Source organism: Salvelinus namaycush, chromosome 3 (assembly GCF_016432855.1).
Source record: "Salvelinus namaycush isolate Seneca chromosome 3, SaNama_1.0, whole genome shotgun sequence".
Taxonomy (NCBI): domain Eukaryota; kingdom Metazoa; phylum Chordata; class Actinopteri; order Salmoniformes; family Salmonidae; genus Salvelinus; species Salvelinus namaycush.
Window position 1 is genome coordinate 23,290,531 of NC_052309.1, and position 127,340 is coordinate 23,417,870.

Here is a 127,340-nt window from a genome sequence, read left to right on the forward strand (position 1 = left end):
TTAAATTCAACTACACTTAACCAGCATGGCTACCACAGCATTCTGCAGTGATATGCCATCCCATCGGTTTGCGCTTAGTGGGACTATCATTTGTTTTTCAACAGAACAATGACGCAACACACCTCCAGGCTGTGTAAGGGCTATTTGACCAAGAAGGAGAGTGATGGAGTGCTGCATCAGATGACATGGCCTCCACAATCACCCGACCTCAACCCAATTGACATGGTTTGGGATGAGTCGGACCGCAGAGTGGAGGAAAAGCAGCCAACAAGTGCTCAGCATATGTGGGAATTGCTTCAAGACTATTGGAAAAGCATTCCAGGTGAAGCTGGTTGAGAGAATGCCAGAGTGTGCAAAGATTTCATCAAGGCAAAGGGTGGCTACTTTGAAGATTATATTTTTATTTGTTTAACACTTTTTGGTTACTACATGATTCCATATATGTTATTTCATAGTTTTGATGTCTTCACTACTATTCTACAATGTAGAAAATAGTAAAAAGAAAGAAAAACCCTTGAATGAGTAGGTGTTACAAACTTTTGACTGGTACTGTATATATTTAACAAATTTAATAAAAAATGAAACTCTGAAATTTCTTGAATCAATAAACATTCAACCCCTTTGTTATGGCAAACCTAAATACGTTCAGAAGTAAAAATGTGCTTTACAAGTGACATAAGTTGCATTGACTCACTCTGTGTGCAATAGTGTTTAACATGATTTTTGAATGACTACCTCATCTCTGTACACCACACATACAAATATCTGTAAGGTCCCTCAGTCGAGCAGTGCATTTCAAACACAGATTCAATCACAAAGACCAGGGAGGTTTTCAAATGTCTTGCAAAGAATATCACTTATTGGTAGATGGGTACAAATGAAAAAAACAGACATTGTATATCCCTTTGAGCATGGTGAAGTTATTAATTATACTTTGAATGGTGTATCAATACACCCAGTCACTACAAAGATATAGGCGTCCTTCCTAATTCAGTGGCCGGAGAGGAAGGAAACCGCTTTGGGATTTCACCATGAGGCCTATGGTGACTTAAAAAGATGTAGAGTTTAATGGCTGTGATAGGGGAAAACTGAGGATGGAGCAACAACATTGTAGTTACCCTACAATACTAACCTAACTGACAGAGTGAAAATAAGGAAGCCTGTACAGAATACAAATATTCCAAAAATTGCATCCTGTTTGCAACAAGGCACTAAAGTAATGTTGCAAAAAATGTGGAGAAGTAATTCACCTTATGTCCTGAATACAAATTGTCATGTTTGGGGAAAATACAAATACAACACATTACTGAGTACTACCCTCCATATTTTCAAACACAGTGGTGGCTGTCACACCCTGACCTTAGATATCTCTGTTTTTCTATATATTTTGGTTAGGTCAGGGTGTTACTAGGGTGGGTACTCTAGTTTTTGTATGTCTAGGGGTTTTTGTATGTCTATGTTGGCCTGATATGGTTCCCAATCAGAAACAGCTGTTTATCGTTGTCTCTGATTGGGGATCATATTTAGGTAGCCATTTCCTCATTTGTGTTGTGGGATCTTGTCTATGTTTAGTTGCCTGTCTGCACTAGTTGTATAGCTTCACGTTTCATTCGTTGTTCTTTATTGTTTTGTTTAGTGAGTTTCTCTTCATAAAAATTATGTGGAACTCTATGCACGCTGCGCCTTGGTCTCATCATTACGACGATCGTGACAGAAGATCCCACCACCAATGGACCAAGCAGCGTGTTCAAGAGGAGCAGGGATCCTGGGCCCGGGAGAAAAGAGAGTGGAGGACATCCTGGACCTGGGAGGAGGTAATGGCAGGGGACAAGACCCTGCCATGGAAGCAGGCAGAGGCAGCGAAAGAGGAACGGCGACGATACGAGGGGACACGGCTAGCACGGAAGCCCGAGAGGCAGCGCAACAAAAGAAACTTGGGGGGGGGGCACACGGGGTGTTTGGCGGAGGTAGGGTTTAGACCTGAGCCAACTCCCCGTGCTTACCGTGGGGAGCGTGTGACTGGTCAGGCAACGTGTTATGCAGTGATGCGCAGGGTGTCTCCAGTGCGCATTCATAGCCCGGTGAGCTACATTCCAGCTCCCCGCATTTGTCGCGCTAGAATGGGCATCCAGCCAGGACGGGTTGTGCCGGCTCAGTGCTCCTGGTCTCCAGTACACCTCTTTGGACCAGGATATCCTGCGCTGGCTCTACGTACTGTATCGCCAGTACGCCTTCACAGCCCAGTGCGTCATGTGCCAGCGCCCCGCACTTATTGAGCTAAAGTGAGCATCCAGCCAGGACGCATTGTGCCAGCTCTACGCTCCAGACCTCCAGTGCGCCTCCACAGTCCAGTAAGTCCTGTGCCTCCTCTCTGCACTCGCCCTGAGGTGTGTGTCATCAGCCCGGTGCCACCTGTACCGGTCCCACGCATCAGGTCTCCAGTGTGCCTCCACAGTCCAGTACGTCCTGTGCCTCCTCTCCGCACTCGCCCTGAGGTGCGTGTCATCAGCCCGGTGCCACCTGTACCGGTCCCACGCATCAGGTCTCCAGTGCGCCTCCACAGTCCGGTAAGTCCTGTGCCTCCTCTCCGCACTCGCCCTGAGGTGCGTATCATCAGCCCGGTGCCACCTGTACCGGTCCCACGCATCAGGTCTCCAGTGCGCCTCCACAGTCCAGTACGTCCTGTGCCTCCTCTCCGCACTCGCCATGAGGTGCGTGTCATCAGCCCGGTGCCACCTGTACCGGTCCCACGCATCAGGCCTCCAGTGCGCCTCCACAGACCAGAGCTTCCGGCGACAGTTCCCAGTCCAGAGCTTCCGGCGACAGTTCCCAGTCCAGAGCTTCCGGCGACAGTTCCCAGTCCATAGCTTCCGGCGACAGTTTCCAGCCCGGAACCTCCGACGACGGTCCACAGTACAGAACCTCCGACGACGGTCCACAGTCCGGAACCTCCAAAGACGGTCCACAGTCCGGAACCTCCAGCGACGGTCCACAGTCCGGAACCTCCAGCGACGGTTCCCAGTCCGTAGCCTCCAGCAGTGGTTCCCAGTTCTGAGCCTCCGGCAATGATCCATGGTCCGGGTTCCACAGAAGCGGAGGGATCAGTGTAGGGAGCGGGGACTACGCCACGAACCGGAGCCGCCACCGAGGGTAGATGCCCACCCGGACCCTCCCTTATAGGTTCAGGTTTGCGGCCGGGGATCCGCACCTTTGGGGGGGGGGGGGGGGGGGGTACTGTCACTTCCAGACCTTAGATATCTGTTTTTCTATATATTTTGGTTAGGTCAGGATGTTACTAGGGTGGGTACTCTAGTTTCTGTACGTCTAGGGGTTTTTGTATGTCTATGTTGGCCTGATATGGTTCCCAATCAGAGACAGCTGTTTATCGTTGTCTCTGATTGGGGATCATATTTAGGTAGCCATTTCCTCATTTGTGTTGTGGGATCTTGTCTATGTTTAGTTGCCTGTCTGCACTAGTTGTATAGCTTCGCATTTCGTTCGTTGTTCTTTATTGTTTTGTTTAGTGAGTCTCTCTTTATTAAAATTATGTGGAACTCTATGCATGCTGCGCCTTGGTCTCATCATTACGACGATCGTGACAGTGGCTGCATCATGTTACAGGTTTGCTTGTAATCGTTAATGACAGGAGTTTTTCAGGATAAAAAGAAACAGAATGGAGCTTAGCACAAGCAAAATCCTAGATGAAAACCTGGTTCAGTCTGCTTTCCAGCAGACACTTGGAGATGAATTCACCTTTCAGCAGGACAATAACTTAAAACATAAGGCCAAATCTACACTGGAGTTGCTTACCAAGAAAACAGTGAATGCTCCTGAGTGGCCGAGATACAGTTTTGACATAAATCTACACAAATCTATGGCAAACCCTGAAAATGGTTGTCTCGCAATGATCAACAACCAATTTGGCAGCGCTTGAAGAATTTTTCAAATAATAATTGTTATGCTGGTGAATGAGGACCCAAAAGCGACTTAACAGAAACAGAGTCTTTATTCCAGTCTTAAACAAAAACGATACTCCTGGATATTATCTTAGGTAAATACAAAACAGGAAAACTGAAATCCTCTCGTCAGTAGAGAGGAACGACTGGAGACGCGACCACAGACTGCAGGTCGCTTCGGGAAGGCACAGGCCGTAGCTGACATAGACACCTGCTCACACGCAGCATCTGAAGAAGGCAAAAACACGACAGGGCGGAACAAGGACACAGAACAGCAAACATCAAACAAGGATCCGACAAGGACAGAAGCGGAAAACAGAGGGAGAAATAGGGACTCTAATCAGAGGGCAAAATAGGGGACAGGTGTGAAAGAGTAAATGAGGTAGTTAGGAGAATGAGGAACAGCTGGGAGCAGGAACGGAACGATAGAGAGAGAGAGCGAGAGAGGGAGAGAGGGAGGGCGAGAGAGAGGGATAGAAAGAGGGAAAGAACCTAATAAGACCAGCAGAGGGAAACGAATAGAAGGGAAGCACAGGGACAAGACATGATAATCAATGACAAAACATGACAGTACCCCCCCACTCACCGAGCGCCTCCTGGCGCACTCGAGGAGGAACCCTGGCGGCAACGGAGGAAATCATCAATCAACGAACGGTCCAGCACGTCCCGAGATGGAACCCAACTCCTCTCCTCAGGACCGTAACCCTCCCAATCCACTAAGTACTGGTGACCACGTCCCCGAGAACGCATGTCCATGATCTTCCGTACCTTGTAAATAGGTGCGCCCTCGACAAGGACGGGGGGGGGGGAGGGAAGACGAACGGGGGCGCGAAGAAAAGGCTTGACACAGGAGACATGGAAGACAGGGTGGACGCGACGAAGATGTCGCGGAAGAAGCAGTCGCACAGCGACAGGATTGACGACCTGAGAGACACGGAACGGACCAATGAACCGCGGAGTCAACTTGCGAGAAGCTGTCGTAAGGGGAAGGTTACGAGTGGAAAGCCACACTCTCTGACCGCGACAATACCTAGGACTCTTAATCCTACGTTTATTGGCGGCTCTCACAGTCTGCGCCCTGTAACGGCAAAGTGCAGACCTGACCCTCCTCCAGGTGCGCTCACAACGTTGGACAAAAGCCTGAGCGGAGGGAACGCTGGACTCGGCGAGCTGGGACGAGAACAGAGGAGGCTGGTACCCAAGACTACTCTGAAACGGAGATAGCCCGGTAGCAGACGAAGGAAGCGAGTTGTGAGCGTATTCTGCCCAGGGGAGCTGTTCTGCCCAAGACGCAGGGTTACGAAAAGAAAGGCTGCGTAATATGCGACCAATCGTCTGATTGGCCCTTTCTGCTTGACCGTTAGACTGGGGATGAAACCCGGAAGAGAGACTGACGGAAGCACCAATCAAACGACAGAACTCCCTCCAAAACTGTGACGTGAATTGCGGGCCTCTGTCTGAAACGGCGTCTAACGGGAGGCCATGAATTCTGAACACATTCTCAATGATGATTTGTGCCGTCTCCTTAGCGGAAGGAAGCTTAGCGAGGGGAATGAAATGTGCCGCCTTAGAGAACCTATCGACAACCGTAAGAATCACAGTCTTCCCCGCAGACGAAGGCAGACCGGTAATAAAGTCTAAGGCGATGTGAGACCATGGTCGAGAAGGAATGGGAAGCGGTCTGAGACGACCGGCAGGAGGAGAGTTACCTGACTTAGTCTGCGCGCAGTCCGAACAAGCAGCCACGAAACGGCGCGTGTCACGCTCCTGAGTAGGCCACCAAAACCGCTGGCGAATAGAAGCAAGCGTACCCCGAACGCCGGGGTGGCCAGCTAACTTGGCAGAGTGAGCCCACTGAAGAACAGCCAGACGAGTAGAGACAGGAACGAACAGAAGGTTACTAGGACAAGCGCGCGGCGACGCAGTGTGAGTGAGTGCTTGCTTTACCTGTCTCTCAATTCCCCAGACAGTCAACCCGACAACACGCCCCTCAGGGAGAATCCCCTCGGGGTCGGTAGAAGCCACAGAAGAACCAAAGAGACGGGATAAGGCATCAGGCTTGGTGTTCTTATTTCCCGGGCGATAAGAAATCACGAACTCGAAACGAGCGAAAAACAACGCCCAACGAGCTTGACGTGCATTAAGTCGTTTGGCAGAACGGATGTACTCAAGGTTCTTATGGTCAGTCCAAACGACAAAAGGGACGGTCGCCCCCTCCAACCACTGTCGCCATTCGCCTAGGGCTAAGCGGATGGCGAGCAGTTCGCGGTTACCCACATCATAGTTGCGTTCCGATGGCGACAGGCGATGAGAAAAATAAGCGCAAGGATGGACCTTATCGTCAGAATGGAAGCGCTGGGACAGAATGGCTCCCACGCCCACCTCTGAAGCGTCAACCTCGACAATAAATTGTTTAGTGACGTCAGGAGTAACAAGGATAGGAGCGGATGTAAAACGCTTCTTGAGGAGATCAAAAGCTCCCTGGGCGGAACCGGACCACTTAAAGCACGTCTTGACAGAAGTCAGAGCTGTGAGAGGAGCAGCCACTTGACCGAAATTACGAATGAAACGCCGATAGAAATTAGCGAAACCGAGAAAGCGCTGCAACTCGACACGTGACTTAGGAACGGGCCAATCGCTGACAGCCTGGACCTTAGCGGGATCCATCTGAATGCCTTCAGCGGAAATAACAGAACCGAGAAATGTGACAGAGGAGACATGAAAGGCGCACTTCTCAGCCTTCACGTAGAGACAATTCTCTAAAAGGCGCTGGAGTACACGTCGAACGTGCTGAACATGAATCTCGAGTGACGGTGAAAAAATCAGGATATCGTCAAGGTAAACGAAAACAAAGATGTTCAGCATGTCTCTCAGTACATCATTAACTAATGCCTGAAAGACAGCTGGAGCATTAGCGAGACCGAACGGCAGAACCCGGTATTCAAAATGCCCTAACGGAGTGTTAAACGCCGTTTTCCACTCGTCCCCCTCTCTGATGCGCACGAGATGGTAAGCGTTACGAAGGTCCAACTTAGTAAAGAACCTGGCTCCCTGCAGAATCTCGAAGGCTGACGACATAAGGGGAAGCGGATAACGATTCTTAACCGTTATGTCATTCAGCCCTCGATAATCCACGCAGGGGCGCAGAGTACCGTCCTTCTTCTTAACAAAAAAAAACCCCGCTCCGGCGGGAGAGGAAGAAGGCACCACGGTACCGGCGTCGAGAGAAACAGACAGATAATCCTCGAGAGCCTTACGTTCGGGAGCCGACAGAGAGTATAGTCTACCCCGAGGGGGAGTGGTTCCCGGAAGGAGATCAATACAACAATCATACGACCGGTGAGGAGGAAGGGAGTTGGCTCTGGACCGACTGAAGACCGTGCGCAGATCATGATATTCCTCCGGCACTCCTGTCAAATCACCAGGTTCCTCCTGAGAAGAGGGGACAGAAGAAACAGGAGGGATAGCAGACATTAAACACTTCACATGACAAGAAACGTTCCAGGATAGGATAGAATTACTAGACCAATTAATAGAAGGATTATGACATACTAGCCAGGGATGACCCAAAACAACAGGTGTAAAAGGTGAACGAAAAATCAAAAAGGAAATGGTCTCACTGTGGTTACCAGATACTGTGAGGGTTAAAGGTAGTGTCTCACATCTGATACTGGGGAGAAGACTACCATCTAAGGCGAACATGGGCGTGGGCTTCCCTAACTGTCTGAGAGGAATGTCATGTTTCCGAGCCCATGCTTCGTCCATAAAACAACCCTCAGCCCCAGAGTCTATCAAGGCACTGCAGGAAGCAGCCGAACCAGACCAGCGTAGATGGACCAACAAGGTAGTACAGGATCTTGATGGAGAGACCTGAGTAGTAGCGCTCACCAGTAGCCCTCCGCTTACTGATGAGCTCTGGCTTTTACTGGACATGAAATAACAAAATGTCCAGCAGAACCGCAATAGAGGCAAAGGCGGTTGGTGATTCTCCGTTCCCTCTCCTTAGTCGAGATGCGAATACCTCCCAGCTGCATGGGCTCAGTCTCTGAGCCGGTGGGAGGAGATGGTTGAGATGCGGAGAGGGGGAACACCGTTAACGCGAGCTCTCCTCCACGAGCTCGGTGACGAAGATCTACCCGTCGTTCTATGCGGATGGCGAGTGCAATCAAAGAGTCCACGCTGGAAGGAACCTCCCGGGAGAGAATCTCATCTTTAACCTCAGCGTGGAGTCCCTCCAGAAAACGAGCGAGCAACGCCGGCTCGTTCCAGTCACTGGAGGCAGCAAGAGTGCGAAACTCTATAGAGTAATCCGTTATGGATCTATCACCTTGACATAGGGAAGCCAGGGCCCTGGAAGCCTCCTTCCCAAAAACTGAACGATCAAAAACCCGTATCATCTCCTCTTTAAAGTTCTGATAATCGTTAGTACACTCAGCCCTTGCCTCCCAGATAGCTGTGCCCCACTCCCGAGCCCGACCAGTAAGGAGTGATATGACGTAGGCGATCCGAGCTCTCTCTCTTGAGTATGTGTTGGGCTGGAGAGAGAACACAATATCACACTGGGTGAGAAAGGAGCGGCACTCAGTGGGTTGCCCAGAGTAACATGGTGGGTTATTAACCCTAGGTTCCGGAGACTCGGAAGACCAGGAAGTAGCAGGTGGCACGAGACGAAGACTCTGAAACTGTCCTGAGAGGTTGGAGACCTGAGCGGCCAGGGTCTCAACGGCATGACGAGCAGCAGACAATTCCTGCTCGTGTCTGCCGAGCATTGCTCCCTGGATCTCGATGGCAGTGTTGCGAGAATCCGTAGTCGCTGGGTCCATTACTGGTCGGATCCTTCTGTTATGCTGGTGAATGAGGACCCAAAAGCGACTTAACAGAAACAGAGTCTTTATTCCAGTCTTAAACAAAAACGATACTCCTGGATATTATCTTAGGTAAATACAAAACAGGAAAACTGAAATCCTCTCGTCAGTAGAGAGGAACGACTGGAGACGCGACCACAGACTGCAGGTCGCTTCGGGAAGGCACAGGCCGTAGCTGACATAGACACCTGCTCACACGCAGCATCTGAAGAAGGCAAAAACACGACAGGGCGGAACAAGGACACAGAACAGCAAACATCAAACAAGGATCCGACAAGGACAGAAGCGGAAAACAGAGGGAGAAATAGGGACTCTAATCAGAGGGCAAAATAGGGGACAGGTGTGAAAGAGTAAATGAGGTAGTTAGGAGAATGAGGAACAGCTGGGAGCAGGAACGGAACGATAGAGAGAGAGAGCGAGAGAGGGAGAGAGGGAGGGGGAGAGAGAGGGATAGAAAGAGGGAAAGAACCTAATAAGACCAGCAGAGGGAAACGAATAGAAGGGAAGCACAGGGACAAGACATGATAATCAATGACAAAACATGACAAATAATGGTAAATGTTGCACAATCCAGGTGTGGAAAGCTCTTTGACTTACCCAGAAAGACACAGCTGTCATCGCTGGCAAAGGTGCTTCCACAAAGTATTGACTCAGGGGTGTGAATACATACTTATATTTCATTTTCAAGACATTTTAAAAAATGTCTAAAAACGTGCTTTCACTTTGTCATTATGGGGTATTTTGTGTAAGATGGGTGAGATTGAAAAAAAAGATTTAATCAGTTTTGAAATCAGGCTGTAATACAACAAAATGTGTAATAAGTCAAGGGGTATGAATACTTTCGGAAGGCACTGTATGTCCTGCGATAGTGATACAAAACTCCCCTAAAATAAAGTTAGCTGACTCAAACTTTATGCTTTGTTACTCAAACAAAAGAACAACAAATCACATGAAAACATTATTTTCATCACCAGAATACAGTACATTCTACGGGAGTATAGCTCATAAAATCCAGAGAGCTTTAGTGGGAGGGATGGGACAGTTAAAAGAAAATAAACATGCTCCAAGCCCATTCTCTGTGGTCTTCACGCATGCCAATACTAACAGGGGAGCTCACAATCCTGAGACGACTGCCACGCCTTGACTTGCTCCACAGCCTGATAGGGTCAGCTGAATTTATGAGATCCAGAGAGCCATTTTTACACTGCGTATGCAAATTCATGGCAATATGGCATTCTGTTTTTACAGTTTTCCATGTAACCTCTCTGTGACCCTATAAGAGGTTAGAATAAATCCGCAGAGGGTGATACGAAGCCTTTGAGAAAACTATGCAGCGTGGTCCGAGACCATGAACTCTAAGATGCAGTGAAATCTGGAAGTCATTTCCATTGCATTTTGGGATTTAGGATGACATGCCCGCTTAATTTCCTTTGAGGAAATACAACCCGCGGGTATAATTATAGCATTATTGCATATACAATCCCATATTGTTTATTCAATACAAATTAAAACACAGCTCTCAAACTTATAATGCCAGGCAGATAAAGAAAGGCCAGGTGGAATTCATTAGGTTGTGGCGCGTCCTCTGCTTTCCCTGTAGATGGCAGAAATTAGGGAATATGATTAGACGAGACAACGGAAAAGAAGAAAAAAAAAGATTCCCTGTGCAGATATCCTTGAAAATTGTATTTATTTATTTAACCTTTATTTAACTAGGCAAGTCAGTTAAGAACAAATTCTTATTTACAATGACGGTCTACAATCAAAATGAACTGAACATAAGGAAAGGAAAAACAACCCTATTTAATGGAGCGATGTGAATTCCAATCACTCTAAAAAATTAGAATACAAAACAAAAAAAACACTTTAACTTGAACATGTTTATATTCCTTTGTGCATTTATTGGTCTACAAATTATTAAGAGATTTAAAAGTACATTTTAATATAAAAAAATGTTTTATGAGAGTGTGAATGCTCAAGTTAACCCGAGGGAGAAAAATTAAGTGAGATGAGAAGTTCTCCGTAAGATTGTTTTGCTTTTGGGGTGTGTGTGAAAATAATCACAATGTGTAACAAAAGTTTTTCCACCTGCCCAAAAAACCCTTGGTAAAACGTAATAACAACTGTCATGAATAAGCACTAACAAAGGATTTATAAATAATGTACATTGTACTAATTACATATTGTGTATTTCATTATGTATAAATATTTGTATTAAATAATGTTAAAAGCATTCAAATTCATTTATAAAATGTATAATTATTTATTAAATATTTACTAATTTATTCACATTTTATAAAAATGTATATTGGCTTATTCATGAAAATTATTATAAGGTGTAACAAATCCTTTACTGGTGTTTAGTGTCATGGTGCAGCCACAGCAGTGCCCCGGACCCCTGTTCTGTTGAGCGGCATGACACAGTGAGAGTGAGACATAAAAGGCCTTCAGGTCAAAGCAGTGAGAGGTGCACTTCTGAGCATGCCCTACCAAGTGTAAAGTGCACTGAGCAGATGTGGTTCCTGCGCTGAGGTCATGCAGGCTACACGTCTGCCTAGGGAAAAAATGCATTTGAAAAGAAAAAGGTACAAGGAGAAATTATGGCACCCATTAATCAGCAAGTTCAATCTAGCCCTGAGGGCGAGATTCCAAAAACATGGTACCTTTTTGAAGGTTGTTGAGAGGGAAGTGGTAAGGGAACACAAGGCATGAGGGTTATTAGGGTTATCGTCTAACATTTGAGGACTAAATAAAACAACAGCTAAGGCTGGGGAAATAATCCTCTCTCTGTAGTTTAAACTGACGAAGGCTTTTGAGATTGTTACTTGGTGCATCACAAACTAACTGGATTGGTCCCAACAATTTCCCTTCCCACTAATGTTTCAAATAGCGTGAGTAATTGTCAATCCAACCCTAACTACTACTTTTCATGCCCCAAAGTAGCTAAACATCTAGATAATCGCAGTAATTTTATTTTGACTATATATGTTTTGTTTAATCATAGCTGTAAATTGTTGTAAATGTATGTTTATACAGTATAATGTGTTAAATCAGGCTGTTTATTTTATGTACAGTTGAAGTGATACAGCCCTCCTACAGTAATTGAGTTACTACTTTTTTCCCTATCCCACATATACCATTGTAAAAATAGATTATCTGTCTAATATTGCTGTCTCATTTAATGTTCATGTCTGCTCGTAGAGACCCACTTCATGTCTCTGTAGTACCTATATAATGAGTCCTCTGTTGAGCAGTGAGGGTTTGATTACTTTTCCTCTTAAATTCATGTTCCTGTGGAAGATTAATTTCCTCCTATGTGCTCCCACAGTAGATATGGAGGCAGATCATGTTTTCACATCCATTAGGGGAGCCATCTCATCCAATCATTCCCTCATCCTGATCAGCAGCACTCAGCTAGGCTCCACTAACAGCTGCCTGGTTCCCTTCTCTATTAACCTGTCATTGTTAGATTAGGTCAGGGAACATACAGTAAAGTATGCCAGTAATGTGTTGACATACATTTGTATAGTTCTCTGTTTAGGTACAAACCAGACTTTATAAAAACGGCACAGAAGCTGTAAAAGCAACAATTGAAAAATACTGAAATCATCAAATTAGAATTTATCAGTAATTCAGTCCAATAATTTATCAAAAACGTTGATATTGCATTCTTTGGCATATGTATAATATTTAATTAACTTTTTAGTTTTTGTTTTGTTATTTTTGATTGCCATGAGTGCATGGTCGTTGTTAGCTTCATGGAAATTCCAGGACCAAACAGTTCATTTAAAACTAGACATGTATACAGTTACTAGTATGAGATTTTTTTTCTCCCTGTGCCAGGAGTCCAAGCTGATCATTATACATTAGCATTTCACAATTGCAACAGTTGAGCAGCATTCTTAAAATGGGGCCTTGTTTTCACTTTAGACTATAGACTTGGTGGGGTTGGCAACGCTTTCCTTTTGTTTTTAAGTTACTGTAGCTAACACAACTCCTCTAACAGAGTGTGCCACAGGGGCAGTCTGGAGCAGGGGACAGAATGCTATTTATTAGCTGAAACAGAAAAACAGGTGATGTCATGTGACAGAGTCGGCGAGGGACATTGCTGCAGGTCAATACAGCCAGGTTGATATATGTCAGTCCCTATCTGAGATTTCACTAACACGTTGTCAGAAAGAATATAATAATTGTGGCTTTCAGTATGGGAGTCCATGGACAGCGCTGTCCCTTCTAAAGGTTTTCCACAAGGGCAGTATTTATATTGTATTTATTACTCGTGTCACTGTTTATAGTTATATACTTTTTATTTGTTTTATTTATTGTTGCATTGTTGAAAAAGGACCTGTAAGAATTTCACTGTTAGTCTACACCTGTTGTTTATGAAGCATGTGACAATAACATTTGATTTGATTTGATACACGGTGCTTATTAGCTTCGTATACATGCACTGTATGGTCTCTTCATTTTCTAAATGTTAATCCGAGCATGATGTCAAGAAATGTTCCTAAACAAAATGTGCCTTTGTCTCTTTAAGATCCCAACTAGGTCGCTAGCAGAGCTTGCATTCCCAGTTTCCCACTGTCTCAGAGGAGCTGATATGATTGGTGCTGATGAGGTCCATTTCACATAACTTAGTTCATGTGGGCCCAATGTCAGGAAGTATCACTTCCACACGAATGCTCCTCAATTGAGAGCACAAAAGGCTTGCCGCTTGAACTTGTAATCCAAAACTTGCATGTCTATTTATTTCAAAATAAACAGTTTGCTTATGTAAGGGGTCCGAGCAGGGTCCTCTCCAATGTTTTTTGTTTCATTGGCAGTTTCACTAGACTACATAGAAGCAACTTTGCTCGGAAAGCTGACCAAATGTTGAAAGTTGATAGATTACAATTAAGTAACAAATGACCATATTTTAATCACTTGTTGTTTTATACAGCTATAGGCCTAGTAGCTGTTGTTTACTAGTGTTTTGCAGTAGGCCTGTGCTCATTTTTAAAGAGCTTTGTTTGTTTGATTGACTTATCTGTTCTGCAGGAGGCAAGGTTTTTTCATGGCATAGAGAATCCACTGCAGGCTGATTAATTACATGGACAGATAATTGATAGTGTTGTGGGAAGCCAGTCCACCCTCCAAACCTCCTATAAGCTGTAGCTAAGTTGAGGTTCTGGAGGGCTGGAAGGCAGGTTTCATAGGACTATGGGGATCTCAGCAGCAAGCCAAATATCATACGACATGGCAAGCAAGCCAGTAGATGGCATGCTATAGTCATGAGTACAGAGAATGTCCATGCAAGATAGGATTTTCAATGTAATTTTAGGGGAACTTCCCATCACTTTGGACTAGGGGATTAACTTTGGGCCAGAAACATATTTAATATCAGCAATGACATGATACACATCGTCTTGTAAAATAAAGCCCCTTTGATCTTAGGGTGTAAATCAATGAATAGTAAATGCTCCATTGGGACTTGAAGAGACATCTGCCATGTCTAACAGTCATATGTCATTGCATCCATTGAGTCTCTCTCTGGTTTCATCTCAAAGGCATTCTTCTCTTTTGATATGATACATTCATGGCAATTTAGAAATGGAAGTGCATAATGTTTTGATTTACATAATAGTTTAGTTTGTTGTTTGATATACATCCACCATATTTACATGTCATGAAATAATTCACTATATTTGACAAGATACATGATAATGAAAATATTTTCATCAACAATGCAATGAACCAGAGCTCAATATATACAGACAGATGAAATGTTACTGTCAAAAGACAGTAGGGTGTACTTACTGCATGCAATGACAAAAACTGTCTTTGATTGTAATTCTCACATTCATGTTGGAATAGGTATAGCAATACATATTGGTATTCAGACAAGAAACCTACTGTAGGCCTATACTTTACAAATTAATTTAACATTAATCAACTTGAATTAATCTGAATTTTACTGAATTTTACTGCAATAGCTGTACTGTAACTGTACTGTGGATGGCTTTACCCCTACCTACATGTACAAATTACCTCGACTAAGCTGTATCCGCGCACATTGACCCGATACCGGTACCCCCTGTATATAGCCTCGTTATTGTTATTTTATTTTGTTACCTTTTAATTCTATTTTTTACTTTAGTTTATTTTCTTAACTCTATTTCTTGAACTGCATTGTTGGTTAAGGGCTTGTAAGTAAGCATTTCATGGTAAGGTTGTATTCGGTGCATGTGACAAATAAAATTTGATTTGATACATTCATTTGTACCATCTGACTGACCGAGCGTACATGTCTGTTTACAAAGCCTCACTGTTCAGATAGATAGTGTGTGATAGTGATAACCAGGAACTCACCTTCCCTGTGAAACAAAAGGAGCATGTGATCCCTCCCCCAATTACTGCTCTCTAATCGGATCATAATGCGTGGCCCCTTGGTGAGGCAGGCCTGATCACACGAGTAATGAGAGGATTAATTGTGTATCAACAAGGTGCCCTTCTCGCTTGATTGAGATGTCACCGAGGCTGCAGACTGGTGGCCGTCTGTATTAACCACATCAGTGAGCCATTATCTCCACAGGGCAGCATGAGAGAGAACCCCACTGTTCCTGTCTTCTCAATCACCAGCTAGCACCAAGGACAGCACAGCATCATGCATCTCTATTGAGACTTGTTACGCTCACTTGTTGTGAAGTACTTTATGGGTGGTACTAGATAATTGTGTTATAGATATATTACTGTGTTTGCAAATATTGAACAAGGCTTCTTGCCATTCCATTGCTTAGGTATTTCTCCTCTAGTCCATATTCCAAGATGCATGAAATGTGCTATTGACTCTCCAAATGTATCTCAATGTAACTTTTTTTCTACACCTGAACACTAAGTGGAAAACTGCAGGACTGACATACACCTGGACTGGCCCAATTTGGAGGCAATCACACATCAATGTACATCAATGTACCACTATGGCATGATTTCTGTATTGTCTTCACAGTTTAAGAGCCATTAAAAACAACAAAGATTAAGACTGGGGAAAAGGTTCCTCATTTACTGGGTAAATGCCTGGTCTGTGGTCTCAGTCTGTTGTTACTTGACATGCTGGACTTGCACTTTCGTGGTTTTGAGTTACACACTCAATTCTCCAAACGTGAATAATTCATTTCATGCCATCATTTCCTATATTAATGGCCTAACCCACTTCATTAGTCCCTGTTGAATTGATCTGATATTCAACCTCTAGGTCATGTAGTGTACATGTAATCTCATCTATACGTTCTGGTGCTGATATGTAATGCATGCCAATATTGGCAAGATTGCTTGTAGTGTCAGATTTCTCGAAAGTATCACCCCCTACCATTAACACACTGCAGTATCGCTCCACATCGATGATGTGACTATTTCCTGTAATGCAGGATGGATAGAATAAGAACTGATCTCCCCCAGGGATACAGGGAATAATGGAGGGAGAAAAGGTCAATTAGAAACACATGAAAGTCAGCAGAGCAGAGAACTTCTGACTGAAATGTGGTGCTAGTAGTTGTGCTAGTAGGCTTTAGACAAAATTATCACAAACACAATAACACTGTACTGTAAATGAAACACGAACTGCATGCAACCTTTTGAATTTTCGTATCATCAGATTGTGTAGAATTATGAATCAACTCCAGGTATACACCATCGTATGAAACATTTTTGCAGTTCTTTAGAACCTATCCAAAATACATTTGCTTTTCAAAGTTAAATTGAGGGCGCTGATCCAAAAATGTTTCCCCTTGAAAATACAAAAAACTGGTATAGTTATTACTTCAAAAATTCTGGCGCTTTTACCCAAGCAATCAATACAAATTAGCGAACACTCAAGCTTAAATCTTGTTTATAACCTAATTGTGTTTTGAAATGTGCAGGCATGACAATTTTGGGTATGTAATTGTAATAGGACACCGTGCTGGGTACTGATTGCACCCAATCATGATTTTTTCCCCCCCTGTCATTTAGGATTGACAACACTGTTAGTTAGCCCTGATGTTTTTGAAATTGTGTTAAGTTTCCTATTCCAACATACTGATATTTTGTTTTACTTCATTGCAAAGACTCAATTAAAAAGGGCACTGGTAAACTGAGTAGGCTTACATATTTATTTCCAATGTACATTATTCAATGTACAAACATCTTTCAATGATTTTGCCTAGTTACTTGGCTTGATAACCCTTTGACCACTAAAATCAAAATAAAATGAGTAGTTCCGCTTCTCCTTGAACAGTCTCATCAATATCCAGAACACAACTTTGATTTAATGCTGCCACCAAGTGGAGCTATATGATAAAAGTCTATTGGTTGTCAGCTGCTGAGCAGTTGTAAAGTAGGATCATCATAGTATCATCAACTCCCTCCCTCTCTCTACCGCACCTGCTGTCTCGACCTCTGAATGCTCGGCTACGAAAAGCCAACTGACATTTACTCTTGAGGTGCTGACCTGTTGCACCCTCTACAACCACTGTGATTATTATTTGACCCTGCTGGTCATCTATGAACATCTTGAAGAACGATCTGACCTTAATGGCCATGTACTCTTATAATCATCACTGGGCACAGCCAGGAGAGGACTGGCCAACCCTCAAACCCTGGTTCCTCTCTAGGTTTCTTCCTAGGTTCCAGCTTTTCTAGGGAGTTTTTCCTAGCCACCAGGATTCTAGATTTGCATTGCTTGCTCTTTGGAGGTTTAGGCTGGGTTCTGTATAAGCACTTTGTGACATCTGCTGATGTAAAAAAGGCTTTAAAAAACAATGTTATTGATTGATAGGATAGTAAAACCCTACGAAGACAATAGATAAAATCTACAATTAGAGAACATAAAAGCGTAATGGTAAAACACTTCTACAAAATGTAGGCTGTAATTCAATCGTAATGGTCTAATTTAGATGTCCAGCTTGGTCACTACAGCTGCGGTGGCTATAAGGTGACAATAATGCATTCTCCTCCCCTCAGCAAGCCCATGTCCTATAAAAACAGATCAATTTAACATACCCCATTAAGTTAGGATGACAGCTTGTCAGTATTGAACACCACAGTTCTTATTTCAACATGTCCCTGTTCCTCCTTATACAGCTGACACTTCTTGCACTCATTATTGCTGGAATAATGATTTATTCTAGGAAAAACTGAGTTATTTCACATATTTGTACAACATGTATGCTACTGCTTTAGTTAAATACTGATCTACACATTGCTCTTATTACATGGATGGATGTGCTTCTGTACACCACCAGGTGGCAATCGAGCTCTGTAAACGGTTAATCTGTTCTAGTACATCAATCGTCAGGCAATAAACAAGTTTTACTCTGTGTAGAAACTCCTATTTCCTCTTGGAGAACATCCTACCGATGAAAACAGGCTGCTACCAGAACTCTCCTATCCCATACTGAACAAAAAAACATCAACATCCACACATTTGCACAAAAAAAGAGAGAAGTTTATTAATCTGTCAATATACATATATTGTTTGATTATTTTGTCAATTATAATCACGTTTTGTAACATTTTAGGTTTGTTATACTTTGGGGATATTTATAGTTGTAGACCTACTGTAAATTCATGCATGTACTGTAACTATGTCCTGTAAATTGGCATACAATACAGTCTATGACTTAGCCTGTGGTTGTTCTGTAAATAGTGGATAAGATCTGTCCTCAAAAACAATATTCTCTAAAACATAATATTTTGTACATTAATTGGGTGCAGTGACTTTTCCTTCATCCATACTCTGGTTAACCCTTGAGCAATTATTTTGAGTCCTATCATACTGCATTCGTTTGCACAGCCAGACAACTTTAAGTGGTTTCAAGGATTAATCAAAAAACCTAAGATTGATTAAATGTAGGGTATAAACCCCTTATTAATACACACCTGCTAGTGTAGTGTAGTAATTTAGACTTGATCCCTGAGTTTTATTTACAACCTGAGTATTGTTACATGCACACAATAACGCGATTATTGTTGATAGATTAATAAAATAGTTTGATTAAAACATGTACATGCTTTGCAAGAAGATAGATTTCCCTAATAATCCTGTTTACATGGACAAATCTGAAATCAAGCTAACTGATGGCACTCTGATGAATGCAGAAAATAGCCAATCAAAATAAACGTTCTACCACAGCAAATCAAATCAAATTTATTTATATAGCCCTTCGTACATCAGCTGATATCTCAAAGTGCTGTACAGAAACCCAGCCTAAAACCCCAAACAGCAAGCAATGCAGGTGTAGAAGCAAACATGTTCTTTTTGGGAAGCATATTTGATTCTGAATCGGACATATAAAGTTAAGTGAAAACGACTTCTACTACTCATACATTCAGCTGTTCTGAACACACTCCACTAGCACTAAAGAGGGAGGTTTGCTCAGCTCGTACTAGCACATGCGCAGAACAAAAACGCTGGATCGCCGATTAAGGTGTTTACATGTCCTAATAATTCGAAAGATTGCTCAGAAAACCAGGTGTTTTATTCGGTGTATGCTTACTTCAATTTTGACTTTACGCCGATTAAGACAAGCAGAGTAATGTGTTTACATGACTATTGCATAATCTGCCTGCTGCCATAATCCATTTATTATCGAATTATTAGTGTGCATGTAAATGTACTTATTGAAAATCTGCCTGCCTCAGCTCTCATTACCTGTACATGAGTGACTTTCCTAAACTTCACATCCTCATTGCCTTTTAAGCGAGTCCCAGTCCAAACCAGCTGGAGTAGGGATAACCTTTTCCCTTAACATGCTGCTCAACAAGGGCTGTTTCCTCTCATGCATAGAGGGTACTTAAAATTCATGCCTTCCTCCTGGTATAATCATAACTGCGGAATATGGTTGTATTTGCCTTACACTCATTAATAGACACGTTTGATCTCAGATGTCTCAATGTACAGCCTCAGTAAGATGCTTCGTGAAAACCTTTCATAGCATTTTGACGCTAAAACGATTGATCTGGGAGTGTGGTAAAGTTCAGTGAATTCCACCTGACATCATCTCCCAAGTCACCACTTTCTCTTGCAGTTTCAATTAATATCAAAACCTTTTTGATCAAATTAAACTATTAAAAAGCATATATTTTTCAGGAGATAGATATGAAGCTGCTACCACTGCATTTCTCTCTGGACATTGCTGTAAGCAGCAGGCATGATAACAGGTTTCTACTGCACAGCATACAGTGGCATGCAAAAGTTTTTTTGTGGGTTTGTATCATTTGATTTACACAACATGCCTACCACGTTGAAGACCCAAATATTTTTTCTTGTGAAACAACCAAGAAATAAGACACAAAAAAACAGAAAACTTTAGCGTGCATAACTATTCACCCCCCCAAAGTCAATACTTTGTAGAGCCACCTTTTGCAGCAATTACAGCTGCAAGTATCTTGGGGTATGTCTCTATAAGCTTGGCACATCTAGCCACTGGAATTTTTGTCCATTCTTCAAGGCAAAACTGCTCCAGCTCCTTCAAGTTGGATGGGTTCCGCTGGTGTACAGCAATCTTTAAGGTCATAACACAGATTCTCAATTGGATTGAGGTCTGGGCTTTGACTAGGCCATTCCAAGACATATGGTTTCCCCTAGCAGTATGCTTAAGGTCATGTCCTGCTGGAAGGTGATCCTCCGTCCCAGTCACAAATCTCTGGAAGACTGAAAGAGGTTTCCCTAAAGAATTTCCCTGTATTTAGCGCCATCCATCGTTCCTTCAATTCTGACCAGTTTCCCAGTACCTGCCAATGAAAAACATTGTCCTTGGGGTGATGAGAGGTGTTGGGTTTGTGCCAGACATAGCATTTTCCTTGATTGCCAAATAGCTACATTTTAGTCTCATCTGACCAGAGTACCTTCTCCATATGTTTGGGGAGTCTCCCACATGCCTTTTGGCGAACACTAAACTTGTTTGCTTATTCTTTTCTTTAAGCAATGGATTTTTTCCTGGCCACTCTTCCGTAAAGCCCAGCTCTGTGGAGAGTATGGCTTAAAGTGGTCCTATGGACAGATACTCCAATCTCTTTGTTGCCTCTGATTAATGCCCGCCTTGCCTGGTCCATGAGTTTTGGTGGGCAGCTCTCTCTTGGCAGGTTTGTTGCGGTGCCATATTCTTTCCATTTTTTAATAATGGATTTAATGGTGCTCCATGGGATGTTCAAAGTTTCAGATTTTTTTATAACCTAACCCTGATCTGTACTTCTCCACAACTTTGTACCTGACCTGTTGGAGTACTCCGTCTTCATGGCGCCCCTTGCTTAGTGGTGTTGCAGACTCTGGGGCCTTTCAGGACAGGTGTATATATACTGAGATCATGTGACACTTAAATTCATTTCACTTCAATTTGGACTATTTTGTGTATGTACATTACATGAAATCCAAATAAATATCAATTTAAACTACAGGTTGTACTAAAACAAAATAGGAAAAACACCAAGGGGGATGAATACTTTTGCAAGGCACTATGATATCATGCAACTCGATGGAGTCTTTGACTGACCCAAACCTCTATCCGTCTAAGGCAAGCTACTCTACCTGGCAAGGGGCCATCAAAAGTTTCAAACAAAGCAGCACCTTCACCTGCAATTTCTCTAAGGAGTTTAGTTTATTAGGATTAATATTAGCTACTGCACGTGCAGCAGCTACTCTTCCTGGGATCCACAAAACATGCACATTATAGAACAGTTGTGAGAAAATAATACAAATTGGAATTCATCTCATGTAAGTGTGCATTCCTGTTAAATCCATAAGAACCACTTTTCCTGCTGTGGTTTCCATATATAGTGCGATAGTACTTCAATCATCAATACTTAATTCAAGCACATTTTATTTCTCAGCTGAATAGACAAATCAAATTCAAAATAACATTACTGTATGTCACTGCTCCACATTTAATTCTAAATCAACATACATTTTCTTACAGTATATAAAACAGCAAAAATGCTTCATAATACATTTCAAAGGGGCCATAGAGTGCAAATCTCTATGTACATTTGTATGTATGTACAACTGTCCTGCTTCTCTCACATCCCACTATTTGAACTGGTTATCGATGAGGGTGCCTTTCATCTTGGTTGTCTTTGCCTCCAGTTCAGCCTGTTGATAGAAATACTTTTTTAAATTGTATATTAAAAAAAGCCCAGTGCAGTCAAAATTATATTTTCCCTGTGATTTGAATCATATTGTACAACAGCTGATGAAACTAACACTGTAAAGTCTAAACAAATTTAATGCGTGTTATTTCCTGATAATACAATATACACAGGACCTTCTAATCAGCAGGTTTTGCATGGGTGGAGTTTTGGCTTGGCTGGTGACATCACCAGGCGGTATACGCTTTATTATAAACTGGGCGGTTTGAGCCCTGAATGCTGATTGGCCGTGGTATATTACGGGTACAACAAAACATTTATTTGTACTGCTCTAATTACGTTTGTAATCCGTTAATAAAAGCAATAAGGCACCTCGGGGGTTTGTGATATGGCCAATATACCACGGCTAATGGCGGTATCCAGGCACTCCGCGTTGCGCCGTGCTTAAGAACAGCCCGTAGCTGTGGTATATTGGCCATATACCACACCCCCTCGGGTCTTAGTGCTTAAATAAACCATTAACAAAAAAGTTCAGAATCTCTGCCAAGCTATTTGTTTATTTTTTACGATTTTAATGGAAAACTATAACAGTAGGGTACAAAAATGTTACCCAGAAATGATTTGATGGTGACATAAGTTGCATTGGGCCTGTAGGGATTTTGAAAGGAACACGTAATATTTGAGCAATTATTTGTATATATATATATTTTTTAAGGACACTGCTTAGAAAAGGTTAGAATGGCTTTGAATTTTCTGGGTTCGCGCCCAGGCTCTGTCGCACCCGGCCGCGACCGGGAGGTCCGTGGGGCGACGCACAATTGGCCTAGCGTCGTCCGGGTTAGGGAGGGTTTGGCCGGTAGGGATATCCTTGTCTCATCGCGCTCCAGCGACTGTGGCGGGCCGGGCGCAGTGCGCGCTAACCGAGGGGGCCAGGCAGGTGCACAGTGTTTCCTCCGACACATTGGTGCAGCTGGCTTCCGGGTTGGAGGCGCGCTGTGTTAAGAAGCAGTGCCGCTTGGTTGGGTTGTGCTTCGGAGGACGCATGGCTTTCGACCTTCGTCTCTCCCGAGCCCGTACGGGAGTTGTAGCGATTGGATACCACGAAAATTGGGGAGAAAAATCGTAAAAAAAAAAAAAAGAGGCTTTGAATTGCTTCTTACCTTATCATAATCCAAAAAACATCCATTGACAGGACGTGAAGAAGATTTGTATGGCTAATGTTTCTGCTATTGTTGTCAACTTTGAATAAGAACCAAATTGTGATACAGGAAGTTTCGCGAGGGCACACACCAGGCTAGTTGGGTTAAAAAAAAAAGGTCTGATTTGGAGTGTTCTAAAAAGTATATTTTATTTGTGGATTTCTATTCATTTGCTACTGCTGGTATGTAGAGTGCATTCAGAAAGTATTCAGACCCCTTCACTTTTTCCACTTTGATTCGTTACAGCCCTAATCAAAAATGGACAAAAAAATTATAATTCCCCCTCAATCCACACACTACCCTATAATGACAAGGCAAAAACTGATTCAGAAATGTTTGCAAATGTATAATATATCAAACCGTAAATATCACATGTACATAAGTATTCAGATCCTTTACTCAGTACTTTGTTGAAGGACCTTAGGCAGTGATTACAGCCTTGAGTCTTGTTGGGTATGACGCGACAAGCTTGGCACATCTGTATTTGGGGAGTTTCTCCCATTCTTCTCTGCAGATCCTCTCAAGCTCTGTCAGGTTGGATGGGGAGTATCGCTGCACAGCTATTTTCAGGTCTCTCCAGAGATGTTCGATCGGGTTCAAGTCCGGGCTCTGGCTGGGCCACTCAAGGACATTCAGAGACTTGTCCCGAAGCTACTCCTGCGTTGTCTTGACTGTGTGCTTAGGGTTGTTGTCCTGTTGGAATGTGAATCTTCGCCCCAGTCTGAGGTCCTGAGCAGGATTTCATCAAGGATCTCTCTGTACTTTGCGCCAATCATATTTCCCTCAAACCTGACTAGTCTCACAGTCCCTGCCGCTGAAAATCACCCCCACAGCATGATGTTGCCACCACCATGTTCCACCGTAGGGATGGTGCCAGGTTTCCTCCAGACGTGACGCTTGGCATTCAGGTCAAAGAGCTCAATATTGGTTTCATCAGACCAATCTTGTTTCAGGTGCCTTTTGCCAAACGTCAAGCGGGCTGTCAGGTGCGTTTTACTTTGGAGTGGCTTCTGTCTGGCCACTCTACCATAAAGGCCTTATTGGTGGAGTGCTGCAGAGATGGTTGTCCTTCTGGAAGGTTCTCCCATCTCCACAGAGGAACTCTGGAGCTGTCAGCGTTATCATCGGGTTCTTGTTCACCCTCCTGAACAAGGCCCTTCTCCCCAGATTGCTCAGTTTGGCCGGGCGGCCAGCTCTAGGAAGAGTCATGGTGGTTCCAAACTTCTTCCATTTAAGAATGATGGAGGCCACTGTTCTTGGGGACCTTCAATGCTGCAGACATTTTTTGGTACCCTTCCCCAGATCTGTGCCTCGACGCAATCCTGTCTCGGAGCTCTACGGACAATTCCTTTGACCTCATTGCTTGGGTTTTACTCTGACATGCACTGTCCACTGTGGGACCTTATATAGACAGGTGTGTGCCTTTCCAAATCATGTCCAATCAATTGAATTTTCCACAGGTGGACTCCAATCAAGTTGTAGAAACATCTCAAGGATGATCAATGGAAACAGGATGCACCTGAGCTTTTTCGAGTCTCATAGTAAAGGGTCTGAATACTTATGTAAATACGTTGTTTTTTTTTAACAAACCTGTTTTCACTTTGTCATTATGGGGTATTGTGTAGATTGATGAGTAACACTTTTTATTTATAATCCATTTTAGAATAAGGCTGTAACGTAACAAAATGTAGAAAAAGTCAAGGGGTCTGAATAGTTTCCGAATGCACTGTATGTAATTGATATTTGGCACTAGTTGCAGGTTGAAATGTTACATGTATACCTTAAGTGGATGACCAATACATAACAGTTGTATGGTTGTGTACACTGGGTAACTGAGTCAGAAATCCTATTAAGATCACACACTGGGATCAGGATAAAGCTCAAACACTTGACAGGAATGGAATTGGAATCCTCACCAGCTCTTGTAGTCTCTTCTTGCTCATCCCCTTCCTTTCCAACTGCTTCTCAATCACTTTAGCATTCTGGGCATACGAGTCAGCAATTTCTCTCTGAAGATGAAACAAACAATAATATGTATTGTATAATCATCTCTACTGTTTCTGAGCACATGTTCATCCAGCAACATAATTTTAGGGTTGGGAAAATTACTTGCATATAATCTTCAGGCTGAAGATTTAATTAAACAATTCAAAATGTAATCTTCAACACAAACACAAGAAACACCATAACTGCAAACCTACCGCCTCAATTTCCTCTTCCTCCTCATCAACGGTAGACACGGTGACAGAGCTGAATTTCCCCATGTCTTTGGTCCTTTTTGTCATCATTACCTGGTATAAGGATGAATTTAAAAAAAACTCTAAACGCAAGGAAAGGAACATTTGTATCTGATTTTTCCTCATTTCCCTATAGCTGTTGGGCTATTAATGCAGCCTGGGAACATAAATGGGATTTCATGTCCTTTTTGTCTGCTCAGAAATACTGACTGACAGCACAATGGACAAATTTTACACACTAAGCCTTTACACTTTTCGGACCAATCATGTAATAAAAAAGCAATTACTGGGCCTCCCGAGTAGCGCAGCGATCTAAGGTACTGCATTGCAGTGCTAGAAGCGTTACTACAGACCCGGGTTCATTCCCAACCGGCCGTGGCCTGGGACTCCCATAGGATGGCCCACAATTGGCCCAGTGTCGTCCGGGTTAGGGTAGGGCTTGGCTGGGGATGCTTTACTTGGCTTGTCGCGCACTAGCGACTCTGTGGCGGGACGGGTGCCAGCAGGCTGACCCTGGTCGCTGGTTGGGCAGTTTTTTCTCCGACACATTGGTGCGGCTGGCTTCCGGGTTAAGCTGGTGGGTGTTAAGGAGCGCGGTTAGGCGGGTCATGTTTCGGAGGACGCATGACTCCACCTTCGCTTCTCCGGAATCTGTTGGGGAGTTGCAGCAATGAGACAAGATCGAAATTGGGAAGAAAATAAAAAAATATACTATTACTGTGTAATGAATGCAAATTATTAGTTTAACTACAAAACTGAAAATCTGAGGAAACGTGTCACATACCCTGACTTTTTTAGGAGCCTCTGGCTTTTGACTGTAGACACTGGTATTCCCAATCCCAAGGCCAAACTTGACAACAGCTCCATCAACGATGAATGTAACTGGAGTATTCTTCATTTGGTGTTGATAGAAAAGAAGTAGGCCACACCTGTTCAGAAAGACACAGAACAAAAGAAGACAGGTCAGCCAGTCCATTTTGAAATGTAACATTTGTATTCTTTTCTGTTCACTTGAGTTTACTCTTCCATTTTCTTAAAGTTTTTTGTGTTATATTTATAATTGTGGCTGAGAACTGAGGAGCGGTTCATAGAGGCTTTGGATGAGGACCAAAGAGCAGGAGAGAAGAAAAGGTTACATAAAATGTAACTGAACAATAGTTATAAATAATTTTACAGCATATAACAATTATATTAGTCTCAAAGTTGATTACGAGTAGGCTATTTGGCCTACAGTTCAACTGTGAGACCTAAAAATCAAACTTACTTTCCACATTTCTTGCGATACTGCCTTTCAATCCCCTCTGCCCTGTGATGAAAAAAACAATACCAATCTGCATACGTTTCATATTTTGGGCATTTTTTCAGTAACACATTTACCAACTGAAATTAAGTTGCCAAATACCACAAAGCAATTTTCACATTTGAGATCAAACTGATGAATAATGATAGATGGGTGGTGTGGAAGGCTCATCAGCATGATATTTAGATAGTAGACCAAGATGAGCAGTGAATTTCTTAGTACCTTTTTATGTAAACATTCTCATCGTCTTCTACATTACAGAACTTATGTGCATGTTTGGCAGCATCTATTACTCTTGCTTTGTCTCGTGGCCGCATCGGTAGTTTCTCCAGTTGACAGTCTGTAAAATCAAGGGGAAATAACATGATGGCATGTCAGTTTCGTGTCCTAATACAACATTTGACAAGTCTGCAAAAACAGGCTGTATTTTCTCTAAGGTAGCTCAATATTGTGAAACCATAAGTTTCCATAAGTTCTCTATGGTTAAACAAGACAATATAAAAAGCCTGAAACAACATTCTTATTCACCTCCACTTTATAGCTGGGCAATAGGCATCCTAAATAACCCGACACATTGTCTGCTTATTCAATACTAACGGGAAATAACATTACACCCTGTAAACAGCGCGTGATACTGATGGTTTGAGGTCAAAGAAAATAGATGCACTAAAGGCTGTGGTGTGATGAAATACTTGAAAGCTTTCTCCTGTCTAGGTAATTGACTGTGAAAATCCGCAATGTAACTTCCCTGACTCTTATCAGCCTGTGTAACACATTGGCCGAGGTAGCTACTGTTGGCTAGTGCTAAGTTAACATTTGTGGTGGTGGTGGTAGCAGCTAAGTTACCTAGCTACCTACCTACCTAGGGCCACGTTTACCCGGAAAGCTAGCTAGCGCTCTCTCTATGACATGTTATTCTTGATTAACTAGCTAGCTATAGATCAAATACAGAACTTCCTATACACATTTTGAATACTAGAGCTAGCCAACGTTTGCTAACTACTATGGCTAGCTAGATAACTGCTAACTAGTTAGCTACTCACCGAGAACCAACACCATTTGCCCGCACAGACAATAATAAACATGAAGAGGCTTTTCTCCGTCATCGTATTCTTCTCGATCTCGGGTGTCTGAACAAACAACACTTCGTGAGACGACTTTCGGCATTGTTCCTAAAGTTAGCTACTTGAAATTGAGCAAACGGGGTAAGCAAAAAGTCAATAGACAAAAAACGTTTTGCTTTATCTAAAAAAAAAAAAAAAAAACGTTTTGCTTTATATGCTGCTAGCTTGTCGATTAATGATTACGTAGACATTAGTACGTCATATAAAAGCATATATAAGGCGTATATAAAACGTTTATTGTCCAGCACTCCCGATAGGTGGCGGTGTTGAAGTAAAAATAACAACATTTTTATTTTTTATCGCTTTGGTAATATTTTCACAAGTACGTGGTACATTTTCACAACTTTTAGTATAAAACTCCAAACTGGTCACACTTGTAACGCAGCCAGTCTTTCATTCAAAATCTGTCATTCATTTGGATTGTAAACACCTCTCACCACACAACAATTGATTCAACATAAGTTTATTGTGAAATGTAATGAATGGTTTTGGTGATTAAACCAATACACAACATAATGTGTTTCCTTAGAAGTGCTGAAATATGCTAGTACTGTAAATTACACATTCTTCAAATTGTTTTAACCAGGCAAATCAGTTAAGAACAAATTCTTATTTACAATGATGGCCTACCCAGCCAAACCTGGACGACACTGGGCCAATTGTGCACTGTCCTATGGGACTCCCAATCATAGCCAGATGTGATACAGGCTGGATTCAAACCAGGTACTGTAGTGATGCCTCTTGCACTGAGATGCAGTGCCTTTGACCACTGCGCCACTCAGGAGCCCATTAGTCAATACACTTACATTGCCCAACAAAATTGACAGTAAATCTATAATTTCCATAATATCTATTCAATGTGTCATCAAAGGTGTGATCAATGAAAACAGTCTCTACAATCATTCATGAGAAAAAAACATACTTTTCCAGATGTAATTGCAACATAGGTGTACTGTCTGTAATCAAATGTAAGAAAATATATGAAACAAATGAAATTAATGAAAATAAAACATAACATTTAACACGCATTAATTTTCATCAAGCCTGTCTTGAGCATTTGGCCATAAATTCTCATCCACATCACAGGGAATGTCTTCCTTGTTCACACACCGCAGGAAAAACCTTTTGGCATGACAAATCCAAGCTTGACATTGGTCTGCAATGATGTCATCGCATGCCTCATCCATGGCCAGGAGGGTGGAACCACAACATCTTCCTACCAGACCATTTTCAGAGATAGCTGCACACATGGAGATGTTTCCCCCACGTTGTCCAGGCACTTTGACGGTTACACATTGGTCGATGAGGTTCCGCCCATGGCACCGAGTTTTGGCAGGGTTGAAGCCTGCTTCATCAACAAAGATATACTTGTGATGGTTCACAGCAGTATCAAGCACCATCACCCTCTAAAGATATATTTTGGTTAGTTATTTTTACAGTATAGTTCTAATAGGATATTGTGAGGTAGCATGAACATCAAATAGTAACAGTAATACAGTATATAGTGCTGTACCTGAACATAATCGGCCCGCAGTTGTTTCACCTGGTTGTTGTTTCTCTCAAAAGGCGAGGAGTCATCATGCCAGGTAGTCCTGAGGCATGGTCCTAGGGCTCAGGTCCTCTGAGAGAGAGAAAGAGAGAGAGAGATAAAGAAAAAGAGAATTAGAGAGAGCATACTTAAATTCACACAGGACACCGGATAAAACAGGAGAAATACTCCAGATATAACAGACTGACCCTAGCCCCCCGGCACATACAGTAAACTACTGCAGCATAAATACTGGAGGATGAGACAGGAGAGGTTAGTACAAAACTGTTTTGTGTGCCCTCAGGCCCATACTCCACTACCACATATCTACAACGAAAAATCCATGTGTACGTGTGTATAGTGCGTATGTTATCGTGTGTGCATGCATGTGTCTGTGCCTGTTTGTTACTTCACAGTCCCCGCTGTTCCATAAGGTGTGTTTTTATCAGACAGAGGGACCACAATGGAAATAAGTCTCAGACTTTATTGTGATATCTTCGATGATTTTACTAATGTGCATGTAAGGCTTTTTCACGTTTTATGTGTGCTTGGTTTTTTAGTTTTTTTAATGGTCGATTTAATAAACTCAACTAAAAAATGGAGCTCAGATACCAGCCAATTTAAAAAATATATATATACTGTATATATACTCTATATGGTGACCAATTGTAGTTACCACTGTGAAATCAATTAGCAACAATGAGTAGTCATTATGTATGGTTATCATACATGTAATTTAGATGTTTATACTTTACAAACACAAACACATTTTATTTCTGTAGTTTTCAAAATCCATATACAGTTTAAGCCGGAAGTTTACATACACTTAGGTTCAAATCAAATCAAATCATATTTTATTTGTCACATACACATGGTTAGCAGATGTTAATACGAGTGTAGCGAAATGCTTGTGCTTCTAGTTCCGACAATGCAGTAATAACCAACGAGTAATCTAACCTAACAATTCCACAACTACTACCTTATACACACAAGTGTAAAGGGATACAGAATATGTACATAAAGATATATGAATGAGTGATGGTACAGAACGGCATAGGCAAGATGCAGTAGATGGTATCGAGTACAGTATATACATATGAGATGAGTAATGTAGGGTATGTAAACATAAAAGTGCATAGTTTAAAGTGGCTAGTGATACATGTATTACATAAAGATGGCAAGATGCAGTAGATGATATAGAGTACAGTATATACATATACATTATATTAAGTGGCATTGTTTAAAGTGGCTAGTGATACATTTTTGATCAATTTCCATAAATTTCCATTATTAAAGTGAACTGGAGTTGAGTCAGTATGTTGGCAGCAGCCACTCGATGTTAGTGGTGGCTGTTAAACAGTCTGATGGCCTTGAGATAGAAGCTGTTTTTCAGTCTCTCGGTCCCTGCTTTGATGCACCTGTACTGACCTCGCCTTCTGGATGATAGCGGGGTGAACAGGCAGTGGCTAGGGTGGTTGTTGTCCTTGATGATCTTTATGGCCTTCCTGTGACATCGGGTGGTGTAGGTGTCCTGGAGGGCAGGTAGTTTGCCCCCAGTGATGCGTTGTGCAGACCTCACTACCCTCTGGAGAGCCTTACGGTTGTGGGCGGAGCAGTTGCCGTACCAGGCGGTGATACAGCCCGACAGGATGCTCTCGATTGTGCATCTGTAGAAGTTTGTGAGTGCTTTTGGTGATGAGCCAAATTTCTTCAGCCTCCTGAGGTTGAAGAGGCGCTGCTGCGCCTTCTTCACAACGCTGTCTGTGTGGGTGGACCAATTCAGTTTGTCTGTGATGTGTACGCCGAGGAACTTAAAACTTACTACCCTCTCCACTACTGTCCCGTGGATAGGGGGGTGCTCCCTCAGCTGTTTCCTGAAGTCCACAATCATCTCCTATGTTTTGTTGACGTTGAGTGTGAGGTTATCTTCCTGACACCACACTCCGAGGGCCTTCACCTCCTCCCTATAGCCCGTCTCGTCGTTGTTGGTAATCAAGCCTACCACTGTAGTGTCGTCTGCAAACTTGATGATTGAGTTGGAGGTGTGCATGGCCACGCAGTCGTGGGTGAACAGGGAGTACAGGAGAGGGCTCAGAACGCACCCTTGTGGGGCCCCAGTGTTGAGGATCAGCGGGGTGGAGATGTTGTTACCTACCCTCACCACCTGGGGGCGGCACGTCAGGAAGTCCAGGACCCAGTTGCACAGGGCGGGGTCGAGACCCAGGGTCTCGAGCTTGATGACGAGTTTGGAGGGTACTATGGTGTTAAATGCTGAGCTGTAGTCAATGAACAGTATTCTCACATAGGTATTCCTCTTGTCCAGATGGGTTAGGGCAGTGTGCAGTGTGGTTGCGATTGCGTCGTCTGTGGACCTATTGGGGCGGTAAGCAAATTGGAGTGGGTCTAGGGTGTCAGGTAGGGGGGAGGTGATATGGTCCTTGACTAGTCTCTCAAAGCACTTCATGATGACGGAAGTGAGTGCTACGGGGCGGTAGTCGTTTAGCTCAGTTACCTTAGCTTTCTTGGGAACAGGAACAATGGTGGCCCTCTTGAAGCATGTGGGAACAGCAGACTGGGATAAGGATTGATTGAATATGTCCGTAAACACACCAGCCAGCTGGTCTGCGCATGCTCTGAGGATGCGGCTGGGGATGCCGTCTGGGCCTGCAGCCTTGCGAGGGTTAACACGTTTAAATGTTTTACTCACTTCGGCTGCAGTGAAGGAGAGTCCGCAGGTTTTGGTAGCGGGCCGTATTGTCCTCAAAGCGAGCAAAGAAGTTATTTAGTCCCTCTGGGAGCAAGACATCCTGGTCCGCGACGGGGCTGGTTTTCTTTTTGTAATCCGTGATTGACTGTAGACCCTGCCACATACCTCTTGTGTCTGAGCCGTTGAATTGCAACTCTACTTTGTCTCTATACTGACGCTTAGCTTGTTTGATTGCCTTGCAGAGGGAATAGCTACACTGTTTGTATTCGGTCATGTTTCCGGTCACCTTGCCCTGGTTAAAAGCAGTGGTTCGTGCTTTCAGTTTCGGCAAATGCTGCCATCAATCCACGGTTTCTGGTTTGGGAATGTTTTAAATGTTGTTGTGGGTATGACATCGCCGATGCACTTTCTAATGAACTCACTCACCGAATCAGCGTATTCGTCAATGTTGTTGTTGGACGCAATGCGGAACATATCCCAATCCACGTGATCGAAGCAGTCTTGAAGCGTGGAATCAGATTGGTCGGACCAGCGTTGAACAGACATGAGTGCGGGAGCGTCTTGTTTTAGTTTCTGTCTGTAGGCTGGAAGCAACAAAATGGAGTCGTGGTCAGCTTATCCGAAAGGAGAGCGGGGGAGGGCCTTATATGCGTCGCGGAAGTCAGAATAACAATGATCCAGGGTTTTACCAGCCCTGGTTGCGCAATCGATATGCTGATAGAATTTAGGGAGTCTTGTTTTCAGATTAGCCTTGTTAAAATCCCCAGCTACAATGAATGCAGCCTCAGGATATGTGGTTTCCAGTTTACATAGAGTCAAATAAAGTTTGTTCAGGGCCATCGATGTGTCTGCTTGGGGGGAATATATACGGCTGTGATTATAATCGAAGAGAATTCCCTTGGTAGATAATGCGGTCGACATTTGATTGTGAGGAATTCTAAATCATGTGAGCAGAAGGATTTGAGTTCCTGTATGTTGTTATGATCACACCACATCTCGTTAATCATAAGGCATTGGATTCATTAAAACTCAATTAGCAACCACTCCACAAATTTCTTGCTAACAAACTATAGTTTTGGCAAGTCAGTTAGGACATCTACTTTGTGCATGACACAAGTAATTTTTTCAACAATTGTTTACAGACAGATTATTTCACTGTATCACAATTCCAGTGGGTCAGAAGTTTACATACGCTAAGTTGACTGTGCCTTTAAACAGCTTGGAACATTCCAGAAAAGTATGTCATTGTCACGCACTGACCTTAGAGATCCTTTTATTTCTCTATTTGGTTAGGTCAGGGTGTGATTAGGGTGGGCATTCTAGTTTTTCGTTTCTATGTTGGCCTGGTATGCTTCCCAATCAGAGTCTATCGTTGTCTCTCATTGGGGATCATATTTAGGCAGCCTTTTCCCACCTGTTTTTTGTGGGATCTTGTTTTTGTGTTGTGCCTGTGACCACTGCATTTACTTCACGTTTCGTTTGTTCTGTATTGTTTTTGATGAGTTTCATTTGTTAAAACATGTGGAACTCTACGCACGCTGCGCCTTGGTCCATTTATTCCAATGATCGTGACAGTCATGGCTTTAGAAGCTTCTGATAGGCTAATTGACATCATTTGAGTCAATTGGAGGTGTACGTGTGGATGTATTTCAAGGCCTACCTTCAAACTCAGTGCCTCTTTGCTTGACATCATGGGAAAATCAAAAGAAATCATCCCAAGACCGCAGAAAAAAATTGTGGACCTCCACAAGTCTGGTTCATTATTGGGAGCAATTTCCAAACGCCTGAAGGTACCACGTTCATCTGTACAAACAATAGTACACAAGTATAAACACCATGGGACCACGCAGCCGTCATACCGCTCAGGAAGGAGACGCGTTCTGTCTCCTAGAGATGAACGTACTTTGGTGCGAAAAGTGCATATCAATCCCAGAACAACAGCAAAGGACCTTCTGAAGATGCTAGAGGAAACAGGTAAAAAAAGTATCTATATCCACAGTAAAACGAGTCCTATATCGGCATAACCTGAAAGGCCGCTCAGCAAGGAAGAAGCCACTGCTCCAAAACAGCCATAAAAAAGCCAGACTACGGTTTGCAACTGCACATGGGGACAAAGATTGTACTTTTTGGAGAAATTTCCTCTGGTCTGATGAAACAAAAATAGAACTGCTTGACCATAATGACCACTGTTATGTTTGAAGGAAAAATAGGGAGGCTTGCATGCCGAAGAACACCATCCCAACCGTGAAGCACGGGGGTGGCAGCATCATGTTGTGGAGGTGCTTTGCTGCAGGAGGGACTGGTGCACTTCACAAAATAGATGGCATCATGAGGCGGGAAAATTATGTGGATATATTGAAGCAACATCTCAAGACATCAGTCAGGAAGTTAAAGCTTGGTCGCAAATGGATCTTCCAAATGGACAATGACCCCAAGCATACTTCCAAAGTTGTGGCAAAATGGCTTAAGGACAACAAAGTCAAGGTATTGGAGTGGCCATCACAAAGCCCTGACCTCAATCCTATAGAAAATGTGGGCAGAACTGAAAAGCATGTGCGAGCAAGGAGGCCTACAAACCTGACTCAGTTACACCAGCTCTGTCAGGAGGAATGGGCCAAAATTCACCCAACTTATTGTGGGAAGCTTGTGGAAGGCTACCCGAAACGTTTGACCTAAGTTAAACAATCTAAAGGCAATGCTACCAATTACTAATTGAGTGTATGTAAACTTCTGACCCATTGGGAATGTGATGAAAGAAATAAAAGCTGAAATGAATCATTCTCTCTACAATTATTCTGACATTTCACATTCTTAAAATAAAGTGGTGATCCTAACTGACCTAGGACAGGGACTTTTTACTAGGATTAAATGTCAGGAATTGTGAAGAACTGAGTTTATGTATGTATGTATGTATGTATGTATTTGGCTAAGGTGTGTGTAAACTTCCGACTTCAACTGTATATAGTGGACAAACCAGTTTAAAATCTATAGGTTTACCAAACGGTTAAGGGATTAACCATTAAGTGCAGTTGATTTCATTGATGGTGAAATGTATTTCAACAAATAAGAATAGAATCATATGAAAAGTATTGTGAGCATTGCATTGTGAAAGTCGATTACTTTATATGTGTAACGCTCGTCCTCCTCCTCGTCTGAGGATGAGCAAGGATCGGACCAATATGCAGCGTGGGTTGAATACATAATGATTTATTTGCGAAAGATGAACACGAAGAACACTTGACAAAATACAAAATAACAAAACGACGTGAACAGACCTGTACTTGAGAACATAAAACAAGAACGCACGAACAGGAACGTATACACGAACGAACGAAACAGTCCCGTGTGGCACAAACACTGACACAAGAACATTCACCCACAAACAAACAGTGAGAACAGCCTACCTTAATATGGTTCTCAATCAGAGGAAACGTAAAACACCTGCCCCTGATTGAGAACCATATCAGGCTAATTGAAAATGAACCCAACATAGAAACACATAACATAGAATGCCCACCCAGCTCACGTCCTGACCAACTAAACAAAGACAAAACAAAGGAAATAAGGTCAGGAACGTGACAATATGAAAGGTATTTCTAGATGAAACCCTGATTAGGTTTGGTGAAAAATCAAGGCTAAGGGTGGCTGCTTTGAACAATCTCAAATAAAAAATATATTTTGATTTATTTAACACTTTTTGGGTTATTACATGATTCCATTTGTGTTATTCTACAATGTATAAAATAGTAAACATAAAGAAAAACCCTTGAATGAGTAGGTGTGTTGAAACTTTTGACTGGTACTGTACATATGAAATGAGTAAATAAGTATGTAAACATTATTAAAAAGTGACTAGTGTCCCATTATTAATGTGACCAGTGATTCCATGTCTATGTATATCCTTTTGGCCTTCCTGTGACATTGGGTGCTCTAGGTGTCCTGGAGGGCAGGCAGTGAGCCCCCGGTGATGCGTTGGGCAGACTGGACCACCCTCTGGAGAGCCCTGCTGTTGCGGGCGGTGCAGTTCCCGTACCAGGCCGTGATACAGCCCAACAGGATGTTCTCAATTGTGCATCTGTAAAAGTTTGTGAGGGTCTTCGGGGCCAAGGCAAATTTCTTCAGCCTCCTGAGGATGAAGAGGCGCTGTTGCGTCACCTTCACCACACTGTTTGTGTGGGTGGACCATTTTAATTGAAAATGTGCTTAAAGTTGTGATGATTTGTTTTGAGTTTTGTGCTAAGAGTTGTGAAATTTGACAACATACTTCTGAAAATTGTACCTTGTACCAAAGTGATAAAAACAAATTTTGTAATAAAGCAGGTAAAAAGTAGAGAAATACAAAATCCCTGTAAATCCCTTTTGAAAAAACTGTTAAATCTGAAACTGGATGTCACTCTGTGGCAGAAATTCAGTCTTTTTTATGATTGATGAGACACCGCTCCTCATCCAGACAATAAATTATACTATTGACTCAATATGAGATGCTCCTGTTATCTCATGCAGTGTACAGTACCAGGTAGGTAGTCAAGAGATCACCAGCTATTGTTGTATTGTTTTCTGACACATTGGCAGAGTAATTATATGAGTGGATGTTCAGCCAATGCAATGTGTGTGTGTGTGTGTGTGTGTGTGTATCTGTGTGTTTGAGAGAGAAAGAGTGAGTGAGTAAGAGAGAGAGAGAGAGAGAGAGAGAGAGAGAGAGTGTATGTACTGTATGTGCTCTGCACTGCACGCATTTAACTGCAAGTGGTTATATGTTTGAGAGACCTGACAGTGGAGCCTCAGGCTTGCTTGCGATCACTTGGATCAGGACTACAGCAAGAGATGCCTCTCGTTATGGCTCCTATAATGCACCCTTTATGCATCCTCATTTATATTTCTCTGACAGACGTCATAGGTAAGTCAGTTCATTTGAGTATCAATAATAGGATAAAAACTGTACAGACGGAATAATAATTTGATTTTGCCTGAATCTATGAATAATGTGCACTTCATTCTCATTAGTGAAAAGTGAGGAAGTTGAATCAAACTGTTAATGTATGGCACTTAAAATCATTATAGCTTATTTGTGATTACATACACGGATGGTTTGAATTGCCTGTGAATGTCTGCTAAATAATATATGAATTTCCCTCCTGAGTATAATGGGGCCATTGACACGCAGCATTACATTATACTTGTTTTGCGTTAGTCCATTAAGTATGACATCTCCCTCAAAATAGCGTTTTAAACATTAAGGTAACAGTAATTATGATTCTGAATATGAGTATCATACAATTAATCATGTATTAACCCATTTGGATAATAATTATATCTGTTACCTATATGGTTTCTCATCACCATCATTATTGTATGAGTACTGAATGTTAGTTTATGCATCAAAACAACAAAAGGTACCATAGAGGGTACAATTTGAAACACTGCCAAAGAAAATGCTTTTCACCACAGGAATAACCCTTCTGCTCAAAAATGATTAGTATTCATCATATGTATTATTATTAGTACATCTCCCACAGTAGATGAGAATCATAACTAGCTTATTGTATGTATAAATCCAACTCAACTCAGAAGCACATTCATTATTAAAAATAAACAGGAAAAAAACTGTCTCCTGAGAATGAGTGTGGATGGAAGGTGATGAGGAAATTGTATCAGTGTGATGCCACACAGCATTCCTGAATACATTAGTGTCTCTATAGAGTAGACTCATTTAGATACAGATTTTGTTTGGATTCCCCTTGTCGTGTATTTTGCAGTGATTGTTTGCAGAATGTGAAATAGTGTTAAACATGGAAGGACTTGCTGTTGTTTTATGATAAGAAAAGCACTAATATAAGACCCACATTTAGTAACTGCGCTGAACAGAAGCAATGTATGATTAAAAGAACCACATGTTTATGGAAATTAAACTGTTGAATGAGTTCGTGTGGTATCCCACTGCGCACACCCTGTCATTTCAACGTGGATAATTGGGTAATATTTGGTTGAGACTGTCACGACTTCCGCCGAGGTCGGTCCCTCTCCTGGTACGGGTGGCGTTCGGCGGTCGACGTCACCGGTGTTCTAGCCATCGCTGATCCTTCTTTCATTTTCCATTGGTTTTGTCTTTATTTTCTACACACTTGGTTTTCATTATCCAATTACATGTTCATGTATTTAACCCTCTGTTTCCCCCATGTTTGTTGTGCTTGTTTATTTCTATGTTCAGTTTGGTATGATGGCTGTTTTTTTTGACGGGTGCTGTGTTCACCCGTGCGTAATGTTTACCATTAGTTTTTTGGTCATATTTTTTGGTCATATAAGTGTATTTGTTGTACCGTGTGCCTTTATTTTATTGAGTAAAGTACGTTGCTCACTCATTTGGCTCTCCTGCGCCTGACTTCATGCACCAGCTACACTCACCGTCTGACAGAGACGTTGATCAATGAGATTACAACCTACAATCAGTGGCCAGTTGTTAGGTACACTACATACAGTCATGAGGCCGTAGCTTGCTATATAAAGCAGGCAGAAAGGCATGGAGGTGGCCGGTAGCCTAGTGGTTAGAGCATTGGGCTGGTAATCGAAAGGTTGCTAGATCTAATCCCTGAGCTGACAAGGTAAAAATCTGTCTTCCTGTCCCTGAACAAGACAGTTAACCCACTGTTCCTAGGCTGTCATTGTAAATAAGAATTTGTTCTTAACGGACTTGCCTAATTAAATAAATAAAAATGTTTGATTGAACGTTAGACTGGGCAAAATTAGTGACCTAAGTAACTTTGAGCATGGTACAATCGTTGGTGCCAGTTCCAGTATCTCAGAAAAGGCTGGCCTCCTGGGCTTTTCACACACGACAGTGTCTAGGGTTTACAGAGAATGGTGCAATAAACAAAAAACATCCAGTCAGCAGCAATAATGTGAGTGAAAACAGCTTGTTGATGAGAGGTCTAAGGAGAATGGCAACAATCGTGCAAGCTAACAGGCGGGCCCCAAATAGCGGCGCAGAACGGCATCTAGGGAACGTACAACTCGTCAGTCCTTGTCACGGATGGGCTATTGCAGCAGACGACCACACCGGGTTCCACTCCTATCAGCTAAAAACAAGAAGAAGCGGCTCCAGTGTGCATGCGATCACCTTCACTAGACAATTGAAGAGTGGAAAAACATTGCCTGGTCTGACAAATCCCAGTTCTTGAATCGTCAGGATATGGCAAATAACAGCATGAGTCCACGGCCCCATCCTGGCTGGTGTCAATGGCACATGCTGGTGGTGGTGATGTAATGATGTGGGGAATGTTTTCCTGGCACACGTTAGGTCCCTTTATACCGATTGAGCAATGTTTCCATGCCCTGAAGAATTCAGGCTGTTCTGGAGGCAAAGGGAGGTCCGACCCGATACTGGATGGGTGTACCTAATAAACCAGCTACTGAGTGTATAATTCACCCACTCAAAAAGACAGCCAAAATTAGTTGAATTTTCAATGTGTTATCATTATGCTTTCAACCATCTGAAAGCACAACCAAATTCCAATGGATAAACAATGTCTGATATGTTGCTTATTTATACAACAGTGTTATCACTGTGCTTCATCTAATAGCAGAACCAAATGACCTGGATTGCAGTTGAGATTACATGACAAGTACATGGTGCAAGTGATCAATGCCGTTCAAGATTCTGCACAGATTATTACAGCAATTGTGAAGATCTCTCCAGTCTTGCGAAAACCTATGCATACTATCTTGAACACATACACTTCATATATGATTACATAAGAAGAAATGTATATTTACAGTAACCTCAATGTGGCCCTGGATGTGGTACTCATTTTACAGTTGAACGTTTCATTAGTTTAAAAGCCTTAACTTTAGGCTATATACTGTATTATAAAAGTAATATTGAATTGTGTTTGATTGACAATGCAGACAAATATCCATATTTGAAAGATTTTTAACTTCTGCTTGGATAGTTCCACTTGTGCCACTGACTTAGTCTGCCTTTAATTCCAGTATGTCTAGAAATTTATAATTTTGGATTCACGTCTCTATCTCAACTCAATAAGTTAAATGACAGGACAAAATCAAATCCAATTTGAAATGCACCTTTTACAGTTTGATTTGATTTTAGACATAAATCCAACATATCAATTATTAATTCAGTCACTGGCACAGATGGAACTATCCAAGCAGAAGATACATCTCCTTGTCGGTATTTGGTTGTGTTGACAACCAAACACAATTCAATATTTAAGTGATAATGCCCTCGAAGCCGGTGTTTGGAGGATATATTGGCACGGGTGTTGTTTCTTCGAGAGCCGGAAAACCATGCCAATATAGCCTCCAACACCAGCTTCGAGGGCATTGTCACTTTTATTCAATGGATTACCATATTAAAATAATGATTGACATATTTGAATTAAAAACGTGATTTTGATTAATTTATTAATACCATTTCATCCTTCCTCAAGATATAGTCTCGACACAAATCTAGGGTTGCTACCCATGCCGGCTGGTCATTCATTCTATCGGTTCGGTTGCCAGAGACACGACCCAGTCGTTTAGTCTTTTTGTTCTGGATCTATGGACGCGACCGAGTCGTTCGCTTTTTAAATGTTCTATTGTCATACTGGCTGGCAACGTTCTTATCCCTTGCTTGCTAGCCAGCCAACTACCGCTAACTTAGTCATGTCAAACAATGCAGCCAGAAAACTTCAAATTAGCTGCATTTGTTTAAGCTGTTTCTAGTGACATTTATTTGGATACATCCATAACAATGCTAATTCACCTGGCATAGAAAATGTGCTCTCTCATCAGGACACTTGTTCAGGGGAGCTAGCCAACAACACAGCTAACACAATCACTTCAAACTGAAGCTGGAAAGACTGCAAACTAGCTTCGTTTCATTTTAACTGTTTTCTATTGATATTTCTTTGTACATATCCATAAAAATTATGCTAATTCATGATTTTTGAGAAAGGCTGCCTGTTAGTCTAAAAGAAATGTGAGATAATGTCTAGATGCTTTTTATAGGGGAGATCAAGTTTATAAATTGCCTGACTGGGCTGATGAGACAGTGTATTGCACAGTCAGATGGAACAGAGTAAGTCATTTTAAGATCATAGTTTTAGCCGGTGGTTACTTGTGGAATGGACACCGGCTAGAATGCAGTTTTACCAATCAACATTAGACACATCTGTTGTATAATATTAAATATCATTACATTTGAAATCGGATTCTACCTACATGTGTATTTATCCAACTGTTTTTACCAAAACAAATGTTTTTAGTTGAATTCTGGATTTAATTGAAACAATTGTTGATGATCATTGATATGAGTGATAAAGTATGGTCACATTTCATTTGCTTTATTAAACCTTCCCTTTGGAATGACTTCGATAGCAACAGGGAATCTATCTTGTTTTTCAGTTGAGTTCTCTCAACAATCATTCTCACGATAGCACATTGGTAATAGTCGGTGACAAATAGCATAGCTAAGCAGGGCTTGGTTAAAACCTTGGCTGGGAGTCCAAAGGGTAGCTGTAGATTGATAAATTCTTCTGTAGGAGGAGCTGCCCAGACTGATAGTGGATATAACGTTGAAGATCTGATGTTTTAGATGTACAAATTCAACATGTTTTATACAAGGTTTGTCTATATTGAAATTTGGTTAGCATTATGAAATAATCCTGTGGTTGAAAAGTCACCCTAAAAACAACACTTCCAATCTACTTTTTTCAAATCCAATGTATTTTCCACGTAGCAATAGGTTGACAAATTATAATGAAATGACTGAGTCAAGCAGTTTGTGCAAAGTGGGATGTTGCTTGTGATTATGCAGAGCATCACATTTACGATGTGCATTGTGTGAAATTAAATGTACAGTAATAAACTGTTTGTCTTAATTCCTTTGGGTATCTCAGTTCTACAAATACAAACAATTTAACAGTAAAGTGAACTTGTATAAAGTTTTTTATTTTTTTATACACGTGTGGCAAACTGTTGTAATAATTTAGAAGAAAAACCTCCATCCCACCCCCGGAGCTGTTCCACTGCTACTATGGGGAATGTGGGGGAACGAAGGGGAACCTGCGTGACGTCTTGAGGCTGTGAGGTCACACGAGGGGTGGCAGATCAGTCAGTGTTCTAAGCACAGCTTCCATCAGTCATGTGACCTGACAGCATCTCGAACTCAGACATCTTGACAAGAAGGCAAAACTACCATCATTGTAACGGCAGCCTTCCTCCTCTTCGTCTGAAGAGGAGGTGTAGCAGGGATCGGACCAAGACGCAGCGTAGTTTGTGCTCAACATATTTAATAAAGACGATAAACGTGAACACTTACACAATACAAAAATAACAAACGTGGCAAACCGAAACAGTCCTCTCTGGTGAAACGAACACAAAGACAGGAAACAACCACCCACAACCCTCCCTCCTGCCTCCCGGGTGGCGCAGTGGTCTAGGGCACTGCATCGCAGTGCTAGCTGCGCCACCAGAGTCTCTGGGTTCGCGCCCAGGCTGGGCTGGGTTCGCGCCCAGGCTCTGTCGCAGCCGGCCGCAACCGGGAGGTCCGTGTGGCGACGAACAATTGGCATAGCGTCGTCCGGGTTAGGGAGGGTTTGGCCGGTAGGGATATCCTTGTCTCAGTATGTAAAAATGTAATAAAATGTATGCACTCTACTGTAAGTCGCTCTGGATAAGAGCGTCTGCTAAATGACTAAAATGTAATGTAAATGTAACCCCTAACACAAAACAAGCCACCTAAATATGATTCCCAATCAGAGACAACACAAAACACCTGCCTCTGATTGAGAACCATATTAGGCCAAACATAGAAACAGACAAACTAGACACACAACATAGAATGCCCACCCAGCTCACGTCCTGACCAAACACTAAAACAAGTAAAACACACAAGAACTATGGTCAGAACGTGACAATCATAGATGTCATGTATCATCAAGGTCTTTGATGTAGGACTGTCTACATGTTATATATCAAAAAGCCTGTTCATTTGTTTTTATTTAAATCACTGTATTTAACCATAGGCGCTCAATAAATGTCATGAATAATTTAGAATAAATCTATGGTGTCTATATGAAATTTGACACTAACAAATAGGTGCACTTAGCTGTTTCCTGATACCTCCAAGCAGGCCATATACAAAGCCATTATGCTCATACAATGTTTTCAGTTTTTCATACATTTTACATGTCATATTTCTCTGTATTTTCTATGTCAAATTAAATATTACAAGTTATTTTCCAATGATGCAAAGGTCAAGATAGATTAAACTTTTTAAAATTATTATATAAATAGTGACAAAAGGAATAAATACACAGTGAATAACAATGAGTAACAAGACTTTGTCCACATTTTATTGTGTAACAACATTTTTTTGTGTTACAGACATGAATTTAAAATGGGTTCAATTGAGAGTTTGTCACTGGCCTACACACACACACACACACACACACACACACACACAATACCCTAAAATGTCAAAGTGGAATTGTGTTTTTAGAAATGTGTAATAATGACTTACAAATGAAAAGCTGAAGTATCTGGAGGGAATAAGTATTCAGCCCATTTGTTATGGCAAGCCTAAATAAGTTCAGGTGTAAAAATTGTTTACCATGATTTGTAATAAATTTGCAAACATTTCTAAAAACCTGTTTTCACTTTGTCATTATGGGATATTGTGTGTGGATTACAGAGGATTTTATTTTAATTTATACATTTTATAATATGGTTGTAACGTAACAAAATGTTGAAAAAGTCAAGGGGTCTGAATAGTTTCCAAAGGCACTGTAGATGTGTGAGAAAAACACATACTTTAATAAATTTTTATTTCAGGCTGTACTAACAAAATTTGGAGGGGTAAAGTGACTAGGCAACAAGACAGACAGTAGCAACAGCGTATTTGGTGAGTGTGAAAGTGTGTGCTTGTGTGTGTGGCGTCAGTATGCATGTATGCACATGTGTGTGTGGGCCTATGTACTGTATATGTGTGTTGGGGTGTCAGTGTAAGTATGTGTGAGTAGAGTCCATTGTGTGTGAATAGAATCAGTGTAAGAGAATTAGAGAAAGGGTCAATGCATATAGTCCGGTTAGCCATTTACCAGTCTTGTTTAGCAGTCTCACGGCTTGGGGGTAGAAGCTGTTCAGGGTCCTGTTGGTTCTAGACTTGGTGTAATGGTACCACTTGTCATGCGGTATTAGAGAGAACTAGTGCTTCGGTGGCTGGAGACTGACAATTTTTGGGACTTCCTCTGACACCGCCTGATATCGCCTATATGACTTCATTATCTTGTTTTTGATTGCTTCTATCCATTGATACTCAAAATACGGCCATGCTCTCGGAAACCTGAATAAGAAAGTTGTTTAACGTCGTTTTGGATTGAATCAGATATGTTTGAGTGTCTCCTCCAGAATCATCCACAGACAGCAGCCTCTATTCTGGTGCTGATGTCTGCCCACTGGGCCAGTTCCCCTGTGGCAACCTGTCTGTGTGCCTGCCCCAGCTCTACCACTGCAATGGGGTCCAGGACTGTGCTAATGGAGCTGATGAGGAGAACTGTGGTGAGTCTTGAACCACAGCAGCTTCAGGAGGGTAAACAGATGTTTAGGGTGCAGTGTCTGGTTGTTGAAGTGGGAGGGAGGGCAGGGGTGGGGGAAATAAGATAGCATTTAGAAGACTAATTTCTGCTTCAATGCATCTGTACTGAGATATTCATCAAGCAATTTGTCAAGGTCACACAAAATATGAACAAACATGTTGATAACTTCACACAATTAAGTTCCGCACAAAGATGTACAAATGCACAAAAATGAAATATGTCTCTATCATCTTTCCCTGAACAGTGGACAACAGCGGGTGGCCACATCTTTTTGATGCCTTTATGAAGAAAAATGTTGAAGAGTCCAAGGAATGCAGTGAGTATACATTTTCAGAAGCAAATGCAATTATTTACATATCTAATGTTGCACTGCTTTAAATTAATACATTAACTAAAGCTAAAAATGTATCAACCCATTTGAAATCATACATTGAGGTCATCCATTCACATCATTCTGTTACCGTAAATAGTCTAAATAAATTTGAGCAATTCTAAGAAACAATAATTCCAGGAAATGGTATGTGGGGCATTTATCTGCATGTGTGTGCATGTTTCTTCTGTGCTTCTCTTCTGCAGTGCTGGACGTGTTCCCAGAGGTATGCTTCTGTGAGGCCAGGAGAGTTAACTGTAACAAAAAGGGACTACTCAGCGTCCCAGCTGTGTCTTCCAATATAACATCTCTGTGAGTAGACTGGATTCCTACCCTTGTGAAGTCTAACACCAGAGCACAGTTATAGGTATTGGGATTGCTAGAATAGATTCCTATTGTAGCATCTGGACAAAATGTGTACATCTATGATGCTGTATTAGCAGTCAAACTAGCAGCTCTCTCTACCCTCAGTGAGCTGAACAGCAACCAGATAACAGCTCTCCAACCAGACCAGTTCATCCGCTACAGACACCTTGAGAGACTGTGAGTGTGAAACCCTTTTTGACCTTTCCCTCTTTCTCTGCACTGACTCTGACAAGTGTTTATGTTCAATCTGTTTAAAGGTCCTGAACAGTCCAAAACATGTTTTTCTTCAATTTGGATGATATTTGGGTGAAACCAGATCAAATGGGATGGACCGAAGTATGAAAAATTACTGTTGCTGGTACATTGGTAAAGTTTGATTATTGGGCAGGTTAGCATTTCTCGTCATGAATCTTATTCTGGAGGCAGCTATGCAGTGGTCAATAGCTAGCACAGCCACAAAGTCATAAAATCAGATTTTAGACCTAACCTTAACCACACTGCTAACCCTAACCTTAAATTAAGACCAAAAAGCAAATTGAATTTTTACAGTAGAGCCAACTTTGACTTTGCCGCTGTAATATCTAAAGGGAAATCTCTCAGTTCTGCCTCCAGGTAGTACTGAGCGATTAGTGCTTTTTGAGGTCGGTTCGGTTTCGGTTCGATTATGAAAAAAATCACAGTTTTGATTAATGTAAAAAATAAAATAAATTAAAAATGCACTATGCATTATGTGGGCTGAATTCTGTTAACACAGAATAAAACAATTAATAAAAGTCCCATGATGGTAGTGAATGCCCAGTACTGATTATCACTTGTTAACCATAATTTATTCACATTACTTTACTTAAATAAAATATTTCAGTTGTTGTGTATGTTAAAAAAAATATTTGATGACTTTATTATTTCATTCCAAGTCATCATCTCATCTCTGTAGAGCTGCTGCCTATGCTTTCTGTCAAAGATACAGATAAAGGGGGAAACTATAAGTGTCTGGTGTTAGCTAGTTACTGTCTAGCTAGGTCTTCATCCATCCTGCATGGAAAAAGAGGGGTAAAAATGTAGGCTATGATTCTATTCGGAACTCCCACCCAGTTGTCATGTCAACACACATGTCAGTGCCTCTGCGAACTGCAACAGATGGGATATGTCAATCCTGAGATGTATAATTTATGAAGTGAACCCAGACCTTTCCCTGTCCAGTTTCAACTGAAATTGTCCAACATGAACTGAGCTACATAGCTAGCTTGATATAACAGTGCTGGCAGTTTCATTTTGGCTATACATTTTACCACCACAATTTTGTTTATATCAATGCTGTTACAACCAAATAATTTGTGAAACCATGATGTGATGTATGACAGGATTGGATGTTGCATGCAATATCAATCTTGTTTGCTTGAGATGATCTCACTGCAACATTGTGTCCAAGTTGCTTGACATAGGAGTTTCAAAGAACTGTCAGTCAAGGTGAGCTCCCCAACCACTCAGCCTAATAGCTTCCCACCCACTCAGCCTATTAGCTTCCCACCCACTCAGCCTATTAGCTCCCCCCCACTCAGCCTATTAGCTTCCCACCCACTCAGCCTATTAGCTTCCCACCCACTCAGCCTATTAGCTTCCCACCCACTCAGCCTATTAGCTTCCCACCCACTCAGCCTATTAGCTCCCCACCCACTCAGCCTATTAGCTTCCCACCCACTCAGCCTATTAGCTTCCCACCCACTCAGCCTATTAGCTTCCCACCCACTCAGCCTATTAGCTTCCCACCCACTCAGCCTATTAGCTTCCCACCCACTCAGCCTATTAGCTCCCCACCCACTCAGCCTATTAGCTTCCCACCCACTCAGCCTATTAGCTTCCCACCCACTCAGCCTATTAGCTTCCCACCAACTCAGCCTATTAGCTTCCCACCAACTCAGCCTATTAGCCTCCCACCAACTCAGCCTGGTCCTTCAGCCTTACTGATAGTTGGAAATGAGAGATGCTCCGAATTTGAGAAAATGTACATCATTTTTACTTGGGAAATAGGATGACTGTTCAGGACCTTTAAATGCATGCAATGTCTAATGTGAATTAGTCTTCATTCAAATCACAAAGAGGGTTTAAAACCCTGGACAATAAAATGCCACCAAATAATTTGTTTGTTAAAAAAATTATGAATTCAGTAAATGTTTCTATTCATCCATACTTATGAAAAGGCAAAATGTAGCGGTAAGTTATGTAAGTTATACCTTCAAGAGCCACTTCTGTTGAATGTTCAAATGTTTTGTGGAATGTCCTACATAAATAATTGCCCAGTCTCTCTTTGTTACACCATAAACAGAGTATACTGCATCCACCAACAATGTGTGGCCTTGAATGGTACAGTATCTCCATTCAACTGAATGATAAAGCCAATGTTGTAAGAAAGTTGTCCATTTAAGAAAGTGGTGTTTGTCACATACTAACATAATCCTCAATATATTTATCCTCGCTCTGACAATCATCATGTAGTTGTGTCTCATTATTGATGAGATCTTATTTCTTTCTTATTATACCAGGGCTTTGTCATTAAAACCTTTGAATGTGTTTCTCTTCCACAGACACCTGGAAGACAACAGGATCAAAAGAATCTCCAAGCAGGCATTCTCAGGACTCTACTCACTAAGAAGACTGTAAGTCCTAATTCATTATGGGCCATGGTCTGACCTGCGGTACCATGCGTACATCCCTACATCACCACTAATGGTTGCCCTACATCACACTTCATGAAAAGGTATTGTAAGTTATGTAGTATGTAATACTGTAGGATGTGTAAGTGGGCCAACAATGTATGTTGAGCTCCTTGAGAACAAAATATGTAGGGAAATCAAAGAGAACCAGTCAATGAATACACTGACTCATTTATTGGCGCATCCTTGAGAAGTGTAAATAGATTCAGATACTGTAGTCTTTCTCCTTCTATTCAAACCTAAGATGTGTGAAGTGCACAGGTCTAGTAGACATAAATCAGATGAAGTCCGGCTGGTATGTAATTAAAAGGAAGACATGAAAACCTTCAAGCAAAATCAACTACTCCTACTTTTCACTTGTCACAGCTATTTTCACATCCAGCTTAATGTTAGTGGGAAAGGGCTCGTAAGTAAGCATTTCACAGATAAGTCTACACCTGTTGTATTCGGCGCATGTGACAAATAAAACATGATTTGATTTAGTGTCTCTCCTCTGCATTCCTGAGGGTCCCAGGGGGTTATCGGTGTAAGGCTGTGGGAAACAAACAATGACAAGGAAAATGTGTTAGTGCTCTGTCCTAATAGTCTCAGATAGAGTTTGCATGAGGAACAGGTGGATGTGTTACCCTACCTTACCACATTCCATATTACTTGCAAGCAGTGGAATGTTCAAAGTGCAGAAGTAAGATCTGCAATTACAACTGTCCCTTTGTCAATATTGTTTTCTTTACTATATTATTATTATTATCATTATTATTATCTGGCTTTTCATCTTAAAATGTGCATCCTCATCCCCTTTGATGTATGTTTTTCCCTCCCTGTAAAACTGGCCTGCTGTGCTAAGATTTCTCAGTCAGAATCGGATTACATCGTTGAAGGCTGGCATTTTTGGAGACCTCTCGAACCTGGAGTGGCTGTAAGTGAACTGGTGTGGAGAATTTTTTTCAGTGACCTTAAAGACACCTTCATTAGGAAATGCTTCAGTGTGTCAGTGGGATTCATGAGATTTGTAGACAGTATTTATCTCATTGATACAAAAACACCTGTATATCTTGTTGGAAAATGTGCTGCACTGGGCAGTTGTTCTCATTGACCTTAAAGGGATAGTTTGAGATTTTTGCAATTAAGCCCTTTTTGCTATATACCCAGAAACAGATGAACTCATGGACACAATTGTTGTCTCTGTGTGCAGTTTGAAGGAAGTTGGAGGTAGTTTCTGGAGCGATTTCTAACTAGCGTTAGCGCAATGACTGGAAGTCTATGGGATCAGCTAGCTAGAGTGCGCTAACGCCAGTTGATCCCATAGACTTCCACTCTTTACGCTAGTTAGGTATTGCTCCGGAAACTACCGCCAACTTCCGTCAAACTGCACAGACATACAATTTGCCAAAATCTTGATCTGTTTAAAGCCAGCTTCATTCTCTGCCTCAGAGAATGCCTCAGTTTGTGCTGCACTATCTTCCCAAGAAAGTAATGAGGATAAGGTATGATACCGTGTGACATTTATGGTGTAGCTAACAATCCTCATGTGTGATACATGATGGTATGATATCAGGGTCCATGTACCAATGCCCCCTAAGACGGTTCTTTGACAACAGTGATTATAGCTCACGTATAGCTGCAGAGGCTCTCTATTCAATTTGTCTAATGTGACGGATGTGAAACTCGTGACGATTACATGATCAAAGTCAACAAACATAGATGTCAAGGTTGGAGTAGGACACAAATGGATATATTTCTCTGTTTCCTCTGGGTGTAGGATTCTTGACGAAAATAGAATCACATCTATGAGACAGAAATCGTTTGAGGGCCTGAAATCTTTATTTTTCCTGTAAGTATCATGCCACTGTGCTTCTCACTTTAAGAGCTCATGAGATTTGCATCATTTAACCAACACACTCTTTTAAATTTAATTTGGCTGCAGGTCTTTGCTGAATAATTCCCTAGAATCCATCCCCAAGAAATCTGTCTGCCTGGAAATGCCTAGATTAAACTGGCTGTAAGTAACAGAATAACATCTAACCCACTATGATGGATAATATATTTTACTGTATTTGACAATGCTTAAATCATGTTTCCTCATAACCATGTTTATTATTTATGAACGTTTGCCATAATCACTCTGCAACAGTATCTGTTTTCAGAAATGTACCATTTTCTCATTAAAACACTACTTTGAGTATTTACCAACTACCAGATACTGATGCTGATATCATGAATTAATGCCAGAATGGCCTGACATCTTTTTCACAGAGAACTGGAGGGGAACAGGATATCATCTTTGTGGGTTTCCAGCTTTCAAAACTGCACCACTCTGACAGTATTGTGAGTTTTGTTTAATTAAAAATAGATATCGTCCTCAACTCCTTTACAATATTTTGTCATCTTTGAACCAAATCCAACTGCATAGAATGCCTTTAGTCATTAATTTCTTTTACAACAATTACAACTACACTAGAGAGATGAACGCAATGAAAGAAGACACTTGCTTGGTTTTCATATGATTTATATTTCAAAATAAATGTTGCCCTACCCTAAGTACAAATGTCCTGCTGTAAAAGCCAGACTGGTAAGTGGCGCTGGTGCTAAAGCTATGTACTTCAGTCTGGAGCCTCTGCACTATTACAGCTGGTAATGAAATTCAGTCTGAGGGAGAGAGACCATTGGAGCCCACACACATTAAGTTGGCAGTTTCTATCATTGGTGATTACTCTCTCCATCACACATGGCCTTAGAGGCAATCAGTACAGTCAGGGAAGAAAAATTCTGAAATGTGTGGGGTGTATTAAAGCTCAGACACCGGTAGGATTGTCAAAAGTTTGACTGCCTAAAGTACTTAACACCTCTGAACAGAGTGTCGGCAGTCAACCTGTTTGTGTTCACACAACCATGACCTTGGAAGTCGTCAGCCACTCAGCCTTAAAATAGAATTGCTTGGCAATGCATATCTGTGCATATTGCTTATGGTCTAGATTCGAAGCTATCTGCAATCATTTTGCTATTTTATAGAAAGCCCTTGTTGATACTAGCCGGATGTCTACAGCTAGATTACTACCTAGCAAGATGACAAAGAAACAATTTAATTCTCTCATAATCCCATAATGCCAGCACATAGCCAAATATTTAGTTAGCTAGCTAACGTTAGTATATTTGCTATTCACACAATATTCACACAACAACATAGGTAGCTGATTAGCAAGGCACTAACTCAGCAGCTAACGCAGGCATCTGATTCACGGAAACTAGCTAATCCATTGTGATTTAATTATAATTAATCAAGCTACAGTGGTTAGCTAGTTTGAAGGAAAATTACCTATTTTTTAATTTTTTTTTTTTAATTGTTGGCTCCCCAACGTGAGGATTTGTGCTTTCCGATTGGTTCAAAGTCTAGTTTTGGGATACTGACGAGGATAGCTCACCAGCTTGTAGTCCTAAAACGAGTTACCTCTGGTTCGTCAAAGATTATGGATATACTGACAACGTACCTGTCTCTCTGCCCTAAGAATGGGAGTCATTGTCCACAAAGTGGCATGGTGAGCTGTCTAGCTCCCGCATCATTGTAATCCTTTTTTAAATATTCGATTAGGGTTGTTGACATCAATCACCTGTATTCGGTTGCGAGAGATGCTATGCTACTAGCCTCATTTCATGAAAATGTATAGCCATCTCGAGACAACTCCAATATAAATTGTTTTTTTCTCAAAGTTAATGGGATTTCAAGTGTCCTACATACAGTACAAGTCAAAAGTTTGGACAACTACTCATTCAAGGGTATTTCTTCCTTTATACTATTTTCTACATTGTATAATAATAGAAGACATCAAAACTGAAATAATACATATGGAATCATGTAGTAACCAAAAAAGTGTTAAATCTAAATATATTTTATATTTGAGATTCTTCAAAGTAGCCACCCTTTGCCTTGATGACAGCTTTGCACACTCTTCTCAACCAGCTTCGTGAGGAACGCTTTTCCAACAGTCTTGAAGGAGTTCCGACATATGCTGAGCACTTGTTGGCTGCTTTTCCTTCACTCTGCTGTCCAACTCATTCCAAACCATCTCAATTGGGTTGAGGTCGGGTGAATGTGGAGGCCAGGTCATCTGATGCAGCACTCCATCACTCTCCTTGGTCAAATAGCCTTTACACAGCCTGGAGGTGTGTTTTGGGTCATTGTCCGGTTGAAAAACAAAATGATAGTCCCACTAAGCGCAAACCAGATGGGATGGTGCATCATTGCAGAATGCTGTGGTATCCATGCTGGTTAAGTGTGCCTTGAATTCTAAATAAATCACTGAGAGTGTCACCAGCAAAGCACCCCTAAACCATTGCCTCCATGCCTCCCGGTGGGAACTACACATGCGAATATCATCCATTCACTTACTCTGCATCACAAAGACACAGCGTTTGGAAGCAAAAAAAATCTCAAATTTGGACTCATCAGACCAAAGGACAGATTTCCACTGGACTAATGTCCATTGCTCGTGTTTCTAAGGCCCAATCAAGTCTCTTCTTATTGGTGTCCTTCAGTAGTGGATTCTTTGCAGCAATTCGACCATGAAGGCCTGATTCAAACAGTCTCGGAAGAGTTGATGTTGAGATGTGTCTGTTACTTGAACTCTGTGAAGCATTTATTTGGGCTGAAATCTGCAGCAGAGGTAACTCTGGGTCTTCCTTTCCGGTGGCGGTCCTCATGAGAGCCAGTTTCATCATAGCCCTTGAGGGTTTTTGTGACTGCACTTGAAGAAACTTTCAAAGTTCTTGACATTTTCCGGATTGACTGACCTTCATGTCTTAAAGTAATGATGCTTATTTGAGCTGTTCTTGCCATAATATGGACTTGGTATTTTACCAAATAGGGCCATCTTCTGTATATCACCCCTACCATGTCACAGCACAACTGATTGGCTCAAACGCATTAAGGAAAGAAATTCCACAAATTAACTTTTAACAAGGCACACCTGTTAATTGAAATGCATTACAATTGACTACCTCATGAAGCTGTTTGAGAGAATGCCAAGAGTGTGCAAGGCTTTCATCAAGGCAAAGGGTGACTACTTTGAAGAATCTCAATTATATTTCATTTGTTGAACACTTTTTTGGTTACTACATGTTTCCATATGTGTTATTTCATAGTTTTGATGTCATCACTATTATTCTACAATGTAGAAAATAGTAAATAAAGACAAACCCTTGAATGTGTAGGTATCCAAACTTTTGACTGGTACTGTATATCAGTACACTTGTAACAACTAGCGTTATGAAACTTCTATTTGATCAAATAAATCTCAAGTAGCAAATAAGCCATAAATGTTTTTCTTGACCATACAAAAGGTCCTTGCTTGGTTGGCGATTCAAAGAAAAATTGGCACCTGCTTGAGAGAGAGATTACCGCCGAGTTGGGCCTCTCTTCCTCTTCGTCTCTGGGTTCGTCCAGCCATCATTATGGGGGGGGGGGGGGGGGGGGGGGGGATGAATGGCGAAAGAATAGGGTTTTGGGATGAACACTGAAAATAAGGTCTGAGGTTAACACAATCTGAGGTTAACACGTTTTGTTCCATGAGATGTTCTACTATTTTCTACATTGTAGAATAATAGAGATAATAGCAGTCAGTTAACATGACCTTTATAATTTATGAAGCTTTTATAAATGATAGAAATTCTTCCAAATTCACAAAAAGTGACGTAAGCTAATGAAGATTATCTCATAGAACAAAACATAAGATCTCTTGAACCTGTGTTTACCACATACCTTATTTTTGGCATTTATCTAAAAACCCTATAAAAACTCCATTCATGTTCTCCCTAGACTTTGTTTAACGAACCATTGCGGAGTTAGTGCCTACAAAAAGACGCCTCTAATATTTCTCTCTATTGCAATTTAACAAGTAGAATCGGGTTCGCCGCTACCAGGTCAGCAAGCAGCAGGTACCGCTTTTGTTCTAGCAAGAGAAGGAACAGCCTACCTATCGGCAGTGAGATTCTTAGTGTTTCATGCTTTAGCTCTCTCAATTGAAGGTGATGGTGGAGGTCATGTGGGGTCGAGAATCTGGAAATCCTCTGGTAGACTCTTTGGGTGTTTCTCAATATGCATACTACCATGCTTAATACTCTCATGCTCCGAGTGCATTCTCCGAGGACGTTCCATTGAGTACGTTCTTGTGAGGACCAGAGTGTGGAGAACTCATAAAACACTACATTTGAGAAGCACTAGCATTTCCGCTACTGTATTACCTGACACTGCACCTCTCCATTCACTGAACCTTCTTCCAACCAGGACAATGGCAATAGAGACAAAACAAGATACACAAAGCAAACGTTTTACTTCATAACTATCAGCTTGTAGTGGGATTGTTCAATTCTGTAGCGGGATTGTTAGAGAGAGGTAAAGATAAAGATTTTGTTCGGGTGCCAGGCAGGCATTAACCCTGCCGAAAGGAAAAGAGTAGGATAGAGAGAGTACCACTACCAGACCCACACACATCAGCAGAAGAGACTGCCTATAGTGTAGCCTGTTTGCCAGATAGCCAGTGGAGAGAAAAGATAAGACACACCATATAAAAACACACATCCCAGCACAGGGGTAACCCAACCAATAATAATGGCAGAGCAATTGAACGGCAACTTCATATAAACAATTTACAAGACAGAACCCAGTCATTAACATTAGAGGATTTGCAATAATCTGTATTAACTCCTAGTGGAGGAGTGCAGAGGGTATGAATGTGTGGGTGTTCATAGACAAAACAAAGGCCATAAAATGTAAAAAATCTTCTCGGCCATATGTAATTAGTACCACACCACCTCAATACAGTTCAAATAACAATACACAAACTTGCAAGTAACCTCCCTTTTAAGTAAAATGTCAACCCAAATACTTCTGGCAGGGCAATAATAGTCCAGCGACACTGAACATCAAAGGGAAGCACATTGAAAAAAAGAAAGTCTGCTGCAGTGAAAAGCACTGGAGCGATAAAGAGATGAGAGAGAGAGAGAGAGGATCTTAGCTATTGACTTCAGGCTTGCCGTTACACTGTCTGTCTGTCTGATGGTTTGTTTGTTTGTATGTCAAAGCTTCGCAAACAATGTTGCTACTAATCCATGCGATCAATAACTGGTGTGGTCCCAAAAGATAGCAACCACGGTCTAGAGCGGTAACACCGATGATCGAGTTAAACACTTTACAAACTCAGCACGCTGAAAATAAACAAGACTTCTGCAGCATTGAACACCCTGATCAAACTCCCGCGCTAGCCGAAAACTCCCTCCCAGAGAGCCAGAAGAGCTATCTTTATTTTATCCTTTCTGACTGCTGATGCCCTCTTAAATTGGCAGCGCACGGTGAAGGCTTCGTGCAGGATTTCGCCACAAGCTAGCTGTATATGAATCGTATTAAGGTAGCTAACCAGACAGATGAACAGGCAAAAATGATCTAAAACTAATGGGTAGACGTCAATTATTTGTGGGTAGCTAGCTAGCTGATAATTCTTTATTGGCTATCTGGCTAGCTAACAGTAGTACCTATCCAGTTTGCCCTATTGACATATTATGGGTTTGCGATGGCAGGTAAACATGCCAAAATGAACACAGCATGTACAGTCGTGGCCAAAAGCTTTGAGAATGACACAAATATTAATTTTCACAAAGTCTGCTGCCTCAGTTTGTATGATGGCAATTTACATATACTCCAGAATGTTATGAAGAGTGATCAGATGAATTGCAATTAATTGCAAAGTCCCTCTTTGCATGCAAATGAACTGAATCCCCCAAAAACATTTCCACTGCATTTCAGCCCTGCCACAAAAGGACCAGCTGACATCATGTCAGTGATTCTCTCGTTAACACAGGTGTGAGTGTTGATGAGGACAAGGCTGGAGATCACTCTGTCATGCTGATTGAGTTCGAATAACAGACTGGAAGCTTCAAAAGGAGGGTGGTGCTTGGAATCATTGTTCTTCCTCTGTCAATCATGGTTACCTGCAAGGAAACACGTGCCGTCATCATTGCTTTGCACAAAAAGGGATTCACAGGCAAGGATATTGCTGCCAGTAAGATTGCACCTAAATCAACCATTTATCGGATCATCAAGAACTTCAAGGAGAGTGGTTCAACTGTTGTGAAGAAGGCTTCAGGGCGCCCAAGAAAGTCCAGCAAGCGCCAGGACCGTCTCCTAAAGTTGATTCAGCTGCGGGATCGGGGCACCACCAGTACAGAGCTTGCTCAAGAATGGCAGCAGGCAGGTGTGAGTGCATCTGCACGCACAGTGAGGCGAAAACTTTAGGAGGATGGCCTGGTGTCAAGAAGGGCAGCAAAGAAGCCACTTCTCTACAGGAAAAACATCAGGGACAGACTGATATTCTGCAAAAGGTACAGGGATTGGACTGCTGGGGTAAAGTCATTTTCTCTGATGAATCCCCTTTCCGATTGTCTGGGGCATCCGGAAAAAAGCTTGTCCAGAGAAGACAAGGTGAGCGCTACCATCAGTCCTGTGTCATGCCAACAGTAAAGCATCCTGAGACCATTCATGTGTGGGGTTGCTTCTCAGCCAAGGGAATGGGCTCACTCACAATTTTGCCTAAGAAAACAGCCATGAATAAAGAATGGTACCAACACATCCTCCGAGAGCAACTTCTCCCAACCATCCAGGAACAGTTTGGTGACGAACAATGCCTTTTCCAGCATGATGGAGCACCTTGCCATAAGGCAAAAGTGACAACTAAGTGGCTCGGGGAACAAAACATCAATATTTTGGGTCCATGGCCAGGAAACTCCCCAGACCTTAATCCCATTGAGAACTTGTGGTCAATCCTCAAGAGGCGGGTGGACAAACAAAACCCCACAAATTCTGACAAACTCCAAGCATTGACTATGCAAGAATGGGCTACCATCAGTCAGGATGTGGCCCAGAAGTTAATTGACAGCATGCCAGGGCGGATTGCAGAGGTCTTGAAAAGAAGGGTCAACACTGCAAATATTGACTCTTTGCATCAACTTCATGTAATTGTCAATAAAAGCCTTTGACACTTATGAAATGCTTGCAATTATACTTCAGTATTCCATAGTAACACCTGACAAAAATATCTAAAGACACTGAAGCAGCAGACTTTGTGAAAACTTATATTTGTGCCATTCTCAAAACTTTTGGCCACGACTGTATAGTGCATACGGAAAGTATTCAGACCCCTTCACTTTTTCCACATTTTGTTACGTTACAGCCTTATTCTAAAATAGATTAAATAAGACATTTTCCTCATCAATCTACACACAATACCCATAATGACAAAGTGAAAACAGGTTTTTAGAAATGCTTGCAAATGTATATATATTATAAAAAACAGATACCTTATTTACATAAGTATTCAGAACCTTTGCTATGAGACTCGACATTGAGCTCAGGTGCATCCTGTTTCCATTGATCATCCTTGAGATGTTTCTAAAACTTGATTGGAGTCCACCTGTGGTAAATTCAATTGATTGGACATGATTTGGAAATGCACACATCAAATCAAATTCTATTGGTCACATACACATGGTTAGCAGATGTTAGTGCGAGTGTAGGGAAATGCTTGTGCTTCTAGTTCCGACCATGCAGTAATATCTAACAAGTAATCTAACAATTTCACAACAACTACCTTATTAACACAAGTGTAAAGGAATGGAAAAGAATAGGTACATATAAATATATGGATGAGCGATGGCCGAACGGCATAGGCAAGATGCAGTAGATGGTATAGAGTACAGTATATACATATGAGATGAGTAATGTAGGATATGTATACATTATATAAAGTGGCATTGTTTAAAGTGACTAGTGATACATTTATTACATACAATTTTTAATTATTAAGTGGCTAGAGATTTGAGTCAGTATGTTGGCAGCAGCCACTCAATGTTAGTGATGGCTGTTTAACAGTCTGATGGCCTTGAGATAGAAGCTGTTTTTCAGTCTCTCGGTCCCAGCTTTGATGCACCTGTACTGACCTCGCCTTCTGGATGATAGCGGGGTGAACAGTTAGTGGCTCAGGTGGTTGTTGTCCTTGATGATCTTTTTGGCCTTCCTGTGACATCGGGTGGTGTAGGTGTCCTGGAGGGCAGGTAGTTTGCCCCCGGTGATGCGTTGTGCAGACCTCACTACCCTCTGGAGAGCCTTAGTGTTGTGGGCGGAGTAGTTGCCGTACCAGGCGGTGATACAGCCCGACAGGATGCTCTCGATTGTACATCTGTAGAAGTTTGTGAGTGCTTTTGGTGACAAGTCGAATATCTTCAGCCTCCTGAGGTTGAAGAGGTGCTGTTGTGTCTTCTTCACAACGCTGTCTGTGTGGGTGGACCAATTCAGTTTGTCTGTGATGTGTACGCCGAAGAACTTAAAACTTTCCACCTTCTCCACTACTGTCCCGTCGATGTGGATAGGGGGGTGCTCCCTCTGCTGTTTCCTGAAGTCCACGATCATCTCCTTTGTTTGTTGACGTTGAGTGTGAGGTTATTTTCCTGACACCACACTCCGAGGACCCTCACCTCCTCCCTGTAGGCCGTCTCGTCGTTGTTGGTAATCAAGCCTACCACTGTAGTGTCGTCTGCAAACTTGATGATTGAGTTGGAGGCGTACATGGCCACACAGTCATGGGTGGTGGGGCCCCAGTGTTGAGGGTCAGCGGGGTGGAGATGTTGTTTCCTACTCTCACCACCTGGGGGCGTCCCGTCAGAAAGTCCAGGACCCAGTTGCACAGGGCGGGGTCGAGACAGCATTCTTACATAGGTATTCCTCTTGTCCAGATGGGTTAGGGCAGTGTGCAGTGTGATTGCGATTGCGTCTGTCTATATAAAGCCCCACAGTTTACAGCACATGTCAGAGAAAAACCAAGCCATGGGGTCGAAGGAATTGTCCGTAGAGTTCCGAGACAGGATTGTGTCGAGGCACAGATCTGGGAAAGGGTACCAAAACATTTCTGCAGCATTGAAGGTTACAAATAACACAGTGGCCTCCATCATTCTTAAATGGAAAATTTTGGAACCACAAAGACTCTTCCTTGACCTGGCCGCCCGGCCAAACTGAGCAATCAGGGGAGAAGGGCCTTGGTCAGGGAGATGAGCAAGAACCCTATGGTCAATCTGACAGGGCTCCAGAGTTCTTCTGTGGAGATGGGAGAACCTTCCAGAAGGACAACCATCTCTGCAGCACTCTACCAATCAGGCCTTTATGGTAGAGTGGCCAGACAGAAGCCACTCCTCACATGGAAGCCTGCTTGGAGTTTGCCAAAAGGCACCTAAAGGACTCTCAGACCATGAGAAACAAGATTCTCTGGTCTGATGAAAGCAATACTCTTTGGCCTGAATGCCAAGCATCACTTCTGGAGGAAACAAAGCACCGCTCATCATCTGGCCAATACCATCTCTACGGTGAAGCATGGTGATGGCAGCATCATGCTGTGGCAATGTTTTTCAGTGGCAGGGACTGGGAGACTAGTCAAGATCGAGGGAAAGATGAACGGAGCAAAGTACAGAGAGATCCTTGATGAAATCCCTCTGTAGAGCACTCAGGACCTCAGACTGATCGAAGGATCACCATCCAACAGGGCAACGACCCTAAGCACACAGCCAATACAACGCAAGGGTGGCTTCGGGACAAGTCTCTGAATGTCCTTGAGTGGCCTAGCCTTAGCCTGGACTTGAACCCGATCGAACTTCTCTGGAGAGACCTGAAAATAGCTGTGCAGCAACGATCCCCATCCAACCTGACAGCTTGAGTGGATCTGCAGAGAAGAATGGGAGAAACTCCCCAAAAACAGGTGTGCCAAGCTTGTAGCGAGAAGACTCAAGGCCGTAATCGCTACCAAAGGTGCTTCAACAAAGTACTGAGTAAAGGGTCTGAATACTTATGTAAATATGATGTATCCATTTGTTTTGTTTTTTTGCATTTGCATTTGCAAACATTTCCAAAAACTTGTTTTTGCTTTGTCATTATGTGGTATTTTGTGTAGATTGAGGAAGAAAAATTCATTTTTTATCAATTTTAGAATAAGGCTGTAACATAACAAAATGTGGAAAAAGTTAACAGGTCTGAATACATTCCTAATAAACTGTATTTATTAACACATCAAGATAAAATATTGTTGTCAGGCAACATATAAGACGTGAATAGGCAACATTTTTTTCCGAAGTCAGAGTGTATTTTCTCTCGCTTCCGCTCAAATAATATCTGCCATTGATTTTTACGTGGTTGCATCATATTTCTGTGCATACTTTCCATTAAGCTTGCATCGATGCCTGCTTCAAAATACGTACACACGGAGTATGCATTTGAGAAGTGCCCAGACACCAATAGCGTGTGCTGGTGGAGAGTACTTATCACCTCTAAATGTAATTTGCAGAGTGCGCACCAATTTTAATTGCAGAATCAGGTGAAAAATTTTGAGTGGTCCCTAAAACACAGTGGCCGAACCAGCAGACGAACACTTGAACACTTGATCCACATTCGATGTGCGATTATTGAGGCTGGACTGGATTTCCTCTGGTGAGGGATGAGTAGCAACACATCAAATTGAGTTTGATAGGTATTAGTGGGAGGAAAGAATTTGTTTTGCTTTTATGTAAATTAGTACCCAATTTCTTTAGGATATACCTACTATCCAGATTCAACTCCAAATAAAATCTAACAAGCAGTGTATGTAAATTATTGCAGGCCCTACTACTATTCAAGTCATGTAATTGGTCTAGTTAGTAGGTTCTTGAATAACAATTACCACTTACAGGGACATTTATTTTGCAGGGCTCTTCGAAAAAACAGAGTACAAACCATTGAGGAGGGAATATTTTTTGGAATGCCAAACCTGATAGACCTGTGAGTTAACTCTACTTAACACAACATTATATGGGTCAAATAATGTTGTAAAATGTCCAAATACAGTAATGTATTTCATTGTTGAAAATATTTTTTTATCATTCCAGGGACATATCTGTAAACAAATTTGAGGAGTTCTCCTCAACTATGTTTAGAAATCTTCTAAACCTAAAACAGTTGTGAGTATATCCAATTGCTATTTGAATCCTAGCCCTAATATACCCTGAGTATACCAAACATTAAAAACACCTTCCAAATATTGAGTTGCACCCCCTGCTTTTACCCTCAGAACAGCCTCAAATCATCGGGGCATGGACTCTACAAGGTGTCGAAAGCATTCCACAGGGATGCTGGCCCATGTTGACTCAAATGCTTCCCACAGTTGTGTCAAGTTGGCTGGATGTCCTTTGGGTGGTGGACCATTCTTGATACACACGGGAAACTATTAAGCATGAAAAACCCAGCAGCGTTGCAGTTCTTGACATAAACCGGTGCGCCTGACACCTACTACCATACCCATTTACATTTTAGTCTTTCAGCAGATGCTCTTATCCAGGGGAATTAGGGTTAAATGCCTTGCTCAAGGGCACATAGATTCAAACCAGGTCTCAGGGATTCAAACCAGCAACCTTTCAGTCACTTGCCCAACGTGCTTAACCATTAGGCTACCTGCCAACCCTTTCAAAGCCACTTTAATCTTTTGTCTTTCCCATTCACTCTCTGAATAGCACACACACAATCCATGTCTCAATTGTCTCAAAGCTTAAAAATCTTTCTTTAACCTGTCTCCTCCCCTTCATCTAAACTGATTGAAGTGGATTTAACAAGTGACATCAATAAGGGATCATAGCTTTCACCTGGATTCACCTGGTCAGTCTATGTCAGAAAGAGCAGGTGTTCTTAATGTTTTGTGTACTCAGTGTATATACTATTTTGAAAGATGTTATTGTTACTTAGAATGGATTTCCTGAAAGCGTTTGATCCACTTTGTACGATCAAGTAGGAGAAATGCTAACTTTATATTGTTGAGTTGCAGTTTATTAACTTTACTGTTCAATGAGTCTTCCATCAACCTGGCCTTGAGGCCATGTTGACCACAGAGACAGGGGTGATAAATCAAAGTGATATTATCTGCTCTGTATTGATGTCCCCCCTCTTCTCTCAGGAACATCTCAAATAACCCTCTAACTCATATCTATGATGATCAGTTTGACATGTTTGTCAATTTGCAATCCCTGTAAGTAATAGTTTTTATTTCATACAGTACTTATGTGTCATGGTCTACTAGCTTTAGGGAATTGGAGAAAGAGTAACGTTTTTGCTCCCCTCAGGAGTATAGAGGAGGTTGAAATACCAAACATCAGTATTCAGATGTTTCGCTCTCTTAGCAACTTGTCCCATATGTGAGTATATACTCTGTCTTCATTTATTATTCTTATGTCAACAACATTTTATTTCATACTGTATAAACAGTAAGCATGTAGAAGCTTCTAATTGGGATTTAATTCATTTAATAGTGTGTTATAAGCTTACTTTGCAGGGTAAAAACACGGAATAAATATAGCATGCGTAAATGTCTAAACATTCATTGCCAATTACCTACCAACAAGTAATGAATTCATGGCTTCTTGTGCATGCATAATACAGGACTTTTTAAAAGTGTTTGTTAAGCTACTTACAAATTAGTGGATCAGCGACTTGTTAGCAGTTTATACAGGCTTAATTAGGCCATTATACAGTAAATGGACTCCTAACAGTTGTATTGCTTGGTGTACAGTGAGGTATTGTTACTACAAATCATGTTTAATCAACAATAAAGTTTAGTCACCACAGGTCAGGTCCACACTGCATATAAAGCACCAAAGCCTAGTTAGAGGGCAGTTTAGGACTCTGTATAACTGTATCCATTTGTTAGTTAATCTCTCTTCATAAACTGTCAAACATATCAAGATAAAAGTAAAACTTCAGAAGTTTGTTCGAAGGTGATTAATTGTGATATTTTTTGTATCTTTTTCCTGACCCAGTTATTTTAAGAAATTTGAATACTGTGGCTACTCTCCTAATGTGCGAAGTTGCAAGCCAAACACTGACGGAATTTCAACATTTGAGAATCTTCTTGCGAACATCATCCTTCGTGTTTTTGTGTGGGTGGTGGCCTTCATCATCTGCTTCGGCAACATTTTTGTGATCTGCCTGAGGTCTTGCATTGCATCTGAAAACCAGCACCACACCATGGCCATCATATCACTGTGCTGTGAGTAGAATACCTCACCACAACGAGGGCAGCAATCACTTCTCATTACCTTGTACTTAGGTAACTCATTATTTATTGAGATTCATAAAACTCCTCTCATAACAAAGTATACTTACTAAGATCCCTGAAATCCATGCTATATCTGTTAGGTGCTGACTGCCTCATGGGAGTCTATCTGTTCTTCATCGGTGCGTTTGACATCAAGTACTGTGGAGAGTACAACAGACATGCCCAGCTGTGGATGGAGAGCCTGCAGTGCCAGTTGATTGGCTGTCTGGCCATGCTGTCCACTGAGGTGTCAGTCATGCTTCTGACCTACATGACTCTGGAGAAGTACCTGTGCATTGTGTTCCCCTTCCACAACTACAGAGCCGGACGTAAACAGACGCTCTGCTATCTCATCTTCATCTGGGTCCTGGGTTTCATTATTGCCGTCATTCCCTTATGGGACAAGCAGACGTTCGGGAATTACTACGGCAGGAATGGAGTGTGTTTTCCACTTCACTCAGATGAGATGGAGAAACCAGGGGCCCGATGCTACTCCACTGGAATATTTCTGGGTAAGAGGAACATTCGTCTAAGCACATAAAGAAATACGCTGAAAATACATATTTTTGGTTGAAAATGTGTCCTTTTGTTTGAAAATGTATTGTGCTCACTGGGATAGGAATCAGCTCTGATGGTGGTGAATCAACAAGATAATGGGGATAATATAAGATGAGGTTGGAATTGCACAGGCCTTGGATTGTGTTCCATGTATTTCCCTGGGGCGACATGAAACTGCCATGAAAAAAAGGGTTTATAATCTCATCATTATCATCTTAGATCTCAGCTAGACGTATTATATACCAATTAGTTATAGTCAGTTCCAATCAGTTCAAATTTCCATGAGAAACGATAGATACCAAATTTCAGCAAATTATGCAATACCTTTACGCAAATTGTGGTTTTACTGTCATAATTTTGTTTTATTCAATACATATGTTAAGACGGGTATATTGTAAAGTGTAATGAAAGCATGCTTTTCACATTTTGTCTTTCAGGATTGAATCTCTTTGCATTCATCATGATCGTCTTCTCCTACACCAGCATGTTTTACTCCGTACAGAAAACAGCCAAGACAGCAAGACAGTCTGTCTACAACAAGGAGGTCTCTATAGCCAAGAGGTTTTTCTTCATCGTTTTCACAGATGCCATGTGTTGGACACCTATATTCATCCTAAAGATCCTCTCCCTTTTACGAGTGGAAATAGCAGGTAAACCAGATACATGTGGTTACATGATTACTACAATTAAATTGCTATCATTATGTTTAATCTTTGTGAACTCTTCGTCCTCTTCCTCCGGCTCCTCCTCCACCCTCTCCTCCTCCTCTTCCTCCCTGTCCTCCAGGAACGATCGTTCTATGGGTGGTGATCTTCATCCTGCCCATCAATAGTGCCCTAAACCCCATTCTATACACCATCACTGCCAGCTCCTTCCAGGAGAAACTCAAACTCTGCTTGAAGGCCAAGTGCAAACAGGCTGGGCTCAGGGAAACATCCCAAAAAGTATCTGAAGTTTACCAGAACCCCAGCGCTCCCCCTTAACGAAAAGGACCCTCTCAGTCAGGGAGCTGGCCAACAGTCCTCTTGGAGAGCTACTGCCTGGGTATGCAGGCTTTTTTTCCAGCTCTTCTGGAACACACTAAATTTAAAACATCAAGATCTGGCTAAGCTTCTGATAAGTAGGATCAGTGTGTTTGAGCAGGGCTTGAGCAAAGCCTGCATACTGAGAGGCTCTCCAGGAGGAGGGTTGGCTACCCATGTCCTTATTTGATAGGGGGAGAGATGTATTCTTGTAATCATTCTTTACCAGCAAGAGAACATGTTTTCTGCGAACCAATTTATTAACAAATGTTTTGTGTGAATACAGTTATTGTAAACACAGATGTGCAGAATCACAAATTATTTTGCATATACAATTGATATTACACAAATTGTATTGTATAAGTGTATAATTAAAAAATATATATATATATATATGGAATTGAAAAGGTGTAAATGAGTGAGGTGTTTTGGGTTTTAGGGTGTGACATTTGCTTAGGTTGATACATTTGACATTCAGATGCAATGTTACTACTTGCCTCTGAAGCTCAACTGTGACAATTGGAAACAAATGATGAAGGTGAAAAAGGTCCAGGGGGGGGGGGGTTTGGGAGAGAAATGACATATTTCACAAAGCCAGATCTCAAAATAACATTCATTCGTTTTTCAATATTTGTTTATTGATTTTCTACTCTATTTTACAGTCAGAGCAGTATAATACAAATAGGTAGTAAAGGAAGAGTAAATAGTAATAGATGAGACAAATAAGATGAACACATTGTTGTGGGCTAAAATGCAAGTTATTTACAACTGCTTCATTGAGTACAATACAATGGCCAGTTATGTTACAAAAGGTATTCACTCAAAACTACCCTGTAGTTCACAGATATGTAATACTTGTGTTTATAGCTATTTCTTCCCCACAATTGTTTAAATTATGTTCATTGCATTAGTTATTCAGTGGGAGTAATCCCATTTAAGTGTACGGGCTATTAATGTATGTATGTAAAGCATATGCATAAGAAAACACTGAAAAAAGTTAATTGCATTCAGTCATTGCACTTCCACCCATTGCATAACTCAGATTAAGATTAGATCTAATTAAAAATCATTCATGTACATAATGCCCAACAGAAAAATACGTCAATGGTTCGATTCTGTACAGACAGAGGTAGTCACATTCCTGTGACTCATACAAAGACTCATTCATACAGACATAAATAAAACACGGATTACTGAGACACAATAAAATACAATAATACTGCAGACACACACAGTAATTAAGCAATCTACACAAACGCTGTCTAAAGCTCAGGTTGTCTGTCCACTTTTGAGCGTGTCATGATCCTTGTCCCTTCTCATTGTGATCGCAAATCCTGACACAAGCAATTACTCACGAATAAATCTTAAATTGACATCAAAGTGTGAATTATGCAAATGTTTGCGCTCCATGCTTATATCTTATAGTTTGGTGCTTGGTGGACAGATGTTTGCCTATTTTACAAGTGGCTCTGTTCCTATTTCTAAATTTCTGAAGATCTGAGGAAGAAGAATGATCCCTATAACTCAGCAGCTAAGCAATAGCTAAATTAGAGTGAGAGGAGGTTAACCAGTTAGTCTTTTAAAGAGAAGAGAAAAAATAAGAGACATAACAGTAAGTCCAGAGTAAAGTCCCCTCTTATGATAAACACTTGAGTAAAATAAACAGTTACTGAGAATGTAGGGCTGAAGCAAGGCCTGAAAATGCACAGTGTTTTAAGACACACTACCACCCACTAAGGAGCCTCAGTAACAAACCCTTTTCTCTCTAACATCTAAGTATGTTTGCATTATCAACACTGAGGCTAGCTATTGAAATAGCAAGGTAAGGTGCCATTCTCAAGTTTGAGACACATCTAATGACAATAGTAAAATATATTAGCTCTGTGAATTTATCATGAAGAAATTGCATAGCATACAGTACAAACATGAATAGTTTCTATAGAGCTCTCCTGAATTATTGTGTAAAGCTAGTTGCAGCTAAAAACATTCCATGGCATTTTGGCATCATCGCCATAAGTTTTGATAAGTCAGCATTAACCCTTTCAGTCCCGAGACAGCAGCAAATATCGGCTTTTCATTTATCTGCATGTCCAGCCCTTATATTTAGCTTCACAATTAAGTGTTTAACCATTTTCTTTTCAGGGCAACCAGGGCAACAATGTGACATAAACAGTTGCATTCATGTGTTTTATTGTCAAAAGTCAATAAAAAAAATTAAGCCAAAGCAAAAACCGGATAAAAATGAATTGATATGAATGCTGTAAGCACAGAAATGGTTTGCTCAGTGGGAAATTAATATCCAACTAGTCAGTGACAACTTTGTGGAGTTTGGAGTTTGTGACAGCAACTATGTGTGCTTATTACAGCATTATAGACGCTATGTCCTGGGATTTCCTATGATCTTCTATGTAGAAGAACCCCTTACCTTCTAACACCTGTTGTGTAGCTTGTGTGTCATAAAGCAAAACATGTTACATGTGTGTATTTGTGAGAATCGCAGCTTTTCATAGATAGCTTTTAATAGTGTAGCTCAAACCATTCGGACTCTCTCTTACTTTGTAAAAAGATCCGTCCCCGGGCCCTTTCGGGATCCACCAGTCTCACAGACTCCGCTCTAGCTCAGCCCCGTTAATCACACAGACGCAGAAGAAATAGATGAATCAAATAATACAACCCAGAAATCTGTAGCTCAAACACATGATGTTAAAGGGATAAAAAGTCAAAATCGCATGGATGTCGCGGTGGGACTCATAAAGCTTTCAAAATAATGGCTTTTGCATAAAGAAACTGTCTATTTAATTTTTTTCAAGGTACGTTTTAATGTTTTAGGGTCAGTTAATGCATAGGCTGGTTTAGATTTGTAAATATTGCTGACATCAGTGGCTCCTCATGGGGCATCAGTGCAATCTGAGTGAGAGTCCACATCCTGACAGTCCCCTGTTGATGACACTGGAGAGTTTATCAGGCAGATGTAATATAATGCTACAGATAGGCACCTTTCATTTGAGTCATTGTGTGCTGTAGGCAGCACGTGTCTCAAGTGGGCCGGCGGTCCTTCTCAAAGTTCAAAGCTTTGTCTCGGTTCCTTTCACTGTCAGCACAGGGAAGGAGCCCCGTATCCTAGCAACCTCCACCGCACAGAGATGGCCAAACACTTTGTTGTACCACTCAGGTGATCGTCCCCTGAAAAATTACAACAAAGGGTCAAATAAGAAATTCGTATACAGTTACACAATTCAATAGCAGGGGAGGTACCCCCACTCCTCAGAAGGAAATGTCAATGGAATTAGAGTTTTTTTAGAGCTTTCACACAACATGTTTATGTTGCATAATTATTTGAATGGTAATTATGCCAATGTTTGAAAGTTCCAAATTAATTGCATGAGATCTAGGTCAACATGTTGTTTTTTATTGTATTTTTTATTTAACCTTTATTTAACCAGGTAAGCTAGTTGAGAACAAGTTCTCATTTACAACTGCGACCTGGCCAAGATAAAGCAAAGCAGTGCGACACAAACAACAACACAGAGTTACACATGGAATAAACAAGCGTACAGTCAATAACACAACAGCAAAAAAGAAAGTCTATATACAGTGTGTGCAAATGGTGTGAGGAGGTAGGCAATAAATAGGCCATAGTAGCGAAGTAGTTACAATTTAGCAGATTAACACTGGAGTGATAAATGAGCAGATGATGATGTGCAAGTAGAGATACTGGTGTGCAAAAGAGCAGAAAAGTAAATAAAAACAATATGGGGATTAGGTAGGTAGATTGGGTGGGCTATTTACAGATGAACTATGTACCGACTATGTTCATAGGCAGTTAATCAATTAGCCATTTAAATCATCATTGAAATACATGAGTCCAGTCCAATGGAAATGAATGCATAGATGAGAAGCTGGATCCGTACCTGAGGTCTGCTCTGCAGTAATGCGTCAGCCTGGACCGGCCCATCCCTGAGGGCTCAATCAGGACCCGTGAGGTGAGCAGCACTGCCCGTAGCCCTGCCTCCAGGTGCACATTGTCATGGTCCACAGAGGAGGACACTAGCAGACACAGGCCCTGAGGAAGGTCACTACACCACCGCCTAAGCAGGAGAAAAATACAGCAAGGGTCATTACTGTCATCTTTGGTTTAAATCAACAGCCTGAGGCAAGATGTAAAGGTCCAATGCAGCAGTTTTCATCTCAATATGAAATCATTTCTGGGTTACAATTAAGTACCTTACTGTGATTGTTTTCAGTTAAAATGGTAATAAAAGAAACAAAATAGATTCTTAGCAAAGGGCAATTTCTCAAACAAGAGCCAGTTATTCTTTCTTATAGTCAACCCTCCAATCAGAAATTAGGAGAACACTCATTTAGAATGCCTGAAGCTTTAACAGTACTTGAGTATGTGTGTGTGTGTGTGCGTGTGCGTGTGCGTGTGCACATAAGTGTTTAACTTCAAAAACATTGATTAGAGGAAGTAGGCCTACTTAAACATTGGGAGCATTAATAGCTGTATGTTACAGTGACTTTTGTGTTGTTTATGGTGAAAATGTCATGAACTCTCTAGGAGTGGTCTGAGTGGGAAAGGGAAAACAAAACATTTGCTGTTATTGGCAGAGAGGTTTGGAACTCTCTTTCCTATTGGTGTATTAACTAATTTACAACATATTGATATCCCCATGGAAGGCCAAAACTCCATCCCACCAAAACAGGCAGTCTTTTCAACAGATCTTACACTAAAATGGCATTATCATAAGTTTCACAATTTCACAGTATTATTCCAACCATTTTTGACTGCACTGGGCCTTTAATACCGCACCTTACTGAACTGACAACTTGACTACCCCTGCGAAAAGGGCAGACATATGTATGATCGGCTTCTGGCCACTCTGCCCTTCCACCAATGTCTCCAAATGAAGCCTTGGATAGAGCCCCAGGCAAGACAAACAATTATTGATGAGCTAATCTCGTCCTCCATGCGTACCTCAGCACTACGAAGTCCCTGCGGGGATGAGGTGCCATGCTGTCTGTCACATAGTGATACACCTCTGTGTTGTTCTCTAGAGCCTCGATTACATGGCTGTGGAGCAGGTCGTCATCCCACAGGTGGCGCTCACGCAGAACTCTGTGCAACACTGTCTGGGGCGGGGCCTCGATCTCGGTGGTCACTTTCCAAAGACGGATGGGATGGCCGTCCCCTACCTGAATAGAACAAATGGATTGTGAGATTATTGTTCAGGACTGAAAAGTATACTGTAGCTTTAACAAGCGAGCTAACATGCCATCACTCTTCAAAATGGACAGAATTTAATTCATTCTAACAGCCAAAGAAGCTATGCCAAATGGTAAATTAAATGATCCATGGAGGCTTAAGGTAAAAAAGGAAATTAAACATTTTCCAATCATACAATGATTGAAGGCCATACTGTTGTGACAATGCAGGGTAAAATCAAAGCAAAATGTATCTTCAATATAACAACATTGACAAACATGGACCTGTGATTGAATGACCTGCAGACAACATTAATATTAGTATGCACTAGTGCAGGGGGAGGCAACTAGATCCAGCTGCGAGCTGATTGTTGTCGGAGCGAATGGTCTGGGGGGTAGAAAATAATTATAAAATGTGTACACTGCAAATTGACCACAAAGAGAGATTGTATTTGAAAACAACACTAATTTCATACCTTGATAACATTGAGACATGATCACATATGTCTCTTTTATTTGTGGGAATATTTGGGAACAGACTTCCTAAAGCAAAAAAAAATGTTGACCAAAAACTAAAATCATAGCAAAAAAATTTGGGGCCCAATAAAATCACTTGCAGGCCGGTTTTGGCCTACGGGCCGCCTGTTGCCGACCTCTGCACTAGTGTGTTATTGAGCAGTACATTCTGGTTTTGTATGATAACAGACAGCATAGTATCAGTATGCAGCAGTGTCACTGAGCAGTACCTTCTTGTATGTCAGCTCTGTGTTTTCTGGGCCCAGGGCGCTGTGCCATCCTTTGCTCTTCTCTGTGGACTCCCGCAGTAGAGCCTGGATATTATCCTCCAGGTAGGCTCTGTAATCCACAGGCTCGCCCTTCATGTTCAGGCCCAAGCCGTGTAGAGGGAGTGGCTGGGCATCTGCTGCGACATAGGAGTTCCGCGACTGCAGCATCATCTCATGAGGGATCTGTCGCACCAAATTAGAGGTCAAATGGGTTATTTTTTTAATGAATAAAAATACATATAAAGCGGTTGTCATGTACAGTGCATATAGAGCAGCCTACTGAATTCCTCTGTGAAAGTACATCAAGTTCATATCCGACATAGCATTTACTCTATACACTGTAAACTGTGAAACCATGTCTATTTCATTTATTCTTAAATAAATGCTTTCTAAAAATAAACCACTCTTCAAATGGCTCACATTTTTTGGACAATAAATAGTCAATGCATGTGGGTGGTGTTTCGTTAGAGATTGATTGTTCTGAGGGATCATCCTATTCAGAAAAGAGATTGTTTTACTTCAAGGACTGTGCATATATTATGTATAATACCTGGAATAATTTCTTGCACTCCACAATCATGTGGCTGAGTCCTTGAGTGGCAGCCATGTTCTCACTCAGGTCCTTGTGGTCCGGTTTTCCCCCTGCCCCCCTTCGGTGGATTAATCTTCCACAAAGATGGAACATAGTCAACACACATCACAATCCTTCTCTCAGCTTTGAGTTCAACAGCAGTACAATGTTGTTAATATGCAGCATTTTGATGAGGAAATAGTCAAGAGGAAATGAAATGGTCCAACACTGTCAGTCCTCTGTAATTTTGTTTGGGCTTTATTTTGACATGATACATCCATGAGGATGTTAATATGCAGCAGTTCGTACATTTCTTTAGCCCAGAGGAAAACCACTGGTCCAACGCTTTTGCTAAAACCATTGGTTTAAGCCATTGGTCTTAAATGGATAGCTGCTAGCTTTTCTCATAGGAAAACCTGGCACAATTAGCCACGATGCTGAGCAGATAATTAAATCTGGTAACTAAATAATTAATTAACCTATCCTATACTTTAAACGGTAGAGCTATCATCGATTGCATTTGTTAAAGGTCAAGTTGGCCACCAGAGGGAGAATGTTAAACCATCCAACTGCTTGGATTAGTTTGTTACCAATGGTCTTGATAAGTGGAATGTGCTGGAGTGTGCCGATATATTTTGAATAGAGCTGTCAAAGTTAAAGCGTTAATAACACGCAACATTTTTAATGGCGTGATTTTTTTGGATGCCATTAATGAGAAGGCTGCAACTGCGGCCTGCAAACCGGGGCGTTCCTGCATCAGGAACCCCTCTTTACACTTTTATTGGTCCATTTTTAAGCTAAGACTCCGGTGGACAGGGGGGAGGTTGGGGCTTTCCAGTACGGTAGGTCGTGGTGTTGCACTATAACGTTGGATGCCAACAAACCCCACAGAAGAAGAGCTAGCGCTCTAGCTAGTAAACCGGTAGACAGTGTCCATCGCTTTCGCCTTTCTGGCACTGTATTCCTGCAGTTCTGGTAAAGACAGGGAGGGCAGATGTTCGGCAGGCAGGAGCGAAAGACACTATGTGTTAGCAAGCTAGTAGGAGGTCTCCGTTACAAAGCAGGCGGGGCGACACTGTGCTAGCTATATCTATCTTGCTAGCTATATCTAGCTAGCAAAAAGGACTCCGGTACACAGGAGCTGGGGCAACAGTGGTAGCTAGCTAGTACAGCGGTAGACGGTGTCCTTCGTCCCTGAAAAAAATCAGATAATACTTTTATTTCCATTTTTACCCACATTTTAATCCCACAATCAGGGGAAATCCAGAATATCAAAAGTGTCACACAAGCATAAAGATGTTGGGGTGTTCTTGTAGATGCAGGAATGCCCACATGCTGGAACCCCCCGAATTGCGGGTTGCACTGACCTTTTTAAGCGCACGTGTTTCCGCACGGACCCTTTTAAACACAGCACATGACAGGCTCGGTAGCGGTAAACGAATCTAGACTTCTCGAATGCCCAGAACGCCTTCTCTAACGCTCCACAATATCAGATTCAAACTCCTCTTCACCTGCTCTGCAAGCGTTATAATGTAAAAATGTGTTCGTTGATCACCAAATATGTAGTTTCGGTGAGCAACTATCTTAATTTACTCCCGTTACGGCCGGTATGTACTTGCAAAAAAGGTGTACATTTATTTTTACAAGCAGCCGGAAATAAATGACTATTCAGCACACAGTATTTTGGAAGTACATACCGGCCGTAATGGGACAAAATTAAGATAGTTGCGCACCGAAACTCCATATATTTGGTGATCAAAGAACGTATTTTGGCATTATAATGGTTGCAGAGCTGGTGAGTTTGAATCTGGGCTTTCTCGGCGTTAGAGGGTCGTCACTAGTTGCCACAAGCCCTGCTTATTTTTACCATTTATTTTCTTAAAATCTGATTTTACACATAACCCTAACCTTATGCCTAACCTTAAATTAAGACCAAAAAGCATTTGTTCCCCCATTTTTCTCTCTCGATATAGCCAATTTTTACTGTGACTAGTGGAAACCGTTAGGCAGGTCTCTAACGCACAGATACCTTTTCAGGTAGTGCTGTTAGTCTATTTTGGTTCACTATGCCTGCAAATTTTGAAGAACAATTTTGAAGGAAAACTTTTAGTTCTCAGATCAAAAGATTTGGCAAGTTATCCCAATTGTAGAAGTAGCAGCTTGTGACTAGTTCAAGTTGAAGAACATGGATAAGTAGCCTAGGCTAGATCTAAAAGCTGTAGCTATTATATTTTACATGAACTCAGACCTAGCTGGTCTGTTGTTAATATCTTCTGTGGAATTCCTAACATTCTGAACAAGAATATAAATGCAACAATTTAAACAATTTTACAGAGTTACAGTTTATATAAGGAAATAAGTCAATTGAAATAAATTCATTAGGCCCTAATCTATGGATTTCACTTGACTGGGCAGGGGCACAGCAATGCCCAGCCAATCAGATTGAGTTTTTCCCCACAAAAGGGCTTTATTACAGGCAGAAATACTCCTCAGTTTTCCAGGTGGCTTTTCTAAGACAATCCCGCAGGTGAAGAAGCTGGATGTGGAGGTCCTGGGCTGGTGTGGTTACATGTGGTCTGCAGTTGTGAGGCCGATTGGACGTACTGTGTGTGCGCGCTTGCACGCAAGTGTTTAACTTCAAGAACATTGATCAGAGGAAGTAGGCCTACTTAAACATTGGGAGCATTAATAGATGTATGTTACAGTGACTTTTGTGTTGTTTATGGTGAAAATGCCATGAAAAACGTTCAAATTTATGAGCTATTGATAAGAGCTAGGTAAATGAGTAATCCGTTTGGAGAAGGGGATTCTAAATACCTTTAGCAATTGTTTTAGATGATCCCCAGAGATGAATGTGAAACCAGTCATATGGAAACAAACTGTCATATCATCATTAATTAATTATGTTAACTGTTTGGCAGCCCTAATTTGCATGATACTTCCTTGACAATGCTACTGATGTTACACAAAATTCAAAAGGCCGTAATGCACATTTCTGGATATATGACAGAATTCCATGTTTTTGCTTACCGTTTCGTACACATCTATGTGCTTTTACAAAAAAATAACATCTACAAGGATTATACGTAGCTACATCCATCGTAAAATGAAATCAAAGACGATGGTAGTCTTGTCAAGTGTTTGCATTTTTTCACCCAACTACCATAACTGGTTGGTGGCACAGTCCGCTAAGACAATTGTTGAGTTCAAAACCCATTTAGGGTAAGTTTTTTTAAGGAAATGTCACTCCACTCTTGGTCCTGAAGTCAAATAACGAAGTACATAATTACAAAAATGCATATAAAAATATATAGGCCTACATTTAGGTATACACATCTATGCAATCAATATATGTATTATAATACTGTATGATTATAAGGCCCTAGCAGTGTTTGTGAACAAGGCTGAAGAAATCTTCATTCTTAATCTTAATTTTCAAGGTGATAACTGCAATTGAAAATCAAAATTTAGAAGGAAAAATGATCACTCCCTGAGGGATTTGAACTTACAGTGAAAGTGGTGGTAGATGTCAGGAACTTGGTGCTTTACACTGTGAGTTAATTGTCAAGACATACTGTATTTGCATGCTTTTCCTCAGTCTCTCTTTTTCTCGCTCTCCTGGTTTTGACCTTTGCCTGTCCTGACTCTGAGCCCGCCTGCCTGCCCCTCTGCCTGCCCCTGAGCCTGCCTGCCATTCTGTGCTTTTGTCACTACTCTGGATTATCGACCCCTGCCTGCCTTGACCTGTCGTTTGCCTGCCCCTGTTACTGTAATAAACACTGTTACTTCAACACAGTCTGCATTTGGGTCTTACCTGAAACGTGATATAAACAGTAATTATGACAACTTCCGGAGGATGTCCTCCAACCTATCAGACCTCTTGCAGCATGAACTGACATGTTGTCCACCCAATCAAAGGATCAGAGAATTAATCTCTGAATTAATCTAGTACTGAAAGCTACAGCTAGCTAGCACTGCATGAAATGTGGTGAGTAGTTGACTCAAAGAGAGAGAAAGACAAGAGTTGAACAGTTTTGTACAAATTAATTTCTTCCAAAATTTAGGAGAAGCAAGAGAGAGAGCTAGCTGTATTTGGTTGTATTTTTTAAAAACCTTCAATTAGCTAGCCAATGCAGCTAGCAAGTTTAGTGTACACCAGGCTCAAACAGAGGGATGCTATATTAGCTAGCTGGCTATGGCTATCCAACACTGGAACTCTTCCAAGTCAAGGTAAACATTTGGTTTTATTCATTTATTGCCACCGGGGCCGACCGGTGTAACTGCTAAACTGCTTATGCAGCTAGCTAGCTCAGCCTACTCAAACACCCGGCTCAAACAAAGAGGGATGCTATGTTAGCTAGCTGGCTATGGCTATCCAACACTAGAACTCTTCCAAGTCAAGGCAAGCTTTTGGTTTAATTAATTTCTTGCCACCGGGTCCTGCCTGTGTAACTGCTAAACCATTTTTTGACTTTACACTGTACTGCATGATTGTAGTGGGTTTACTAACACGTCAGTTTTAGTTGACTATGACTTGACAATGATGTAGGCTGTGTATAGCGTTTAGCTGTCATGATATGAAGGTTTGGCTTGGAAAGTTTTATTTGCCTGGTCACAGACAGCTGATGTGTTGTGCACTGAAGTCTACAAGTGAAGGGAAGAGGTGAGAGGAGGAGAGCGCGTAGATAGTTGTGAGAAGAAATTATATGTACATGAGCAAAATGTTCATGCTGTTTTTATGTGGCTGCTATGAAAGTGAACTGTTCCCGTGTGATTGTGGTGTATTCATTCCGCAGATTCTGTTGAAAAACGCTTCTTAAATGGAAACAAACGTAACGAAACGGGAATGAACATAACTGAATTTGTCCAATAATAGCTCTCATTTACAACTGTTGGACTGATGATCACACCCTAGATCAGCTACTGTAGATGCAGGCAAGAGTGTTCAAGGCGCTATTGAATGTGTCACTGTCTGTCACCTTGACTACTCAAAATTCTCTCAACCTGTGCACATACATTGTAAACTTTCATTCACAAGCTAGGTTGAAGCAACCTCATGATGGGTACAGGAAATGTTCATGTAGTAGCCCAAGCTTATCGATGTTACATTGTGCTGGGTGAATGGAATATGAATGACAGTCATCCAATATGCTGTAACAAAAATAAGGCCATGCTCATAATTGTTTTTTTATCACGCTCCTTCATATTAAACGGCACCGACTGCCACTGGTGTCTACAGATACACCGTATTCTGACTTAATTCCCTAAAACTTCTACCACCTTTACGTGTGAGGAAAGCTATGATCCCTTATTGATGTCACTTGTTAAATCCACTTCAATCAGTGTAGATAAAGGGGAGGAAACAGGTAAAAAAAAAATGTTTAAGCCTTGAGACAACTGAGACATGGATGGGCAAGACAAAAATTTAAGTGCCTTTGAACAGGGTATGGTAGTAGGTGCCAGTCGCACCAGTTTGTGTACTGCAACGCTGCTAGGTTTTTCACGCTCAACAGTTTCCCGCGTGTATCAAGAATACATTTTTGGTTACTACATGATTCCATATGTGTTATTTCATAGTTTTGATGTCTTCACTATTATTATACAATGTAGAAAATAGTAAAAATAAAGAAAAACCCTTGAATGAGTAGGTGGGTCCAAACTTTTGACTGGTACAGTGTCTCCTGACCCCTCCTGTCTCAGCCTCCAGTATTTATGCTGCAGTAGTTTATGTGTCGTGGGGCTAAGGTCAGTCTGTTATATCTGGAGTATTTCTCCTGTCTTATCCGGTGTCCTGTGTGATTTAAGTACTCTCTCTAATTCTCTCTATCTATCTTTCTTTCTTTCTTTCTCTCTCTCTCTCTCGGAAGACCTGAGCCCTAGGACCATGCCTCAGGACTCCCTGGCATGATGACTCCTTGCTGTCCCCAGTCCACCTGGCCGTGCTGCTGCTCCAGTTTCAACTGTTCTGCCTGCGGCTATGGAACCCTGACCTGTTCACCGGACGTGCTACCTGTCCCAGACCTGCTGTTTTCAACTCTCTAGAGACAGCAGGAGCGGTAGAGGTGCTGACCTGTTGCACCATCGACTACTACTGTGATTATTATTTGACCATGCTGGTCATTTATGAACATTTGAACATCTTGGCCATGTTCTGTTATAATCTCCACCTGGCACAGCCAGAAGAGGACTGGCCACCCCTCATAGCCTGGTTCCTCTCTAGGTTTCTTCCTAGGTTTTGGCCTTTCTAGGGAGTTTCAAATCAAAACATGCCATGATGAAAACATACACAGAAACACGAATACCAGTACATACCTGGGGGAGGTGCCCTCTTTCTTGGAGATGTTGAGGTGTAGGATGGAGGGAGCCAGGCACACGGCCAGGTTACCAGCTGTCATCTGGTTCTCCTCAGCAGAGGCGATGTCACTGAGGAAGTAGAGCAGGGTCTGCAGTACCTCCCGGTTCTCGTCAGGCAGAAGGATGACTGCAGCCTGGGCCGCCTGAAGACGCATGTCCTTCGGGACACCTGGGAAACACACATGACAGATACATCTGAATGTGAATTGCTATGTTGGTTTTAAGATCTTAGCATGATACTGATGACGAAACTGATGACATTTGAATGCACCTGGTAATTATAGCAGTAGACATTTAATGTACATCATAACCAGACATCAAATACAGACAGTAACTTAATGCCATGTTTGCAAAACCTCGATAAACCCTAACTCTCAAAGGAGACTTTATCTAGTCAATGATTTCAATCTGATAAGTGTATGCTGAGGGGCAATTTAAACCAGACACAGGGGTTCAGAGCTTCCCAGAGTGGATGAGAGGGGAGCACTTAGAGCCACTGACTCACATTGGTAGATCTGCAGGAAGGTTTCAGTGAGCTTGGTGGTGAGGACAGGCTCAGGCAGGTCTCTGAAGTACTGTTTCAGCAGGTCGGCCACATCGTAGGCTGATTGGCCCTGGTACCTCACGTGGTCTGGGGAATTTTCATTCAGCTGCCGCAGAGTCTGGATCCGAGACTTCACCCCAGACTTACGGAAAATGCCAACCTTGACAGGAATAGGAGTAAAAAAAACAGTTGATACTGTCATTGGTGTATTAGCATTATTCATAAACTTCAATGCATTATCATATATAATGTATCACCAAGTACATGAAATCTCACTACAATAGAAATACAGTAACATAACATATCTGGAGTGGAACACATACTAAAATCATAAGGTTATACACACACTGTAGCATGAGGGAACGTTTACTTTGAGGGGATGAGAGTGACTACCTTTTCCAGACATTGGCTGCGGAGGTAGCGCATGGCCTGCTGGATGCTCTGGGGTAGGGGTTGTCCACTCCTTTGGACATTGATGATTGGTGGAACACCAAAAACCTGTTTGTCCCTGTAGTCAGGGACCTTACTCCTCTTCATAAACTTAGGAATAGACCTGCCAAAACACAGGAAAAGGGGGACTAGATTCAATCTTTTCATCTAGATATCACCATAAAGGTTGTTACCTGAAATACATGTAATCTTGTCAAATTGGATGTGTTGTGGGTGATTTGGTAGTCTAAACGGAGTGGGAAAGGGGTAGAAACCATGCAAACAGCACCACAGGTAGCATTAGATATTCTCCTTGGACACCTGATGTCTTTTTTGGATGAAAACTGTTTGGTCTATCTCCAAATCCTAATCAGTCTATTTTGGAACAAAACGGTTTAAATTTTGTCTGATGCATATTCACATAATGCTTTTACACTAAGGGATGAAGCCTAATTGGGTGACAGCACATGGCTGATGATGCAAGAGAAATTAAAGTTTGAACCTTTTAGGGTGGAGAATAAAACCTGCTAACTGAGCGTGTGCTAAAACGGCCACTGCAATTATAGATAATGGTTTCTTTGTGTATGATGTGATTGATTCTTGAGAAGCAAGAGTCATCCGCATGAGAAATAAGAGGCTGAATGAGACACAGTTGCGAAATTTTACAAATCTAACTTTTTAACAGCTTTCTTTATGGAAATCAGGTTTTCCCTTTATACTACTATACATTAGCTGCATAAATGTAGATCAAAGGCCTTGCCATATGGAAAAATGTATATGATGCATTTTAAAAAGCAATATCCTTACCACAAAACAATACTCTCTGCCCTGACTAAATGCATATGAAAAGGACAGTATAATAGAGTGCACTTCCCTACGTCTCTGCCTTTTATCTATATTTCAATCTCCACTCCACACCCAAGGGCCCTCCACTCACCAGCTCCAGCCATGTTTGTTGGGTTCGCAGTATTTCTCCATTATAGCAGTGAGCCGGAGCAGAGAGAACTTTTGCAGAAGGTTGAGCTGAGCGGCTGACTGGCGGTTCATTTCCTGGGAGGCTGAAGTCAGGCTCGGCCTGTGGGAGTTCTGGAAACTATGCCACCGTAGCTTCCTAGAGAGAGGGGAAATGTATTGGGAATAAAGGTCAATGTTTTGATCTATAGCGATGCTATGAGTGTCCATTTGTGGTATATCTTAGAGGCGATTAAATCAATTAATTTATGTGTTTTTACTATTATACTGTCTAAATGTCAAGAGCTATTTGACATTTGGTGAAATATTGATGAACCTGAACATGTTATCATCTTTATGTTTAACAATGTATGTTTACCTGCTTGGCCTGGTTAAGGAAGCACCCACTCCTGAGTCCCTTCGTTCTCTTGTCTCAACATCCTCCACCTCATTCAAAGAGTTTCCTGTGCTGTCGTAGTCACTGGCCATCGTGCCTACATCTGACATAGACTGCTCCTCAAAATGGAGGCTGGAGGAGAATGTTGTTTCTCTGGTCTCGTCAGTGTCCTCCTCTTCCTCATGCTTGTCACTGAGCTCCTGACACACCTTCTTGGACCACTGGTCTATATTCTGCTGAAGGCCATGGACATGTTGAAGGATATCATCCAGGTGCTCAAAGACCTTTTCTCTCAACTCGTCTGAACTGCCACTAGCCTCATTTACATTGTCATAGATGCTCCCCACTGAGGAACACGAGTTTCTTCTTATAGGAAACATGTTGAATTCCTGGGACTCGTGACTGCTGCCCAGGGAGAGGTTTACGTCCTCCATCTGCCATTCACGCAGCTCATGAGAGGTGGAAGTAGTGCACAGGCTCTCGATGGATAGGGACTTGGGGAACGTGCCTGGCTTGTGGTCCATTGGCAGATGAACCAGACAATCCAGTCCATTTTTATAGCCACTCTTCTGAATAACCTGTTTAGCCCCCTTCCACCCTGCCATGTCATAGTCCTCTAGATAGAGCCAACTGCTCTTCGCATTAGCTCTGTCCACAACTGGGGACCTACGGCCTGTACGACAGATAGTATGGGCTTTTCTGCTGTAATTTACACTGCTCTTTTCTGTAGTGTTGTTTTTTAAACCAGGTAGACTTTCATTGGAAGTGCAATGCAAACTGCCAGGGGTTAGAGGGAACTGCAGCGGAGAGATCACAACTTGGCCATCTGTCACTTCCCTCTCTTTATCCTTTCTCTTGAACGACTCCATTCTCTTCAGGAAGGTATTGGAACACCTCTTGGTCTTCTCTCTGCTGACAGGAACAGTAAGTAGGTCTTTGGGAGACACAGGCTGGTCCTCACAGGCGGATCCATTGGGAGAGTGGGAACCATGGGAGTCATGGTGGGAGGTAAGGGTGTAGGGCTCTGCCGTGCTGGTGACCTGACTGTAGGGGTTGCTGGACGTGGTACCTCTGTCACTCTTCACACTCAGGCTGCTACTGCTGTGGGTGGAGGTGACCTCCAGGTTGCTGAAGTCACTCAGGATGCTCTCACTACTGGCAGAGGCCCTCAATGGGTGCAGGGTGGTGGAGGAGTGGACCTCCATGCTAGGGGAGATGTGTGGGGAGAGGGTACGCAGTCGGGACCATGTCTTACTCTCTCGCTGGAAGGCCCAGCGGTCACTGATGGCACACAGGTCATCCTCCTCAGAGTCTTCACTCTGCATCAGATGATAGACAAATTAGAGACCATTTTATAACATGTTTATGGAATTATCATTTGCATTGACAAGGGCTATGTCTAAGTGCAAAGCAAATATATACTTATTTGTGCATGTACAATGTAAAATAAAACAATTGTAATATACAAGGCCGTCAAGCAAACTCAGATATACTGTGAAAGTCAGAGAGACATGTAACAAGCTATAGCAGTGGATCTAGTGGCTGGCCTGCACACAACAAACTTTGAGACAGACAGATCTTATGTGCAGGTCTACTCACCTGTTTGCACTGAAAATGGACCTCTAGTCTCATGGAGGCACACTTGTTCAAGGTTGACAGCCTCCTACATGGAAATGAAAGAGATCAAATGAAAAAACACAGGAAATATCAAAATATTTGGTTTGTTTACAAGTGCAGTGCCAATTCAAATTACACTGAACAAAAGTATGAACGCAACGTGCAACAATTTAAAAGATTTGACTGAGTTACAGTTCATAGAAGGAAATCAGTCAATGTAAATAAATAAATTAGGCCCTAATCTATGAATTTCACGACTGGGAATACAAATATGCATCTGTTGGCCACGGATACCTTTAAAAAAAGGTAGGGGCGTGGATCAGAGAACCAGTCAGTGACCACCGTTTTCTTCATGCAGCGTGACACATCTCCTTTCCATAGAGTTGATCCGGCTGTTGATTGTGGCCTGTGGAATGTTGTCCCATTCCTCTTCAATGGCTGTGTGAAGTTGCTATATATTGGGGGGAACTGAACACGCTGCCATACACGTCGATCCAGAGCATCCCAAACATGCTCAATGGGTGACATGTCTGGTGACATGGAAGAACAGGGACATTTTCCACTTCCAGGAATTGTGTATAGATCCTTGCGAAATGGGGCTGTGCATTATCATTCTGAAACATGAGATGATGGCCACGGATGAATGGCACGACAGTTGACCTCAGGATCTCGGCACGGTATCGCTGTGCATTCAAATTGCCATCTATAAAATGCAATTGTGTTCATTGTCCATAGCTTATCCCTGCCCATACCATAACCTCTCTGTTCACAACGTTGACATCAGCAAACTGCTTGCCCACATGACACCATGCATGCAGTCTGCCATCTGGCCGGTACAGTTGAAACCGGGATTAATCTGTGAAGAGCACACTTCTCCAGCGTGCCATTGGCCATCGAAGGTGAGCATTTTCCCACTGAAGTCAGTTACGACGCCAAACTGCAGTCAGGTCAAGACCCTGGTGAAAACGACAATCATGCAGATGAGCTTCCCTGAGACGGTTTCTGACAGTTTGTGCAGATATTCTTTGGTTGCGCAATCCCACAGTTTCATCAGCTGTCCGAGTGGCTGGTCTAAGACGATCCCGCAGGTGAAGAAGCTTGATGTGGAGGTCCTGGTCTGGCGTGGTTACACGTGGTCTGCGGTTGTGAGGCCGGTTGGACGTTCTGCCAAATTCTCTAAAATGGCGTTCCAGGCAGCTTATGGTAGAGAAATTAACATTAAATTCTCTGGCAACAGCTTTGGTGGATATTCCTGCAGTCAGCATGCCAATTGCATGCTCCTTCAAAACTTGAGACATATGTGGCATTGTGATGTGTGACAAAACTGCACATTTTAGAGTGGCCTTCTATTGTCCCCAGCACAAAGTGCACCTGTGTAATGATCATGCTGTTTAATCAGCTTCTTGATATGCCACACCTGGCATGGATTATCTTGGCAAAAGATAAATTCCCACTAACAGGGATGTAAACAAATTTGTGCACACAATTTTTGAGAAATAAGCTTTTTGTGCATATGGAACATTTCTTGGATATTTTAATTAAGCCCATGAAACATGAGACCAACACTTTACATGTTGCGTTTATATTTCTGTTCAGTGTAGATAGCTATCTATAAATTATCTGACAATAGCAGTATTCTCTGTTTCAAATTTCTTAACAATAACAAAAAAATAGGGTCATATCATTGGTTAGATAGGTCGCTTAGCTTGTTAGTTGATAAGAAATAGAATTGTCACTATTCACAAAAACAAAACATTATGTTTTTCATGTCAATGTGTAATATTTTTTATGTTTTTCAAGGACTACTCCCATGGCTCCCCTTAGTAATTGTGTTCCAGATCAGATGGCATCTCATGCATTAGTTTATATTTTTAAGGGGTTATTTTAGGTCCCACACAACTTGATAGTGAATGAAAACACATATGCCAACCTCTGTCCCCCCGTCCCAGAAAAAAAAAATCAAGAAGGCTCACACATCGTTGATGGCTCAAAATGCATTACTTTTTCAGAGCAAGAGTATGCAGATATGTAGGCCTTGAGCCAGGCGGTTTTATTTTTACATCACGCCACCCCAGACTGAATTTCACACTATGTCAATTGCTGCACCACAGATTTAAATGAGTCTGTATGTGAGGCATTTCACTAACAGGTTTATTTAGGAAAAATGTGTCAAATTATATTTCATAAATTTCAAGAGTCAGAAAGTCTACAGTGAACTTTAACACATTTAATTTTATGCTTGATTCATGTCATTTTTCTGAAGACAGACAGCAGTTCAACTTTTCTCTTACAGCTCAAAGTTTCCATAGTTGGAACTTGGTAGACAGTAAAAAAGTTTGTCTTTATCATTATTGTATCGTATCGTATCATATCGAAGGCCTCTCTCTGCCTTCATTATTTATTCTGGTGTTGAAGACAAGCTAAGACATTGACAATCTTTTTCCAATAATTAATGAGATATAAGACTGATCTTAAACATATCACTGATTAATGCTAATCAATGTAACAATATCACTCAATCATTTTCTTTTCATAAGAAATGTGCTGTCTTAAAAAACATTTGATTAGTCATACATGCCATGTTCTCAATTACATATTTACTGGAATGCCCAGCTGTCCTATATGTTTTAGAAGTGTATATTTGTATTCTGAGAGCATAGATTCATAGCTACTCCTCTGAGGACAACCTGGCAGCATGGTGACTCTGGGAGCTCAGGTGATTTATTGGGATTTGATTCGAAATTCAGTCACCATGTCTCTACTGCTCTTACACACCACACACAGAAACACACACACACACACACACACACACACACACACACACACACACACACACACACACACACACACACACACACACACACACACACACACACACACACACACACACACACACACACACACACACACACACACACACACACACACACACACACGTCTATCAACTCAAGTTATAGTTTGCCACCAACCAGAACGCTGTTCAACAGAGTTATTTTTTTTTTATAGATTTGTGCAACTGATGTTTGAGTTAATGACCAGCAGTGAAAACCCGCTTTATCACACCTCAAAAGATGTATATGGGTATGAATAATTATTCTAAATATTCTAAACAAAAAATGTAAAATAATTTATTGTATTTATAACAGCAACGATAACAATCCACATCATTATAGTGGGACTCCTATACTTCCCAGAAAACAAATACAAATCATTTTAATTCAACTTCATTTTTAAGAATTGCAAAATCATTACTAACAATGCAAAGCATACCTCATAGCATGAGACTTGGATGCAGACGTGAAAGGTAATGGAAATGTGAATGTCTTACCTGCATAGTGACTTCAGTGAATCCTGGTCCAGAAACCCATGGTCTTTTTTCACAGAGGAGATGTCTAAAGGAAACTGTCTTGCTGCAGATCAAGAGAGGTGGATATGTTAATAGATGTGTTTAGACTTTTTATTTATGGGAACTTTACTCTCTCGGCACCAAAGACACCAGAATAACAGCATATGGCCACATCAAATTTATGAATGTATGTTTTGCGGGTAGGTTATACTGTTGGGTGATTTGGTCAGGTTCTGGGAAAACACGACCAACCTCTGAGGTCATAAATATTACTCTCTTTTAAACATTAATGGTGGTCCCATGTAGCTCAGTTGGTAGAGCATGGCGCTTGCAACGGCAGGGTCCTGGGTTCGATTTCCATGGGGGACCAGTACGAAAAAAGTATAAAAATGTATCCGCTCACGACTGTAAGTCGCTCTGGATAAGAGTGTCTGCTAAATGACTAAAATGTAAATGTCTATGATATAAAATTCATGCCAACCGGGCATGTGCAGACATTCATTTTGAGACATGCTGCCTGCAGTCCTTGGCAATGCATGCATTTTATACAGTATTATGTATTCGCGACTAAATCAGCAAAATTATACTGTTTGACATTATACTGATCAATGACTGGATGCTATGGACTAATCTCCAACAGTTTGATTAAAACTGTAAAAAGTGGTTAAAAACTCTATGTGGCTTTACGAGGGGCTATTTTTGTGTGCGTAGGGATATTAGAGAAAGAAAACTGTTCGTCACACAACATTCCAGAGGCTTCTCATTTCCAGCTTTTGTTTCTCTCTACTTCCCTTTTGCAGAGGCTACACTGTTAGGAGAGGGTGCTTTCCTTATATCTGATGAGTACTACCTCCTGGCATTTAGAACAAAGTTGATAAACAATTAAGATTGTTAAGATTAAGGCTGAGAATAAGGAGATTATTTGTTAACATATACAGTACCAACAACCAACTGCAAGCATAAACAAGGTTTAGTCATAATGCTTTCACTCTTGTCTTTCACTACAGCTTATTCTGACTGGCAGTGGTGCATTTCCTTCATGTCTGATTCATGTGAATTATCAACATTGAACTTTGGGCAATTCAAATTTGTCAGACTTTGATATATGATTTAACTGTGGAGTTCATTCTCCATAGAATATGCATTGCACAACCAACAAATTGAGAGAATGCGATTCGTTCAATAATAATTGGGTATTGCAATTACAGTGCCTTGCAAAAGTATTCATCCCCTTTGGAGTTTTTCCTATTTTATGGCATTACAACCTGTAATTTAAATAGATTTCTATTTGGATTTCATGTAATGGATATACACAAAATAGTCCAAATTGGTAAAGTGAAATGAAAAAAACAACTTGTTTCAAAAAAATTCGAAAAATAATAAAAACGGAAAAGTGGTGCGTGCATATGTATTCACCCCCTTTACTATGAAGCCCCTAAATAAGGTCTGGTGCAACCAATTACCTTCAGAAGTCATATAATTAGTTAAATAAAGTCCACCTGTGTGCAATCTAAGTGTCACATGATCTGTCACATGATCTCAGTATATATACACCTGTTCTGAAAGGCCCCAGAGTCTGCAACACCACCAAGCAAGCGGCACCACCAAGCAAGCGGCACCATGAAGACCAAGGAGCTCTCCAAACAGGTCAGGGACAAAGTTGTGGAGAAGTACGGATCAGGGTTGGGTTATAAAAAAATATCCGAAACTTTGAACATCCCACAGAGCACCATTAAATCCATTATAAACAAATGGAAAGACTGTGGCACCACAACAAACCTGCCAAGAGCGGGCCGCCCACCAAAACTCACGGACCAGGCAAAGAGGGCATTAATCAGAGAGGCAACAAAGAGACCAAAGATAACTCTGAAGGAGCTGCAAAGCTCCACAGCGGAGATTGGAGTATCTGTCCATAGGACCACTTTAAGCCGTACACTCCACAGAGCTGGGCTTTACGGAAGAGTAGCCAGAAGAAAAACATTTATTTAAAGAAAAAAATAAGCAAACACGTTTGGTGTTCGCCAAAAGGCATGTGGGAGACTCCCCAAACATATGGAAGAAGGTACTCTGGTCAGATGAGACTAAAATTTAGCTTTTTGGCCATCAAGGAAAATGCTATGTCTGGAGCAAACCCAACACCTCTCATCACCCGAGACTACCACCCCACAGTGAAGCATGGTGGTAGCAGTATCATGCAATGTTTTTCATTGGCAGGGACTGGGAAACTGGTCAGAATTGAAGGATGGCACTAAATACAGGGAAATTCTTGAGGGAAACCTGTTTCAGTCATCCAGAGATTTGAGACTGGGACGGAGGTTCACCTTCCAGCAGGACAATGACCCTAGGTATAGTGCTAAAGCAACATTTGAGTGGTTTAAGGGGAAACATTTAAATGTCTTGGAATGGCCTAGTCAAAGCCCAGACCTCAATCCAATTGAGAATCTGTGGTATGACCTTAAAGATTACTGTACACCAGCGGAACCCATCCAACTTGAAGGAGCTGGAGCAGTTTTGCCTTGAAGAATGGGCAAAAATCCCAGTGGCTAAATGTGCCAAGCATATAGATACATACCCCAAGAGACTTGCAGCTGTAATTGCTGCAAAAGGTGGCTCTACAAGGTATTGACTTTGGGGGGGTGAATAGTTATGCACGCTTAAGATTTCAGATTTTTTTGTCTTATTTGTTGTTTGTTTCACAAGAAAAAATATTTATCATCTTCAAAGTATGTTGTGTAAATCAAATGATACAAAAAAAAATCTATTTTAATTCCAGGTTGTAAGGCAACAAAATAGGCAAAAATCCCAAGGGGGGTGAATACTTTTGCAACCCACTGTAAATTAGCTTTCAACCTGATGAAAGCAGCATGTTAAATGATCATGTTTGCTAGACATGGGGATAGCTTGATTAGAAGACTGCTGAGTGGAGGCAAATAACACTGCTCATTGACAGCTTCTGCATCATAAGTGACTTGTAGCCTACAGTCAGGTATATTTTGGTACCCAAATTTAGCTCTAACATCCTCTAACACAGTACAGTAATTGGTGATGGGAGATGATTACATTGTGTATATAGCAGCAAATGTGGTTTGTTTCATTTTACTATAGGACTGTGCATTCATTGATGCAAACCTGTCTGTACTGTAGGAGCTAACCAAACACAACGAGTCTCTCTGGACCATAGTAGTCATATTAACTTGGTTGACCATTATAGAGTCTAGAGTCCATAAACCACAGGGACATCTATTGATTACCTTCGTAGAGCTGGGCATATTGCGGAAATCCAGCAGCCCGCAGCCAATTACAAGCTTCTTTAGCCTCCAGTTCTGAAAAGGAAAAAATAAAACGCATAAAGATACACAGACACATGTATTGTACTACAGTTACAACCTAAGTATGTCTTCTAAATGAAAAGTTAGGTGTTTGCTATGACTTGACTTGTTACATAAAGCCAAAAGTTCCGCAATAGTTTCACTATACATATTCCTCCAACCAGATTCGGAGAGCCTGATAGAAGGCAATGATGATGGCCAATTGAAAGACCCCAATGCACAGAGGCAAAGCCGAGGCTTATCTATCAAGTTGGTTTATCATTTTATTTGGCTTTACAACTTTCCACACTTTAACAATACTGTCACTACTGGTGCATGACATTGGCGTGACACAGGCAAAAATCCATAGAAACTAAAAACGTCTGTAAGACCTCATCTGGGTGGGATATGTGGATGCACTGATATTACTGCCTCCGGTAGATTGTCAATGTGGCCTTTTAGCAATAAGGTTGGTTCAGATAACCTGGCAACATACGAGGTAAATAGAACATATTTATGAGGTCTGAACACAAAATTCTAATATGTGAAGAACATATCCTCGGAAGGGTACAAATGAAGCCCATCATGAAATTCAACCCATGCTTTGAAAATTCTGAAAATGGTTAAGATGGTAAAATTGTACATTCATCTTCCTGCTTAGTAAATATTTAACTAGTAGCCTATAACGTTGGATTTGTAATGGAGAGACAATTGATAGATTGTGTGTGTGAGTACCTCTCTCTATATGAAGATAGTTTATCTAAAAGGTAATGAATGGACATACAATAACCAGTGAGCCTTTCCCACAAAGACCTCTTGCATCAGTTTACTGTACTATAGACTACTCTGTATGTTTGACTCACGTCTAAATTGTCCCTCTCTTTTCCTCTCCGGGAGACTCCACCTCCTTATGACATTCCTTAACTCCCATACACCCAGAGCTCCGACTGGATATCATAACTGAGGCCTGTGTTCTCAAGCACTGTGCTATCCACCAGGGAAAGCCTGAAACTCCAGCAGTAAAAGAGAATTTGTGAAATAGGTCTTCGCAACACCAACTTCCAGAAGGTATAGAGCGTTATCTGAACAATTGCCAAATTACCAGTCTACTCAGTTATTCAGAACATCACAATTGATATCAAAGGAACATGAACTAAATCTGTGTGGCCTATATCATTATTGAGATGATGAGTATAATTGTAAGGAACCTCTCTTTAATTCATGAGTTCCAAGCTGAAAGACCTGTAGAGTGAGCTGTGTGGGTCCCCGGGGAAGCCATGCTTCCTTCCCATGCAGATATCTCCTCCCTAACTGCCCTACCCTACAGCAAACTGGCTCCAGGAAAAGGCCAGTTGTGGCCTATATGCAGACTCATTGGGATTACTCATTGAATACATACTCAAACAGTACAAGCCACCCACTGAAACTAAAATAGCTACATGACATACACTTCTACCATTGAGACTTGGTTAGCCTCATGCCTTCTTAGTTCATGGGTTTCTATTACGTATTTAAGCCAAACCAACAGAATCCTCTCTGCTTTGAGGTCAGTAAGCAACATGATTAATTTCCAACAGGAAAGTCAAAACCTAAGACACCCAAGAAGAAAAACAAAGAAACAACTACAGTGACTGACGTTTAGAGGAATCCCCCATTGGTACTGTATGTCAGAAAGCTCCATCACTGCAAAAATAGTATAATATTCCATATCCTTCCTCTCATCTCTAAAGATCGACTGTCCCTTCCCTGTAATCAGTCAGAGAAGCAGCTGGAAAGCTGTTGAAACTTCAAACAGATTTGCCTTGAGGAAAGTGCAGCATCCTGACCAGCGCTACCATCTGGTTTTCCTTCTCTACGGTTTTCATTTGAGCCCCCTGCCAATTGGAGTCTAGCCCTTCCCTCATGCTGAAGCTTGAAGCCACCCACTGAACATTGACACCATCAGATACCTGAACAGCTGAGACTTGGGCAGTATTAACAAGTCGTCATTCAGAGCTCCTTACAAGGGAACACTGATCATGTTCTCCTCTGACTTCTGCACTTCACTGCCGCCATCAACAAGCTTAATTAAGTATATAATATGGATGCCATACTGAATTTCTACAAGTGATGATTGAACTCCTTAAATTGCTAGCAGATGTTTACAAAAAAATAAGGGGATTTGCTGCATTCCTGTAAATCATATTACAGACACTTCAACAACAGTCTTTTCATTCATCAGCACTTTGAAAGTTGGACAGAAGGTGACGCAAAGCATTTTTATGAGACTTGTTGCTATGCTTGATTAGACTGTGAGTTTTGACCAGTCACGTTCTATAGATTTTATGACTGTTGTGTCTGAATGTAAATGTGGCTGTCTCTTCAGGGGTTGGGGGTGAACAGAAGGGAGGACTATCGTTCTGGGGGTGAGAGGTGAGCAGGAGGGCTGCCTGCCTATCTTTCTCCTGCCTGCCTGTCAAGTTGACTTGAAGGTTAGACAGGGAAGACCTGGTTCTCTATGAGGGAGCAGAGTGCTGCCTTTTTATCAAGAGTGAAGTGAAGGTTAACCACAGAGCGAGCTGTTGTTTCCCTGTCTGGGTGTGAGGTGAGCAAAGGGGCAGAACGGTCGGTGCCTATCTCTGGGTTGGGGGAGAGAGTACTGATCAGGAGAGGTGTCTGTCTCTCTGGTGGTGGAGGTGTTGCTTCTGTTTAAACTCCTCATCTGAGGAGAAGATGGTTTGACACCACAGAGAAGAGAGAGAGCCATGCGGGGCAGACTGGGGTAGGGTGGATGGGAGGCTAATGGTCGACAGGAAATCCCCAGCACTGGGAGGGAGTGTTGACACAAAGGGAGACGTTTATACCACAGAGTGTCCTAAGGTGCTCTGCATATTTTATAATATAGTGTGTTCTCTGTGCTGCTGAGGGCATCAATTACTATATAACCAATCGTTTACGTGCTATCTAATGATCATGTTCTTCTCTGACTGCTGTACTTCTCAGGGGAATTTCTGAGGACTATTAAAACCAGAAAATAAATTAGGCAACATTGTGATTGACCTAAAAAGCCTTGCTGTGGTTCAAGGTCCCCATTCTTCAATGTATTACCTAAAAATCTACAAATAGAAGAATGAAATGTGTGTGCCTTTTTTCATACCATTTATATTTGATACCATTTTATACCTTTAAAAAAATCTAACTTTCGATTTCAAACAACTTTTATTATTCACTGAATTAATGCAAATGTTATTATCAGTACTTCACCATAAACACAAGAAAAACACAGTGGTCCAAAGATAGAGAGGGGATATTCTCTCAGTGACCACAAATCCCTGTATTCCCATTTCTCTTTCAAAACGGAATAATTGGTATTGTTCGCAGGAGATGTAAGGCTGCCATTGTTTCATACTCAACTTTCCAATGGACGGCTAAGCTACCACAATGCAAGCCATTGATCACCAAGGGTTCAAAGCCCACACGATCAACAAGTCTTACTGTACATTTCCATTTGATTAAAATTCCAGCAGGATTGAGCGTGTGTGGTGACATCAGGAGTTCAAAGGTCTCATTCTCTCGACACAGTAGATGGCTTTAACATTATGGTTAGGCATATAACATGATAATATATAATTAGCATAAGGTTCAAATCTGCTTAATTGTTCACTACAATGGGCTTTAAAAATGAATCAGAATGTATTTAGAAGTAGATAAAGCTGTATAATGACTCTAAAAATATAATTTCTTTAGAAGACAGAACATGATGTTTTTCAAAGCACATCATAACCTTTCTAAATCATACCTTTCATTCTATGTTTTTAATTCTTAATCAGTAAAATCTTAATAGATCTTTCTGAACTTTTTTTAATAAGAAGAAATCAATCATATGCTCTAAATTGTCCCTCTCTTTTTCTCTCCATGGGTCTCCATAATATACTGACATGTAAATAAACTAACTAAAAATCAGATCATATTTTCAGAAAGGATAAGTCTCATACTCACCATTTTTTCCGAGCAGTTGCTGAAACTTAGTCCGACCACTCATTAACAAATAAAAAGGGAATTGAAGCCCAAAACACTCAACAGTAGCCTGGTGGTGGAGGTCAAAACTTTACAGATTCCAGAAGTGATTGAGAGTTAGTTACAAAAATCCAAGAAGAATAGTTTCAAGCAGGCAAAAGAAACCAAGCAAGGGAACTGAAGCCAGGGATTCCAGTTATTGCTACTTTTCTATATGCGAACAACTGTACCAGCCTAACAGAACCTGCCCTTCATGACCCCATTCATGCTGAAAACCATCTGGTTCCTCTTGAACAACTGTCCCACCTCAGACACCCCACCCCCCTCCAGGAAGGCCATACCATTTGAGCTAGTGGGGGGGTGAATTACAAGCTTTCGCAAACTCTAACACAGCCCTAAAAACCACAACTTTAATACAGAAAGATGATTCAATTTCTTCCTTACTATAACTGATTGCATAATTATAATATGTTTTATTCCTTTTACTTAACTACCCTAAATTTAGGCCTAAAACTGTTTCCCTGGCTGTCCTTTCAGAGCTTCAGTAAATAACTTTCTTGTTTAACTTCTAAAATCTATGACACCTCTGAAATAATTATTTATTTCAACTATTTAAACATATCTCTGAAGCTGTCACAAATGTTATCAAACCAAGGGGTAGGAACTGTAGGCTGTGTGAGCTCTGTTCACACAGCAGACTTGTTGAAACAAGCCAACAAGCCAGATCTGAGGAGAGGAAACAATATACAGTGCCTTCAGAAAGCATTCCTACCCCTTGACTTACTCTACATTTTGTTGTTACAGCTTGAATTCAAAAAGGATTAAATATTTTTTTCTCACCCAATCTACACACAATACCCCATAATGACGAAGTGAAAACATGTTTTTAGACATTTTTGCTCATTTATTGAAAATGAAACACAGAAATATCTAATTTACATAACTATTCACACCCCTGAGTCAATACTTTGTAGAAGCATCTTTGGCAGTGATTACAGCTGTAAGTCTCTAAGAACTTTCTACACCTGGATTGTGCAACATTTGCCCATTATTTTTTTCAAAATTCTTCAAGCTCTATCAAATTGGTTGTTGATCATTGCTCGACAACCATTTTCAGGTCGTGCCATAGTATATTTAAGTCAAAACTGTAACTCGGCCACTCAGGAACATTCACTGTATTCTTGGTAAGCAACTCCTGTGTAGATTTGGCCTTGTGATTTAGGTTATTGTCTTGCTGAAAGGTGAATTTATCTCCCAGTGTCTGGTGGAAAGCATGTGCTTAGATCCATTCTGTATTTTTCCCCCCTCAAATACTCCCCAGTCCTCAACGATTATAAGCATACCCATAACATGATGCAGCCACCACTATGCTTAAAAGTATGGAGTGTGGTACACAGTAATGTGTTGTATTGGATTTGCCCCACATTTTTTTGCAGTATTTAACATTTTTTTAAATTAACCTTTATTTAACTAGGCAAGTCAGTTAAGAACAAATTCTTATTTACAATGACGGCCTACACCGGCCAAACCCGGACGACGCTGGGCCTATGGGACTCCCAATCACGGCCAGTTGTGTTACAGCCTGAATTCAAACCAGGGTGTCTGTAGTGACGCCTCAAGCACTGAGATGCAGTGCCTTAGACTGCTGCGCTACTCGGGAGCCACTCAGGAGTATTACTTTAGTGCCCTGTGGCAAACAGGATGTATGTTTTGGAATATTTGTATTCTGTACAGGCTTCCTTCTTTTCACTCTGTCAATTAGGCTAGACTTGTGGAGCAACTTCAATGTTGTTCATCCATCCTCAGTTTTCTCCCATCACAGCCATTAGTATGTGTGGTGTACAGAGATTAGGTAGTCATTCAAAAATCATGTTAAACACTATTATTGCACACAGAGTCCATGCAACTTACTATGTGATCTGTTAAGCACATTTTTACTGCTGAACATATTTAGGCTTCCCGTAACAATGGTGTTCAATACTTATTGACTCAAGACATTTCAGCTTTTAATTTTTTATTCATTTGTAAAAATGCCAAAAAACATAATTCCACTTTGACATTATGGGGTATTGTGTGTAGGCCAGAGACCAAAACATCTAAATTGTATCCATTTTAAATTCAAGCTATAACACAACAAAATGTGGAAAAATTCAAGAGGTGTGGATACTTTCTGAAGGCACTGTACATCCCTGTCATGTACGACTGGGAAAACATCTGGAAATCACAAAAACCAAGACAAAATACACATACTATTGTTCAAGACAAAATTGTGCTTTCAGCACTTGTATCATCACGTTACTGGCTCAAATAGCCGACCAATCAGCCTGTTACCAACCCTTAGTAAACTTCTGGAAAAAATTGTGTTTGACCAGATACAATGCTATTTCATAGTAAAGAAATTGACAACAGAATTTCAGCGTGCTTATAGGGAAGGACACTCAACAAGCATAGCACTTACACAAATGACTGATGATTGGCTGAGAGAAATTATGATGATAAAATGATTGTGAGGGCTGTCTTGTTAGACTTCAGTGCAGCTTTTGACATTATCGATCATAGTCTGCTGCTGGAAAAATGTGTTTTGGCTTTACAACCCCTGCTATAATGTGGATAACGAGTTACAGGGGGTGTTCTTTAATGGAAGCCTCTCAAATACAATCCAGTTAGAATCAGGAATTCCCCAGGGTAGCTGTTTAGGCCCCTTGCTGTTTTCAATTTTTACTAACGACATGCCACTGACTTTGAGTAAAGCCAGAGTGTCTATGTATGCGGATGACTCAACACTATACACGTCAGCTACTACAGCGACTAAAATGACTACAAAGAGCTGCAATTAGTTTCAGAGTGGGTGACAAGGAATAAGTTAGCCCTACATATTTCTAATATTAAAAGCATTGTATTTGGAACAAAACACTCACTAAACCCTGAACCTCAATTAAATCTTGTAATAAATCCAAGTTTATCATTTTAAAAGGCTAATTGATCATTAGAAAACCCTTTTGCAAGAGTTGCAAAGAAAAAGTAATATCTCAGACTGGAACAATAAAAATAAAAGATTGAGATGGTCAAAAGAACACAGACACTGGACAGAGGAACTCTAGTCCAGCATCCCGGAGTCGCCTCTTCACTGTTGATGTTGAGGCTGGTGTTTTGCGGGTACTATTTAATGAAGCTGCTAGTTGAGGACTTGTGAAGCGTTTGTTTCTTAAACTAAACACTCTAATGTACTTGTCCTCTTGCTCAGTTGTTCACCTGGGCCTCCCACTACTCTTTGTATTCTGGTTAGAGCCACTTTGCGCTGTTCTGTGAAGGGAGTAGTACACACCATTGTATGAGATCTTCAGTTTCTTGGCAATTTCTCGCATGGAATAACCTTAATTTCTCAGAACAAGAATAGACTGACGAGTTTCAGAAGAAAGTGCTTTGTTTCTGGCCATTTTGAGCCTGTAATCGAACCCACAAATGCTGATGCTCCAGATACTCAGCTAGTCTAAAGAAGGCCAGTTTTATTGCTTCTTTAATTAGAACAACAGTTTTCAGCTGTGCTAACATAATTGCAAAAGGGTTTTCTATTGATCAATTAACCTTTTAAAATTATAAACTTGGATTAGCTAACACAACGTGTCATTGGAACACAGGAGTGATTGTTGCTGATAATGGGCCTCTGTACGCCTATGTAGATATTCCATAAAAAATCTGCCGTTTCCAGCTACAATAGTCATTTACAACATTAACATTGTCTGCACTGTATTTCTGATCAATTTGATGTTGTTTTAATGGACAAAAATGTGTTTTTCTTTGAAAAACATTTCTAAGTCACCCCAAACTTTTGAACGGTAGTATACACAGAGAGCTAATATTAATATGTCAATCTCTCCTGGCTGAAAGTGAAGGAGAGATTGACTTCATCACTACTTTTATTTATGAGAGGTATTGACATGTTGAATGCACCAAGCTGTCTGTCTAAACTACTGGCACACAGCTCGGACACCCATGCATACCCCACAAGACATGCCATAAGAGGTCTCTTCACAGTCCAGAGTCCAGAACAGACTATGGGAGGCACACAGTACTACACAGAGCCATTACACATCAAGTAACTGATGCAAGCAGTAAAATTAGATTTAAAAAACAGATTAAAAAACACCTTATGGAACAGCGGGGACTGTGAAGCAACACAAACATCGGCACAGACACAGACACAGACACACACACACGATAACATACGCACTATACATACACATGGATTTAGTACTGTAGATATGTGGTAGTGGTGGAGTAGGGGCCTGAGGGCACACAGTGTGTTGTGAAGTCTGTGAATGTATTGTAATGTTTTAAAATTGTATAAACTTCCTAAATTTTGCTGGACCCCAGAAAGAGTATCTGCTGCTTTGGCAGCTAATGGGGATCCATAATAAATACAAATACAAATACTTGACATCACTCTTGGGGGTGTTTGTGTGGGGTTTGTGGGGTTAAATGACATACTGAAATACTGTCTGTAGTCTTCTTCACATCATTTTCCTTCTACTTGTTTTGTCCCTGTCTGTACAGTATCTTTGCCATTTGAGAGGTCAAGCTCAAGGCCAGCGGACCTAGCTGTTATCGTATTGTAGAGCAAAACAAGTTTAACCTTCAACCATCCACATAAAGCTTTGAAATAGCACACTATATGATGGCATACTCTTCATAACTGTTTCCAGATAAGCTAAATCTACCCGAGGAAAGGCCATTAGGGCCTGATATTCATGATCAGATCAAAGTTCAGAAGCAGTTTGGAACTTTCTCTCTTTTCATTTTCCATTTCTATGACTAATCCATGACAGACATTTCCTTGCATACCGGCAGATGGGTTCAGAGAGAGATATGGCCTTCTGGGAAACTACAGTGAATATGTAACACAGACAGCAAAAGGAAAAGGTGTGGTACAGAAGAGCTGACCTCTCAGGAAATGAGTTGTTAGAGGAGGCTGGTAGACTAGAACATGTCATAATGTCATAATCTTCCTAAACACCGGTCTGCTTCTCTGATCTTTTTCTTTGCGTAATTAAACCTTACTTTCGAAAAAAAATTCAAAAAAATTGTATATACCCTGCGGTAATATTCCAACACACAAACATTCAATATGTACAAACACTCACATTTCTCACATGGGTCATGAACCTGCACCTGCTCCTCAAATTTCAGAATGAGTAACTACAAATCAATCATAAATCAATCATAAAGAACAGACCATACACTGTTTATATCTCTTCCTCTACCAGGATGACATGTGCCCAATACCTCACACCATTGTCATTCCTCAGAGTGGGTAGTCCATGTGATGCTGTGTGCCCACCTAGTGCTTAACTTGGGTAAGAGCTCACCGGAGCTGAGTACCAGCACCTCAAATCTTCTACTGCTTGAGCTCCTGCACCTCTTATAGAATATGCTTTGTCTGTGATATTATAGAGGAGAAACACTTTCACAAGAGGGATATAGAATAGAGACAATGATCAACAACATTTCCACATGATTGCAATCACCTGTGCAACTGTCAGAGAAAGAGCATTACCATAAATAAGAGGTTTAAATTATAATGTTCACTGTACAGAGCCCTTGCAATTACAGCTAGGTAGGCCTGCTTTGCAGTACATTTACATTCTAACATCAAGTCCTATGCACGAGACTAGGACAGAATCCACCCATATAGCTTTTTCCCTAAACATTGAAGATCATAGTAACAATAAGGTAATTGAAGTGTTATTTAAAGGAGACAATTCTAATCTCATCTAGATCTATGCTTTTTTTAAAGCTCTAAAATATTTTATAGTAGAAAAAGCACCACCCTCAGCCCTTCACTATGTTATTAATGGCACTGGGCTGTCTCTAGGGAAACCATGGCCTTTAAACCTGAGCCTGTGATTGGAGAGCAGCTGTTGCTTTATTAAGCCTATCATATATCTTCTATGGAACTGAGTTCAAATAGGCTCAAAGGAAAAGGATGAGAGTAAATGACAAATATAATGAAAAAATGTGAAACAAATGGGACTGCTCATCTTGTTGCATTTCACAGTATGAGAAGCATGTCTTTCTGTTTATTAGCAAATACATACATGATAACACAGCTAGCTCATGAGAGACAGTTGTGTTGTGAATGCTGCATTATGACTGGGTGCCCTGGGTAGCTTCCTATTTGGAGGCTGTCGATCAAAGGTGAGCCTTCTTTAGACAGAGCTAAAGCTATTACAGGATCATCTGGATGCATCCATATTTTAATATAGCCTATAGCTCTGTCTTCAACAGCACTCTGTTGTAGGCGACAATACCATAGCTTAAATTGATGTGCAATCCTTTCCCAGTAACTAAACTAAAATGAATAGGTTGATCAGGATTTGCAGCCATTAATTGAGTGGAAAGTGTAGCTGTGAAGACCGCCTGGCAGTAAAAAATGTCATAATTGATGTTTTGCGGTAGTTGCCTATTTAATAGATTAAGCAATTACAGACTTAGGCATAGCCTACTTTCACAATTTACCTGCAACATGTTGGTGGTCTAAATTCCTTTGCAATAAAGCACTCGTTTTATGCGTGCAGTCTTGAGTTTGAAAAGTTGTGGACTTTGATTTAAAACCATTACAAGTTTCACTATCCATTCTCAGCAGCAACCCTTGTCCGTTATAACTTTCTTTTGACTTCTGAAACTTCATGACCTAGAGCCTTTTCCAGATGTAGTCTGTGAAGTAATTTGTAGTTATGTCCTGTATTAAATGAAGATATACTGAATTCATCTCTCAGACTTTCCCGCTGCAATAAAGCTCACTCTAAAATGTAAATGTGCACCTTCCAAGAAAGGAATGGCACACAATGCATAGATTACTACAGTACTCTCTGGTGTGGTGTGGGATATTAAGTTCATGGCTATAATTGTCCTTCAAATCCTGATGCATAGCGGATTTAAAACAGCAGTGTAGACTTTTACTTTGAAGAAGAACAACAAGTGATGTTCAGTCAGAAGCTAATATAACCCATGTCCGGAATTCAATAAATTGTCCAGTGCATTCGGAAAATATTCAGACCCCTTCCCCTTTTCCACACTTTCTTACGTTACAGTCTTATTCTAAAATCTTTTTTTTTTTTAAATGTCCTCATCAATCTACACACAATACCCCATTGTGACAAAGCAAAAACAGGGTTATAGACATTTTTGCAGATGTATTAAAAAATAAAAAACAGAAATACCTTGTTTACATAAGTATTCAGACCCTTTGCTATGAGACTCGAAATTGAACTCTGGTGCATGCTGTTTCCATTAATCATCCTTGAGATGTTTCTACAACTTGATTGGAGTCGACCTGTGGTAAATTCAATTGATTGGACATGATTTGGAAATACACACACCTGTCTATATAAGGTCCCACAGTTGACAGTGCATGTCAGAGTGAAAACCAAGCCATGAGATCGAAGGAATTGTCCGTAGAGCTCCGAGACATGATTGTGTCAAGGCACAGATCTGGGGTAGGGTACTAAAAAATATGTGCAGCATTGAAGGTCCCCAAGAACACAGTGGCCTCCATGATTCTTACATGGAAGAAGTTTGGAACCACCTAAATCTTACTAACTCAAAATGAGCAATCGGGGGAGAAGGGCCTTGGTCAGGGAGGTGAGCAAGAACACAATGGTCACTCTGACAGAGCTCCAGAGTTCATCTGAGGAGATGGGAGAACATTCCAGAAGGACAACCATCTCTGTAGCACTACACCAATCAAGCCTTTATGGTAGAGTGGCCAGACGGAAGCCACTCCTCAGTAAAAGGCACATGACAGGCCGCTTGGAGTTTGCCAAAAGGCACCTAAAGGACTGTCAGACCATGAGAAACAAGATTCCTGGTCTGATGAAACCAAGATTGAACTCTTTGGCCTGAATACCAAGCGTCACGTCTGGAGGAAACCTGGCACCATTCTTATGGTGGAGGCAGCATCATGCTGTGGGGATGATTTTCAGCGGCAGGGACGGGGAGACTAGTCAGGATGGAAGCAAAGATGAATGGAGCAAAGAACAGAGAGATCTTTGATGAAAACCTGCTCCAGAGCGCTCAGGACCTCAGACTGGGGTGTAGGTTCACCTTCCAACAGGACAACGACCCTAAACACACAGCCAAGACAACGCAGGAGTGGCTTCGGGACAAGTCTCTGAATGTCCTTGAGTGGCCGAGCCAGAGCCCGGACTTGAACCTAATCGAACATCTCTGGAGAGACCTGAAAATAGCTGTGCATTGACGCTCCCCATCCAACCTGACAGAGCTTGAGAGGATCTACAGAGAAGAATGGGAGAAACTCCGCAAATACAGGTGTGCCAAGCTTGTAGCATCATACCCAACAAGACTCAAGGCTGTAATCACTGCCAACGGTGCTTCAACAAAGTACTGAGTGAAAGGTCTGAATACCTATGTAAATGTGATATTTCAGTTTTACATTTTTTTGAAATTTCCAAATATTTCTAGAAACCCGTTTTTGCTTTGTCATTATATGGTATTTTGTGTGGATTGATGAGGGAAAAAAGCTATTTAATCCATTTTAGAATATGAGGAATTTACCACAGGTGGACTCCAATCAAGTTGTAGAAACATCTCAAGGATGATTAATGGAAACAGGATGCACCTGAGATCAATTTCAAATCTCATAGCAAAGGGTCTGAAAATGTAAATAAGGTATTTCTGTTTTTTATTTTTAAAACATTTGCAAACATTTCTAAAAACCTGTTTTTGCTTTGTCATTATGGTGTACTGTGTGTAGATTGCTGAGGATTTTTATTTATTTAATCCGTTTTAGAATAAAGCTGTAACGTAACAAAATGTGTAAAAAGTCAAGGGGTCTGAATACTTTTCGGTCAAAAGTACCAGTCAAAAGTTTGGACACACCTACTCATTCAAGGGTTTTTCTTTATTTTTACTATTTTATACATTGTAGAATAATAGTGAAGACATCAAAACTATGAAATAACACATATGGAATCATGTAGTAACCAAAAAAGTGTTAAACAAGTCAAAATGTATGTAATATTTTAGATGCTTCAAAGTAGCCACCCTTTGCCTTGATGACAGCTTTGCACACTCTTGGCATTCTATCAACCAGCTTCATGAGGTAGTCACCTGGAATGCATTTCAATTAACAGGTGTGCCTTGTTAAAAGTTCAATTGTGGAATTTCTTTCCTTCTTAATGCATTTGAGCCAATCAGTTGTGTTGTGACAAGGTGGGGGGGTACACAGAAGATAGCCCTATTTGGTTAAAGATCAAATCCATATTGTAGCAAGAACAGCTCAAATAATCAAAGAGAAATGACAGTCCATCATTACATTAAGACATGAAGGTCAGTCAATCCGGAAAGTTTCAAGAACTTGAACGTTTTTTCAAGTGCAGTCGCAAAAACCATCAAGCGCTATGATGAAACTGGCTCTCATGAGGACCGCCACAGAAAAGAAAGACCTAGAGTTACCTCTGCTGCAGAGGATGAGTTCATTAGAGTAAACTGCACCTCAGATTGCAGCCCAAATAAATGCTTCACAAGTAACAGACACATCTCAACATCAACTGTTCAGAGAAGACTGCGTGAATCAGGTCTTCATGGTCGAATTGCTGCGAAAAAAACACTACTAAAGGACACCAATAATTAGAAGAGACTTGCTTGGGCCAAGAAACACTAGAAATTGACATTAGACCGGTTGAAATCTGTCCTTTGGTCTGATGAGTCCAAACTTGAGATTTTGGGTTCCAACTACCCTGTCTTCGTGAGATGCAGAGTGGGTGAACGGATGATCTCTGCATGTGTGGTTCCCAACGTGAAGCATGGAAGTCAAGGTTTGATGTTGCTTTGCTGGTGATACCGTCAGTGATTTATTTAGAATACAAGGCACACTTAGCCAGCATGGCTACCACAGCATTATGCAGCGATACGCCATCCCATCTGGTTTGCGCTTAGTGGGACTATCATTTGTTTTTAAACTGGACAATAACTCAACACACCTCCAGGCTGTGTAAGGACTATTTGACCAAGAAGGAGAGTGATTGAGTGCTGCCTCAGATGTCCTGGCCTCCACAATCACCCGACCTCAACCCAATTGAGATGGTTTGGGATGAGTTGGACCGCAGAGTGAAGGAAAAGCAGCCAACAAGTGCTCAGCATATATGGGAACTCCTTCAAGACTGTTATAAAAGCATTCCAGGTGAAGCTGGTTGAGAGAATGCCAAGAGTGTGCAAAGCTGTCATCAAGGCAAAGGGTGGCTACTTTGAAGAATCTCAAATATAAAATATTTGTTTTGATAGTTTTGATGTCTTCACTATTATTCTACAATGTAGAAAATAGTAAAAATAAAGAAAAACCCTTGAATGAGTAGGTGAGTCTAAACTTTTGGCTGGTACTGTACATAATATTTTTTGTTTGTTTGTTTAGCTAACAAATATAATTTAAATGTATGCATTTAGCTGTTTGTAATATAATACTTATGGCAAAAACAAATGTAGACAATTGTAAATGCATTTCTATAGCATCCAAACTATTTTTTACAATGGTGGGAGGAGTGCCAAGATGGAGGTGCGGTGACTTCAAAACAGCGTTGTATATAAAGTTTATATATAAATCATTGGCTACTATTTGCAATTTATTTAATACCAGGCTATGTTTTTCTTTGAGAAGACCAGCTGATGGTTATACACTTCTAGATAGAGTAGACAATTTGATTAACCAACAATCACAAAAGAGATGCACATATTTTGCTCTCAATGCTTTGCTCTAAAAATCAATTTTCTCTGAATGATAGTCAGTCTTTTATCCTTACCTGCTCTCTTGTAGCCCCATGATGAGGACATCACCTGAAAGAAGGAAAATAGAGCATGTCATTTCCATACTTGGAATGTTTCAGATGGAATGTTTTGCAGCATCAAGTGCAGTAACTCTTTATTTATTTTCTAACGTATGATATGTATTTGAAATGTGTTGTCAAGACATTGTTAGAAAACATTATTTAAGTTACAACTTTGTTATATATGGGTCATAGGCACAACATTCTTGAAGTAAAATTAGACAAATTAAGTAAGACTTGAGAAATGTAGTAGACTGTGACATTTATTCAACAAAGAATCAACTATTCTGTGTAGTTCCAGCCTTATATTATGATCTTACCTTTTCAATGATGTCAGAACTTTTTAAAAGGAGCACTATTGGCTGCAAGTGGAAGCTTGTGAAAGGCTACATTTGAATCCCGTTGCTGCGGTAACTCTGGGCTAACACCTCCTTGAGAGCATGCTCACTGAATAAAAGCCAGCCTTCACTCCATTCCTACACCCACTCCCAACTGCCTGGAATGTCCGTTACTTTGGGAGTCACATGCTGAACAGACCACTACTATGAAACTGTAGCAAGTTATGAGAACTCTCCTATTTAAATGTTTCTTTCCGAACAATAGTATATAATTGCAACTATATACATATGTAGTTTATTAAAAAAATAAGTGAGGTGTGTCTTATTACAAGGAGTTAGAATGACTTCTTAAAAAGCAGAGGAACCCATTAAATACAAAATATATAGTAATAATATATGTCATTTAACAGTCGCTTTTATCCAAAGGGACTTACAGTCTTGCGGGCATGCATTTTTACGTATGGATGGTCCTAGGAATCGAACCCACAATCTTGGCGTTGCAAGCTACCAACTGAGCCATACATGACCAAAACACAGTTGGAGTATGATAAATACTTAAATCTACATTTAAAAACCGATTATCTTTATCACATTCATTCTTATCTTTACCGGTACACATTTCAAACAATGTACCAAAATATTTTACACTTTTTAAAAGTTTATTGTTCTTACTTTTGCTCTTCCAAACAATGAGCACAAACAGCTGAAAAAGGCCATGTTCAGGTGTCCTATGAAAGGTCCCAGGTCCTGTATCCGAGGTCACAGGGGGGCCAAAGGTGCTGGGTCCTGCATGGCTGTTCAGTGTCCACCACAGCCCAGCGCTGGAGTTGGAGCTGGAGCTGGAGCTGGAGCTGGAGCTGGGAGGCAGGATGTTGAGAAGCAGGCTGAGGGAAGTGGGCAGGGCTTGGGACAGTAAATCACAGCAGTAGCACAAGCCTGATCCAAAGGATGCTTTATGCATACCAATGGCTGAAGCACTGGACTATGGAAATGGAAAAAAGGCCACTCAAAAAACAGCATACAGTATAATGTAGCTCTGAAACCAATAGATGGCTGGATTCACTGTGGCTTAGGCGGGGCTCGGCATGCAGTATCTGTCTCTCTCTCTGTTGTTCAGGAGCGGAAGCACAGTGTATCAGAACTACTGAAGGGATTTCATGACAGTTCTAAGAAATTTAAGACCATAATCCTCCCAGCCCCCAGTAATGGAAAATACTAAATTTACGAATCTCAATGACGAGTGAACACATAAACAACTGTTGACTGATATAGAATGCACTGAAGTCCCAATGTGCGAAGGCCACGGAATGTCCTCTGGAACCATGCTATACCCACGCACCGTGTGATGCGTTACAACAGAACAATGGACAATATTGTTATATTTCTATGCCCCATCTCACATACAATACTGTGTGTTCAACTAACCAGGATAGCACACATATTTTGATTAATATTGTCATTCAGGCCTGTCATGATGAGAGCAAGCATGCCGATCAACATTGTGTCTTTGGCTTCCAAGTATCTGAATATTTTGTATTTTTATGGATTTCCAATATATTAAGTCAACAAAACTCAAAGACTGCATAATCTGGTGTTTTTATCCCCAACAATAGCATAAACGTGGTTACAATGTCATAGAGTCCTCAAAGAACCCTTGAATTGTATAGCACTATGTGACAACTGCTGAAGTAAGTGCTTTAAAAAATACATTTGATTGAATTTGAAATGACTAATGATTTGTGGCCTTCAATCAGATGTCTTTCACTCTTGACTACATGCAGAATATAGAACACACATGTATTGTTTGTGGCACTATCGTAAATGCATAGAGAAGCAAGCACCTTGCAGAATGACAAACATAATGCAGAATAAATGGCGAGCTGACAACAATGACAATAATGGATTTTTTCTATATTGTGGGGATGGCAACAATATAATCATTGTCATCTATGCGAAAACACTTGACCTGGTGGGGATTGCATGCCAGTCATAATTTGAAATTTTCAGGTCCTCTTGGAATTCATCACAGTGCCTTTTGGCAATGCATTTTTCTACACTACATGCATTCATTACATGTCTTTGTTTTCATTACAAACAATGTGTATGTGTGTTGCTTGCTATAAGAGACAGGCCTAATACAAAAGCTCATTGGTAATTGAACAGACCTGTACCAGTAAATGCACGTCCACTCAGAAAAAGAACAGTGTTGCTTGAGGGACATTTCTAGAACACTGTTTGTTGAAGATGTTATAACAGATTCATAAAGGGTGATGTGATAGACAGATACCATAGAAAAAGGTGTCTGCTAGGCTGGCAGTTAAGCCTGACCTCTCAACTCAGGGGAAGTGGCAATCTTACCGAAAATTCCAGGAAATTATGTCATGGCTTTATAAGCTTCTGAATGGCTAATTTATATAATTTGAGTCAATTGGAGGTGTACCTATGGATGTATTTCAAGGCCTACCTTCAAACGCAGTGCCTCTTTGCTTGACATCATGGGAAAATCAAAAGAAATCAGCCAAGACCTCAGAAAAAGAATTGTAGACCTCCACAAGTTTGGTTTATCCTTGGGAGCAATTCCCAAATGCCTGAAGGTACCACATTCATCTGTACAAACAATAGTAAGCAAGTATAAACACCATGGGACCATGTAGCCGTCATACAGCTCAGTAAGGAGACACATTCTGTCTCCTAGAGATGAACGTACTTTGATGTGAAAAGTGCAAATCAATCCCAGAACAGCAAAGGACCTTGTGAAGCTGCTGGAGGAAACAGGTACAAAAGTATCTATATCCACAGTAAAACGAGTCCTATTTTGGAGAAATGTCCTCTGGTCTGATGAAACAAAAATAGAACTGTTTGACAATAATGACCATCGTTATGTTTGTAGGAAAAAAGGGGGAGCCTTGCAAGCCGAAGAACACCATCCCAACCGTGAAGCACGGGGGTGGCAGCATCATGTTGTGTGGGTGCTTTGCTGCAGGAGGGACTGGTGCACTTCACAAAATAGATGGCTTCATGAGGAAAAATTATGTGGATATATTGATCTCAAGACATCAGTCAGAAAGTTAAAGCTTGGTTGCAAATGGGTCTTCCAAATGGACAATGACCCCAAGCATACTTCCAAAGTTGTGGTAAAATCGCTTAAGGACAACAAAGTCAAGGTATTGGAGTTGCCATCACAAAGCACTGACCTCAATCCCATAGAACATTTGTGGGCAGAACTGAAAAAGCGTGTGCGAGCAAGGAGGCCTACAAACCTGACTCAGTTACACCAGCTCTGTCAGGAGGAATGGGCCAAAATTCACCCAACTTATTGTGGGAAGCTTGTGTGAGGCTACCCGAAACATTTGATCCAAGTTAAACAATTTAAAGGCAATGCTACCAAATACTAATTGAGTGTATGTAAACTTCTGACCCGCTGGGAATGTGATGAATGAAATAAAAGCTGAAATAAATCATTCTCTCTACTAATTTTCTGACATTTCACATTCTTAAAATAAAGTGGTGATCCTAACTGACCTAAGACAGGGAATTTTTACTCTGATTAAATGTCAGGAATTGTGAAAAACTGAGTTTAAATGTATTTGGCTAAGGTGTATGTAAACTTCCGACTTCAACTGTAAGTATTCACACCCCTTTGTTATGACACTCCAAATTGAGCTCAGGTGCATCCAATTTCCTTTGATCATCCTTGAGATGTCACCACAACTTGATTGGAGTCAATTCAATTGTTTGAACATGATTTAGAAAGATACACACCTGTCTAAGGTCCCACAGTTGACAGTGCATGTCAGAGCAGAAACTATACCATGAAATCCAAGGAACTGTCTGTAGATCTCCAAGATAGAACTGTGATGAGGCATACAGTGCCTTCATAAATTATACATAACCCTTGACTTATGCTATATTTTGTTGTGTTCCAGTCTGAATTATAAATTGATTAAACACATAATACCACACGATGACAAAGTGAAAACATGCTTTTCGACATTTTAGCAACCTTATAGACAATTAAATACATAAATATCAAATTTACATAGGAATTCATACCCCAGAGTCAATACTTTGTAGAAGCACCTTTGGTAGTGATTACATCGGTGAGCCTTTCTGGGTTCAATGCCTTGCAAAAGTATTCATCCCCCTCTGGGTTTTCCTATTTTGTTGCATTATAATCTGTAATTTAAATAGATTTTTATTTGGATTTCATGTCATGGACATACACAAAATAGTCCAAATTGGTAAAGTGAAATGAAAAAAATGACTTGTTTTAAAAAAATAAAGAAAATGTCAAACGGTAAAGTGGTGCATGTATATGCATTCACCCCCTTTGAAATGAAGCCCCTAAATAATATCTGGTGCAACCAATTACTGTCAGTAGTCACATCATTAGTTAAATAAAGTCCACCTATGTGCAATCTAAGTGTCACATGATCTGTCACATTATCTCAGTGTATATACACCAGTTCCGAAAGGCCCCAGAGTCTGCAACACTAAGCAAGGGGCACCACCAAGCAAACAGCACCATGAAGACCAAGGAGAGCTCCAAACAGATCAGGTACAAAGTTGTGGAGAAGTACAGAACGCGGTTGGGTTATAAAAAAATATCAGAAACTTTGAACATCCCACAGAGCACCATAAAATCCATTATTAAAAAAATTGAAAGACTGTGGCACCACAACAAACCTGCTAAGAGAGGGCCGCCCACCAAAATTCACGGACCAGGCAAGGAGGGCATTAATCAGAGAGGCAACAAAGAGACCAAAGATAACCCTGAAGGAGCTACAAAGCTCCACAGCGGAGGTTGGAGTATCTGTCCAAAGGATCAGAAAAAGTACTAAAGTAAACAATAAGCAAACAAGTTTGGTGTTCGCCAAAAGGCATGTGTGAGACTCCCCAAACATATGGAAGAAGGTACTCTGGTCAGATGAGACTAAAATTGAGCTTTTCGGCCATCAAGGAAAACGCTATGTCTGGCGCAAACTCAACACCTCTCATCACCCTGAGAACACCATCCCAGTGAAGCAGAGTGGTGGCAGCATCATGCTGTGGGGATGTTTTTCATCGGCAGGGACTGGGAAACTGGTCAGAATTGAAGGATGGCACTAAATACAGGGAAATTCTTGAGCGAAACCTGTTTCAGTCATCCAGAGATTTGAGACTGGGACGGAGGTTCACCTTCCAGCAGGACAATGACCCTAACCATACTGCTAAAGCAACACTTGAGTGGATTAAGGGGAAACATGTATATGTCTTGGAATGGCCTAGTCAAAGCCCAGACCTCAATCCAATTGAGAATCTGTGGTATGACTTAAAGATTGTTGTACACCAGCGGTACCCATCCAACTTGAAGGAGCTGGAGCAGTTTTGCCTTGAAGTATGGGCAAAAATACCAGTGGCTAGATGTGCCAACCTTATAGAGACATACCCCCTAGAGACTTGCAGCTGAAATTGCTGCAAAAGGTGGCTCTACAAAGTATAGACTTTGGGGGGGTGAATAGTTATGCACGCTTAAGTTTTCAGTTTTTTTAACTTAATTGTTGTTTGTTTCACAAGAAAAAATATTTAGCATCTTCAAAGTGGTAGGTATGTGGTATAAATCAAATTATACAAACCCCTAAAAAGTATATTTTAATTGCAGGTTGTAAGGCAACAAAATAGGAAAAATGCCAAAGAGTGTGAATACTTTCGTAAGCCACTGTAAGTCTCGAAGACCTTTCCATACCTGGATTGCGCAATATTTGCCCATTATTCTTTTCAAAATTCTTTAAGCTCTGTCAGATTGGTTGGTGATCATTGCTAGACAACCATTTTCAGGTCTTACCCTAGATTTACATTTTTGTTGTTGAATCTGTGTTTGATATTCACTGCTTGACTGGTACAAACATTATTGGGCACAGACAACAGCACAAAGGGCCAGAAGGTAGAGACAACAATATATCACGCAAAGCAGCCACAACTGTCAGTAACACTGTTCATGATTGAGTCGTTGAATGAAGAGATTGAGATAAAACTGTCCAGTTTGAGTGTTTGTTGCAGCTCGTTCCAGTCACTAGCTGCAGCGAACTGAAAATACGAGCGACCCAGGGATGTGTGTGCTTTGGGGACCTTTAACAGAATGTGACTAGCAGAACGGGTGTTGTATGTGGAGGATGAGGGCTGCAGTAAATATCTCAGATAGGGGGGAGTGAGGCCTAAGAGGAGAGGAGTATAGAGGAGAGGAGTATAGAGTGCAGTGATGTGTCCTATAAGGAGCATTGGTGGCAAATCTGATGGCCGAATGGTAAAGAATATCTAGCCGCTCGAGAGCACCCTTACCAGCCAATCTATAAATTACGTTTCCGTAATCTAGCATGGGTAGGATGGTCATCTGAATCAGGGTTAGTTTGGCAACTGGGATGAAAGAGGAGCGATTACAATAGAGGAAACCAAGTCTAGATTTAACTTTAACCTGCAGCTTTGATATGTGCTGAGAGAAGGACTGACAGTGTACCGTCTAGCCATACTCCCAAGTACTAGTATGAGGTGACTACCTTAAGCTCTAAACCCTCAGAGGTAATAATCACACCTGTGGGGAGAGGGGCATTCTTTTTACCAAACCACATGACCTTTGTTTTGGAGGTGTTCAGAACAAGGTTAATGGCTGAGAAAGATTATTGGACACTAATAGTAGAGTGTTTAACACAAAATCCGGGGAGGGGCCAGACTGTACTGCCTGAGCTATGTTGTTGATGTAAATTGAGAAGAGCGTGGGGCCTAGGGTCGAGCCTTGGGGTACTCCCTTGGTGACAGGCAGTGGCTGAGACAGCAGATGTTCTGCCTTTACACACTGCACTCTTTGAGAGAGGTAGTTAGCAAACCAGGCCAAAGACCCCTGAGACATAATACTCCTTAGCCGGCGCACAAGAATGGAATGGTCTACCGTATCAAAAGCTTTGGCCAAGTCAATAAAAATAGCAGCACAACATTGCTTAGAATCAAGGACAATGGTGACATCATTGAGGACCTTTAAGGTTGCAGTGACACATCCATAACCTGAGCAGAAACCAGATTGCATACCAAAGAGAATACTATTGACATGAAGAAAGCCAGTCAGTTGATTATTGACAAATTCTTCCAACACTTTTGATGAACAGGGCACTATATAAATAGGCCTATAACAGTTAGGATCAGCTTGATCTCCCCTTTTAAATAAAGGACACACCATGGCTGCCTTCCAAGCAATGGGATCCTCCCCAGAGAAGAGAGCCAGGTTAAAAATGATAGGGGCAGCAACCTTAATGAAGGAAGGGTCTATACCAGGCCTGGGCAAAGGCCGGCCCAGGGGCCGTATGAGGCCTGTGACCTGATTCAATACGGCCCGCGGAATCATTCTCATATCACATAAAGAATTTGCAATAGTAAAGTTTTGAAAAACGTATTTGTTATTCAAATGAAAAGCCCAATGAATACTCGCCTTTGTGTAATGATTCAACTCCCACCGCTTGTGGAACATTTATTTTGAAGGCACGTATAAATAACAACTGCACGAGGACAGAGTGACTGACAGGCTGACACACGTCACAGTTACAAATAGTAGATAGCTAGAAATCGTGCAAAAATGAGTTTTTCAAAGATTTCAAAGAAAAGGAAAGTAGACAATGAATGTAGGGTGTTCCAGCAAGAGTGGACATCGAAATAATTATTTATTGAGGTATCAGGGAAAGCTGTGTGCTTAGTGTGCAAAGAGAGCATCGCTGTCTTAAAGACTACAACTTCTCCTGACTATTCAAATCAAATCACATTTATTTATATAGCCCTTCGTACATCAGCTGATATCTCAAAGTGCTGTACAGAAACCCAGCCTAAAACCCCAAACAGCAAGCAATGCAGGTGTAGAAGCACGGTGGCTAGGAAAAACTCCCATGAAAGGCCAAAACCTAGGAAGAAACCTAGAGAGGAACCAGGCTATGAGGGGTGGCCAGTCCTCTTCTGGCTGTGCCGGGTGGAGGTTATAACAGAACATGGTCAAGATGAATTCCAGATGAAGCATAGGAAAATGTCTTCTGAGGAGAGGGCAAGTGCATCGAAAGAGTTGCTTTTTCAGTTGCAAAAGCAGCAAGGACTTCAGCAACTGCATTCAGCAAACGACAGAATTGAGAGAGCTAGCTATGTACTGTCCCACAAAATTGCTAAACATAGCAAGCCATTCGCTGAGGGCGAATTCATTAAAGAATGTTTAATTGACTCTACAGCAATAATTTGTCCCGACAAGAAAGAGCTGTTTGAAAATGTTTCCCTGTCAAGACGAACAGTGACACGGCGTGTTGAGGACATCGCAGAGAATATGGAACAACAGTTGAAAGGTAAAGGATTTCATCTATTTCTCCTTGGCCCTGGATGAGAGCAGTGATGCACATGACACGGCGCAGTTGTTGATATTCTTACGAGGCATAACCCCAGACTTTTAAATTACAGAGGAGCTTGCTTCAGTGCAGTCAATGAAGAACACAAACACAGGGAAAGGTTTATTGGAGGAGGTTAATAAGTTTTGAAAAGTTATCCAGTCTGACCACTGGCACTGGGTGCCCAAACTTGACAGGAAAGAACGTTGGCCTTTTGAAAAGGATACAAGATCAAGTAGCTGAACTCAACCCAGATCAGAAAATGATTTTCCTGCATTGCATTTTTCATCAGGTGTTCGTTCTGTAAATGTGTTCTGAAAATGAACCATGTTGTGGATACAGTCACTAAAGTGGTAAACTTCATAAGAGCAAAATCTTTAAACCACAGGCAGTTTGTCTCCCTGTTGGAAGAGACAGTCGGGTCATGCAGATCTCCCCTACCACACAAACATGAGATGGCTGAGTTTTGGGAAGGTGCTTAAAAGGGTGTGGGACCTGAAGTTGGAGATTGCTGAGGTTTTGCAAATGAAAGGAAAATATGTGGATTTCCCTCAACTGCAAGATAAATGGTTGGCTGATTTTTCCTTCACCGTGGGCATCCTGGCCCTCATGAATGAACTGAATTCCAAACTGCAAGGGAAGGGCCTTTTTGCACATCAGATATACAGCCTTGTCAAAGCCTTCAAGGGAAATGTACTACTCCTGTCCCGCCAAGTAGAAGCCAACAATCTCACCCACCTTCCGACACCACTAGTATGTTCCCTATCAGATGACCAGCGGGAGAAGTATACATTGCTGCTGCGAGAATTGAACGGTGAGTTTTCTCATCGTTTTGAGGATTTCAAAGTGTTGGAAAATGGCATGGTGTTGGTTTCCTCTCATTTCATCTTCAATGTGGATAACGCCACCACTGACCTGCAACTTGAGCTTATCGATCTTCAGTCTGACGAGGTGATTGGAGAACTATTCAAAACAATGTCACTTATGAGGTTCTATGCATCTCTCGATGAACAAAACTTTCCAAAGATTAGTAGTCATGCTCAGAAGATGTTTGTAGTGTTTGGGTCAACCTATGTATGTGAACATACATTTTCAGTGATGAAATATAACAAGTCAAGGCACAGATCTTATTTTACTGTCTCTCACCTCTCAGCAATCATGCGCATAGCGACGTTAGAAACTGACTTCACTGCTCTATTCAATACCCATCAGAGACTTCACTCCTCACACTGATTGAGTAGTTTAAATGTAATGTTGAGCTCTCTCTCTTTCTTGTGTTTTTGTGCATAGCCATTAACAAGAGTTCTGTCTGTGGTGCTGAATGCACAGCATACTTTTGCCTCCGTGTAGTTCACTGCATGTTTAATAATGAAAATACCTACCAAGAGGGGAACATGGATGTGGTTTATTTCTGTGCATGTTAAAAAAGTTAAATAAGTTGCATATCTGGATGTGATTTACAGTAGATAGATCTGTCAACACAGTCATACACATGATGTATAATCCTGTAATATGATTCTGGCTCGCGATGGCAAAAAAGATATTCTAATATGGACCTCCATGAAAAATAATTGCCCAGGCCTGGTCTAAACCATCTGATCCAGATGTTTTTTGGGAGTCAAGTTTAAGGAGCTCCTTTAGCACCTCGGACTCAGTGACTGCCTGCAGGGAAAAACTCTGTAGCGGGGCAGGGGGAAAAGAGGGAGGAGCATCGGGGCTTGTCGCATTAGAAGGGGTGTGTGATGAGGAAATGTTAGACGGGCAAGGAGGCATGGCTGAGTCAAATAGGAATCCTGACTTAATGAAGTGATTAGAGCTCAGCCATGTGCTTCTTGTCAGTAACAACCATATCATCAACATTAAGGGACATGGGCAGCTGTGGGGAGGGACTACTCACCGTAATTCAGCACCATGTAGCCTAAGTAGCTTCACAAAAACGATTAATTTGAAAGGAAATGGATGCATTTACTTCCCGTTAGTTATTATAGGTTTACAGTGTTATATGAAAGTACAAACATCATGGAAACAGACACATTTGCATTGCTTGGAGTTTTGAAAGTGCTATGATTTTCAGAAGAAAAAATCTCTAGAGGGGCTTTATTTACACAGAATACAAACTTAAGAGGTTTCAGGGCAGGTATTTGGGGAGGTTATACTCCCAATAAATAATTTCTCTTCACACACAGGCCTTGAGTCAACAGTCAGGAGCTACACATATGCTGGCAAACTTACCCATAACAATCAGAGGCTTCTGACAGGCTATCAAACTAATCAAAATATACTTTTCAGTTTAACTGCTGCTGGTGTAGTCCAGAGTTCTTGCATAAAATGTGAGCTATATCGCTAGTGACAGAAGAAATTTGTATACCAAGTGTACCAAGTATACCAACCTTATTCCACCATCATTCCCCCTTTAGCTTCTATCAATGTCTTTAAGACAGGAATCCCTGATTTTGTACCGTATTACAAAATTGAAATAAAAACACAATTATAGAAACAAATAGAAATGAGTCAGGTTTTGGAGGGTGCCATTGTTTTTTTTCACAGCATTTCTGTTTTAATAGAATGACATTCAAATATTGAAAGAGAACTGGAAATGTATAGATATATTTTAACATAACTTTGTGAAAGTAAAAATGTGAAAATGTAAACTACAGCCACCTACAACCACCACTTTTTAGGTTGCTCATATCAAAATCAAGCAACACTGCCACTTACTATCCGTGGATAATCAAATCCTACCTTCTGAATAAGATAATACTACTTGAAAATGTTTTACTTATTCCTAAATAAAACAGAAACCTGTTTCCAAGCAATGTTTGAGTGATAGGACATATGCAGTAGGATATAGTGAGGCAGTGTACTGTATACATACTGGCATCACATATTCATAAGTAAATGGCAATAGACCATGACACATACAATATAGATCGCATGGTCCCCATTATTCCTGCTAGTCTACATGTTATTATGAATTATTAACATTACAGTGGGGAATGTGCTTAGTGTAGGAACCTTAGTTGGTATTGTAAGATCATTTTCAAGGCAGGAAAAAATTTAGATAAGTAATCTCTTCATGTGAGACACAGAGAGCTTGTTTAATCAAGCAGATAGGCTTTTCTGACATCCTTATAGGGACTCACTTTGACTTTTTTGTCCATTGTACTCTGTATTTCTTAGCTATGCTTAGCAATAATAGAGCCACAAAAAAGAGAAAAAGGCTAAGCATTGTGCACTATGGTTAATATCTCACCATTTTCCTTGTTGCTCCAAAGAAACATACAATGTTTTCCATCAAAAGTACTCCCAACACTCCACTCAGCTTTCACAAATGACATGGTGTTGATTTGTATCCTTCTATTCCAAAAGGATTGGGATAAGTTCAGTTTAGAGATAAGTCCACTGTTACGCAGATGGTGAGAATGTGAGAATCATCCATCCAATGACGAAGTAAAAAAGGAAGACAGGATACACCACCAAAGCTTTGCGATTGGGAGGCTGGCAATCTGCTAAGAAAGCTGTAGAGGCTGGGAGGAAATCATATACATACATACACTCATGAGTTATCAGTGACTTGTTTTATGATAAGATTAGACAGTAATAATATATTCAAATGTAGTACTAATGTTATGAGGAACATTAGAAGGTGAATCTTTATACAACAGCTCCACCTACTGGATGTCAGTATGACTGCAAACAGTCAATGTGTTTGTAGAGGTGTGTTTGCACCAATAAATATAGCCAACTAAATTTAAACAAATATAATTGTCTCCTTATGAAAAGGACCTTCCTTACCAAACGTGGACCAACTGAATGATGCTGTGACCACAATTAGTCGGACGATAAAGCTGAACACCCAAGACCCACCTAGCAGCACTAGCCTACAGACAACCATTGCCACGGTCAGAGGCATGATGCAGTAGCCTAGCACACACAGGCTCTGGAAAAAAGATCTAGAGAGGGAGGGAAAACAGGCATTTTTAAACAAGGTTTCAATGAATAAATTAAATTAAGGAACTAATCATATTACAGTATTTGCATGTTAAAATGCTCTCATGTCAATTTTTAATACTGGAATAATTTCACTATAATGATTGGAAGCCAGCTATAAAGTTGGGCAGTTGGAAATGACAGACACGTACATGGTGCCTCCCAACAGCTTCGAGTTCAGTGTAATGATGACAGATCCAAACCAGATGATCACAAACACCTCTGCAAACTGGGGCCCTCCGTCATCCTTACTGTCAACTGAACCCCCCTGCAGCATCCTAAAAAAACAGGAAGGAAACATTATCAATCCATAGCTCATCCTTCTGTAGTCATCCTTCATTCTCAAAGAGTGTTAGCAGTTATATTCTGCTACTACATTGAAACGTGAATACTCACAGAGCCAGTGTCACGCAGAGCAATAACGGTCCCCACAAGTCCCCTGGAAAAGAAGACGAAGTAAACACAATATTCCTACTAAAACATCAAACACATTTAGCATTGTCACATTTCCCTAGGTAGTATTGGAGAGAGCTAAAATAATATTAAAACACCTGGCACATTTTGTTTGACACATTTTCCTAGGTACTACTACAAATGTCATTTAATATAATGTTTTTCATATCATTATACTGTTATCCTTGTACACATTGGTTAAATATATTACCAAGTTAGATACAGCTATGTCACATCATATAACACCACTTGTTCATTGTGTTGGAATAGTTTAAAAGATGAATTCATCTTTCAAAATACACAGTACTCACAGTCTCTCAGTAGCGCTGAACTCTTCTTGGGATACATCACATGAACAAACTTCTTCCCCACTGCTTTCAGATCTCGCAACTGTAAATGAGGCATGAGGGAGATTTTAGAAGAGATTTTAAAATGCCATGTATCAGGGAAGGGCCAAATTAAAGGTGTCATTAAATGCATACATTTTTATATCACTATCAAATAATTTCCGGGTAAAAAGTACCTTACTGTAATAGATTTCAAATAGGCAAAAATAGCTTTTTAGCAAAAAACTATTTCTCAAGCAAGAATAAGAGTGGTCTGAGTGGGAGGGGAAAACTGAAAACTAGCCGTTATTGGCAGAGAGGTTTGGAACTCTCTTTGTTATTGGTCTATTATACACCAGATGGGTCTAATCCTGAATGCTGATTGGTTAAAAGTGCATTCCAGCTGGTGTCTATTCCACAAGTTACCACCAGCTAAATCTGATGTTAAAATGCTGATTTACTCTGTTCCATCTGACAGCACAATCCACTGTCTCATCAGCCCAGCCAGGCACTTAATAAACTTGATCTCCACTATAAAAAACATCTAGACATTATCTCAGGTTTTGTAGACTAACATCTTGTTTTCAACAGCAGAGATTTGTATAAATCTTGCAGTCTGTCTCTCTGACATTTCAACATTGTTTCAATATTCAAATTCCATTTCCTGCTGTCCCATAGTAATGAACATGTCGGGAGTAGAAATCATGCATCAGCTGGCATCATTTTATGGATATATACAGAGAAATGTCAATTGAAAAAAGGTAAAAAGAAACAAAGTGCAGCTAGTTTGCAGTCTTTCCAGCTTCATTTTGAAGTGATTGTGTTAGCTGTGTTGTTGGCTAGCTCCACTAAACAACAGTGTCCTGATGAGAGAGCACAATTTCTATGTCAGGTGAAATCACACCTCATTAGCTCATTGTTATGGATGTATCCAAATAAATGTTACTAGAAAACAGCTTAAACAAATGCAAATGCAGCTGTTATTCTTCATGCACTTTTTGAAGTGACTGTTTGCTAGCCGTAGTTGGCTAGCTAGCAAGCATGGGATAAGAATGTTGCCAGCCAGTATGACAATGGAACATTTAGAAAGAATGACTGGGTCACGTCCATAGATACAGAACAAAAACAATGAACAACTGGGCCGCGTCTCTGACAACCGAACTGATAGAACGAATGTCCAGCCGGCTTGGGTAGCAACCCTAGATTTGTGTCGGGACAATATCTTGTGGAAGGATGAAATAGTATGAATAGTTTTGAAAAGAAAATATGTCAATCATTATTTGAATACGTTGGTAACCCGTTGTATAAAAGTGATAATGCTCTCTTAGCTGGTGTTTGGAGGAAATATTATCACGGTTTGCCAAACACCATATTGTCGGGCATTATCACTTAATTATAAAACAGGTTGTTCAAATCCTGGATGCTGATTGGTTGATAGCAGGGAGTTATTCGCGATAATTCCCGCAAGATGCCTAAATTAAAATTCAAGTAACAATGGGCATCCACTGTCCCGCAGCCCAACCAGGCATTCATAAACTTAATCTCCCCTGAAAAAAAAAAAAAAAAAGAGTCAAGACATTATTTCCGCATGCTTCTTGCCTAGCATTTGGTTTGGTACAGCGGAGGTTAATGGCTGTGTGCCCATCTGACCTGTGCAACATGTTGCAGTTTATTTTTGCCGTCTCCACCGTGCCATGTATGACTGTGACGAGACTGGCAGCTTCTCTGAGACAAGATAATTAATTTATCGGGATCATTATAATGGATATATCCAAAGAAAATGCACAGATTATTTCAGTTGCTTGATGTGATTGTGTGTAGTTGGCTAGCTAGCTAGCAAAGGAGGAGTAACATAATTTGCCTAGCTAGCCTTCATAACTAACGTTAATGTTATATTATTGACTTGACAATCTGCTGGTTTTTGCTTATCTATACATTATTTAACAAATCATTATTTGATGAAGTTCTTGTTGCCCATTTATACAATATTTATTAAAACATTATTTATTGAAGTTCTTGTCTCTCATCATCATTGAACCTATGCTAGCTAGCTAGCTAGCTACATGCCAATGATTTGTTTAGCATAGCATCATGGGATGAATAGAATGAACGACTGGGTCAAAACTAGAGGTCGACCGATTAATCGGAATTGCCGATTAATTAGGGCCGATTTCAAGTTTTCATAACAATCGGAAATTGGTAATTTTGGACGCCAATTTTGCAGAATTTTGTAAAAAAAAATATATATATATATATATTTTTACACCTTTATTTAACTAGGCAAGTCAGTTAAGAACACATTCTTATTTTCAATGACGGCCTATTAACTGCCTTGTTCAGGGGCAGAACGACAGATTTTTACCTTGTCAGCTCAATCTTGCAACCTTACGATTAACTAGTCCAACGCTCTAACCACCTGCCTCACGAGGAGCCCGCCTGTTACGCGAATGCAGTAAGAAGCCAAGGTAAGTTGCTTGCTAGCATTAAACTTATCTTATAAAAAACAATCAATCAATCATAATCACTAGTTATAACTACACATGGTTGATGATATTACTAGTTTATCTAGCGTGTCCTGCTTTGCATATAATCGATGCAGTGCGCATTCGCGAAAAAGGACTGTCGTTGCTCCAACGTGTACCTAACCATAAACATCAATGCCTTTCTTAAAATCAATACACAGAAGTATATATTTTTAAACCTGCATATTTAGCTAAAAGAAATCCAGGTTAGCAGGCAATATTAACCAGGTGAAATTGTGTCACTTCTCTTGCGTTCATTACACGCAGAGTCAGAGTATATACAACAGTTTGGGCCGCCTGGCTCATTGCAAACTAATTTGCCAGAATTTTACGTAATTATGACATAACATTGAAGGTTGTGCAATGTAACAGGAATATAGACTTATGGATGCCACCCGTTAGATAAAATACAGAACGGTTCCGTATTTCACTGAAAGAATAAACGTTTTGTTTTCGAGATGATAGTTTCCGGATTCGACCATATTAATGACTTAAGGCTTGTATTTCTGTGTGTTATTATGTTATAATTAAGTCTATGATTTGATAGAGCAGTCTGACTGAGCGATGGTAGGCACCAGCAGGCTCGTAAGCATTCATTCAAACAGCACTTTTGTGCGTTTTGCCAGCAGCTCTTCGCAATGCTACAAGCATTGCGCTGTTTATGACTTCAAGCCTATCAACTCCCGAGATTAGGCTGGTGTAACCGATGTGAAATGGCTAACTAGTTAGCGGGGTGCACGCTAATAGCGTTTCAAACGTCACTCGCTCTGAGACTTGGAGTAGTTGTTCCCCTTGCTCTGCATGGGTAACGCTGCTTCGAGGGTGGCTGTTGTCGATGTGTTCCTGGTTTGAGCCCAGGTAGCGGCGAGGAGAGGGATGGAAGCTATACTGTTACACTAGCAATACTAAAGCGCCTATAAGCACATCCAATAGTCAAAGGTATATGAAATACAAATCGTATAGAGAGAAATAGTCCTATAATTCCTATAATAACTACAACCTAAAACTTCTTACCTCTCATGTTAAAAGGAACCACCAGCTTTCATATGTTCTCATGTTCTGAGCAAGGAACTTAAACGTTAGCTTTCTTACATGGCACATATTGCACTTTTACTTTCTTCTCCAACACTTTGTTTTTGCATTATTTAAACCAAATTGAACATGTTTCATTATTTATTTGAAGTTGATGATGTATTAAAGCTATTGATGTATTATATTAAGTTAAAATAAGTGTTCATTCAGTATTGTTGTTATTGTCATTATTACAAATAAAAAATATTAAAAAAATTGTCCGATTAATCGGTATCGGCTTTTTTGGTCCTCCAATAATCGGTATCGGCATTGAAAAATCATAATCGGTCGACCTCTAGTCAAAACATCCCAAAATAATTCATGACCAGCCTGTTTGGTTAGCAACTTCACAACTAACAACTGGCCTTTGCCCCCGACTATATCGTCTGGTGGAAGGATAAAATCAAACTAATCACATTTTATTTAATTTTATTTCACCTTTGTTTAACCAGGTAGGCTAGTTGAGAACAAGTTCTCATTTACAACTGCGACCTGGCCAAGATAAAGCATAACAGTGCGACACAAACAACAACACATGGAATAAACAAAAGTCAATAATACAATAGAAAAAGTCTATATACAATGTGTGCAAATGAGGTAGGATAAGAGAGGTAAGGCAATAAATAGGCCATAGTGGCGAAATAATTACAAGCCGAAACTCCCATCCATGCAAACCTGCTGATTAGAAGGTCCTGTGTAGATTGTATTTTCAACCAGCAACTATCAGGCAATAACACTGATATAAATCTTTCACACTTTTACAGTGTTAGTTTCATCAGCTGTTGTACAATTTGATATAAAACACAGGGGGGAAATCACATTTTTGACTGCACTAGGCCTTTAAGGATTCAAGTATGTACACAAAGAGGGAAATCTTACTATGGTGTCTTTGACAGGTTCATCCAGTGTGGAGTATTCTTTGTCCTGACTCGGTGTTCCAACAGGGACATTGATCTCCCCCTCAACAGGAATGTCCCCTGAAATGGACACATCTGACAGACCTGCAAACTGGAAATAAGAAACATAGGTACAAATAAATTAGACATTTGGCTCTCAATAATGATAACCGATTATTCTATTTCAGCTTAGCTATAAATTTAGTTTCTTCATGATAATTCAATGCGGTCTTATTACAATATTTGGTTTGGGTGCTGCTGTTGGCACATGCATGGTGGAGAGCTAGCTTGGCTAAACAGACAGATAATACAGTAACGTTAGATAGCTACTGTTCTCCCTCTTACTTCGTTCAGCAACGAGCCATTGTTTACATGGCTCGTTAAAAAACTAATCAATTCTCTCTCTAGGTTTTGGAAGCCATTGAGAACTTTTGCATGTATGGTGACTTTACTGAACATACAACAATGTTACTGCAAGCGTTTTCCTTGTGTAGTGCTAGCTAACTTCAACACCAATGTTGACATTCCCTCATCTGTATTTAATATTAACACCACGCCTATAAAAACATTAATGTATACTATGTAAATGTTGTATATATGAACACGAATAGTTACATTATGTGCTTTCTTCTTACCATAAGTTTACTTGTCTCCTCCACTTCCGCCATTTTCTCTGTCCACACGGATATGAAACGTCATCCAAATGTTTTGACCAGGATGTCAAGTGGCTAATGCTGCGTTCCAACCAAGTGGTAAGGTGGTATTTACCAGTTGCGAAATCGTAAATACCAGTTGGGAAGTTTCCACATGCTAACGTTTTAGCATTTGTGGCACAAATCCCATTCAAGTGATGGGACCGATATTAGCATTTTTCGCATATCATGTCCAAATCATCCGAAAGTATCTCAAATTGATTGTGAAGCTCAATAAAGTAATTTAAAAATCATGTAAACACTATTATTGCACACGGATGGCCCCGGAGCAGGAGGTAGACGTTTTACATTTTACCAACCGATTCTGTTTTGTGTTCGTTTATCTGCGTTGTTTGTAACTTATTTTTTTACTCTTTTTTTACATACCGAAAATAACTTCCAGACATCAGGACTGTGACTACTCACCACGGACCAGCAGAATCTTTTTCTTCTTTCACGACTCTAATGAGCCCGAGGTGGAGGATATACGGCTCCCTCGGGAACAAGCCCCGACCCCAGTGATCTGCTTCAAGAGGAGGCGGAGAAAGAGAGGCCGGAGAGCGGGCTGCCTTCTGAGAAGTCGGAGGCGATCGAAATAAACCCCCACTTCCCTCAAATCTGCTAGCAAACATGCAATAAAATGGACGAGTTACTGGGAAGATTAAACTACCAACGGGACATTCAAAACTGTAACATCTTATCCTTCACGGAGTCGTGGCTGAACGACGACAATATCAACATACAGCAGGCTGGTTATACGATGTACCGGCAGGATAGAACAGAGGCGTCTGGTAAGATAAGGGGCGGCGGTCTATGTATTTTTGTAAACAACAGCTGGTGCACGATATCTAAGGAAGTCTCGAGCTATTGCTCGCCTGAGGTAGAGTTTCTCATGATAAGCTGCAGACCACACTACCTACAGAGAGAGTTTTCATCCTTATTCTTTTTAGCTGTTTACATACCACCACAGTCAGAGGCTGGCACTAAGATAGCATTGAATGAGCTGTATTCCGCCATAAGCAAACAAGAAAACGCTCACCCAGAGGCGGCGCTCCTAGTAGCCTGGGACTTTAATGCAGGGAAACATAAATCAGTTTTACCAAATTTCTATCAGCATGTTAAATGTGCAACCAGAGGGAAAATAACTCTGGACCACCTATACTCCACACACAGAGATGCATACAAAGCTCTCCCTCGCCCTCCATTTGGCAAATCTGACCATAATTCCATCCTCCTGATTCCTGCTTACAAGCAAAAATTAAAGCAGGAAGCACCAGTAACTAGATCAATAAAAAAGTGGTCAGATGAAACAGATGCTAAACTACAGGACTGTTTTGCTGGCACAGCCTGGAATATGTTCCGGGATTCCTCCAATGGCATTAAGGAGTACACCACATCTGTCATTGGCTTCATCAATAAGTGCATCGATGACGTCGTCCCCACAGTGACCGTACGTACATACCCCAACCAGAAGCCATGGTTTACAGGCAGCATCCGCACGGAGCTAAAAGCTAGAGCTGCCGCTTTCAAGGAGCGGGACTCTTAACCCGGAAGCTTATAAGAAATCCCTCTATGCCCTCTGACGAACCATCTAACAGGCAAAGCGTCAATACAGGACTAAGATCGAGTCGTTCTACACTGGCTCTGACGCTCGTCGGATGTGGCAGGGCCTGCAAACCATTACAGACTACAAAGGGAAGCACAGCCGAGAGCTGCCCAGTAACACGAGCCTACCGGACGAGCTAAACTACTTCTATGCTCGCTTCAAGGCAAATAACACTGAAACATGCATGAGAGCACCAGCTGTACCGGAAGACTGTGTGATCACGCTCTCCGCAGCCGATGTGAGTAAGACCTTTAAACAGGTCAACACTCACAAGGCCGCAGGGCCAGACGGATTACCAGGACATGTACTGCGAGCATGCGCTGACCAACTAGCAAGTGCCTTCACTGAAATTTTCAACCTCTTCCTGTCCGAGTCTGTAATACCAACATGTTTTAAGCAGACCACCATAGTCCCTGTGCCCAAGAACACTAAGGTAACCTGCCGAAATGACTACCGACCCGTAGCAATCACGTCTGTAGCCATGAAGTGCTTTGAAAGTCTGGTCATGGCTCACATCAACACCATCATCCCAGAAACCCTAGACACACTCCAATTTGCATACCGCCCCAACAGATCCACAGATGAAGCCGTCTCTATTGCACTCCACACTGCCCTTTCACACCTGGACAAAAGGAAAACCTACTGTATGTGAGATTGCTATTCATTGACTACCATAGTGCCCTCAAAGCTCATCAATAAGCTAAGGACCCTGGGACTAAACACCTCCCTCTACAACTGGATCCTGGACTTCCTGACGGGCCGCCTCCAGGTGGTAAGGGTAGGTAACGACACATCTGCCACGCTGATCCTCAACACTGGGACGCCTCAGGAGTGCGTGCTCAGCCCCCTCCTGTATTCCCTGTTCACTCATGACTGCACGGCCAGGCACGACTCCAACACCATCATTAAATTTGCAGACGAAACAACGGTGGTAGCCCTGATCACCAACAACAACGACACAGCCTATAGGGAGGAGGTCAGAGACCTGGCCATGTGGTGCCAGGACAACAACCTCTCCCTCAACGTGATCATGACAAAGGAGATGATTGTGGACTACAGGAAAAAGAGGACCGAGCACGCCCCCATTCTCATCAGGTTGAGAGCTTCAAGTTCCTTGGTGTCCACATCACCAACAAACTAACATGGTCCAAGCACACCATGACAGTTGTGAAGCGGGCTCGACAAAACCTATTCCCCCTCAGGAGACTGAAAAGATTTGGCATGGTTCCTCAGATCCTCAAAAGGTTCTACAGCTGCACCATCGAGAGCATCCTGACTGGTTGCATCACTGCCTGGTATGGCAACTACTCAGCCTCCGACCGCAAGGCACTACAGAGGGTAGTGCGGACGGCCCAGTACATCACTGGGGCCAAGCTTCCTACCATCCAGGACCTCTATGCCAGGCGGTGTCAGAGGAAGGTCCTAAACATTTGATTTGATTTGATCTGATTTGAGAGTGAGTCCATGCAACTCATTATGTGACTTGTTAAGGAAATGTTTACTCCTTAACTTATTAAGCTTGCCATAACAAAGGGTTTGGATACTTATTGACTCAAGACATTTCAGCTTTTCCTTTTTAATTCATGAAGAGTCTGTTGTACCAACACGTCGAATTTGCTAATACAGAAAGACTGAGAGAAACAATGTATTATTGTTATGTGATTGCTGTATATAAAAGTACCATGTTCGTAAAATGTATATGTAAAATGTATGTATATGTAGCAGAAAAGTTGTAAAACCAAAAATGATGTGTCCTCCGAAGGTGGTGGATGGGTAAAAAATACTGAGAGAAACTCCCGGCGCATAGGCATTGGCTTATTTGGCTTAATCTACCAACCAATCTTCTCCCACAACAACTTCCCCCTCCCATAGAATTCTATGGTCACTCCCACTAAGGCCACCTTGGAATCGTTGATGTACCAGGCTTACAGTATATGCGCTGTTCACAATAGAGATTCTGTAAAAACACGCCACTTTGATACAGCTACAATTTTTCATAGCAGGTTAGGAGAATTACGAAAAGGGTTAGGCTTAGTGAAAATGCTCTCCTAACCTCCTCTCCTATGAAAAGTTACTTGTATCGAAGTGATGTGTTTTTAGGGAGTTCCGTGTGCAGTAGCCTGTGGACAAGGTTAGTGGTAAATACAACCTTTTCATTTGGTTATGCATCATTAATAACCAAAGTTACAGGCTGGAGTTACAGGCTGGAGAGAAAAAAAGCTGACAAACTAGACAAATGTTTATGTTTTAGAATTACTAAGATGTTTTTAGAATTTCTAAGACTAGCACTTATTCAAAAGGAATACATTACGGTTAGGATGCAATACTAGTATAAATGGTGACTGATGCAAATAATCACTGAGCTATATAATTGAGCAATAAGGCCAGAGGAGGTGTGGTTTTTTGGCCAATATACCAAGAATAAGGGCTGTTCTTATGCACAAAGCAACGCTGAGTTCCTGGATACAGCCCTTAGCCATGGTATATTATTGGAAATATACCACAAACCCCCAAAGGTGCCTTATTGCTATTATAAGCTGTTTACCAACATAATTAGAACTGTAAACAAGTAATTTTGCATAATACCCATGGTATTGTTTGATATTATACCTCCAATCAGCATCCAGGACCCAAACTACCCAGTTTATTATGAGGGGATTCGATTAATCTGGCCCCGGGTGCCCGGATAAGCGTGTTTTGCACCAGGTGAAAGTTGATAGCATTCTTTTTGGAACCGGGCTGCATCCCAGGCATGAGCCAGGTGCCCCGTTCAAAGCCCATGGTGAACTCGGCTCAAAACAAAAGTGACGTAATTAAGCACATGGAGTAATGAGTAAGATTCTGTGTTTTCACATGCAAAAGTGATTGCTTTTGATAAGGAGTATTTCTGCCTGTAATGAAGTCATTTTTTGGGGAAAAACTAATTCTGATTGGCTGGGCCTGACTCCCCAGTAGGTGGGCCTGTCTGCTAAGTGGGTGGGCATATGCCCTCCTAGGCCCACCCATGGCTGCATCCCTGCCCAGTCATGTGAAATCCATAGAATAGGGCTAATGAATTCATTTCAATTGACTGATTTCCTTATATGAACTGTAACCATAACTTGGCTCCCGAGTGGCGCAGCGGTGTAAGTCACTGCATCTCAGTGCAAGAGGCGTCACTACATTCCCTGGTTTGATTCCAGGCTGTATGACATCCGGTTGTCCAATAGGGCGGCAAACAATTGGCCCTGTGTCATCCGGATTTGGCTGGGGTAGGCCATCATTGTAAATAAGAATTTGTTCATAACTGACTTGCCTAGCTAAATAAAAGTAAAATAAACAAATAAATAAAAATAATCTTACAAATCTTACAAATTGTTGCATGTTTCATTTATATTTTTGTTCAGTTTATTTAGAAAATTCAAACATATATTTGATGGAAAAGATATGTTGTATGTTTCTGGATGATGCCATGCTGCCTTGTTGACAACATGACCAAGCAGCGCAGATTACTGTTCGATTTGAGAGGGTACTCCTCCCTCACCGCTTTTGCCTGTTCAAATCCCGGGCCATAGACCGGTGTCTAGCGGCTCAGCATAATCGAATCTGTCCAATATCAAATCAAATTGTATTTGGTTGCGTACATATTTTGCAAATGTTATCGTGAGTGTAGCGAACTGCTTATGTTCCTAGCTCCAACAGTGCAGTAATACCTAACAATACTACACACACAAATCCCAAAAATGAAAATAAAGAAATTTAGAAAGGTAGAAAAATTTGAACGAGCAATGTCAGAGTCTGGAATATAAATATATATATGTATATGCTGGTGTGTATAGACATTTTTTATAGAAAATGTGTTTACAGCAGCAGTTAATAATAATGCTGCGTTCTTAGCCAATTGGTAATTACTAGTTGTGAACTCGTAAATACCAGTTGTATGCATTTACTTGCTTTGAACTTGTTGA

At 41.2% G+C, this 127,340-nt stretch overlaps 4 protein-coding genes across 4 annotated transcripts; 1 reads left to right on the forward strand and 3 right to left on the reverse strand.

Annotated features, from left to right (window-relative positions):
- Positions 1–21,636: 21,636 nt before the first annotated feature.
- Positions 21,637–27,909, reverse strand: steep1 (STING1 ER exit protein 1). Its single transcript, XM_038988879.1, has 7 exons — positions 27,699–27,909; positions 26,878–26,995; positions 26,620–26,661; positions 26,140–26,284; positions 25,320–25,409; positions 25,035–25,127; positions 21,637–21,923 (listed from the first exon to the last, which is right to left on the reverse strand). The coding sequence occupies exons 1-7, from the start codon at positions 27,820–27,822 to the stop codon at positions 21,861–21,863; spliced, it is 675 nt and encodes a 224-aa protein (XP_038844807.1). The 5' UTR covers positions 27,823–27,909; the 3' UTR covers positions 21,637–21,860.
- Positions 27,910–28,909: 1,000 nt separating this feature from the next.
- LOC120043686 (relaxin receptor 2-like) lies at positions 28,910–64,738 on the forward strand. Its single transcript, XM_038988239.1, has 16 exons — positions 28,910–29,201; positions 44,423–44,572; positions 44,855–44,926; positions 45,187–45,292; positions 47,929–48,000; positions 48,902–48,973; positions 49,817–49,888; positions 49,982–50,056; positions 50,311–50,382; positions 61,003–61,074; positions 62,061–62,132; positions 62,227–62,298; positions 62,920–63,149; positions 63,299–63,709; positions 64,193–64,405; positions 64,542–64,738. The coding sequence occupies exons 1-16, from the start codon at positions 28,910–28,912 to the stop codon at positions 64,736–64,738; spliced, it is 2,250 nt and encodes a 749-aa protein (XP_038844167.1).
- Positions 64,739–65,397: 659 nt separating this feature from the next.
- Positions 65,398–92,531, reverse strand: stard8 (StAR-related lipid transfer (START) domain containing 8). The gene is made up of 14 exons (XM_038989957.1): positions 92,260–92,531; positions 88,225–88,296; positions 84,956–85,037; positions 81,610–81,673; positions 79,993–81,329; positions 79,600–79,773; positions 78,627–78,786; positions 78,195–78,393; positions 77,648–77,858; positions 71,315–71,429; positions 70,726–70,947; positions 69,753–69,970; positions 68,689–68,865; positions 65,398–67,960 (listed from the first exon to the last, which is right to left on the reverse strand). The coding sequence occupies exons 1-14, from the start codon at positions 92,300–92,302 to the stop codon at positions 67,843–67,845; spliced, it is 3,192 nt and encodes a 1,063-aa protein (XP_038845885.1). The 5' UTR covers positions 92,303–92,531; the 3' UTR covers positions 65,398–67,842.
- Positions 92,532–114,353: 21,822 nt separating this feature from the next.
- On the reverse strand, positions 114,354–121,812 carry LOC120044274 (protein YIPF6-like). The gene is made up of 7 exons (XM_038988881.1): positions 121,731–121,812; positions 121,079–121,207; positions 116,592–116,670; positions 116,224–116,266; positions 115,980–116,105; positions 115,633–115,790; positions 114,354–115,364 (listed from the first exon to the last, which is right to left on the reverse strand). The coding sequence occupies exons 1-7, from the start codon at positions 121,761–121,763 to the stop codon at positions 115,243–115,245; spliced, it is 690 nt and encodes a 229-aa protein (XP_038844809.1). The 5' UTR covers positions 121,764–121,812; the 3' UTR covers positions 114,354–115,242.
- Positions 121,813–127,340: the final 5,528 nt, after the last annotated feature.

Bases quoted from the DNA above. Each gene is read 5' to 3' on its own strand.
- steep1 (XM_038988879.1), bottom strand. From the start codon at position 27,822: ATGCCGAAAGTCGTCTCACGAAGTGTTGTTTGTTCAGACACCCGAGAT. The intron at 25,410-26,139 runs GTATGTGACACG...TCCTTATACCAG, and splicing joins AGGCTCCTAAAAAAGTCAGG to GTAATGATGACAAAAAGGAC. The intron at 25,128-25,319 runs GTAGGTTTGCAG...TTTCATCTTCAG, and splicing joins AGGAAGAGGAAATTGAGGCG to AGAGAAATTGCTGACTCGTA.
- LOC120043686 (XM_038988239.1), top strand. From the start codon at position 28,910: ATGACAAATCCAAGCTTGACATTGGTCTGCAATGATGTCATCGCATGC. The intron at 44,573-44,854 runs GTGAGTCTTGAA...TTCCCTGAACAG, and splicing joins AGCTGATGAGGAGAACTGTG to TGGACAACAGCGGGTGGCCA. The intron at 50,383-61,002 runs GTGAGTTTTGTT...TTATCATTCCAG, and splicing joins TGCACCACTCTGACAGTATT to GGACATATCTGTAAACAAAT.
- stard8 (XM_038989957.1), bottom strand. From the start codon at position 92,302: ATGAGTGGTCGGACTAAGTTTCAGCAACTGCTCGGAAAAAATG. The intron at 78,394-78,626 runs GTAGTCACTCTC...ATTCCTGTCAAG, and splicing joins GCAGCCAATGTCTGGAAAAG to GTTGGCATTTTCCGTAAGTC. The intron at 69,971-70,725 runs GTACTGCTCAGT...TGTTCTATTCAG, and splicing joins CAGAGCTGACATACAAGAAG to GTAGGGGACGGCCATCCCAT.
- LOC120044274 (XM_038988881.1), bottom strand. From the start codon at position 121,763: ATGGCGGAAGTGGAGGAGACAAGTAAACTTATG. The intron at 121,208-121,730 runs GTAAGAAGAAAG...TCTTATTTCCAG, and splicing joins AGGAGACAAGTAAACTTATG to TTTGCAGGTCTGTCAGATGT. The intron at 115,365-115,632 runs GTAAGGAAGGTC...ATTTCCTCCCAG, and splicing joins ATTCAGTTGGTCCACGTTTG to CCTCTACAGCTTTCTTAGCA.